The sequence below is a fragment of the Chamaea fasciata genome, unplaced genomic scaffold, assembly GCF_029207755.1.
Source record: "Chamaea fasciata isolate MVZ Bird 193981 ecotype frontalis unplaced genomic scaffold, bChaFas1.0.hap1 SCAF_17, whole genome shotgun sequence".
NCBI classification, from domain to species: Eukaryota; Metazoa; Chordata; class Aves; order Passeriformes; family Sylviidae; genus Chamaea; species Chamaea fasciata.
In genome coordinates, this window is record NW_027094102.1 from 10,584,343 (window position 1) to 10,728,521 (window position 144,179).

The 144,179-nt window shown below is 42.8% G+C and overlaps 1 long non-coding RNA gene across 3 annotated transcripts; it reads right to left on the minus strand.

Moving 5' to 3' along the window:
* Nucleotides 1-47,927: 47,927 nt before the first annotated feature.
* Nucleotides 47,928-96,197, minus strand: LOC136298434 (uncharacterized). 3 transcript variants are annotated; one of them, XR_010723310.1, is made up of 5 exons: nucleotides 96,140-96,197; nucleotides 70,902-70,974; nucleotides 70,226-70,313; nucleotides 51,646-51,819; nucleotides 50,362-51,172 (listed from the first exon to the last, which is right to left on the minus strand). It is a non-coding gene; the product is annotated as an uncharacterized lncRNA (long non-coding RNA). The 3 variants fall into 3 exon arrangements; XR_010723311.1 differs by lacking the exons at nucleotides 50,362-51,172; nucleotides 51,646-51,819 and adding an exon at nucleotides 47,928-48,154; XR_010723309.1 differs by lacking the exons at nucleotides 50,362-51,172; nucleotides 51,646-51,819 and adding an exon at nucleotides 56,719-60,300.
* Nucleotides 96,198-144,179: the final 47,982 nt, after the last annotated feature.

Here is a 144,179-nt window from a genome sequence, read left to right on the forward strand (position 1 = left end):
AGGAGAGTTTATTGTTTTGTGAAGCACTGCCTGGACTCTGAGTTATTTTTTTTTACATCCAAGGCAGCTGGTGGGCTGAGGGTGCAGTTACCCATTCCACACTACACTCCTTGCTCTAGGCTTTTGGGTTAATTTCTCTAATTAGCTTAACCATATCACAACAGAGGCTCACAGCCTCCTCTTTCTCTAACAGCATTGGGTGTGAGCTGCAAATTCTGTTTTTTTCCAGTGATTTTTCCCTTCTCCCAAGTATAACTGTACATGTCCATATCCTCACACACGCGTGCCTCCAGTCACACACACACACACACACGTTTGCCTTTGGAGAATATTTCAAACCTACCCAACCTAAATAAGGAGAACTTTTAAATGTATTTTCTTTTCCCCTTGATGTGGTGAGATTCACAGGCTGTGGAAAAAGAGGCTGGGACAAGACACGGTTGCATCTGGAGCGGGGGAGGCATTCTTTTTTGTGGTCGTCTGATGAATTATCAAAGCCGACTTGTAAGGAGTTTGGGGCCCAGAACTTTAAACAGATAGAGATTTTCCTCTCTCCTTCCCTTTCTGTCTCCAACTGTCCTGGGGATTTGACTGAGTCATGTTACACTCGCTGTGACTTCAGATCAGTCGTATCTGGCTTTAATAATGTCTTTATTTTTATTGCTGTTATTTTTGGCTGCCTGGGCACTCTTCAGAGCCTCGTTGCGCTCACAGCAGAGGCAGCAGCCGGCGCTGGGAACAATGCAAGGACACGAGGGATCCAGGGATGGAGATGTCAGCATGGAACCTCTGGGACTCACCCAGGGCCAGCTCTGAGCTCCCATGGAAGCCCAGTCAGGAATGCCTGGCATTCCCATCCCTTCAAAAGATCACTCAGGGCTCCCCACCTGAAGCATCTCCCCAGTGGGGCTGCATGGGAACTGAACAGACCTCAGGATGCTGGGGAGAGGGAGGGTGGAGGTAAAGAGCTCCTGGGACATGTGAAATGCATGTCCAAATGGAGCAGCTCTGGTTCAGAGCTAAACAAACCCAGCTTAGGTTAACCTCAAAGGCTGCAGCTGATGGGAAATCCCTCTGGGGAGGTCCAGGTGTTGGGCAGAAAAAAAAAAAAAAAAACCACCAAAATTTCCCCCACCCTTCCCTTTTTCCCCCCATTTTGGTAACCATTTTTAGAGTCTGAAGTTACAGGATCATGCCTCAATGGAGACACGGGAAAAGGGAAGGAAGGATTTTCACAGGTCAAGTCTCTTCCATTACATTTTTTATATTTTTTAATTTATTTCCAATAAAAGAGACAGTACATCTCCAACTTTTTATAGGAGTGCAAATATGAAGCCAAAGAGCTTCCTGCCTGAGACAGAGTGGGGGGAGAAAGAAATGGAATGGCTTATTAGTGGCTACATTTCATCTTTCAAAGGAACATCTTGGAGGCCATCCCAGAAGGATCCTGCTGTGTTTCAATAAAGTGACTATGGGGATTGAAAGCCCAGTTGAGGCACCTAAAGAACAGAGCCAAGAAGGCAACCAGGACCATTAGGGGTTTATTTTATTCATGCTCAGAAGATACAGGGGGACTGGGGAAGGCTGCAGAAACACATCTTGAAGGCACAACATGCGGGGATACTATAGAGGGCTTTAGGGACTGAGGATCCTCACCCATTTCATCAGTAGGATACATAAAATATATAAATGAGTTCTAAAGTTCCTTGTTCGAATCAGTTCCACAACTAAAACCTTAGATCTTAGTGCTAGGGATCTCTGAGAACAGGCCTTGGAAGAAACAAAAGCTTTTATCTACAAACATAACTTCATTTCAGTCACTTACCAAAAATATCCCATTAGCATTCACTCTACTTTTTCTTCTTTGTGTCAGCCATGCAAAGCAGAAAGGCTGCAAGTCCTACAGAATATCCCCAGAAGCCAAACTAACACATATTAATAGAAGAGAGAAGAGAAGTTCAAGACAGGAAGGAAAATATAAATTTCAAATATCTTCTTGCAAAGCAGAAACGATAACGGGCAACTCATGCAGCCATTGACTAGATCACATATAATGAAAAGTCATAGAGCAAACAAAGAATCTTCATTAAAATCAGCATAAACATGAAAACTGATGTGAGTAGCAACAGATCAGTCACTAGTAAATAGCTGCTCATTCCAAGTTTGGGTTGGACACAGGCATTATCCAAAGTAGCCTGAAAAGAGCAACATCCTCTCATTCACTCATCCCCCATCAAGCACCTAATGCAGATAATATTGTCCCTCCAGAATTATTATATTAAAAAAAAAAAAAAAAACTTCAAAAATTATAGCTCCCCTTCCTTCTTGGAGTCTCATCTCTGTCCCTCACCTTACTGCCACACCCAGCTCCCTCTGTCAGCTTACCTCACACAGATACTGCACAAAGGCAGGGGATGGGGATTTGGCCTGAATACCCAAACAGGGAGGCAGATAGCAGAGATTTTTCTGTGGCTCACTCCCCAAACCTGTCTGAGAAAGAGAGCTGGGTTATAGAGGGATCATGGATCGAGCTCTTCCACACTCATGTGGCCTGGACAGAACCTGAATGCAGCAGCCCAACCTGGAATGTTTCTCTCCAGATGCTCAAGCCTCTTCCCATTTTCTGTCTCTGTGTTTGTATCAGACTGGAAGCTCTTTACAAAGGCCCATTTCACAAGTTAGAGAAAGCATTTTGCTGTTCTCTTGAGGGCATGCGAGAAGTTTTCCGAGGGAACTCTGAAATCATAAATACAGATTTTCAATCCCACAAGCCTCACTTTTCCTATTTACTTTCATCTTTAAGAACTAGCATTAGTGGGAAGACTATAAAAGCAAAAGGGCAAGACAGCACAAAACAAGCACTATGATGTACGCCTCAAACCCAGTGCAAAGGCTGTACAGGTGTGTGTGCACACAAGGATGGAGAAGTCAAGAAGATAAGGAATTCAAAAGTTCTAGAGCTCCCGATAACTGTCTGGAGGAGCACTGAAGAAATTCCGTGGTTTAAGAGCTTTGTAGATAGTGTTTAATTCAAATGCAGCTATAAGAGGCAATCATCGCTGTAGAGAAAAAGAAGAATCTACTGAAGACCACCTTATACAGCAGAAACTCAGCTGCTCACTCAGCCTACTTGGCAAGAAATACATTTCAGTAAGGAGTAGGTTTCTTTTCTTTATCCTGAATATGAACTTTTGTACCTGCAAAAAGTGTTTTCTTTACATATTTTTATTTCAAAATATAAACAAACAACCTTGGATGCACAGAGTTCAATGATGAAACAGGTGAAGAGTCACAGCCAAAAATACATTTCAGCAAATCCTAATAGTCCATTTCCGATTTGCAAAACTTCCTGAGCATCTTCAATGACCAAAATAAAAAAACCATATCACAACAAGAAAGGTAATTCATAGCTGCTTGATCTCAATAAGTTTTAGAAATACTGCATATTTTTGGAAATCCAGCAGGAAAAACTACATTTTTCTTAACTCCTTCCCCTTCTCCCTATACAGATTTGTGTTTAAGTTAGGACTTAAACTTCAATAATCAATATATTTTGTCAATTCATGATGAGAAAATCTCTGCTGATTTCAGACAGACAGCAGCTGAAAACCTATCAAAGGCTGGTCAGAAGAGGGAGTAACTTTAGCCTATCACTTTGAACCATGGAATGATTTCTGAGCAACAGTAGGCAAAAATTATCTATTAAGATACTCTGTTTTGTTAGCTTGGACTTTGCTTTTTTGGCCAAGCTGCAGTACTAATAGTAGAAGAAATGGTCACAAATGCAAAAGGAATATTTTTCCAATGTGTAAGCTGGCTCAGGGATAAAAACAACCCTCTACCTGAACTTAAAAAAAAAAAAAAAAAAACCAAAAAAAAAAAAAAAACCCTGAATCAGGTTTTATCCTGTGTTAGCCAAAGCAGTGAACATTAATTCTTGGTCTCCTCAGAGTTTTATTCAAGTAAAACCCTCTCCTGTTGAAACCATAGATTTTACATCATAATACACGTGTAAAGCTGGTTATTCCAGAGTTTAAATCATGTTTCAAATCTCTCTTACCAACATCGTCCCCAATGCCGGGCTGTTTGAACAGGTGTGCAGACACATCGATAACAGCTCCCCCCAGGTAAGGAGATAAACAGTTTTTACCACTGCACAGGAAAGTGCTGCTTATGATTTACTATTCACCAGACAGAGCTTTCATTCTCCAGAAGTCTAATCTGCTTCACCAACTCATTCTAGGAGCTGGGAAGGTCTGAGCCAGACAAGCATCAGATGTTTTACAGAGAAACTCTGCACAGTAAAAGGTAGAACAGAAGGTATTACCTTATTAGAAGTTAAGGTTTTGCTTACTGAAAGCCAAGGAGGTCCAAAAATTGAAACCCAGACAAGGTCCCAGACACAAGCCATGTGGGGGTCTGAATTCCAGCCTCATTTTCCCTTCACCAGAAATATGAAGGCTTATGCCCTGCAGCTCCAGCTATAGCTGAAAATGTTAATAAAGCAGTTTTTCCATTCCTATATGCTAATTCTGGTGTTGAGATAATAATCACTGCTCAAAGTAAGAAGCAAAGAGCCCCGTGCCACAGTGGCCTGCACTTTGGCAGACAGAGCATGTGTGTGGAAGAAGGAATAATGCCAGAGGGGCAATTTGAACTTGGATCTCCTGAAAGCAAGGACAGCACCTTAGCCCGTGCAGCCTCAGGTTACAGAGGAATTTGGGAGTGTGGGTGGAAAAGGGTAATAAGTTTTATAAGGTCTTGATGCCATTCTGACACCTAATATATATTTCTTTATAATTCCGAAATGTTTTATGGGATCATAACGTATCCTACCAACCTTTACCTGGTGCTTTTCGCCAGCACCGCTCCAACATCCTCCTAGATCAGACACAGATGCTGCACTGACTTGGAGAAGTCTATTTACTGAATTAGTAATTACCACATCCTACAGCACCTGAGTTTTCCTTGGAGCTCTCCCAGCCATGTCCTGCCCATAGCCTGCATTGCTTAGCTGGTGAAATCTGACAAGTTCTTGGCCAGCAGCACAGCAGCTTTGGCCGCGCATCTAGAAATATTCAACCTGCAGGGAGAGCTGAGCCAGAAAAGATTTCTAAATAATTTGGCAATTTCACTCCGCCTGTTGCTGGTTCCTTCTCGTGTTCTTTTTACTACACCAGACTGGCTGGGGTTATTTTTGTGTGGCAGCTGGGTGGGTAGGGGAGAAAAATCAGCCTGCGGAATACAGAGCACCGCTGAAAATCTGGCTCTTGGTTAACACACACAGAGACTCCCGTATCAGATATCCTACTTCCAAGCTGCTCTCTGTAGAAAACAAGAGTTTCTCCCTGGCAGAAAACAAAAAATATGCAAAAGAAATAAAATGATAATAAACAGAAGAAAGCCCCAGCCCTGAGGAGCAGCTCAGCGCTGAATGAAAGGGAATGCAAGCTGTTTTACATGCTTTTCTTGTCTTCCTTCCCTCTGTTGTCATTGGTTGTTTCCTTGTTTGCAAGAATGGAACAGAGGGGAAAGCTGCATGTCAAGTACTGAAATTTCTCTTTGAAGGTCCCTTTTTCAGATGAAAAAAGGAGCTTCAGACAGAGCTCCCGAACCCCACTTCGACCTTCAAAGTCTGACTAATCCTTTGTCAGAGTGGCATTTGCCACTTAAGGCATAAAGCCCTTTTTAACACTCAGATCAGGAGCCTGTTTTCATACCTCCTCCTAAAAGCATAACCACAGCAGACTTTCATTCATTGTAAAAGTGTGGGAAGGGGTTGTTTTGTTTGTGCTTTTATTTGCCAGCAAGGGGGCCAGGAATTCAGCTCCATGTTCCAGGGAAAAAATACAAAACTTGAAAAGCCTGAGATGATGTGCCTGTGGTTCACTGGGGCTCAGAGGGCATTTGGGGTCAAAGAATACTTGGGCTATGAAGGCAAAAGAGTCTGTTTGCAGTCAATACCCTCTAAAGACCTGTCACTGGGCATCCTGGGTGCTGAAATTGTGGTTGGCACGAGCCAGTCTGGTGCAAAATCTACAACCTTGACAGTTTTGTTATTCCACCAAGTTTTCACAAGAAGGAAGCCACTCATTTACATGCAGTATGATTAAACTGAAAAATTTGTATTGTAAAGGGTGAATTTCATCCAGTGAAATGTGCTGACTGCTGGAGTGAAACAACACAACCCTTTTGGATGGCACAAACATTTAAGAATAGAGGTGTTTTTTGTGCTTCTTGTTTTGCTTTTTGTTGTGGTATTTTTGGTGTTTTGGTGGTTTGCTTGTTTTTGCGTTTTTTGTTTGTTTGTTTTTTAATCTTAGATTTCATTGAGACCTTGAATGGACAGAATGCTTACCCAGTCAGACCTTAAGCAGATCACTGGATTTCATCCCAACATTTTTGCAGAAGCTGCTGCAAGGTCTTTTCTTGCAAGACTGCCAAGAATGGCATATTGGCAAGCAACATCCAGAGCAACATCAGCCTCGTCTGCAACAGCAGCTTCTGCAGCCTTAATAAAGAGCAGTGGGGATGGCAGTTCTAAGCCACCACAGCTGGGACAGCTGGACTCAGCCTTTAACTCAAGTCCAGACTGAGATTTACACTTAAAAATTCGAGATCCATAAACTGATTGTCTTAACCACCTTGCCAAAATATTTTCATCTAGTAAAACATGAGGGTTGTGTCCAAATAGCAGTGTAAGAATGTGATTTTGAGTGCTACCAGAACTCCAGCTCAGTTCAAAAAGTATCCCAGAAATACACCTGGGGACTGACAGAATGCAGAGACAAGGTAAGTTCCGGGGATTGAATTCCCTCCTAGGTATCTATAAAAGCCTTACATAGCTATAAAATAATACTTGTTGCAATACCAAATAAAATATGAATAATTCTTTATCTGACTGAATAGGCCTGTACTGTTATGCCTTTAAAAGGTTATGAAATCCGCATATGCAAACTACAAGAGACATTGAGTGTGGAGGGATTCTGGATCAAAACCAGGAGAAATGTTACAGATAAGTATTCTTCTGCAAGTGAAGAATTCACACACCTTTTTGGCATTCCAAGTGTGTGTTGTTCAGAGAAAGTACAGCCTGTTCTTACCCTACCAAACTGAAATCTATGCAAAAAGTGAGGAAGATTTTTAAAAATTGAGGACAAAAGCAAGGAAGGTGTGGTGGATCTCAAAGGATTTCCTTCAGGTCAGGAGTCACCTTGGAGTTCAGATTTAAGAGGAAGTATTTAATCTGAAATATAGACCATAACATATTTTTGGATAAGAACAACAAACATGAACCTTCACCTACAGCTGAAACCAAATGCAAAATCAACCTTTGGTGCAGTTGAAAGGTAAGGGACTGGATCCATGCACCATGGGATACCTGGAAGGCCACGCTGAGCACCAAGGCAGCTGCAGTCAGAAAGAGCCATTTGTTATTTTCTGTCTGCCCTGTAGCAGCTCTACATTGCACTGAGGCTTTTCTGTGCCTTTAGCTACAACTCCAGTTACAGGGCCAGGGAATCAATTAAGGAACAACAACTCTGCAGTGATATTAACTCCCAAATGCAGGTATTAAAGGTAAGAAAAATCCAAATGTTTTGATAAAGATCCATACGGAAATCAACCTGTACAGTCTTTAAAATGACACTACCACAAGAGCCCTCCCTTCCTAAGCTGCCAGTCTGAAAGCTGCAATCAGGAAACATCTTAGGGAGTAGAAACATCTCTGGGTAGACAAAGCCTCTTTTTCTTGCAATGGTTACAAGTGACACACTTAATGAGGAAAAAAAAAAAACTAAAACAAGGTTTGTTTTTGTGGGGGTTTTTTTGGGTTTTTTTTTGGTGGGGTTTTTTTTGTTTTTGTTTTTTGGGGTTTTTTTGTGTTTAAACTTGTTTCTAAGATGGAACTCCTTTCGACTGAATTAAACTCAAGAAAGTCTACACCACCACGTATTTGCTTTAATATTAATATTTACCATACTAACAGAATTTCCAAAAATCATAATAGTAAAGGCAGGATTCTCCATCCACCCCTTTTTTTTTATCTTTTACAAATTTTCACTCATGAACAAAACAGATTGGCTACTCTTTCACATCTGCTTGGGAATAGAGAGAAGAAAAGGGTTGCAACATCCTATGGCCAAGCATAAGAGAAGCACAGGAGTGATAAGAATATTTGTAAGCCATTAAAAATTCACTGCCACAAAAAACCAACCCCTGATAAACAGGTATTACCAACCCTGATGAACAGGTATTTCAAGTTTCCTGTCTGTCTGCATGGAATATGAGAAACAAAGTGACCAAAGAAAGTCAAGAAGCAGCAACCCGAGGCTGAGTAAAACTATTCCTGACACTGACTGCACTGACTGGCACTGATGGACAGTCTTGAGCAGAGATGCACTTGGACAGTGAGTCTCATCAGGGCACAGTGCAGGGAAGGACCAAAGTGTACATTTTTCAACAAATGAGTGGCAAAATCTTTTGTAATACGTCAGGGAGAGGTAACAAAATATGTACACGTGTAGAAAACTTACTCAGAACTTCACGCAGTAAAAACTGCAAGCACACAAGAAAAAACAACTCAAGGAAGAAATAAGTAAAGAGAAGAAAAGGAAATAGCCAAGTATCTCTCTCACTCTCTCTATCTCAGTCCAAGAAAGCTCTGTCAGCAATTACTGCAAATCCAAATTATTCTTATACAAATATCACTGAAGTATGAAACACAAGATAAATTTAAAAGCAGATTCTCCAAGCCAATCAGACAGTTGGGGAGTTCTCTTGCAATAGGTGGAGTTAATCTAAGACTACATGGTAACTTTGGAAACCTCAGCCAAAAAGATATCACAATTTATTTTACTTTAAGCCATCGTGAATATGCTTAATGAGCAATCAAATCTAACCTTCCAAACTTTAGAAACACAAGTATATTATGAGCACATCCAGGAGAAAGGGAGGCAGAAATTCACAGAACTATAAAATAGAGTAATTCAACCAATCACCACCAGACCAGCAATGTCACTGGTGTGACTGAGCAAAGCCTTCTAAAGCAAGGCTTCCACCAGGACAAACACACGTGGAATCAAATTCCTCAGTACAGCACAGCCTCTCGCTCCCTAGAACAAAACAATTCACAAGGCATCATCTAGTGATACAGACAATCAAGACTAAAAATAATTCTATTTCCTTTCAGGGCGTGAATAAAAATTTTGAAGCAACCCATCAATTCCAAGACAGAAGAAAAACTCTCTTAACTTTGCATTTACAAACTCTGCATGATTTGAAATTGAAGAAATGACCAGGGATTCTTTTGCCTGTAGCACTGTTAATTTCCCCCATACAGGCATAAATGATGCTCATCAATAGAAATGTGATATTTCCGAGTATAAAAAAGCAACATAAACTGCACTTACTAGGTCTCCTCTGGTTCCCATTTAATTTCTTTTGTCTAATGTAAACTCACTGGGCTATGACTAACAGCTAACATATAATTTCTAATTGTATGGCATTATGTTATGTTAGTACAAAAACATTATCAGAGCCAAGAGAGAGACAGAAGCAGATCGTTCAGTCTTACTGGGAGCAGACAGGAATGGAAAAATACCATCAGTATCAACTGCATTTGTCAAGGAAGCAGATTAAAAGCCAGCTTTAATGGGAAAATTTCCTTCCTACATTTTGCTTTCCTTCTTTTTAGATCATAGAACTGTTACATAAACAAACCAAAATATGTTCACCTTTTCAAGGGCTTATGAAAAAGCAATTGGGTGATACATGACATTACTGTTTTATTCTTTGGAAGATGTTCTGTATATTTCTACAGAAATGGCCTGAAGCTTTAGAGAGATATAAAGCCTGAAGCCACATGATTAGCCATAGAACCTATTCTTGTTGCAGAATTATGTTCAGATTTACATTTGAAAGAATTATGAGCCAGAGTCTCTGCAGAAAAATGAAGGGGGGAAAAAAAATCTGATTTACACCCTGTAGAGATTTCCCTCCCTGGGGAATAAACCAAAGGAACATAAATCAAGAGCAAGGCCACTAGAAGTACTCTCCTGAGCCTGCAGATAGTCTGCAACAATAGCTGCAAGAGCTGCCATCAGCCCATATCCTCCCACTGTGCTAATCATGAGTTCAACACAGACAAATTAGACGGCAAATGTGACAGACAGCACTGGCTTTTTTTGTTTAGGGCTGGCTGTGTGTGATGCTGCTCTGAGAAGCTGGGGCTGGGCACCTCATCCCACAAAACCCTGCCTTAGGCCAGGGAAAGCAGCGTGGGAGAGGACCCCAATCCCACCAGACACTGAGTGTGCCCAGTACTGGAGTGCAGAGAGAGACGGATGGAGAGAATGAGACCAAAGACAAGCAGGAGCCTGTGCTGGAGCAAAGACAGGGACAAAGCTGAGAGCAGCAGGGAGGGATCCACAACAGGGTCCTTGGAGGGGGATGGGTGGAATTTGTTGAAACAGGTACTTAAAAAGGACTGCCTTGACCTTGCTGTCACACAGAAAGCAAATGAATTACTGAAATCAGAGCAAATCTGAAGAAGAGCTATCTGCATGAGAGAGCAAAGAGAGGAGGATTTGTTTATATTGTCCTTAATTTAATCTGTCTTAACCCAGATCAAATCTGGATCTTGATCTGAATGTATGCTGTTTTAAAGCATCTATATACTTTTTTAGCTTGTGTTCCAATAAAACACATCTTTTGCAATTTAAAATGTGTTGGGGGTTGAGTTTGTTCCTTCTTTCTCTGAGGAATTTTTTCCCCACGAGTTGCCAAGGGGACCGGGTGTTGGATACTTGAGAGTGCTTGGCTGAAACAAAGAGATAGACAAAAGGTGGAAAGAGAAGATAACGCAAGTAAAAGACACAGCTTGAGGCAGCTGCGTGCTTTTTTGCTTCCGGCGTTCGGGAGACGCGTGTCGGCCGCTCCTCGAGGATCTCAGCCGCCGCAAAGCACGCCAAGCAGAAGCTGGGCCGCTATTCTGCCTCGCCTTCGAGCTTCTTCGGCGCTGCTCCTCTTGCTGCAGCGTGACCCTGCACCCCCTGCGCTGCCGGGACATCCTGCCCCTGCCTGCCGGGACACCCTGCCATCCCAGCTACCAGCCCGGGACTTCTCCACTGTTCCAGCTTGGTGCTCTGAGGATCCTGCAGGGACACCGAAACCAAACTGCCCTGGGTTTTGTGAAACAAAGCCCTCAAGGTTCTTGGTACTGTTGTCGTTTGTCATTAATGCTGTAGTTGTTTGGTGGGGGGGGGAGTTTTTTTTTTTTGTGTTTGTTTGCTTTGTATTACATACTAGTAAAGAACTGCTATTCCTATTTCCCAAATCTTTGCCAAAGAGCCTCTGATTGTAATTTTACCTAGCAGATACCTGTCTTCCTAAACCAAGACAGATTTTGACCCGGCTAGCTCAGTCGGTAGAACATGAAACTCTTAATCCCAGAATCGTAAGTTCGAGCCCCACGTTGGGCGCCAAAATCTGTCTTGGTTTAGGAAGACAGGTATCTGCTAGGTAAAATTACAATCAGAGGCTCTTTGGCAAAGATTTGGGAAATAGGAATAGCAGTTCTTTACTAGTATGTAATACAAAGCAAACAAACACAAAAAAAAAAAACTCCCCCCCCCACCAAACAACTACAGCATTAATGACAAACGACAACAGTACCAAGAACCTTGAGGGCTTTGTTTCACAAAACCCAGGGCAGTTTGGTTTCGGTGTCCCTGCAGGATCCTCAGAGCACCAAGCTGGAACAGTGGAGAAGTCCCGGGCTGGTAGCTGGGATGGCAGGGTGTCCCGGCAGGCAGGGGCAGGATGTCCCGGCAGCGCAGGGGGTGCAGGGTCACGCTGCAGCAAGAGGAGCAGCGCCGAAGAAGCTCGAAGGCGAGGCAGAATAGCGGCCCAGCTTCTGCTTGGCGTGCTTTGCGGCGGCTGAGATCCTCGAGGAGCGGCCGACACGCGTCTCCCGAACGCCGGAAGCAAAAAAGCACGCAGCTGCCTCAAGCTGTGTCTTTTACTTGCGTTATCTTCTCTTTCCACCTTTTGTCTATCTCTTTGTTTCAGCCAAGCACTCTCAAGTATCCAACACCCGGTCCCCTTGGCAACTCGTGGGGAAAAAATTCCTCAGAGAAAGAAGGAACAAACTCAACCCCCAACAAAATGTTTTTCTGAAGAGCTCACTTTAAGGAAGAGGTACAGCCAGGCCCACCTGAGAGCTCTTGCAATCTTGGGGTCCCGTTCAAGTAACACACATTGCCAATGGCCACTGCATCAATGTGGACTTCAGATAAAGTTTCATGAAGATGCTGTTTGATCAAGCAAAAACCCAAACAGCCTTTTCGGTCTGTAACCATTCAAGCATCTGGTTGAATTCCAGGAGCTAGGAAGAAACTGCAAGGAATAGAGACAGAGAGTTGTGGTCCTGTGTTAGGGATTTTGGGTTCACTTCCAGCTCTCCAGAGAACCCACTGCATGGTCACAGCCTGCAACATGACCCCTGGCAGGTCACCCCAGGTTCCTGTGCTTGTGCTTCTCTTCTCACATAGCCTATCAGGCCCATTCCTTACACCTGCAAACTCTGCAGGACAACATTTACATCTTGTTATGTGTTTGTTCAGGGCTTTATATAAGGAAGGTCTCATCTCAGCTGAGGAATCCTCACAACAACAGAGTGAAAACACTGGGTCTGGGCTCTCCCTTGGCACAGGCCAAACACCATCCTCAAACCTGTACAAATCTATGATTCTACTCCATTATTTTTTCATCCAGGAATCCCACATTAACCAAAAAAGAATCCTAAAACTCCATTCACCTGACCTTTAATGTCATTGTCACCCAGCATGCACCTGGCAGCACCCAATCAAAACCTTCCAGGGCACCATAACCTTGATAGTATTGACCAGCATTGCTCTGATTTAAATTTCAAACAGCCTGCAATTTTGATTCTTTTTTCCCCCAGCTCTGAAAGCAAACATTATGGATTTTATAGGGAAGAAGGCCCCGGCCACACACTTGATTCGCACAGACTTCGCATACGTGAAAAGGCAGTCAATACAAACAGAATTCCTTTTAATTAACCTGAATATGCTGATGAAAATGGGGGGGGGGGGGGGGGGGGGGTGTTTCAGGAGCAAATAAGTAGAGCCACATACACAAAAACATCTGCTTTGTTAATGACACGCACACACATCCAATAATACAGTCATGGTTAATTATGGTCCTTGTTTCCAAACTTAAATTGTTACGATCAAGATGAGGAGCTGCTCCAGTCAGTGAGCACGTGGCCTTTTTTTGGGTTAGGTGGAGTAGAACCTGGTGCTGAGATTTTGATCTTGCCGAAGATATTCAATTTTCCATCTAATCATCTAGCCACATGTGCCTGTTTGGGATAGGAAGAAACTTGTTGTACTTCCCCAGCCTGGAAAATCCAGTGGAAAAATTCCCCTGGATAAGAAGGGGGCTCAACTGCAGCATCTCTTTGATAAGTCCAAGGAGTTCATTCCACACAAAATCAGGAGCAACTACTCAAAAAAGTGGTAATGCTGATGAAAAACCAGAGAAAAGAGGCAAGAAACCAGTCTATGAAACTACTATACACAAAGAGAAGGCAAATACCAGCAAGTGAATTAAGATCTCTTTCACTCAATTTAAACCTAAGCAGCCAGATTTAGTTAGGTCTGGGAACAGAATCTCTAAATGGACATGCTCCAAGGGAAGAAGAGTTTACTTCAGAAGAAGGCATAGCACCATGGTGATTTCCCTGTCCATTACTGAAAAATTTCAAGCCAAAGCAGACACCTAAGCACAAACAGATTGAAGGTTCTCCAACCTTTATAAAAAACAAAACCAAATAATTTTAAACATCTTCATTCCAAATGTGTCTTTGCCTCCATGAGGAGCAGCTCTCCCTCTAAGACTTACCTGGGCCCAGCCAAAAGAATTCAAAATGAACCTGGTGTGGAAAGGGTGAAGGAGTCAAGCACTTCAAAGAATGAAACTGTTTTGCAATTGTTTTTGGGAATATGTAGGAACTCATTCTGAAAACTTGCTATGAAATATCTGTGTATCAGCCAAATTTCTGGCTATGGCTGAAACTTTTTAGTTATTTCCCAAAAGCAGAATACAGGAAAGGGGGAAAAAAACAGATCTCTTAGGTTTCCTCAGCACTCTTATCTTATCAGCGCAGTGAGCACGTGCTGCACAAAGAAAGCAGATCCAAGACACAAACCCGGGTATTTAATGTTTGTTCAGTTAGAAGAAAAATATTGCCAAACCAATGGATTCAAGAATAATAGAGTTATGCCCTGAAAATCATAAGATTTGAGACTCACTCTCTTCACTTTCTATTTTTTAATCTTCCAGGGTGCTTTTGAGTTACATATCTATATTTGAGAGCCTGCGGGTTGGAAATTTATTTAAGATGCAGCTAAGAATCTCATTAACAACATGAACCCAAGAATTGAGCTTTGAAGAAAATACACAGGTAATGCAAAATTTAAAGTCATGACAAGTGGCATCAGTGCATACAATATCAATATCTTGCTAATGGACCCGTAATTGGTTAACGAGCTGAAGCCCACAAGAATAATGGACAAAAAGGATCAGAAACGTGACTGCTAAGAATTATACCAAATTATTCAGACACAGGCAGCTCACTTACACAGTGGTGGACTGGCCTAATTCTAATGTCACAAGGAGTACTTTTAAGTAGGTAAATGCTTTATGATATACCTTGATTTGCATCGACATAACCAAGCAAAAGGGAGACTAAACAGACACTTCCATAGTTAAGCCAAATAAGATGTGTTCTTAAGATTGTACACCAAACCACTACTTAATTGCTTAGTAGGATAATTATAAATTATGCTATTGATAGCTATCATTTCATCATGTCCAAAATCTAGGTGGTGTTAGAATTAGGCTGTTAAGATTCTGACAGCTGAGGATAGACAAGCATGTTGTAAAATGCATTTGGCAAGGCTTCAAAACAAACCAGTGCTGAGCAGAAACAGACAAACTCCCTTCTTGCAATATCTACTTCATGTTTGGAACATATCTGACATATTTCAAGTCTATTCTCATTAGATGCATCACCTGACCTGTATAAACACTGCTGCCATCTGCCCTCCTCCCTGAAAATATTGACTAAACTTGGAAAGTGTAGGAAATAGCACTGCCAAAATCCAGTCTTCAGACAAAAAGATGCAAATGATTGTGCCTTCAGTAGTCTGCCTGATGCTGAAAATCACTACTGCAAATAGCCTGACTTTTCTGCAGAAACTTCAATGCAGAAGTTCATGAGCACGAATATGGAAAGTAAATTCCACTCCTTGCAGCAACATTTCCCTCTATTTATACCTTAATAAATGCATTATGGAAATAAACATTTACCTGACACTTGTCCTTAATAGAGGTTCTCTCCTTTTAAATTGATTGAGAGCTTTAGAGTAAGAGAAAAAAGCACAGGGGGATGTAGAGCAGTGGAAGTTTGGAGTTTAATGAACAAAGCCACTTATTCCCTCTCAAAAGCAGAGTGAGGCAGAGAGGGAGATGAAAGCTCTTGTTTCATTTTATGTGCAAAGCAGAACAGACATCTCCCATAGACATGCTAATGAAACATTGATTTGCTGGGGTGATGTCTCTTACCATGGGGCACTCCACCTTGGACTTCCAGGAGAAAGGATTCACAATTAATTAACTCCTTTCACAGATTATCTGGAATCTAACTTGGGCTCAACCCCACTTTGTGATAATGTTGGTTTTGTTAGTAATATGCAGATCAACGAGCATAAATATATATCTAAAGATGCATAGTAAACTTTTATATACATACAAACCTATAATGCATTATATAAAACAAATAAAAATAGATTACAAATAACATATCAAATGTACATGTATTTGCAGCCATATAATTCCCCTCTGTAAACTCACCCACAATTTTCTGCCATTAGCTCAGCAACCCCATGGGAGACTACCACAAACTCCCCACACTTCAGGACAACCCCTGACCAACTCACCCAAACTCCTTCTTCCCACAAATTAATATCAAGCCAATACCCTGGTCCATGTTAACAAACATTTCTCCCCACTTTCCAAACCACCACTTTATTGGCTTTACTTAGGCACAGAAAAGAGACTAGCACTCACCTTTTAATATTAATAACAGCGGCAACAACAACAAAAACCTATTTAAGGGGAGATACGAAATAAATATTTAAATAAAAATACTTGGAAATTTGTTTATTTGCTTTCAGAAAACAGAAAGGGGAAAAGTAATTGCAAAATTCTCTTTCAGTTCAAAACAATTACACACAGCCTACAGGTTGTTTTGCTGTATGTGGACTATATGGCAGAGATGTGAGACACCAGATATCCCATATCAAGCGGTTTAATCTCATTTATCCTGTGCCTAACAGATCCTCAACCCAGAACTGCAGCCTGGTTAAACACTGCATGAAATTCTGCCACAAAGATGGGTTTCCCCACATTTGTGGGAACTCTTCTGTAGAGGGCTCAAAACAGAGCAGCAGAACAGCTTCATAACTGGTTTCCTAGTCAATGTTGAAAGTGGCAAAAACAGTAGCTCAGAAAGGCAGCAAACGTTATATTTTCAATTGGAATTCCAATAAATGCTGGTTAAAGAGCATTTTCCCTTAAAAATTCTAAGGAAATAAGGGAAAGAAATTCTGTGGATATTATCTTCCCAAGCTTTTCTTTTTCTCGTTGAAAAACCATTGATTGGGAAATAAGTAAAATAGATGGATTCCTTATTATAATCCAAGTATTTAATTTTCATCAACAAGAACTCCAAAAAGTTCCAGAAGTAGATATTTCTTTCTTGTTTAAGTAAAAGAAGCCCTTTTCCTTAAAACCAAATTGTTAATACTCTGTGCTTCAAGTCCTGTGATGGGGCCTTAAAAGCTGTGGTAGGTTTAAATTTTTCTTTAAGGGATTTTAACTGGGCTTGGGGTGACTTTATTCTTTTTCTTCTGGGATGCTCAACAGAATTATGAATATGATATAAGAAATAATTCTTTGGGATATTTTGATTCAAATAAAAACTAAAATTGCTTTTGAGTAACATATCTAGAGGATCAAAGGCTTAAGGAGCAGCAACACCATAAATAATGTTCAACCTACTACTCTTTAAAGATTTTAACCGGAGAATTTGAAATAAATCTCTAAATGTACACACACATTCCCTTTCTCCTTCCTCCATGAATACCATTAACGTGAATTTCAAGCAAGGCTCACCTTCACAACGGCTATTATTGACATGGGGTAGATGATCAATACAGAACAGACTTGAAGCTCATTTTCAGAAATTGATAAAAGTTCAAACCCCAGAGGGGTGAGATGATTTACAGCAGAGGTTAAAGCTATGCATTCGACTTTTCTCAAAAGCAAAGGTATTCTGGATGCTTCCAAATATTTATTTTTTCCCTAAATGCCTTTAAGTTCAAATACAAATTTATTTTCCTTCTTGGAATTCACAGTTAGAGTAGGAATTAATTTTGCTGAGGGTATCTATCAAGCAGGTAACAGCACATAAGACAACTTCCTTTGTATAACAGGTGCAAGAATCACGGAGCTGGATCTTACTGGGACCTGCTCAGTTTCTCCCAAACCCATCCTCAGGGCCAGGTTTCCACTCATTCCTGGCTGGGATTTATTCCACATCCTCCTGCACTGGCACCAGTGTCTGTCCTGGCTCATTCCCCACAAGGATACTGGGAAGTGCTGCGATGGGACTGAGGTCCCGCAGCCTTCACATCTTGGGGGGTTCAAGAGCCAATGATGAGACACAAAGATTTGATACATTCATGAAGTACATATTTAAAAAAAAATAGTGGAAAGCGGTAGCCTTCAACTTCCTGTAGAGCTGGGAATATGCAGGACTTGGTCCCACGAAAAAGAGGTGGAAAAGACACCTCCAAGGAAACAGAGCTGAGCAGAGACAGTACCACACCTCCCCATGAGCAACAGGCTTTCCTCCCCAATTCTCTGCAACTTCTTTCCCATCCTCACCTCCTTCCCTCAAGGCAGCAGTCCTTGATCGGGAGGCAGCAGGAGCAGGAGGTTAAACTTGGCTTTTCTCCCCAGGTCATCACTAAAGACTGGCCTCAGTAATGAAGTGCTCTGGCTGAAATAATGAAAGGAAGGCCAGTACAGAACTCCTGTGAGTCCTGGCCCAGTCCAAACCCTGATGTTGATGTTGTTATTCCAGAGAAGCACAGAGTAGGTAGGGCAACCCCACATCCATCAGAGCAGTTAGAAGCCATTTTGTACTGTATGCTTTTAATTATTTCATTGACAACCTTGGACTTGATAACTGTCTGAATTTTCCTGTCAACACTTTAGTCCTTCATTTTCTTCGTTAAATCACAGTTTTGAATTGCGTTTTTTCTCCGCCCACACCCCAACTATTTTTTTGGCTTCTAATTCCCTGAATACCCCGCACTGTTTTAAATTACACGCTCATTTCAGAATACTTGGACTATTTATCTAGGAGGCAAATTTCAGAGTCATCTGAAATTAATTTCCCAACCCCAAGGATGCTGGGTACCAGCTTCCAACTCAGCCATGGAATTTCCTGGTGGTGCTGCGTGGTTTGGGTTTCTCCACACCTCCAGAGAGCCACTCCAGCAGCTGCAGGGCTGCAATGTGCCCTCCCTCCTGCTTCTGTTCCACTCACCTTTCCAGCAGCAGAATAAAATCTACTTTGATTATTTTATAGATGCTAGTATAAGGTAAGCTATATAATTCTTAACGTTGAATCTAATCTTGGGACGTGGAAGTGTTTCAAACAACTGAGGGATACTCAGCATAAAATTCAGCCTGGAAGGTTGTTACTAATTATTTTGCCAAGTTCATTAATGGGAATCGGGTTCCCTGTATGTCCAGCAACACAAGTTTTAGAAGTATCAGTTACTCCAGGTGGTTTCACCTGGACTTTGGGCACCTCCACCATCTCTAATGTTAAGGCTACGGGCAGAAGTACAATCATTTCACACATTCCAAACATAAAATGAAAACCTTCTGCCATGAGAAATCTTGAATTTTATTTTGCATGTCTGTAAGGAGTCCAATCTGATGGCAGAAATTTGAAATTCCCTGCTGTTTTGTTAAGTATATAAAAACAAGTCTCAAGTGTAAGAGAAGTTACGGCTTTTCAATGGTCAAAATATTTTCCGCCAAAATTATTTTTCTTTAAAATTATTTGTTCGTGTTAAACTATCTGTGACATCAAGTTTAACATGCTTTTAATTTGAAGATGGACACTTTTCAAAAAATGCCATAATTCATTTTTTTTGGAAAAAACCTTCAATGACAGTTACTCTCAAAAACTTGTAAGACTTCTGGAAATATTTCCACCTAAAACTTGTTGGAGAACTCAATGTTATTTTGGGAATAAGGATAGGGAATACAATGATTTTGCAATATCAGACCAACACATAAACATTTATTTCTGGGTATTTTGCTGTGACTGAAAGAGTTTTTACTTTTTCAACCAGAAACTGAATTTTTCCAACAACTTCTTAATTATTTCTTTTTCAGTATTTTCTGTGAGAAAATTACTCTAACCTGCTCCTGAAATCACCTCAGTACGAAAAAAAAAATAAATAAATTTAAAAAATGTTATATTATAGCCCTTAAGAAAGCAGCTTTTATACATCTAAGGCTGAAGGTTCTCTTACAGCAAAACTCCCAAGAGTCACCTAATCACAGCTGACAGTTGAAATCAATCATGTCATGCTACAGGATATTTATCAGAAACCTGACATTACACGTTTGATCCACACCTGCCAATGGACAGTGTAATATTGCTATAACCACCCTTAAAGGCAGTCTCTGGAGCCTGCAATCCCCAAATCCCTTTTCAGTGACAGGAATTCAGGGAAATCAGCTAATTTTGGGGATTTTTTCCTCAGCTGACACCTTGCTCTAGGGACTCAGTGTGGGGCAGGTGGAACCAGCTGCGCAGCTCCTGTGGGCAGACGGGGTCCAGCTGCACCCAGACCACACCACAGCCTTCTCCCCCTTCTCCCAGGGAAAGGAGCCTCCCTACAAACAGGTCAATGGATGTGGTCACACTGTGCTGACAGGTACTGATATCTTGACTACAAAAGACACACGAAGTGGAGGTTCATCACCAGACCTCCAATATGGGTCATTCACTTCCCAATACCCTGCCCCATGTTCATTTTGCTGCCCAAAAAAATCACATTGCCATGCTGGATCTTCATCCTAAAGCTGGAAACATTGGTATTCGGAGGTCAAGAGCAGCTAAATGAGCTACCTGGAAATTCCAGTGTCAGACTGCTCTGGGAAATGAGTGGCAGGACAGCCACTATGGATGAGACAGCAAAAGTAGAGGATAACACCAGGTCCAACTACACATTGCAAGAGAGCCAGCTACTCAAAGATGTAACAACAGTATTTCCCCATGGATAAAGTGATCTGAGTTACCCCACCATGAGAGGTTGGTTGGTTTGCTTGTGTGGGGGGTCATGTGCTGTTTACTTGTTTGTTTGAAGGCAGACAACAACGGCATTCAGGCTGTGTTCACTTTGATCTCAGCTCTGAAAAGATTTTTCTCTCTGCAGATTTCCCAGTATAAAAGGTAGAATCTGAACTCAAAGAAGCCAAAATAGAAAAAGCTGCCAAAGGTTCTAGTAAGGACACTGTGAAAATCTTAGAATGAATTTAAAGTGCAGCTACTTGAGCTCAGAATTAGGTCAGTGTTCCATGAACAGTCTTTTACAGGGCAAAAAAGTTCATCTTTTACAGAAACAGAAATATAACATAAAACATATTCTGGGGAGGCCAGTTAAAAACCAAGCACAGAGGGTGAGGGTGGTTGCAAAACCATCTCTCCATAAAGCTGAGCTACTGATGTTCATCATTCCAGAGCTGAGTCCTTAGAACTCAGCTGAACACAGGAGCTTCATGAAACTCATAGCAGCTCTGCTTTGCCACCAGCACATTAATAAAACTATACTGAAAAAAAAAAAAAAAAACCTGGAAGGTGAGGTACATTTCAATCTTCCCTAAATTCTTTCTAATACATTTATTTAAACAAACTGAAATTTCACCCTGCCAGCTGCATATTCAGCTGCTGTGGCAGCCCAGGCATGCACAGCCTGGCTACTTCATGGTGATGTTTTGTGGTCAACTCTGATTTCCAATAAAGGATCCACCATTTCCGCCTGACAAAGGTGGGCTGTGGGATGTACAGATGAAATGGAACCCTCAACAAACTCATGGTGCTTTCATGTAAAAGCTGTAGGCCAGGCAGCCTGGCATCAGCTGACAAAAACAGCAGTAGGCACGTATGGTTGGGTGTCTAAACCCCACCCTAAAATACCCAAGGAAAGAAGAAAGTAAGTTGAAATAAAACAACACTTTGGTAGTCATCATCAAATGCTTTGAACAGCTGGAGCTCCTAAGTACATCCCTGCTCCTTAGAAGGGCTGAAAAGAAAAATATACTGTACCTAATAACTGCACATTAAAGGGTGGAGGAGGGAGAGAATCCATGTCTGCCTTGATGTCCTGGTGAACAAAACCTGATTGAGATCTCCACGTGTTTTCCATCTGCCTGGTCTCAGCTAGGTATTTCTGCATGGTTCGGTTTTCAGGGTTTCTTTGAGGGAGGGAAGAGCTCCTAAAATATTTTTTTAACATTTAATTTCTTCCCATTACCATTTTCATAAACAAAGGTTAGAAGCAGTAAAGGGCAAAGAATCTTCAAATGTTTCTAAAGCCTTTAAATGCTGGCAGTAATCACTGCCACAATTAAGTGAAAAAAAAATAATGCCAACTTTCAGGGGTTTTGGTATCAATGATCACATTTTTCTCTGCCATAAGGCTGATCCTGAAGAGACTGCATTGAATTAAGGTTGTGGCCAATTTAATGAAACATTTAATACCTCCAAGGCCTCAGCTTTTCAAGAAAATTAGGTACATTGCAGCACAGGTACAGTAGGGGCATAACTGTGTTCCCCTTGATCAATCAACTGGACCATATAAAGCTCTACAAAAAGTTATCTTTACATCCAGCTCACTTACATTTATCCTAGCAGGACACATTAGCTCTTACACATCACTGGTTAAACCACCTCCATTGCCCCTGGATCAGAACTGGCTCCCAGCCAGCTGGGGCAAAGCACAGGTTGAGAAGTTCAAACTTATCTCCTTCCCTTCAATTAGCAATACCCTTCAGCAATTATTATCTCCTAAAGAACAAGGCAAATCTTCCCTGCAGCTTTTTCCTCCAACTATTCCTGCTTGAAAAGAGACTCAGCTGAGTGAATGAAAGGAAGCTGAGGGCACTGGTAAAAATCCGTCCTCAAGCAGCCACTCCACGTATAAACACTGCAAAAACCAGCTGGCATTATAACCAACAAGCGACTCACAAAACTCCATGCTTCAAGGCTAGGTTTAAGATTTCGAGAACAATTGGATGTTAAACCCAGATTACTGAAGATGACCGTTCATTTCCCTTCTGCAACAAAATCCCTGTGCAATTAATTAGAAAAACATTTTTCCCAAACTGACACATCCAACACAAAGACTGCAGAGAAGGTGAATTCCTCCCCAGTAACCCAGAAGCAAATGACAGGCTGTAATTGTGGATATTTGAGTCCTTGACTCGAGCCTGCGTGAGAAAAGCTGGTAAATCAGTACATGCTCACCCTGTTGCTAAATCAAAGGCTCACGAGAAGGGCAGGGTTGGAGTTCTGCCACACTCCAACAAGAAAACAACTGCAGCAGCTGCCACAACATCGGTGAGGACAGACACCAGACAACCCTACAACACCACGTGGGACAGAGGGTCAAGGAACTTGCTTTAAAAGTGTGCTTCTGCTCCAGCTCAGAAGAGATGGAGAGTCCTGTATCTCAGCTCTGCGTTCATCTACTTCTTTCTATAAATACTAAAAACAAACACCCACAAAATATTCTGAAAAGACCTCAGTGAATCAAAACATATCCACAAGATACAGATTTTGTTCTTAGGATTATGAAGGAAATTATTAGTTTCAAAACGCCATTATAACAATACACCATCATGAAACTGACACCACTTCACGGGCATTTCAATTGTTAAGGCAAAAAAAAAAAAAAAAATCAGATTGTTCAAAGATTTCTCCAGTCTTAGCTTTGGAAAATCCACACTTTCATTCTTCAACTTGCTCTCCATATGTGGACTTAAGAAAGAAGAGACTTTACACCTCATGTTCTCCTTTCTTTCTCTCTCTCCATTTCTTCCAATCCACCTCCCCCAAAGCGGCACTTACCACAGTGACAAATGAAGCAATAATAAGGTTAGTCATTTAACTCCTTGCATCCTACTTAAAAACCACCCTAATTACTGTGTAATGGGTCCACAGAGGCAGAAGAGTCTGGGTGAAATCTACCCGGAGGGCACCGGTATAGTTCATCTGTCCATTCCCTAATAGCACTCTAAAGTTCACCCTTATAAACGTGTCACCTAGCCTATAATTAAGTGACTGGTCATTAGGTAACATATGTGGTACCTGTGGGTCACATATCAGTCAGCTGGTGATGGATCTTCATCCAGGAGCTCTGCAGGAGCAGCTCCAGAGTTCTCTGTCACCATGGCAGGTCCCCTCATGCACAGCACCCTCAGAGAAGAGTTTGTGTGGGTGGGTTTTTTTAAAGCAATAAGCCCTATGTTTGTGAAGGGTGAGACCCTGAGGGGAGGAGGGAGTGGAAGGACTGTCACAGTTCAGCCTAAGACCTGCAGATTGATGAAAAGCTCTGGTTTTTCTTTATATTCTGCAGGCATACTGGTCCTAAAGCACCCTTCAAACTTTGCTGACAGGTGAATTTCCCATTCACGCTCTGTGTGAGTCAAGGTTGCTAATTAATATATTTTTATAAACTACAAGAGGACATCCACTTCCCTGGTCATATTTTAAAATAAATAAATCAATATCAAGTTATGCTTTTTAACTCCTCCTTCAGCTTTCATGGTCATGCAAGGACAAGGTGGACAGAGAGGAAAAGCATAAGCCAGCTTTATCCTTGATTTTCTCAAGGAAACAGGAAGAGTCTAGAAGCTACAGCTGAACAAACTCCCACATCACTGAAAGAACCACACACCCAGGCTGATCTGGCCATTCATCAGTGTGGCCACAAAAACAGATAAATACCACCAGTTTCACTGAACCCCCTCCTCACCTCACTCTGCGCATCATGAGGGGCTTGATCAAGGGCAATATCAGAACAAGTGCAGGACATTTGAGTCAGGTTTTCCCTCAGTCAGAACAAGAGCACCAGTTTCCAGCAGCTTTTGTTGCCCCCAAGAGACAGAAAAGGACAGATCACATGAAGTCTTGAAGTTCAGACTAGAGTCCTAGTAACCCTGAGGCTCATACCTCTTACAAAATTATTCAGTTGCTTCACAATTTAGAAGTTCTTTGAACTGGCAAGAGAAAGAAAATTAATTTCCTTGAGGAAGGCCCGCAAAGGTGGGCAACCAATTTAATTTGGCTACAAGAAGACTGTACCCCTGCCCCTGTGTTGCATACACTGTTTTCAAGGAATTCATTGTTACCTTCTGCATTCTTGGATTCAATAATGCAATGAAGAGCTGGACCACACAGATTTCCAGATGGTAAATGAGATTTGAGCTAAGCTTTTCTGGATAAGTAAATTATATAGGAAATTGAAAAAAAAAAAAAAAAAGAATCTCATGCCCACAAGATTTAAAGGTTTATAATTGCTGGTTATTATCTGCAAGGAGTGTGCCCAAAGCCATGATCCTATGGCAAATAAAACAAGACAAGACCTTGAAACCAACCCTCTGATCTCAAATGATGAAATGTACCTTAATTCCCACAAATATTAACCTCCCATGATGTCTTTTCTGGCAGCGCACCTTGGTTTGATATTCACAGCAAAACACTTGGGCCCCCCAGAGTTTTGATAGGACAGGAAATAGAAGATTTGGCAGAAGCATTACGTTGGCCAATTAATTCCAAGAACAAAATTCCAAGCCCAAGAAGAGGCATATCTCCATCAGTGACTAATTTAGCCCACTGTATTTAGAGACAGATAATTAGATGTAACTGGACACACAGTTACATGACTGTTTTCATGATTTACAGAATGAAGCAAAACCTGTCATTTTGACTTGAATCACATTGGAAAGATACAGAGATGCACAGATTTCACCCCACAGGGAATTTTATCGCTTTAAATTCTGCAGTCAACAAGGGGATGAAATCTAAAGAAATACATTGTTCTTTTGCATATTTTGTAGAGAAAATACCTGCCCCTCTGGCCAAGATGAGAATTTATATCCCAAGATTTGCACTCTTTACCAGGTTGTCCACCCCTCATGTTCTTACTGCATTTCAGACAAAAGTTCTTCACAACCAGATCCATCAGTTTCTGTTTTCTTCACACTAAGAGAACATCATGCTGCTTTTGTACTCTCATGTTTTGCATATTTCCCCATATTCTCAGGTTCTTTAGTCAAAACCAAGATGAGCCAAGGGGAGTGACATCGAACAATATCTACAAAGACGATTTGCCATTTTAATCTCACACTCATGAAATACACAGCTTAAAGCTGCTGTGTAGTACAGCTCATGCAGGGATCTCTTCTCCCTGGTACACTCTGTCTTATGCCAATAGCATAATTTGAAATGCTGTTTGCGAACAGCAGAGATGACCCTTTCATTGCAAGCTATCCCATATAGAGTTCAAATCTTTTTTACTTGGAGGGTCTTTTACTCTGCCAGGGTCTCATATCAATCACCCAGTGATGGATGGGCATCCCATGCCAGGGTCATGTGTACCTGCAGTGCTTATTGAGCTGCAGCACCTCATCCTCCCCAGATACTGACGGCTGATCTATATGATTCAGCTCCAATCGAAACTGTGATTTTTCACTGTTAAGGACTCTTCCATTTGACGTGTTTGCACTGAGGCTATCAGGGATCAAAATGGTGCACAGAAAAACAGCCCTCAAATAAGGGGATTAGCTGACTAATGTGTGCTTGCACCACATAAAATTATAAAGTGGTCCCCATCTAAAGAAGAAAAAAAATCAGAAAGGGGAAAATCAGCAAAAAAGCCTGTGTGACAGTCAGTGACTTTATTTGAACAGTTATTTGAAACATCATTAGGACAATTCTGCTTCAAGAGTTTGGCAATTAATCGGCACACACAGGAGCACGGCACAAATTAAACTTACCCCTTGTCATGGCCAAATGTAAGTCATGATGTTTAAGGAGGATGTAGAAGTGCAGGACAGGAGAGAGGATGGGTAAAACACAGAGAACCAAAGTGGTTTGACAGAAATTGAATAAATAGCAAATTCATTTACTGTCAGAGTGGAGCCTACATTAGGAAAGATTGCCTACAAATATTAAGTGGGCAGGGATACGAGCCTACATGAGAAAGGAGAGAGAAAATTTGGGAAGGAGTTTCTTTACATTTCTGTTTTTTTCTGTATAACTCAGTAGGTGCATGATACACAACCAAAGATTAAGCTGATCTCAAGAAATCTTACACCTAAACAAAAATGGAGCCAATTCCAAAGAAAAAATTATGCTGGTTTTAGACAATTTGCCTTAGGTTTTATCCCTGATTGGATGCATCTATAATAGTGTCTTTTCTAATTCAATAAAAGAAATCATTACTCAAACTGCAATTCCTCCCTGTGCCAGTAAGGTGGTCTGATTGCACTTTTTTGGCACTCTCTGCTGCAGTCAACACAACATGTGCTCTTCCCATGCAATTGCCACACCCTGAGAAATATCCAAGCTGAATGCGCTAAAATGCCAATCCCAGAGCTCTGTTTAAACCCAAGGTGGATTTCCTTACATACCTAGGAAAGTGATGTGGTCAGATCTGAGATTTCAGCTGACAGTAATAGCTGGCTTTATACTTTCCCTGTGGTTACAGCTGTTCACACTGATCTGCTGCAACATGCAGAAAATGGAGAAACACGAGAGACTGACATAAGGAAAGGCAAATAAAGGAAAACATTGTCCTTTTGGAGTGGACATGACCAGAAGGATGTTGGGAGTTGTCTGGAATGGGACATAGAGGGACCAATTCTTTGCTGGTTGCAAATTACTCCTCTGCAAAGAGGATGTAACTCATTACTCTATTTACGCAAGTATAGGTGACCACAAAGAGACAAGGCAAAATAGTCAGAAAGAAGACTTCTGCAACTCATTCCCCACTTACCAATAGCTCACTGGGTGGTCTTGAACCATAAACCAAAGACATAGTTAAATATTATTTTACACAGCAATTCCAGGGTCCAGCACTCCACAGCAAAATATTTGCACTTTCTTAGCTGCACAATACTTTTAAAGTATATTTGGTCTCATTAATGTATACAGTTATTTTGCCTTTGCTCTGAATAATTTCATGAGAATTTTTTGTCCCTAAATACTTACAAGTACCTGAAAAACTACCACTGTTCTGTGGAACAGGAATATGTCATTGTTCCCACTTTGTAGAACAGGCCCAAAGGGTTGTGAATCTGTCCTTCCATACATATGACATCCTCACAGAACACCTTCTGCAAGTTTGCATCCATGTGAAGAGCTGCCAAATCCTTTCAGAACTAACGGCTGTCCAGTGTTCCTCAAAAAGAACTCAAGTTTCAAAACAGACACCTTGTGTAAATTGACCATACAGACCACATTTCTGCTTTGTGTCTCAAACGTGCACATCTGACAGATTAAAGAGCACTTTGATAGGATTTTTTCCCCCTATTTTGCTGTGGTACCAATCATAGAACCAATCTGAGGGCAGGTGTTTATTTTATTTTTATTATTCTGCTAAGCACAGCATTCTCTACAACCTTCAGGGAAGGGGAATGGGGAAGAACAGCGTCAACTTCCAAGAAAATATCAAAAAGCTAATAACCACTCTTCTGAATTTTAATCCATAGCCAACCCTAAAATAGCTCACTTCATACACACTTTGCACTTTTGATAAGGAGAAAAGGAGGTGCTTCATTCCAGAATCATCTTAAAAAGGGGATCACGTTAATAACAGCAAATTAACACTGATTCTTAAAAATTATACTTTTCTCCTTAAAATAGTAGTCAAAAATTGACATTATGAAGTAATTCAGGTTCAAATAATAGTTCTCACGTGAATGCAGATTTCATAGAAGTTTCCTTTTTAGTTTGCACTGTGGGCTAAATCGTTGGAGAAACAATTTTCTAAAAGAGATTTGTGATAACGTCCTTGATGCCACTGTGGATGGGCCACTGTCTTTGTCGTTTCTGATGTGCGCAGAGCCAAGAAGAGTCAAGAGCATTTGGGCACAGCCATTTGGTGCCTGAAGTCACCACTCCCAGCTGACATCAGGACCTTAATCCACTCCAACACTTCGGCTAAAGTGACCGTGCAACCCTTGCAGCACCACAGCCACTCATGGCAAATGAGTGAGGTTGAAAATACCTTCAGCACCTCCACATTCATCCTGGGGAAAACCTGTTTTCTAATTTGTCTTTTTCAGTCCTTCAGCTGCATGAGTTTTACTGTGGGTGAAAGATGTGAGTATATTTATGCAGCAGAAATTACCAAATAATGAAGAACACTACAACACTTCCAGATTTTATTTGGAAGCCCGTTGGCACAGAATCAAAATGAAACACAGCACAAGAGTAAAAATAGAAATTGCAACCCATAACTACTTAATTTTGACAGGAAAGGCTAACATGTTTCTTAATAATTTTACAGCTTTCAAAAACACCAAAGGATTTGTAGTCTCTACATACCTGAGCTTAGGTAAATTACAGGCAACTACTCCACAGACCTGCTTTCACTTTCAAATTCTTTATATAGGCTTATTACAATATGTTGAAAAATAAATTAGCATTAGACGTTCACTGAGATAAAAGTTTAAGATTCCTTTTACTACTTTACCTTCCAGTCTTAATATTTCATAATCTTTATATTTCTCTCATCTTTCACATGCAGAGATAACAAAAAAACACCTAGAATGTAGATTGCCCCAGGTTACAATCATTATCCAAATGGACTGAAAGCTTTGAGATCATGGCCACATGTAATTACAAAACAATATTTATGTCTTCTGCAAAGAAAATGATGGAACCTCGACCAGGATGGTCCATAGAAAAATTTGTATGGAGAAGAAACAGGGTATTGCTACCCAAATAGTTAAGACTACTGCGCAATAGCATTTTCATATGTACAAATAAATGAGAGAGCACAGCCCCTGACAAAAACAGATTGGGCTCAAAATAGACAAAACACAAGCATAGCTTGGTTATAATTATGCTTAGGCCAGCAAGACCCAGGCACTCTGTGTAAACATCAGGCAGTGGGATTTGTTTATTTTATTCTATAAATGAAAACTAGATAGTCATAGGCAATCTAGGGAGATAAAAATTAAATAAAATCTAAGTTTGAGTTTCGTTCTGAATGGATTTTTATGCTAACTGTACAAGATCTCTAGTGACCCCCAGCAAAGAGAACAGTCTTAGTTTGAGTCTCCTCAAAGAGACAAATTGCATTAGTGCAGCACATAACATTGGCCTGATGAATTAGCTTTTCCTTGACTAAGAGATTCTATGCAAATGTGAATAATCCCCACACAGAAGAGAGAAAAAAGGACAACCCTTCCCACAGCCAAGACACATAATTATACTCACATTAAAAAAGTACAAATAGTTCAATTTCATATATAAAATATGCATAAAGTTAGGCCAGGGAAGTTTAATTATTAGTGGTCTGCTAAGACCTTGAGAATACCCTGAATCCAGCAGAAAGGTGGAACAGGTAGCTGAGAACAAGGCCTGGAGGAGGACCACAGGAATCTCAACCACGGGTAGAGGCGGTCTGCAGTCCCTGTGCCCAAACTAAGCTCCTCCCTCCAAGCCCAGGAGACCCTTATCCCATCGCCAGAAAATCCTTTAAGGAAAACTAAAAATTCCCTATACAAACAATCATCAAAAAATATTGTCAGGGATTGTGGAGAAACATCACCTTTTTTGCTGCTATTAAGAGATGCTCAGAATTTGAGCAATTTGTTAGGGACATTAAGAAACCACAGAACCCATTTTACACAACTTTAACATTTCAGCTGCTGTCACAAACCCAGAGGTACTTCCAGAGAAAGCTGGGAACTCAGGGGATTACAGTCAGCCTAAAAGAAGAACCAGAGTTGCTTCTGTGGAGCAGCAGCAGCATCAGAATGAACATAAGACAGAGCATAGAGCAATAACACTTTAACTCAATTTCTGATTAAGGGATATGAAAGATCCTCTCTGAGGCCTCTCACTAATGTTGCAGTGCAGATACACCACTCCAAAAACCAACCTGCTATCATGGGTAACTGCACACTTCTGATTTGCTCACATTTCACGGTCTACTCAATGGCTATTTATTGTCCAGGTACAATTCTAATGAGCAGGTGAGATCTGGAGCTCTAAACAGTTTAGCGATGTCAGTAAAGACTTTAAGATGACCCTAACACAGTTAAGCTGCAATAATCCCCTGAAGTGTTTAAGTGCCTTAGGTCAGCAATAAGCTGCTCTCAGGAGTTAATCAGGAAGGCTGTGTAATCAGGACAATGAACTCTTCACCAGCACATCCCAATGAAGAAAGCCAATTATACTCTTAAAAGTCACAGACTCCTATAATCCCATGGAAGCCAAACCATGGCATTTGCTAAATAAAGCAGACACACCCCAACCAACCTACACAAGCTTATGTTAAAACTGTTATTTAGTACCACATTTTATGCACCATTACTGATCTTGCATTCTGTGAGTGAATTACATGACTTTATCAGGTTTGTTTTTTTTGCAGAATGCAGCACAGGCTCTACACTACCACAGTGACCAGGAATACCCAGACTGATTGCATCCTTTAATGAGAAATCACCAGCCATAGAGTTTATGAATAATTTATCAAAATTTCAAAACTAGAAAAGAATAGAACAGCTAAAGAAGTTGAGATGTTCTTTTAATAAAGATTCCTTCTTTAAATATCACAAACTACTTTATAAGGCCTAAATTTCAAATTACTTGCTCTTCTGTAACAATGGTCCACCATTGAGTACTTTTTTATACCACAAGAGTACTTTTATCTATGTATTGTTCAACTTCAATTGAAATTTCACTTTCTAATTCAGACTGATGTTCATATTCTTTTGTGTTATTTGTTCAGAGCCAGATAATAAGTAGAATTAAGCCAATAGATCACAATTCAAACACTGGAACAGGCTGCCCACAGCAGAGTGGTTGAGTTACCATCCCTGAAGTTATTGAACAGTGGTGAGCTTGGCAATGCTTCATTAATAGTCGGACTTGATGGACTATCAAATATCTTTTCCAATCTAAACAGTTCTACGATTCTATGAATTGAGCTCCTATTTATTCAAAATCTTACAAAATCAAACCCTGTCTATTATAAGCATTTTATAATAAATTGTTTGAGTAAGAATTCAGGGCTAAACATAGGCTTGTCAAAACCCATGCAATGTCAGAATACTACACAAGCAACTCAACAGGCATCACGTTTAGTTGCATAAAACTATTTTAAACTTATTTCCGAGCTTGCAGGTTGAGTTGCTTTTGTGATTTGGGAATCAGACTGCACATCCAATACAAAAGTCTGGTCCTGCTTTTCTATGACAATTTGCCAGTATACTGAGAGTAGATTCATAACTCATTGGCAGATGATTCATCATGAAAATGTTAGAATAGCTTCAGTGTGCTGAGGAGTATGTTCAGGTTACTGGTGTTCAAAGCACCATTTGGGGGGTGGGAAGTTTAGATACTTCTAAATATCTAAACTTCCCACCACTTCTAAACTTTTAGGCAAACAACCAAATACATGATTCAGGCAGGGTTGGCAGGACTATCTTTGCTGACCCAGAGCATAAGGAATTAATCAGCATCACGAGAAATATGCAAGTACAGATTTAATAGAAGGGAACCAGCCATTTGTTGAGTCTGCTGAGTTTATCACGTGTACAGACTCTGTCAATGGACACACAAGCATTTTCTGGTTTTCTTTTGTTTTTATGGTCTCCTTTCTCCTAATCAGAGAATTAAAATTAACAACCTCAAAACCAGCTTGAGTTGCCAAGAGTCTTTCCTGGCCTTACTGTAAGTCTGGGACAGAAAAGATTTAACGTGAAAAAATTCAGGTTGGGAATGACCTTCTGCACTGATTGACTTTAGTGGAATGTAAATGATGGGCAGTAAATCAGGAGACGTGCACACCGCTCAGTGAATCATACCATTCCCTTCAATCCCATCTAGGGGGAGAGACATAAATCCTCCCAGTTCAAGCTGGGCCATGAGCAGTCCTTTATATTTCCAATTAGAGATGTACTGTCCTTTGCCCAGCACTCAGTTGGGACACTGCACATTAATATGGTAATCAGCAGCCCGGCAGTGGCGCACGGGGACCTCACTGTCTCTGCCATGTCCATCCCCAGGCTTCCTCCCAGCTGGATGGAGCAGGGTTTGGTGTGACAGGCAAATCCCGAGAGGTGAGAGAGGACCCTGCGTTAGAACTGATTTTAATGCCTCTCTGACAGTCGGCAATGCGTTTTGATGATCAGGGCTCTCACACCAACCCTCTGGGGCTGAAGGCTGGGTACAAATGCTTCCCACAAGTGCACAAGAGTCCAAGTACAGCCTCATGGCTTGAACATCCATCAATTACCATCAGGTCACTGCCATATCTGCAGCTGGGAGGTTCTCTCTCATGGGAACAGCTTTGCTCTTCTGTGAAATCATGGGAGGCTACAGCAGAGACAGCAGGCACAGCCCCACGGCTGAGAGCATTGAGAGACATTCAGAGCCACCACCAGCATCTCTCTGAGACCACTGTGATGTTTGGGGTGTCCCAGAAAGGGGCTGCCTCTGCATGAGAGTCTGGCAGCACTGACCATCCCTCCTGCCAGGCCCTGCATGTCCCTTGTTACCCCGCCATGCAATAAAGGAACCCAGGAAAAGAGGGAAGGGGCCAGGCAGGTGTGGGTGGTGGCCACCTTGTGCACCAGTGTTGGAGATGGCCTGTGTGAAGAGGAGTTCCAGCACATGACTGAAAGACAATAAAACTCCTCAGACCCCACAGGCAACTACAGGGAAAGTGACTAATAAGACAGTCAAGTTAACAAACTTTGGGGTTTAGGTGTTGGAAATGAGGTACGGACAGGCATAAAAGGTCCCATCACTTCCTATGGCAGTGAGGACAGGCTGCCCAGAAACAGGAGTTGGGAAAATTATTTTTGTTGTAGTTTTCACTAGTTTGGCATCAAACTGTTACCCACCCAAAAACAGTTGAATTAATTCTTTGCCTTTTCTAAGTCCTCCTCAAATTCCTTCTACAAGAATCATGTTATTTAAACCACCTCATTACCCAATACAACAGCTTTTGCCCAGAGCTTTGGAAAAGAGTGGATGGAAAGAGTGGACATAGACCCTAAAAGTGGGATTTAATAGAGTCAGGAGCTGAGCTTGGACTCTCCAAGCTGCACTGCCTGTAGTTCAGCCACAGTTCCAGAGCTTTAAGACTTGGTGCTCTCAATAGTGGACAAAATGTGGGTATCTGGCAGGTAAATCAGTGCCTCCCTTCATGGCTCAGTTGAGGATTGGTAACTACTGGCTTAAATCATGTGGATAGAGAAAATGGATGCCAGTTACTTCTCTAGGGAGTGGATTAGAGTGCTGCCGGGGGTGAGAGCAGTGGTTATCCTCATTGCAGACCAGCAGATATGGGGTGTTTTTAAAACATGAGATTTTTCCCCCACAGTAAGCAGATAAAACCTGCTTTACCTGCAGAAGGTGGTGCCTTGTAACCAGATTTGTTTGTTTGGGTTTTTTGTTTGGGTTTTTTTTGGGGGGGGATTGGATTTTTTGGTTTCCGGGAGGATTTACCTTCCCTAAAAGATAGAGAGTAAAATCCTGGATCCAAAAGCATCTCCTCCCGCACTGGCCACCTTACCCCACCCTGCTCTCTTCACCACTCCATAGCTATTTTTAACATCTCATTTCCTCACATTATGGCAATTTACATACTTAAACACATCACATTATCGTCCAATATATAAACAAAGTGAGATAATGCACTGTAAAGAGACTATTAAAAAAAACCCTGCAGATACACACACAGGAGCCTTTGGAAATCAGGCAGTTCTTTGAAGCAAAGCAGTTGTCCTGTATCAGTAATGGGAGGATTTCTCAGCAACACTTTACAATAAAGCAGACTTAATGAGAGCCGAGCAGTGGTGTAATTCCTGTGGAATTGCATATTGAAAGCTACATTCATACCCAAGGAGCCCATCAGGACCAGTATTGTTAGCATGAATGCTGAAGGAATTGCAAAATGAATTGCCATTTTGTTATCAAGTGCTTCCGATTGGCTCTATCCTGCCATCTGTGTCATTGGGAGGAGGGGAAGCAGCACAGGTCCGAACTTGGGCATCTGAAAGGTGGGTCAAGGGGAAATTTTATGCTGCAGCATCCTCTGCTTCTTCACCGAAGAAGCTCAGTGCACCTGCCTTCCTGTCACCACTCTGGGAATAAAATCCAAAACAAAGAGCAGATTGCCAGGTCCTGAGTAAGGCAACTACTTGCCCTTAAGTGAAGGGACAACATCATTTCTTGATCAGCCATGCAAAATCTAGTGATAGGTCACAGAAAAACACTGCTTAGAAACAAGAAACTGCAAATTATCTGGCTCTTTTGAGGCTTCCTGCAGCCTTCTCTACTTCTTCATGATACTACAGTAAATGTTGTAAGGTGGAAAAATTCGGAAAGTCCCCCAGAAAAAAAAAAAAAGCAATGTGCAGCTTGTCTCATTTAGCTCTACAGAGAAAGAACAGATATTTAAACTATTGGAGAGATTTAGAAGCCTAAAATACATCCCCAAAACATCCAGATGACATAGAAAATCACTCACCACTGTTCAAAACCCAGACTTAGCTCATCTATGTCCTTAATTATTGTATAGAGATGCATAAACAATTTTTTAAAATTTTCTCTTTTTGTTAACGTCTGTTGGAATAGTTGTTGATAAGAGAAATCTTTAATGAAAATATGTCTTTGTTTCATCACCTTGTTCTCTAACTGAGGAGCTCATGCTCCAGTGAGTTAGATTTGATTTCTCTACGTGAATTCCCACTTCTGCCTTTATTTACAATTCCCTTTCAGCCCTTCAAGATAAAGAACTACTGTACTATTCATCTCCTTATGTTGGAATTGCCACATTGGGATGCTTTCCAAGCAGAAAAGCCTATTCTGCCTCTTGGCATAGCCCTCACACCACAAATAATCTGGAAGCTACAGAGCTCTACACGCCCTTGAAACCCAAGAGACGCCCCAAGACTGACCCGTGTGCACACACAGGAGCAAACAACAGCACCTTTCATCCCCACTTCCTTCCAAGATCTTCCAGCTTGTAGAAGTCAGGGGCTGTGCTCTCTCATTTATTGGTACATATGAAAATGCTATTGCACAGGAGTCTTAACTATTTGGGTAGCAATACCCTGTTTCTTCTCCATAGAATTTTTTCTATGGTCTATCCTGGTCCAGGTTCCATCAGTTTCTTTGCAGAAGACATAAATATTGTTTTGTAATTACATGTGGCCATGATCTCAAAGCTTTTAGTCCATTTGGATAATGACACCTCCTATCCTGTGTGTGTGTGGTTCAGCCAAAAGCCTGGGAGAGGCAGTGCTGCCTCCTTCCAAAGGCGTGACATCCAGCTGTGAGGGACTGGGGGGAGGTCCGGGGGAATTCCAAAGGTTGGTAACGCCCAGGGCACCTCCCGTTAGTGCTCGGGACTCTGAGGGGTTGTGCAAGTTTGCTTTAGGGTGTAACATTTTCCTTCTAACAGTTTCAGAGCTCCATAATGGTGAGGTCAAGGCCATGCCCATTTCATTTGAGAGAAACAGGCTCAGAGACAAAACCCTTTGCTCTAGAAGATATTATGTCCACAACACTTGACAGGATGGAGCCAGACAACACAGACTGTAATGAATTAATGGCAAATGACCTTGTCCTCACAGTCATGCATCCAGGTTTTACTTTGACCATTCCAAAGCCATCACTTGGCTCTGTCCCCCTGCAATTTCTTTGTGGCTTGCTATAAGATCCATGCCAAAGTGATCTCTCTCAGATCATGAACAGGTGCCATGCAAATGTTGCAGTGGGTGCTCATGGGTACAATCCCTGACAGTCAAGTTATATGACAGAGCACAAGGAGCAAGTTTTTAAAAAATTAAATGCTTTAAATTTACAGTGCTATTTTAAAAAATGAATGAGTTTAAATATTTCCAGATCTACCAGAAGAATTATTCTGACTAAGTTTATAGGTCTGACTCTCCCATACATCACTCTAAATCAGAGGGGATTTTGCTAGACCTGAACGTAAATAATTTATGATCTAATGGGAAATACTCTTCACGTACCAAAAGCTTAAGAACAGTTCCCTCTCCAGAAACAAGGCCCCAATTTAGCAAAGCACACACTTAACATCAAAACTGTTCATTGGAAGTATCACGTATTAAAGACAAAAAAATTCAGTCACCTTTAGGAAGGCTTGGTTGTAGTTCCAGCACTGGCAATAAATAAAGCTTCCTGTAGTGCAGGCATTGCTCCCAGCACTGTGCCTACACCCTCCTGCACGTTGCCAGCAGTACACACAAGAGAAGGTGTCCGTCTTCCTTTCAGCTTTGTTACAGCTGAGAACAACTCGATCCTGCAACACCGGCTCACAAGAGCACGTTTACAGGTCTCCAGTGAAATGAGAGAGCAGGGAATGCTTTTAGAATGAAGCTCAGACTTAAAGATATTTGCAGGATAATTTGAGACAGATAACTCTTTCATGTCAGACAGTTTTTCCTTCCTAACAAGGAATTGAGCACCACCTCTAGCTTGTATCCAGAGGGTGGAAGAGACTGACCCCTGTATTTAAAATGTTAATCCTTTTAGCACCATGTATCTACCTGCAAAGTACCTGGACTGCACTTAATGTGGGTCCTACAAAAACAGCAACGATTCAATAAGGGCCAACTGACAAAAAGCCTCAATGCTCCCCCTTGTTCTTTCCTTTGAAATAAGAGAGGGAGGCAGGCATCTTTAAAATTCTGCATTTCAAAGTTATCCTTTTTCCTTTTGTTGGGAGGTGGCAAAATCAGACTATTTAAAGAATTGACTGATGATATTTTAAAAGGCTTTGGTTACACCACCTTGGGGAGCTGAGTAAAACAAAGGTAATTCAAAGATAGTGCACAGGTTTGTGATCTGTCTCAGCTTGGTTGCTCTTGCCCTTAATTGCATGCATCCTTCTTGTAGGGATTTCAAAGGAAAGTTCAGCACCTGAAACAGTGATCCCTGCCTCTGCACTGGGAGCAAGTTCTAAACCACAATTTATGCACTCACAGCCCAACTGAACCACCAGGATCAGCCTCAGGTACACGCCACAAGCCAGATGTGCCTGGGCACTCCTGGAAGGAGCCCTGGTAGCACATCCTGCTGGGTTTCACTCCATATTACTCCTCAAAACCAGCATGCACATAAAATACATTAAAGAAATCAGGAGACACACATACAACCTGGTGTCCAAGTCTTAAAGGTCTCCAGTCTCTTTGCTATGTCCCATCCCCATTTCCCATTGTGATCTTGGTCCAGTTGCTGAGCACAGAATTCATCTCATCTAATTGAAAGAAATAAACTAGGGACACCTACATGAAGGTACATTATCAAGTTCCCTTTCATGATCAGTAGGGAAAAAATGGTGTTTTCAGAGCAGTTACTTTCTTCTAACGAGGACAGAGGACAGTAAAACCCACTCCAGAAGTGCCAGTTTCACTGTGCTTCACACTGGCTGTTCATGGAGGGCAGCACAGAGCTCCAGGGCACAGCCTGTAGTTTAGATCAATCCCCACGCCGTGGACTTGGGATGGGCCCCATGAGAGCAAGTAAAAAATCCCCATTCTTAGTAGGCACCAAAATAGGCATCCACCCTACCTCATAACTTTGGGGGTTGGCATTTTGCTGGTTTGAAGCGTGTGTGTGGTGAAATATTTTTTATTTTTCAACTGATTTTAGCAGTTTAATGATTCCTTCAGCCAGCACTAAAACACCATGGAATCAGCCCGGTTCAGCTCCAGGACTGGGAGCTCTGCACCAGGCTGACTTTTTTTACAGCTCCGTATCCCCTCAATTCTTCTGAAGAACAGACCCTGCTATGTTTTGCTTTCCTGAATTTAGTACTAGTATCAACTCTTACCTCTCCAGATATCAAGACAACTCATTTAAGCACAGGAAATGTTACATATTAGCACTAAGAGAGGACATAAATTTTCCATCCCTGTATCAAGTAACTTGGGGAAATACAACATATTTTCACTTATATAATGCATAGTTTGAATTCAGATAAATGAGGTAGAACGCTATATATGCCTGTTCCACTTGCAAAAAAACCCCTCACTTTTTAGAGCTATAAAAAACTGATGTTGCCAAAACAGCAAAGATAAATCCAGCTTGCAATTCAGCAGTCACATTTCTGCAGCCATTCAGTGCGTGGGCCAGAGCTTTAGACCAGGTCCAGTTGTGAGCCAGTGCCAGGCTCAGTCTCAAATCTGTGCCATGATGAGACACAGCCAGATGTGAGTGGTAACACTGTCCAGGCTCTAAGCTGGCTGGATGTAAACCAGTCCTGCCCTGAGGCTGGAAAAAGGAGGAGTTTTGTTTGAGAACACCCTCATTAAAGTACCTGAAGAGGTTTCAAGAAGATGCTGGATTCTGGCAGCAAAGGCGCACACATTATGAGCAGCACTGTCCTTCTGGGGCAATGGAGCTTGCATCTTCCTGCTATTTATTTTCACTGCCAGAAGTGGAATTTCCCTGTTTATTTAAGTGGAGAGGTCTGCTGCAGATAGTTAGGAACCGATCTGTAATGTACACACACAGTATTTGAGCTTCAACCATTAGCATTGACAAAAAACTTTTGCACTCAAAAAGTCTACCTGCACACAGATGCCAAAACTAAATCCAGCAATTAGCAGTGTAAGCTACTGTCCTAATCACAGTTCAAGGAACCAAATATAACCTATATTATGGCTCAAAAAACACGTTTCTCTCTTGTATTAATCATTCTATTTTTCACTTTTGCTTGACCCTTAGCTTCCCCCGGCCTATATCACTTTGCTGACAAAATTTTTATTATTTAGGGTTTTCCTCTAGACACAGGACTGCATTTGAAATAGAGCCAGAGAACACTCAGCATGGAGACCTTTCAAAAAAGGTGTTTTTTCCAGCTGGAAGGGTGGAGATAGCTACATTTGAGAGTTTTTGTGCTTCCTGAAGTGACTTTTCACCCGCAATGTAAATGAGTGGTGACCTTCTGTTCTGATCCACAGGCCTGAAGCAGAAGGGTCCTGCACATTCTTATAATTTCCTCAGGAACTGGTGTGATGCCAAATTCATTTCAGCTGCTGAAGGAAGCTGCCATACCTCAAGTTCAACAGACTTAATAGCCTTGAGCTCACAACGTAATAGCATTATTCTGTATGTTGGATGGTGCATAGAATGCATTACACCAATATTTAGATTATTGTGGATCTGACCAACCCATCAAGAATTGTGCCAAACAAAAGGAAGCTCAACTTTGAAATGCCCAAACTTGGCTCTTCTCCAGTTAGAGCACAGCTAAAATAAATAAATAAAATTAGTCTAAGTTTTCTGTGTATTTCAAACAAAAATAAACCATAACTGATTGCGATTCCAATGTATTCTACTCTAATACTTAATGAAAAACAGTGAAAGTAAAACCAGAATGTACTTTCAAAAGAAAAATCAAGGATGTTTCACCCAAAAAAATCACAAATTTTTGTGCTTTGCTTTCAAACCAAGATATTGTGAGGACAATGATAATCCAGCACTTTATTCTGATTTGACAGAACTGAATTCAGGTGGAGCTCTACCAAAGTTTGCAACAAGTTTGTATTTTATCTTCATTCAGATTTTCTTTTAAAATACCATTCTTTTACTGAAAAAGTTAGGTCCTACCCCTTCTCATATTAATATTTAATATGTTTACTTGAATACAGATGATAAACTGATCAATTAAAAGTTATCCCAATGATATTGAAATGCTGTTAACAGGCATTCCCTCTTTCAGGACCACTCTGCACTGCAGACAGTATTGCAAAAGAAATTAATTCAAAAGGAAATTTTTTTGGTGTGGTGGATGTGTGGGGGAAAAAAAGAAAAATAGAAAAAGCCTGGATATTAATACCCAGTGATGTTCCCAACCCAAAGTATATTTTCATTCAAACATTGTTCTTCCTACTGCTACAAAATGTACTCAGAAAAAAAAAATAACCATGACAAATGCTGGTAATATTTACAAGATGTCACTGCAGTAAAATATTAATATATTTTTCTCCTTGCAGAACAACAATGCACCCCTATTTCCATAGAAATGTGCAGTGGGTTTATCAGAGCCGCTCGCTGTGTGCCGTACGAGCCTTTCCAGCACACACGCTGCACCCAACACTAACCAGGACTGCTGCCAATACAATTTGTACTACAGTAATCTATTAGATTCAGACAGACTTGCCTGAGCCTGAGGGGCTGAAACAGAGCAGCTACACTGGGAATGTTCTGTACAACCCCGAGCTGAGAGGGAGAGGAGGAGGACAATGCCATCCCAGCACTATGCCAGGCTGTGCTAACACTGAGCTCTTGTCATCCCATGACTGGGGACAGCAGATCACAGCATCTCCCCCTCACTGCCATGCAGAGGCTCCAGCAGAGGCTCCTCACGCTGAATCAGCTCCTTTCAAACTCCAATTCTTCTCTTACTTCACCACAGCTTGAGCAATTTTGCCTCTACTTTCAAATTATCTGAATTTCCAAATATCTGCTGGGTGGAAGCACGATTCACCATTTCATAAGTCCTGCACTTTCAGTGTCTCCTTGCCTAATCCTCTGTCCTTCTGCAGCTCCATAAGTGTGCTGAGAAAGCAGATATTCCAGTTGCAGGTGGCCTCAGGCAAGCCTAGGTTGGTTGAGGTCAGTCAAATCTGGCAGCTGCATTTTGCCAGCCCTGCCCTCCTGCTCGGAGGCAAACAAGCAGCAGCTCACTCCTTTGCTGGCCTCCTCCCAGGCCACACTCCAACTGAGGGAGATGAAGGTCCCCTTTCCATCCCAGCCAGTCCTCGGCTCAGCTGAGGTTTCCTCTTGTAGCTCTTCCCCAAGCCTTGGTGTTGTCTTAGGTGCTGAGGACAGCATTGATGAGTTTTCCAGAAGCTTTTGGTCTCTTTCTGAGTTCACACCAAGGTGTAATTACTGGCTCCATTAGGCAAACTTTCAGTGCCAATTCTCTCAAAACCCTGAGATAAAACAAGTGACACCAATTTCTGGGGATTTGGGATGAAGCCACACAAACTCAGTGTGCTCTCTGCCTAGGACAACAGCAAATGTGCACGCTCTCTGGGTGTCTTAACATCAAAGAACAGAACATAACAACTGGGGCTTCTCCCAGCACTCCCAAATGCTTCATGGGCCAGCAATTGCTTTTATTGTTATTCTTATGCTTCTGAAATAAACAACATGGAAAACCCCAATGCTAATTGACAACAGCTTACACAATGACAGCCAAATTAATGAAGCTTGAGATCAGTCAGAGTGGAAAGGTTTCAATTATCCACATGTCCTAATGTAAGGACAAGGCCAGCAGTAAGAGTACCCTGGGCATGTCTGCTGATCAAAGCTTCTCTCCCAGTATCCCAAAGATGACAACTTAGTTATCATTAGCAATTATTAATATCCTCCCAGCCTTTAGAGTTAACATTTTTAATTCTAAAGTTAACATGAACACTTAAGGTTAGAAACTAAAGAAATTAAGTTAGATTGTCTTATCTGAATGAGTCAACCTTAGTTTTTCAGGTTTGGGCTTTCTAATAGCTGGAGTTTTCATCATTGCTTGACTGATGTTTTCATTAGCTGATACTGTTGAAAGTTAAAATACACTCAAGACTACAACATTCATTTTACAAGTCTTCTTAAGTAAGGTTTGGGTGTGTAACCTGCAATTAGACTAGAAAATGCACTATAAAGTGAGTTTATTAGCATTTGTAAAGGGGAAGTCAGAATGATCTGACAGCTTTTTTCCCTTGTAACTTCAAGAAGTGAGAATTTACTAAAAATAGTGTGAAGTAGGAAAAGAGTTGAAAGGAACATGAAAAGGGGAAGGCAAAGGGAATAATGGGACCACATAAATATTTTAAATACCTATTTGTATAGCATGCACTCCACAGAACTAACACATATTACAAGATTTCCAGCTACAGTGACATCTGACCACGCTTCCCTTTGTCCTGGAGGGAACACACTCAAGCAGCACAGAGTTTATAAAGGCCATGAATGAGCACAAATACAATTCAGTGACCTCCAGTGTCCTTGTCACTGACATGTGATATTTATGCATGTGAGGCTAATCTGAAGCCTCTCTCAAGCTCCCATTCATCATTAGCCCATCAGATGCTGACTAGACCATATATCTCTACCTGGATGCTCGCTAATCTTTGACTATTAAACAGGGATAAACCACAAATTTTATACTGGGGGCCTGTCACTCAACTATTTGGATCTACTTTGTGGCCAGCTCCTTTTGTAAGGGAGCTGAATATAACCCTCACCTAGGGCTTGTCCCGGCCACAAAATGCTTCTGAGCAAGAGCACCCACAAGCCAAACTCCCAGGTTTTATACGCCAGCATGGACCTGCTCAGTCCAATGGACTCGTGCCAAATTACACCACCTAAGGATCTGGCCACACATTTCCAAGGTACTCTATAAATTAATTAAGCTTTATAACAACCCTGCAAGGTTCAGTAGTACAAAGTGGAGTGGGAAAAGTGCAAGAACTCCAAGCCAATGGCAAGGAACTGTTGCTTCCCAAAGGGCACATATCTTTACTGCCTTGCTTTTTAACTGTATATTCCATCCTTCCTAAGTCAAAACCCCTCTCTAAGCTCCACAAAGCCAAAAATAGTTGCAGCACCCAGCTGCTGCATTAAGAATTGAATCTGGGGACTCTGTACCTGTGTCCGTGAGATTGCTGCAGGAACTAAGAGATCAAGTTGGGCAGCTCAAGTGTTGAGTTCACTCATCTGCTAAGCCTGGCCACAGAGAGATGCTGAGTTGCTTTGTATTCATGACAACAGTCAAAGATTGGCTATTACTGAGGATAATAGCTGCAATATTAGAAATTAAACACTTACATTTTGTTAAGACGTTTTTCCTAGCATTTAAAAGAACAGGGCATAGTCAGTAGAAATCCTCTTGCTTCCCATGTACTTGCAGAAGGCAGCTCGACACCCAGAAGTTTTGAAACTCACAGAAACACCTCTCTTCCACACACTGCACTGACTAGTTTTTTATTCAGTAACACTGACAAAAACACTGAGACAAGGAACAAGTGAAAACAATCCTAAGATGGAAGGACTGAAATCTATGAAAATAGCCCTAGAAACAAGTAAGTTCTCTCCCTGCATAAGCAAAGACCATGGAATTTCACCCAATAAATCATGCAATAACCCAGCTCAGCTGTTTCAAACTGTGTTTTATTGCCCCATGTCCACTCAGCCTTAACCCAAACTCATTGCACTGGAGGACAGAGCAGTAACATTAATAACTTCCAGATTTGCTGGACTCGCAAAGGAGCTCTACAGCCTGTGCTGAGAGGGCTTGGGAAGGCTCCTGGCATTGTCTCCTGCCTTTGCACATCTACACCCTCACCCAAATTACCCCAATGTAAGTCCTCCCTTACCCCACATGCATCACTTTATCCTCACTAAAGCGAGGAACACACTCCTCAAAGTGGAGAACGCACTCCTCAAAGTGGAGAACGCACTCCTCAAAGTGGAGAACGCACTCCTCAAAGTGGAGAACGCAGCTTATTCAGAGCATCTCCCTAGGCCACAGATCCTGCCTGGAAAGCTGAGTGAAGAGCAGCTGGAGCAAACCCCACCAGGAAAGCAGCTCCCACACTCCAAGCCCTGCACTCCCACAGCCCAGCCTGCAGAGCAGGAGCAACTTTTCAAAGGCACATCCTGAGCATCAGCTTGACCCTCAGCACCTCGAGCAGCCTCGGGCCTTTATCTGAAGGAGCAAAAACATCCCACCAAATTTCAATCAGAGGCTTTCAAAGGCACGAGTGCTCGCGGTTACAAAACAAACTCCGGTGCGGCTCCAAGCCTCCGCTGTGCCACAGGCAGCGCGGAAGGTTTCCGGCTGTCGGGCCCAGGGTATAATAGGCCTGATTTATAGTTACCAGCATGGGACTTGATTCGAAAGCTCAATCACCGTGACTTCTCACAGTGGGGTTTGCATGCTGCAACGGGCCTCAAAATTGGAGAGGAATTTACCTCCCGCTGCCGAACATTACATAACAATCAACAGAAAACAAGCGGAGAGCAGCAGGAGGTCCCCATCATTAGCCTGCACAGTCATGTTAATGGAGATGTACACACACTCATCTATCTGCACTTATTATGGAGCTTGCCAGACTGTGGGATTACGCTGTGAGAAGGAGTCTAGGGCAGAGAGAGACAAGATACGGGCAAAGAGCTTCCAAAATCCACTCAATCCACAGAGATTTCTACATTAACATGAGAGACTGCGGTCTGTAAGATGCGAATCTCACATGTGGCAAAATGGCTCACAAACGTTTGGAGGTGCCTGTGACCTTGCACTGTGCAAAACGCTGCTTTTCCTCTAACAGAAATAACAGCTCTACCTTCACCTGTCTGTCGCTTTTCAGCCTTGCTGCCAAGGCAACAGCTCCACCTCCACTAAAGGATGCCTACAAAGTTTTCTGAACTTCTGTCATTATGGCCACATCGGTCTGCATCCCAAGGTAATCACAGACTTCAATGCCAATTAGATGGTTCACATTAGACAAACAGTAGTCCCTGTGCGAAATCCTGCTGCCCTGGCACACAGAGAAGGACAAAGGCAAAAGCCTAACATAATTTTAAAAGCCATTCACACCAAAATGACTAATTTTAAATGTAATATTTTGGGTAACTGTAGCTTTGTTTTCATATGATATATTGTCTTCAACATCACAAGAGTACTTCAAAACATTCCTAAATCTCTCAAAATTGAGGGATGAAACTGTTCCACTTGTGAGCTTTTTTAATGAGTAAAGTGCTTGAACACCTGATGTGACTTAGCAAAGGTGAACCAAGTCAGAGCAGAAAACAGCCACATCCCATTTTCTCTCCAGTCGCTACTTTGACTTTCATATATATTCTGGTTTCCCTCCCAATCCAGCAATTTACTGTTCCTCCCTCATGGGGTAAACCCTGCAAATTCATTCTAAAATTCGAGTATACAAGGTTAAGAAAAGGTCAAGACAGTCCAAGTCCCTCTATGCTAATTTAACGTGAGCGAGGCAATTCATTTCCCCTTCCCAAACATGCATTAAATGCAGAGCATCTCTAATGGCCTGAGAGTTTTCTCCTTGATGTTTCAAACATTCTTTCTAAATCACTAATCTATGGATCTAACTTGTGTTATTTCTTTTAACAAAATTAGAAATGACATCTTTAAACTACCCTAATGTTATAATCAAATCAACAGGAATGTCATTAGCTTTCCCGATTGCCATTTTTCTTTTCTGATTAATCCTGTGATTCCTGTAAGAAACAGTCTTTTCTTAACCACTATAAACAACTAGTACATTAACCCCATGCAGATTGACTATTTCTGCCATGTACTATTTCCTAACCAAAGGAGAAGTCCCACCATTTCTCCCCTACCTCCCTCCTCAAAAATGTTGTACCTTTTTCCCTGTCAATAAATTGACCCAGAAATATTTGCAAACAATTGGTCATTTCATATTTTAAAATAAAAAGCCCTCTGCCGAATTCAGCCACAAATTGATCTGTTTGTACAAGGATCTGGAATATATCTGTTGCAAGGACTAGACAGGACAGTACAAAGTGTCAACCACTGAAGAGCCCCTGGCTTGTTTCTGAATATTTTTCTTTTAGATAGCCCAGAACACCAAGCAAGCTGTACTACTGACCCATTTCAGACCCTCTTTAACCTGAATACTTCTATCAACTTTGTATGAGAAAATAAACTGGTAGCACTGAGAGCTAGAGAACCATAAGGGACTAAAACATAACTGAATTAAGAAGTGGTTAAACACTTTTAGACTCTACTTTAGCTATGTTAAAAAGAGCTGCCTGCTTAGTGGATGTTCAATGATCTCTGAAAATCATGTGTTTAGCCATAACATCACTGAATTGTTCTTACTCAGTGTTTCTCCCTCAGTGAATCACCTTCTGGTTCTTATCCTACCTTCAAACCCTTTTTTACTTTTTGTACACATTTCTTGTTTTGTTTCTGAACGAGTCCCATCATGGGAACTGTGACAAGCAATTATTAGCACTACTAAGTACTAGTGAAGAACGAAGACAGAAACATTAATAGCTTTCAAATATTTTTGTCTGTTTGTTCATTTAATCTTAGTGGGAAGAAATGAAGCAGTATAATGCATCTCTGCTGATTGTGCACTGTTTTCATGGACAGAGCCTCTTGGCTACAGTTTAGGTCAGAAGCCCATCTATAGGTTAGTGAGCCTTAACCCAAACTGACCAAGTGGCATTAGCTCAGAAAAGCCAGGGGATCTCCAGTTTCCATTTCAACTGGCTTTCCTCTAGAAGTTCGTCTTTTTTTGATTATGTTTTATGTTGTGTAACTATTTCAAGCACCTATACCTTAAAGAAGCAGGATGAATCCCACCTAGAACTGCTTCTAGATCAGGAATGTGCATGAAAACAACCAACCAGAAACAAGGGGCAGCAAGAGATGTCCCCCTGCAACACAAGCTGCACAGGGGCCAGCTTTAACATTCTGCTTTGTTATCCACAGTCAGACGAGTCAAGGGACAGTGGAGTCCCTTCCTGCAGTGCTTAGGAGTGCCAGTGAATCAAAACGGCATTATGGGAGACACTGCCGTGGTTTAAAAATTAAAGTTAGCAATTTATAGTCTACCAAAATTGCAGCTGGAACTACGCTGTAAATTCTCCCATGCCACCTACTGGTGCCTTCTTTATCTACCAACTGTATTTTATAGAAAGCCACATAAACGTGGTGCATTTATGGATAGTCTTCAAACTCATTTTTTGGTGGACTTGAGTGGAAAGGCACGAGGGTCAGTCCATAACACAGGATCTTCCTGTTTAGGTACCTTAAAAGAGAATTAATTATTACTGCTGACAGCTTCAAGACCCCACAAAGACAGTGAGAAGCAACACGAAGGAATTCAGGACAGAAAATGCAGCTCTGCACAAATGCAAATCGGCCACGAGAAGGGCAGGGAAGCCAAATCACCTCAGACAGACACCCTGAGAAATTATGTGAGAGCAAACCTCTGCTTGCTGCTCTCCAGAACATGGCTCCTCCTGCAATCCCACAGCCAACACAGCTAGGACTGCCCATGATCCTACTGGCATCATGACTATTTGCTTGGCTGGGCATAAAATAGAAGGAGGGAAAAAGTGATCTTGTTTAATCAACTTAAACTACTTTTTTATTATTTAACATTAAAAATTAGAGTCCGTCCTCCTCTATTTAAAAAGAGAGCTGTCAGGTTCTGACCTAAGTCTAACCAAAAGGAGGGATGAGGAGGAGAAGGGGGGAGTTGGGAAAAATCAATGAATCTACACTAATAAAGGTTATAGGAGTAAAATTTACGCTGGATGCAAGTATGATCCTGTAGTCTTTTTATTTTTTTGGCATGCTGCCCCAGCATGATTTACGTCGAGATAACATGATGGAGCCTCCACCATTGAAAGGAATTAAATAAAAATGCAATAAAGGAGTACAAAATCAATCCGCTTACAGTTTTGTTTAATAAAAATTCATGAAGGATGGGCGGGCAGGCCCATAAGAAATACACCAGTTCAATGAGGAGGCTCTATCAAGCCCACAGCCATTAGAGTGTAGCAGCAGGATAGGATTATTGAACATTAGCATGAGTTAGCTGTGTGCCAGTGTGTTGAATATTCCTCGGTTCCCCCATCATTCCAAGCTCTGTCATTGCTGCCAGTCAATAGCGCATCTATCACCTGAAATAACGGCCAAGAAAAGTACAAAAGATGAGGATTTGACCTTGACTGAGAAGCTGATCTGTGGAGGTTTTCCAACAGGGACAGCTGTTTTTTCAGTCGGGATGCTGGGACTAAAACCCCACGATGGACCCAGCCTACCCCTGGGCATTAGCAGGTTACAGGTGCTTTCCCCAGGCTGAGTTTGGATCCCCAGCTGTCACTTTTCACAGCTGAGTGAAACTTCTGTCCTCTGGAGACATTTGCCCTAATGATAAGTTGGCATTTGTTTTCTTAACTACAGGCTGAAGCCTCAATGTACAGACAAACAAACATGCCCTGTGGCACGGTAAAAAAATTAATTGCAAAATCCTTTAGCCACCCTGATTTTGTAAGAGGAGCAGTGAGGCTTAGTCTCACCCTTTCCCTCCACTGGGCATTTAAAAAACTATTGCTTACAGTCATCTTGACAAAAAGAGGATTTTAGTGATCACAGTTTACATAGATAAGCATTTGAGAACAGAACTTGGCCAAATCCATGCAGCATTTCTGTGGTTTTCCACCAATTTGACCAATAGTGGAACAGAACAATTTTAATTTCTACCTGAGCAAATCATCTCATTTTCAGAACATTCATTTGCTCTATGCTAAAATCCACCGCTCTTCAGGTTGGTTTTTTTTTTTTTTTTTTAATTATTATTATCACACGGAGTTCAAGTGAAAACATAGCAGAAAAAATGGGCTTGTGCCTTGCATGAGCAAAAGCGAGCTTGCAAGTCAGGTGTGAGCATTCCCACTGGAAGTGCTCACAAAATACGCTGAGTGTATGATGTCACCTAGTGGTCAGGACACACGGGACTGACAGGCAATTAACATTTTCTGCTAATTCCTCCACTAGCTGCAGGTACCTGCTGAAACATCCCAACGTCCTTATCAAATAAAGAGCACTCCCAGCCAGGATGAGGTAGATTTAGCTTTACACACACCTGTGATGGGGTGTGTGCAGAAACAGTGGGATGTGACTCATTTCCTCCAACACCACCAACTGCTAATTCTGAACTCCTTCTTCCCTGTGCTCAAGTCAAGCCAAAAAAGTTAAGCCAACCTTTTTCAACCACCAGCAGTTCTATCATCATGCTGCAAGTTCTGCAGAGCCAGGAGCAGATAAAAGCACAGAATTCATCAGACTCCTTATATTATCCCCGAGTGTGCTCTCTGCAAAAAATTCCTCCTGGAGCACGGCTGGGAACAACCCCACAGCCTCAGACGCATTCCAGCTTGTGCCAGCCACACTCTGGGTTTGCTGGGCTGGCTGATCTGCCCACACCTTTCCCCCAGCAGAGGGAATTCATGCCTGGGGAAGCATTTCAGCTTAGCTTTTCCTACATCAGTCTAGGGGCAGCTCAGCTGAGTGATTCTGCCCTAAGCACTTATCACAAAGGAACACAGACAAAAAGCAGAATTAGCTATATTAGCCCACTCCTCCCCAAATGAAGCCTCAGGCCAAGCAAAACTGCCCTGCCAGTTCTTCCTGGTAGGCTTTTCTTGGTTGTTCCAGTACGTTGACTTGAAGGACAATAACCTCTAGCTTGTTTAACAACTTGTCCCTGCTGTGTAATTACACTTCTTTTAATTGGCTCGTGGGGTTTAATCATCTCCTGGGACTCAGCTCGCAGCGTTTCTCATTAACCGCCGGCACGCACTCGTGTTCTGAGGACAGGGGGATGTGCTCCAGAAGTGCACACGGGGGAGGCTCTCGGAGGATCCAAAAGGAAAGACTCACAGCAGAGCTCTCAGCCACGTACAGACACACACACACACACTGCTCCGAGCCAGCTACAGCCCATCTGCAGAGCGCACAGCCAGCTCTGCATCCCCGGGGAGAGGCAGCCAGCCCTGCTCACATCCACTGTCAACTTGTTGGAACAACTAGAGGAGGCTGAACACACCAAGGATTGAGAAACCACAGAAAGGACGACTCCTGGCAGAGGCATAGAAGAGTGGATATAGGAGCCATGCTGAGCCCATTACACAAGAGACTTCTCCCTGATACCTCCCTCTGCCTCAACTGTTCCAACATTTCTCTCAAAAGTTTGCGAACTTCAGCTGATGTCAAAATCATGTTTAAAAAGATATCTAAAATACTCCCACAGTAATATTAATATTTTTCATTTTATGCCAAGGCCCTTTGTGCCCTTCTGAAGGGAGCACAGGAGCAAGTCCAGAGGAAACCACAGAGATGATCAGAGAGCTGGAGCACCTCTGCTTTGGAGACAGGCTGAGAGCAACGGGTCACTGGGCTTGGAAAAGACAAGGCTTCAGAGAGATCTTAGAGCCTTTTCAGTGCTCAAAGAGGCCACAAGAGATCTGGAGGGGAAATTTCTACAGAGGCAGACAGCAATAGGAAAAGGGGAGAGTGTTTAAAAGACTACAAGAAGGGAGAAGAAATTTAGATGGGATGTTAGAAATCCTTCCCTGTGAGGGTGTTGAGCCCCTGGCACAGAGTGCCAGAGAAGCTGTGGGTGCCCTATCCCTGTAGGTGTCCAAGGTCAGGTTGGATGGGGCTTGGAGCGGCCTGGGATAGTGGGAGGTGTCCCTGCCCATGGCAGGGGGATGGACTGGATGAGCTTTAAGGTCCCTTCCAACCCAAAGCAGTCTGTGATTCTGTAACTGAGAGGTGGGTTGTACAGAGAAAGTCTCTGCTAAGAGGGGACTGCTGCATCCCGAGCAGTCAGCACCAGAGGCTGCTCACAGGAGGATGAACCAAGGACACGATACACTGCAGAAAATGGAAAAGGATATTTGACATTTGCTGAAGGAACAACACTACGTTAAACTTGTACTGGCAGGGCCTTGAGATCCAAGTAGTTTTCTATTACTTCTCAGCCATGCTCTGCCGGTTTGTTTGATTTTTCCATCAGAATCCTGCAGCTCAGTTCACTTTACCAGAGGGGGAAGTTGCTGGGAAAGGGACTGAGAAACAAGAATCTGTCAGAGAGTTGTTTTATTTCCTACAGCACTGGCTGACTGACTAAAATCCTATAAAAAAAAATAGAAAAGAAAAAAAGTCAAATTCAGGAAAAAAAGCTCTGAACGTGTCAAGGCTTTTGGAACAAATGGCACAATAGGTTTTTCCTGTAGCTATAGGCATGTATTTCTTCTTATTTTTTATTTATTTATTTAAGCCCCTGTAACACACCATTTCCCCCAAAGGGCTGCAAAGGTTCAAAGGCTTTGAGAGCACCAATAAATCATGACCACATAAATGTCCTGTTGTGAAGTTTGATTCTTATTTACCCGGGGTCTTTGGGCCAGTGCTCAGTCTGTGTTGGAGAAGGCAGATTTACTTCTCCTGAGATGCCCTCAATTCACAGAGTACTCATCTTTCAAGCAGCACTGCTCCAGCCGGAGCTGCCAAAACACTTCTAGCTGCAAGTTTCCATCATTTGCTTTATCACACTTCCCTTTCCCCTCCCAGATACTGGTCTAAACTCAGTTATGTTTAGAAATACCTTGTGAGTGGCCAGACTGTGAGTCAATGAATCTCTGTAAATCACTGCCATATGCAGAAGAATTTCAGGCTTTAGTGAGCTTTCTTCTTAGGCCACCTCTAGCCATGATCCCCTCTCTAAAATAATCCTTAGGACTGTGGCATGTGTAGGAAACTCAGCACAGGTATAAGCAGGCTACAAGAGAGTATAAGAAACAGAGCATTAAAAACAGGACAGAAATACTATTTTAGATGAACTGGATGCCCAGCTGCACAGCTAAGGTGCAGTTCTGTCCTGCAGGCAGGAAAGCAGTATGTCAGTCTCCACTCCACAGCAAGGATGATCTGCTCATCCAACTCAGCTAAGAGGAAAACCAGATCAGTAACAGAAATTCCAGCAGTTTGATTAAAGCAAGCACCTAATAGCATAGCTGTTTCTTCATGTTTTTTTTCTGTTATGTGACTTAGTCTAACATTCTTTCTCTAATGTCAATGAATATTTATTCCCAATCCACTTTGAAGTACCCTTTTTAATTATTCACAGTTCGTACAACTGCAGGTATTCACCAGCAATTTGTGAATGGAGTCCATGTTAATTTTCTGGAAGAATTTTTCTGACAGGAAACAGAGCTAACACCCGGAGAAGTAAATTAACTATTCACATGACTCAAAACTAAAAGACTACAGATGCAGATGATTTTTCAGAGGTGTACATGGAAAAATAATAATTAAAGACAACTAATTTTAGCGAGTCATCTTGCTATAGAACCCTAAATTTTTTGAGACAAATAGAAAAAAAGCATTCCAGCACAACAGAAACATCACTGTTCTGTGCATCATCCATTAGAGAAATATAAATTTGCCAGACAACTTAAGCAAAAACCAACTCTTTGATTCACTGGAATGTGACTGGGACATACATAGATTCAGTTGCAGCGGGGACGCACGTAGAGAATCTCATCGTCAGACAACAGCCTTGAACCCTGCAGGAATCTGCACAGCTCTGCTTTTAGGAAAGGCCTTTTGTCATTAATAGCTTAAAAGTGACGAAGGGAAATGTTGGCAAAACCCCAGCAGCAGATTTGAGTTCATTCTGTAACCCGAAAAACAGGTGGGTGAATTAATCTGCAACCGAGACCACTTTGTTCCACCCCATGCAAAAATGCAAAGCCTAAATGGGGATCCAGTGTGCTCTGAATTATATCTATTTGACTTTTATTTAATTTACCTGAGTTTTTCCTACTCTCTTTTCGTCTGGAGAGTGCAGAAGCTCCTGGCCAAAGGACCTGCTCTTCAGCTCATAAATTTAAGGTAATGCAAATTTATAAATTTAAGGGAATGCAAAGGAATTATTTATGCTGTAATTGTTTGGGGGCTATTTTATTAAATAAATAAAGGCAGCTGAACACTTGCTACGTAGCCATATCTTCCAAGGGTCTTGGTCAGGGTGGTGCCCACATTATCCCATCGTGTTTGTGTTGTGTGCTCTGGATGACAAGTTTATTGGAAAATGAACAAGAGCCCCTCTCCCAGCCACTGACAGCAAAAATCCATCTCTAACATAACAGACAGATATAATTGTTGTTCACCCTGTTAGACATGCCAAGTGATTGATACAATGCAAAAAGGAGTGGGGTGAAATTACGATGATCTATAAAGATCTTTCTGGAACAGAGAAAGAGGAAGAGAATCATTTTTAATATGATTAATATTGCAGCAGAGAGGGGGAGAAAGGAAAGAGATGGGATTTGTTCCCTGCTATAACACTCTACTCCCAGGCAATACTGCTTAGCAGGAAAGCCTTCCAGCTGAGGGCTATGAAACAGTTATCACTGGTAGGTGATTAAGTTACTAATTCTTCAGGGAGAAGACATTTAGAGGCCCATATTAAAGGAGAGCGAGGCAAAATTACATTCCGTTTCAATTTAGTTTAGCAATTCTAGTGATTTAGTTAAATGAAAAGCAATTGTTCCAATTAATAGTATTGAATGTTATTCATCAAAAGTGTCAAAACAGCTGTGTTGGTGCATTAGTAACCTATTCTCTTGTCAGAGATATGGATAATTCCCTGGGATTGCACGAGGGGAATGGCAGAGCAGGCAGGAGCCGCACGTCCCGCAGCGTTAATGACTGCGGGGTCATGGAGCTGCTGTCAGGCTCCAGCAGCTCCACACCGGGGTGGGAAGGACAACTGGGGTTCAGCAGGGCAGGGGATGTTCCCAAACACATGAATCTGGCTTTCACTCTCCCCGGTGCCATCCCACAAACGTCCTTGAGGATGGTCTGGCAGGGCAGCACAGCCCCGCACTGCCAGTGAGGGCAGAGCAAAGGCAGCTGCTCCCCTGCTCCCCATCCCGCTCCTTCCTCAGGGGTTTGCGCAGGAAAGGGTGAGACCTCCACCTGGCTTTGCCTAGAGCTGGTGCAAGAACAATTAGGAAGCCAAGCACCATTTTCATCCGTGCCGAGTCCTCGGCAGAGGCAGCGGCCCTGCAGCAGCTTTTCTCATGGAGTTCATCCATCAAAACAGTGATCAAGGAGCGAAGAGGAAAAGTTTGGACATAACCCCTGAATACAATGGGGTAATAAAACACAATGGTGCTGCTGGCCTGGGAATATGACACTCTGGCACAAGACAGAGCCTTCTATTTTGGGATAAACAGACCCCAGTCTGAACATGGCTGAGGGCATCCTGGAGCTCATTAATCTGTATGGGAATGACAGAGACAGGATAACAGGTCTGATAAGGGTTTCCTCCAGCCTTTTCCTCACACCATGCAGGCCCCTGCAGCCACCTCAGCCATCTCCACTCAATAAGGCTTTATACACTTCCTCCCACAACCCATAATTGCCTTCTCAGTGCAGGAGATACTATCGCTTTCCTTTCCTTCCAAATTTCCATAGCCTTTTTATGGGAGATTAGAAAATCCTGTCTTTTTTGGACTCTACTGTTTGTTTTCTCCAGGAGCTAAAGAAAAACAAATGCATGCTGTGTAGCTGAGTTGAAGGACAAGGGCAGAAAGCGTGCGAAGGGCCCAGCAGGAACCTCCTGCTCCTCACCCAGGGCAATGCCTTCACCCTCCTCAGGAGCAAGGCAAACCATGGCCCAGTCCCATCCCACAGGGCACGGGTGGGATCCTCCAGGTCACACCACAAGCCAAGAACTACAACAGTCTCTTGTGTCAAAGGATGTGTCTGTTCTTTTTTAGAAGTAGTTAATAGATAAAATCAACAAAAATGTGGGTACATGCAAGGAGAAATGGAGTTATATACCTCAAGTGAAAGACAATTCTGCTTTTTCTCCCTGTCTCTGGAGGTACCCTTCAGGCCACACCATCCAGCCTTCCTCATGAAGGCGACAAGGCTTTTCTATGGGACTTTTGCTTCCTGTTCCCTACTCCAATGACTGCCAGGGATCACACCCCAGCAGTTACCCTGCTTTAAATCACACTGAAACAGCCAGGTACTCTGAACACTGCTGAACACGAGCTAAACGCAGAGCATCACATCACACCAGCACTGCTGGAATTGCAATGTTACTTAACAGAAAGGAAAATAATCTCTCTTATCTGTGCAAGCCAAACAGTTTGTTATCAGCTGCTCACGCTCAGAGGAGGAGTAAGGCTTGAGAAACTTGTAACTGCAAAAACCTTCCCCAGCTTCACACGTAAAATTGTATAAATCAGGTATCTTCACTAGGTTTGGCCCTTCAGAAAATCCCCTTTAAGCCTTAGCCTGGAACTGTACTTGCATCTGCTTTTATCATAAGAGCTTGAAAGCACATAGGAAACAGCACCTAACTCACAGGCTCTGTGCTTTGTTATGACCTCTGGTGCTTTGTGCCTCAGTAACAAGGCTGCTGAAATACAACTCCAAGCCAGAGCAACGAACTAAATCCCCCCATGCTGGTCCCAGCACATGGGAGTGGACACGCAGGAGGTCCACGCCAAACTTCTGCAGAAGGTTGGAGAACACACATATTAACTTCAGGGCGGTGGCCAGAAGAACATAGAAACACTGTGGGGGCCTCCCCATACTACAAACCAGGTTTTTGGCAGGAAAGAAGCTTCTTTTTGGCAACTCATTTTCCCATTCCTTCTCAGGATGGTCGGATTTTAAATGCCTGCGGGGCATAGAAGGTTACTGATAATAAAAGTGTGCATTTTAATAAACCAGACTAACTACAGATATGCCTACTTTGGTGCACATGGCTCCATCTTAGCTGTATTTCAAATGTGCCACATAACATTTATTATGAAAAAGAATTAAAGAGCCCTTCATTAATTATTTGTATTACCATAGCACCTAAGGGCATTAATCACACATCAAGGCATCGCTCAGCAAACACTGCCGGAACATGGTCTGCCCAAAATCAAAATCCAGGGCAATGAAAAGGAAACAACTGCACAGAAATAAAAGAAGGCACATGGTGTAGGATGCACGGGGTGATGGCTTTAGTCAGCAGGAGAGGCAGCAGAAAAAAACACGTCCTCTGCCATCAAATTATCTGTGCACAGCCCAGGTGAGGAAGGTTTTCAAGAGAGGTTGGGTGAGGATTCGGAGTCAATAATAAGTGATCAGAATATTGGAAGCCAAACCCAAGGAGAAGATGTGGAAAAAAGCAGGCAGCTTGCAGCTGTTGAGGTGCAGAGCCCACAGAGACAACACTGAGCAGCCAGGTACAGTTTGAGTCAAGCTGTGGATCAAGAGGACTCCTAGAAGATCGTTTCCAGCCCAGTGCTTTGACTTTACAACAGTTGAAAATAATTTTGAAACAGGAAAGTTCTAACACCAAATTTGTGAAATAGGCCCAAACTTTAAATGTTTCATTACAAGTTAATACCAAGACTATCACCTCTCTCTGAGAAGCCAGGGCACAAACCTGTTGGGAACTTCACCCATGACAGACCCCCAGGCAACAAATCAAAGCTTCAGCATTCCTCAAGATCATTATCTCCTGCCAAATTTAAACAGCAGTAATAAACAAATACCAGCTTCTGATCATAAAATGGAGCTGAAGCCAAAAATAAAAGCTCAGAGCCTGCTGAAATGATGATTAGTATATAATACACCAGGTAAGCTCTTCCCACATCTCCAGTTTCCACAGCAGCCCCAGAGCTCAGTTCTAGCACGTGCCCAGCACAGGCTGGGAGCAGCCAGCCATTCCTAACCATCATTTTGACTCTTCCTACCCCATCTCCCAGAAAATGGGATGTGTTCTCATGTAAAAGGTGGTGATTAGAGAAAAGAGATGTATGTTGTGAAGTGATCTGAGCAGAAAATAAAGCTGATCCCTCCTACCCACACAAGGTTTTGAGATTTTGGTGCATTAAATAAAAACAAATTTATGTCTGAAAAACCACTGCTGTATTTCACACGCCCCATTTTCCTCCCAAGGGGAGGGTCTTGCATTGAACTGTCGGGTAGAACAGAACAACTGCTGCACACAGAGGTGATAGCAGAAAGATTAAATTATTGCAATATAGTACATTGTCTTATATAAAATAAACTACAGCATTTCCCAGCTGTAGCTTTCTTTAATTCTTATTTTACTTTGTCACTGTTGTTTGGTTTCTTTCAAAATAAAAACAGGCTTATACACAGCTGAATAATTAACAGTGTCTTCATTAAAGGAAAAAAAAAAAAGGAAAAAAGAAACCATGAAACCCTCCCATTTCCCTGGGGGAAAAAAAAAAATCAAATATTAAACCAGACCAACTTCCCATTCAAAACCTAAAAGAACTCTTCTCCGAAACCTGACTGTACAGGAATGTGGCTAATAGAGACAGGAATTTTTTTTTTAATTATTTAGGTGCATTCTCAGAAGTTAATCAACTAATCTCCTTCTTGATTTCCTAAACCAAGAAAGGGCCAGATGTAGTAATCCATTACAGACACGATATAATTGTACTGTAATCATAACAGAACAATATCTGCACATATGCTTTTGTTAAGCACAGGGCACAGCCTGACACTACTCATTAAGAAACAAATGGAACATTCAACCACGGCTTTCATTTGATCTTACAAAGATAACACTCAGTATTGTTATTCCGGATTTTGAGTGTGTGTGCAGGACACAAAAGCATTCTCTCTCACAATTAAAAAAAGAAAATAAACCCAAAGCCAGCCGGTCTACATGGGACAATTGACCAGTGGAACAGTATATTCTGCTATTATCACTCTGAAATAATTTAAAAGTCACTCCAAGCTCAGAATTAACACCAAAAAGCAAGCCTAAAACAGTTATCTCACCCTACTAGAGGCTCGCTGGCCATTTTTCTTACTCACAACATTTTTCACTATCACATCAATGCTATTTTACACAACGTTGTACTCATTGGTATTGTAACTTAAACCTTGTCTATGCCCTGTGTATGAAAACATCTCAGCATAACTAGTAGCAATACCAGAAAGGGAAATATCAAACAAGCAGCTGGCGTTGCTTTAGAACTTTCTGAAGGGTGTGCCTGGCAGGAAAGCAGTTAAAAAAACAGCAACGTGAAATTGCATATGATACAGCACAGTGATGCTACTGCATTATAAATAATGCTGAGGGATGCATTATTTATATGGCTAATATTGGGCTTGCTTATGAAGAAAGCTTCTTTCTCCAGTTTGTCTCCAATAGTAATGGGCAGACAGGATCACACAGCAGAGATCGGAAGGAGACATGGCAGTTCAGGGAAATTTGGGAGGCAAAACACAGAAAAACATTGAGTGGAGCACTCTACTGCATTTCCTAGGTTTAATAAGTTGGAAACCTCAGAAGGTTAGGAGCTCACCTTTCATTCATTTAAACATTCAATAGGAAAAAAAAAAAATTGGATGTTTATTTGAGCCTTATCCCAAGTCTGTGTCCTTTAACAGCTGAAGGGTTGGCACGGAAATGCTCTGAGATTTCTGGCACCTCCACGTCTGGTCACTGTTTTAAACCAAAACTGGAGAAAGGCTCTGCCCCATAAAAGTGTTTAAATTGGCTCTTGCAAGAGGGTGGAGCCTCCAGCCCCACAGTGAGCTCGATCTTGTAGCACACTCATTTTCTGTTCCTGTGTTGAATACAGCACTCTGCACACATCCAGTAGGAATGCTGCTGCTATGAGCACCTCTTTCCTCTCTGCACTGGAAACTCCACCAGCAATTTGTAAACAAGTGTAACAATGAGGATGGAAGCACAAATAAACCTGATAGGTAGCCCAGGTCAGAGCACCAATGGGGCCAAATCCAATTTTTGGTACCACCAACACTTTTCCCTTCAGCCAAAAGTTACCAGCTGTAGATAAATGCCTGTAACAGGCTTTTATCTGCCCCTTATCCCACTGGGTTTCACATCATGGTGTTAGATGCCCACCAGAGCCACCTTTCATGACCATCAACACACAAAGCTGAGGCATGGAGAGAGATCCCAGCCACCCATGGGCACCACAGCGCAGTAGATTTCTCTGGAGTTTGGGTGGACAACCAAATGGGTCTGCAAAAAATAAATCAGTTCCAGCAGGTCAGAAACTGCTCTCAACAATGAGCACAGAGCTGTTGTGGAAGTTAATGAGTCCCACCACTTCTAATCCAGCCCAGGCAGGGCCTTGGGGGAAATTAAAGCTCTCTGGTGCTTTGCTGCTGTTGTTGCTTCAGTCCAGCTTTACCTCATAAAAGCAAACTAGGCCTGTGCTTCGGACCATGGTGCTGACAGTCACATGAGCTCATCCTTACAGCTTTCTTTTGTTCTTGGAGTTAGAGAAGAAAAAAAAGTCTTGAAGACCCGAATGGGACAATGATCCCAAAAGATAGCTGGTGGGTGCTTTTTTTGAAGTACATTTCGTGAAACCATTCACTCCAAACCCACTGTTTTGGAAACTTGCTTTCACAATCCTACACTCCAAGGTCCCAGAGTGTCCAAATTCCACATACTATTGCTGAAAATGTTGTATAGTTCCATGTCTAACTGAACCAGCCTCCAAAAACCACCCTATTAGAACCCAGTAAAACAGTTCAAAAATAAAGGTGACCAGTGGGAAGGAACTGAAGTTCTTCTTCAAGATTGAAGGTTTTCTTCCAAGTCCAAATATTTCTTATGCATCTTTTCAAAGCAGTGTTTAACCACATCTAGTTACATTTTGCTTCTCCCCTACAGGTGTTTTGCTGCCTCTATCTTTGTTAACAAAACATTTAAGGGCAGGAGGTTCTCAGCTCAGGGGCCACAGTGAAGATCTCAGAGCCTCTCCTTCCCACCTGATTCCTCACAGTAGCATAGGTAGAGAAAGTACATCCTGCAGCCTCCAAACTGAAAGCAAATGAGGGATGCTCAGATTGCATTGCACAAATCAGAGTCACGAGACTCGCTTTGCATTTCCACACAACTGACTCCTTTAGCTTGGCATAGACAAACTGTCTTTTTCTGTCACAGGGCTTGTAAGGGGGATGCAGAGCTGACACCAACTTACCCTACATGTGAAGCTTGCCAGGAGTTCAGTTTTAGCACACAGATGCAAATTTTTTTCATGCCCCTCCACTCGTGACCATCCTTGAGATGAGGAATCCCCCAGTGCAGAAAGCCCAAAGTCAGATTACATACTGGAGCTTGGTTTATGCTAAGCAGAATTTCCAGATAAACTTTTGCAGTCAGATCTACCCAGCACTGCTGATCCCGGTTCTCCACTTTGCTCTCCAATTTCAGACACAGCTTAAAGGGGAGAAGCCAAAAGAATCCAAAAATTAAAAACCACTTTCCCCATATTGCACTCAGCAGCTGTCATAGAGGAAATGCAAGTGAAGTGATTAATTCTTCCACTTATTCTGATGCAAGAGCATCAGCCTCTCAGATTTGGGCTTTATTACCATGCTCTGCCTCCCCAGGCCAATCGTAAGAGTCAAATTTTGACAAATTTCATACTGTGAGGCTTTTAAACAGTCAAATATTGCTTTATTATTTAGAACATCATTTTTCGGTTTTGTTTCCAGCTGTATGTAACACTGAAGTTTGCATTAATGCCCTGCATTATATCATCCTTATCAGACAAGTTTCTGAGGTACAGCTGATTCTCCTTTTTGATTTTCTACAAGGGCTATTAAAAACGCTGACCAAAGAATATAGATTTTCATTAATATTTCCTCTTCTTTTGATCTGTTCCTTTGATTTACCTGACTCTACAATCCAAATAATCAGAGGAGTTCCTGTCTTTCATGCAACAAATGTAATGCCAAAATTTAATCAAGCCAAGGTTTTTAAGATGGGGGGTGGAAAGGGGCAGTACATTTAAAGAGCTTTTCCTCACCCTATCTCTCCAGATGGTTTTGAGAAAAACAGACCCCAAGAAGATGCACCATTAAAGTATCCAAGAGCATTTAGTGATTTCAGAGGACACTTTCTGCTTTGTAGGCATGAAAAACATTTCTGCAAACAGCGAGGCTGCTGAGGATGAGAATTTAGATTGAGATGAAGACAACCTTTTTCTTTTGGCAGGGGGAAACAAGGTGTTGCTCTAGTGTTTTCTCCATGCTTCAGTTCAGTTTTCTCTGCTAGCTTAAGCAGTTGATATGTTCTCAGGACATCCAGTTGACTGTATACTTGTTTTTATACCCTGTTTTGGCATAAGGTTGCTGTCCTTATTCCTTTTGGTATTGTTACTGCACAGGAAGGCAGGAAAATACATTTCCAGGCTCCTAGTATATGTTTGTTTTCCCTTACTGTTGTTCATTCTGTTTACACAGTGGCCGCTTTCCTTCATCTCTGATGATGAAATTTAAACTCTCTCCTAAGAGGAGAAAGATTTCAGGGAGTGGAAAATACAAAGACAGGGGAATGGAGCAAACAGAGACTTTGTTTTCAGCACTCTTGAGGAGTCAACCTTGACCCCAAGATGCCCAAACAAGTTGCAAGTGTAACATGTGCACTTTTGGATTAAGGCCAAATGCGCTTGTTTTATACTATTTTTACATTAGTGAACGAGGGAACAGATGTGGTTCAGAGAAGTCAGTGCACCCCAGAACACTGTGCTGCAATCACTCCAGTGCCATTAAATCACCATCAGAACAGCTTTGCTCAGGAGTCCTTCAGCTGTTCCATGTGATTGCTGTTCCATGTGATTGCTGTTTCAGCCCAGCTCCAACATGTACCTCAACTATACGGATAACTCGGAAAAAATCAGAGAATTCGTAATTCACCACCCTCTGTCTCAGAGTCAAAATCACTTGTGGGGTCTGACATTAAAAACCCCTACTACCTGCAGCGTGATGAAAGCAGCCATTGTCTGTGTGTGACAATAGCTGCGTGTAGATGCATTTGTAGATCTGTAGTTACTCAGCTTTTTTCCACATTTCCAGTATTAACTTGGTGATGCAATAATTTGTATAAGCAAATGATGGGGATATTTACACAAGCGAAGTTCTAACCAGTCCAAGGAGAGGGGTATGCCAACTAACACAGAACTTTAGGGGATGTATGCAATCAAATGAAGGAAATCTGCAGCTTCTCATAAGAGGGTCAAAATGGCTTCCAACCAGCTAAACAACAAATTAATCAGCTTTTCTGATAACCTGGAAGAAGACTTTTCCTTCTTTCTGTTGAAATCAAATGTGGAAGTTAATAGGTACACAAAAATGGGAATAAAGTAAATAGATCTGAAGGCTCTTAATCCTCACAAATTCTTGCCACATCACCCCTTTCAGCGAAAGCCTTGAAGCCTCATCCTTCAAGCAAACACTATTGTCTTTCTTTTACACAAAAGGAGTGTCAAAGAAACTTCCCTGTCTGGCCATCCAGAAGCAATTCCCAGCCACACTTGGTCCATCTGCACTGGGACTGAGAGCCCTGCACACCTACACAGCCCAACACCCACAGTCAACAACCAGCCTGACCACAGCTTTCCCAGAGCAGACTCTCAGATGTCTCGATCCTTAGAATAATTTAATCATGCTGCAATAGCAAAACAACAGCTTGAGATGCCTTTGAGCAGGCACCCCAAACAAAGGAGACTGTAGGCTTTTATACTCTCGCAGTCCAAGGGTACCGAATTCTGGAGTCCTCAGCTCCTGCCCTGTCTCACCTCTGGCAGTACCACAGGTCAGTGTCCCTCAGTGTCCCTCTGCCGGCAGTGCCACAGGTCAGTGTCCCTGAGTGTCCCTCCCCTGGCAGTGCCACGGGTCCCTGTGCCCTTTGTTGTGCAAAGTTCAGCAGTTCTGTCTCTTGCCTGGGGCTCCCACCCAGAGCCCAACCTGCAGCTGCATCCTGAGCTCCCTGCACTGGATGGATCCCCCCAAGAGGGACACTAGGTCCAGTTGTCCCCTCAAGGAAAGAGCTGGCAAGAGCCATCATCTCCCCTCCCACAGAGCTGCCAGCTGTCCCAGTTGCACCAGTGCAGCAACTGGGATTCACACCCCAACAGCCACCATTTCACTCAGCATCACCCATGTCCTTTGTTCTCACAGGGGATGACCTCATCTCTGACCAATTCCAACTGTTTTCCACAGTGATATAATTTCCATACCTAATTCCATATGGTCAGAGCAAGGTTTGAGCATGAGTAACCTGGAGCCTAAAACCACAGAAGGGGACCCGCTTCCCTGGATGACTTCATAGGTGACCTCTATTGGTCAGGGGCCTTCCCCCCATCCCACAGCTTTATGCCTGCAAGCAGAAACAGCTTTTAATCTCCTATTAAAATTATGCAAGAATGAGCCCACAGGTTATTTTGGAGACATCCAGAAAGATCCCTGAACCATCAGTAAAATTCTAGGAATCAACAGCCGGCTCAGGAAGGCAAAGGAGGAAACATAAAAGAAAAATACTCCTCTGAGCATACCATTATTGTTAAATATCACCATTCCAAACGTAAGAGATAAATTTTCAAGTGTTACAGCAGGTCTCAGAACCCTATTAATAGAAATTAGAGGGAAGTCTAATAGAAAAAGACAGAGAGGAAGACATTCTCTCCACTGCTCCCTGGGGAAGGTGAGAAAAGACTGAAAGATGACACTTTATCTCTTCTAGTTCTCGTGGGACCCATAATCACAGCATTCATTCAGCAAATAATAATAATAAATATGGTCTGAAGCGACTCCAGCTATTTCAGCTTTAATAAATGGGTTGAAATAGAGGCAAATTCAGATACAGAGAGCATCTTTTCAATAAAATCTGATAGGGTTATTAATAACATTAATGGAGTACCATGCTGTCTCCATTTTGTTAATAGTTGCCTTGTTCTCCCCCAGTCCATTCCCCACTCCCATGCACAGACACAGACAAACACACACACTTTTCCCTCCACTGATGACAAATTCAGACTGTCAGCTTTCTGCTGGCAATGCATCCCCAGAATTAGTCAAATTTGACATGATTTTATTGTTTTATGGGAACTGCCAACAGGGATTTTTCTGCCTGAAGTACATTTATATCCTAGTTCAAATCAGATCCTGGCTTAGTTCATGGCCACAAAGAGGATAAGCCAGGAAACCTGCAGCTCCTCAAGGACAAAAAAAGTTATGGCTATGATGGGATGCTTAGAGCCTTCCTCCAGGTAACTCTGCCTTTGTTTTAGCTTGTCCCTTACTCTCAGGAGAACTTTTCCTTTCAGCTTTCTGATCCCCTATCAGGGAATCATCCCCAGTGCATGGCCACGGTATTTGGCCTGCTGGTCCAAACCCAGACTTTTAAACTCTGAAAATCCTTGCACACGGTTTTAGAAGAGCTAAAAGACCGTCAGCAGAAGAACGAGTGCAAGCAGGTGGATTTGCCTCAACAATCCAGTTTTATTCTAAATGGAGAGTTTAAAAAGGTTATCCTTTTATTTTGTTCTCCTTCTTCCCCCTTTTTATGAAACAAAATCTGACCTCTCTCCCACCATACCCCATGAAAAAGCAACTATAGACTCCAGTTGCACAGGACTGAGGGCTCCTGCTAATTTAAAATTCACCCTTATTTATCCCATTTCACATCATCCCTTAGCAGTATTTTCCAAATGTCAGGTTTTTACAGACTTAATGAGATTTTAAAAAAAAAAAAATGTTCCTTTTCCCTTTGCATTTTATGCTTTCCGCTGTGACTTCCATAAAATCATTTTGGTTAACAAACAAGATGGCTATATGATTAAAGAAAAAAATGCATCTCATTTTCCTCATCCCCATCTATAGATGGAGGAAGGAGCAGCCAGAGCCAAAGTGTTTTATATCACAGCACTTCCCTTGCAAGGAGACAAAAAAAAAGAAAAGAAAATTATAGAGTTGCAGAGAATTGAAATGTTTGAACAGAAAATAATTTCCCTAACTTGTGGCCTGGAGGCATAACCTGTCATAGCTCTGCATGAATTGAACAGTCAGGGAGTTCAAGTTTTTTGCAGCTTACGATAAACTAATATGCTCTGTCATATCATCCTCAGAAGACAGGGATTTGAAGGAGCCACTGTATTTAGAACAGCAAAAGTGATTCTAGGGCTTAATAGAATTAGAGGGAACCATCAGAAGCCAAACACAGATGGAGACTAGATGGAAGGTGACAAAAAATTCCCAAACCACACGCCACACTAAAGACAGAGAGCTAAGTGGTAATTCTATTTTAAGCTCTTCTAGAGACCATGAACTAATCAGCTCATATCCTACAAGAATTCCACCCTGTTTTACATACCAATACCCAGAATAGCTGACGGATTTCCACATGAAACAGAGAGCATCACACCGGGAGTCTCTCGGTGTGGTGGGTCAGCCTCAGAGGCTGCTGCAGGAGAGGAGAGCCCCACAGCATGCACTGCCTTCTGAAAGGGGGAGTAGCAGAGCTAAGAAGAAAAAGGAAAACTCACGAGGAAGAAATGTACTACTTTAAAATCTGCATTGAACAGATCAGGCAAGATTCTCTTCTTACATTGCAGTCTTCTTCCTTGATCTTTACAGGCTTATGCTGGTCTGAAATCAATGCAGAAAGCACAGTGAGGTGCAAGTCCTGGAGGCTACTCCACAAACAAGACACAGCTGAACAAAATAAGTATTTCTCCTAAGATATTCTGTGTCCTCCTGTATGTCAGGACCATACAAACACTGTGGAGTTGCTACTGTCCCAAATGCTGCTCTCTGAACTGCTCGTGGGTCAGAACCAAAGCACAAGCTCTGCCAGGGACACAGGCTGGATTATGAATTGACAAGTCCTGCCTGGAAAAGTGCAGAGTAACAGAAACACTGAAGAACCCCCAGCTAGCAAGAGGAGGTTTGTTACTCATTCTCAGGCCAAAAATACTTCTCTATTTTTTCACTATATTACACTATGAAAATTCCCCCTATTAAGAAATCAGGTCTGTGCTGGGAAACCCCTAGAAGAAAGTCGGAGCTGACCTGGTGCCACACTTTCTCTCTGCCTTTATTGGCTCAGTTTGCTCTTCCATACTTATGTGGGACAAATTCCCCTTTTCCAGGATTTGCTCTAAACTATCACAGTTCAGGTCTCAAATTGCTACAGGTATTCCAGATCCTTCAGTGATCCAAATTGCCTGTCTTGGAAAAACAAATCTCTGCCATCCCTACCCCGAAGTGTGACACACCTTCCTCAGAGAGAAATAAAGTATTTTCCCATGCAAGATCCCACTCTGACAGTAATTCCCTTTTTACCGAAAGCCCACACTGGTACCATCCTGACCCAAACCCATAGGTTTCCAGCCCTAGACTCTACATGAGAGAAAGTCTGCAATAAAAGCCATGCCTCTGGCACACCTGAATGACCCTTATTTGCACCAGGAAATGGGTGCCCAGCTCTGGGTTACCTAGAACACATAGGTGCTTTCCTTTCTCATCTCCACTGGGGGATGGAGTTAACTTCATTGCTTTTAGCTGAGGAAATGTTCAAGTTAGCAGCTGGGACAGTTTGTTGAAGGTCAGAGGGAAGATTTACGTAGATCTGCAAACTGCACCCATCCCTTCCAGTGCTCCTCTAGCATCCTACCACTAGATCTTATTTTTTCTCTGAGAAGAGCTCTTCCTCAAGAGGGAAATAGCAAGAAATCAGCATTCAGAGGCAACACTGGAAAAAAGCCACTCACACAGAGCTGCTACACCAACAACTGCCCCCACAGCTGCTCTGCTGGCTTTGCCCATTTCCCCCTGTGAACAAAGGGACGACACCCACGGCGTGACCTGCTGGGAGCAGGGGCTTCTCCAAAGCACTCCGTCTGACCTCGGGGTAATGAACAGAATTAATATGGCAAAGCCTCTAACACAGCACCACTTCCCAGCAGCACAGCCACAGCCTCTAATTGATTAGTCCATAAAAATCTGTGCACTAAATTGAAAGGAGCTGCACTAATTCTCTTTTATGTTAAATTTCTGTCTTTCTCCTTTATCGAATCCTTCGTCGAATGTCCCTTTTGCTGCCTATTGTGGGCTTGCTCTGGGCCTGTTTTCCTCTTGCCCAGATTAAGTACCTAATCAAAATCTTGTCTCCCTTAATGGCATAAAATTGAAAGATAGATATTGCACTTTACACAGCTGATTAAACACTAGAATGTGGCTAAATGCTTTACAGGGCTTGTTACATTAACTAACTCTGTCATCTGCCAGCTATCTTATAATTGCATATGCTCATGTTGCCACTGGTGAAGCCAAGGTAAGATTTCTTTTCCCTCCATTACCTCTTTCCAGTCTCCCTCCCTCCACATTGCCACCCACCAGCAGCATGTCAGAGAGGAGCTTAGAACTCCCCTGCAACAACCACCTGAAGAAAAACTGGTACTAGTTGAGTCTAATTTCCTGTATGTTCAACTTTCAGTCACTGGTTTGTGGCCATCCAAAGTGACTAATGTGATGGGAAGTGACAGTAAATATGCATTTTATTTCTGAAGGAAGCAAGCCTGCCCACACTTCTTGTCTTGTCAGCTTTAGTGCTGGGCACCTTGTTCCATAAGTCTGGAGAAAGCAAGGATAGAAAAAAAAAAAAAAAACACAAAAGTGTTTACAGTACTTTGTTTAAGAGGACATTTTAAAAAGCCTGTACTTCCCACTGGCTCATCAAATCAGGATCTCATGTAGGTATCCAGTGTTGCACATCCTGGCTTTTTCCTTACACTGTAATAATGATGCAGATGGACTTTTTGGAAGACTTACAAGTCCATCCCAGCTGATTTGCCTTTCAGACAAGAGTTTCACCTTCTGCAAGGCATTCACACAGAATGATCCCTAAATACAATCTTCAACTAGATAGCTTTGAGAAAGAAAAGAGCAAACCAACCCAGAAAAGCTATTTCAGAAATCTTTCTGGAAGAAAGAAAAGCAAGATTTTGTTAACTGCTTTTAGGAATTGTTAACAATTGAAACATTAATCAGGGCTTGTGTTTTGTTTAAGGATACAAAACCATGTTGCCAAATACTCTGCAGGTAAGATATGTTGTCTTTGTCATCCACAGACCCAGCAATTTTAGAAACAGATCTTTGCACAAATATTTGTATGTAGATTCCTTTAAAGTAATTGCCAAAACACTCCTCCCTTTTAATACAAAAAATAGACTGCACATTGCACCCAGCCTGTAAAATGTGGAAAGCTGGTTCAGTTCAATGTGCATTTCCTCCTGACCCCAATCTTTTGCAAAAAACCTATTTGTTAAGCAATAAAATAACGTGTCATCCATTTCTGGTCCATATATTACCCTAAAACTCTTTCTTTCTTGTTTCCAAATTCCACTGCAGAAGGTGCTAAAAGTCTCTTTTTGCCACCTTCTTTCTAACTCTGCACCTCTTTATACAAAAGCAGGACTCCTGGCAGGCGAGGAGGCTCTGTGTGGGAGTCAGTCCCTCTCTGAGGGACTGCATTCACAGCCAACTAATAAAGCTGTCACTGAGCTTTGCCCTAAAAACACCCAAAGGCCCAATTTACTTCCCATGGGCTCAGCAATGGGTGGGCTCTCCCTCCCCAGTTTACATGGGTGCTAAATCAAGTTGAGCTGAAGCAGATGTTACAAATCTGCCAGCAATTAATAATCAATTCATTGTTTTCTTATCCCACCAGGATGCTGCACCTTCCCATCTTCCATTCGTCAGTTCCCTCCTGAAACCACACAAATTAGTTCATGGTACCATTGTTAATGGTTCATAAAAGCTTACTAGAGGCTATTATGAAATCTTTACTAAGTGCTTGTTTTTAAATATTCATGAAGGCACAATATATACTTTAATAAGACATGTAGCAAGTTACAAAACCGAACCTTGCACTAAACATTAAGGTCCCAGGAAAGATTCATTTGAAAGGAAGATATCCAAAGAAAAAAAAGGTACCCACAGCTGTCTCCTTACTTTTTCTTGATCTACAAGGTAATCTTGCCAAATCCTTTTGCCTGCAGTTTCACACTTATTAAAATTCTTTGGTTTAAGCTAACATACTGATTCTAAATTTCCTCCTAGAGGAGGAGAATATTCCCCTTTATATGAGAATCAATATGCAACAGCAGATAGCAAAACTGATTTGGCAGGTTTCAAGAAAAAGCTGTAAGTTAGTTCAAGATTGATCTGCAGGTATCAAAAGTAGGTGGAAATTTACTCAGGAACCAGCCAAAACCCACCTCAAACTGGTCATTCAATAGAGGCAATTCTTCAGCAGTAAGCATTTTCTAAACAGAAAAATGAATGGCTCCGTGACCCTCAGAGCTGGACCCACAATTTAGAGTAGTTCATAAAAGCAAGACCAAGTTTGACAATTTTGTCCTAGTGCTTAGTGGACATCTGGCCAAAGCCACAATCCCTTGGCAGTCCTGCAATTCAGCACAACTGTCAAAGCCCTTCTAGCAGAGGCACAGCAATCCAGCAGGATATTAAATCTACTTACACAAGGACAGGATGAGGAACAAAGTTCTACCAGTTCTAACCAATGCCATCAATCCCTCACTTCCAGGATCAGATTAGCAAAAAAAAAAATCCCTTTTTGAATCCTTTTTTATGCATAAATCCCAGTGCTCTGATCCCTGCCAAGCATCTGTTTATCCACTGGGGCAGCTTTGGGAGGCATGGATTTCCCATAATGTGCTCTCCAGCAGAGAGCACCGCTGGTACCAGTGTGCAGCCAGAAATATTCCATTGCCAAGGCTGACCTGCTGAGGTGAGCAGAAGGGATGGGGTGAGTTACCAATGCCACAGCAGCCCCATGGCTCCCAAGGACCCCCCTGCTGCCAGCCAGCCCGAGCAGAGCCCTTGTGCCCTGCTCCATGAGGGCCTGGCTGCTCCAACCAGCCCCAATCCTGTTCCTCTTCCCAGAGCCGTTTTATCTGCTTAGCTCTACCACCCTTCTGCAATGGAAGAAGGATGTGCTGACACTTGCTGAACTTCACACACACTTTTCAGCATAGTTTCTTCTCTCCTTTCCCCAACAAGAGTCAGGGCAGCTTGGAGGGGGGGGGGTATGAAAGAGTTTGAGGAGGACAGCACTGGGCTAAATTATCCCTGACAGAGGGGGAGAGAGACTGAGAAAACTTCTTTTCAGAGTTCTCCACATTTTGGTCTTTTTTGCAAATGGTTTTCCAGTACAGGAATATTTGGAGATACTGTGCTCCTCCTAGGATCCCAAAAGAACCAAAGCAGCATCACTCAGTAGTGTTGGACATCTGCACTATGCAGAAAGCTGGTCCTAACCGAAACAAGACAGCAGTTACCTGGATGTATCCGTCGGTTTGTATCCTGGGCTCTGTCTTGTTCCAAAGACTCCCCAGGCAGTGGAGCAGGAATTGGACACAAACATCCCTGTGAGGAGTCAGAGTGAAAAGCCACAGAAGAGAAGTCCAAGCAGGAAATCAGGGACTACAACTCTTTTGAATAGAATGCTCACCGTGAGGTATCAGTGATGCTTGGAAATGCCTCACCAGGCTCTGATCTACCCTGAGATGCTTTCTGGGTTTATTAATAAGAAAACTCAAGTATGAGAAAGACATTACCAGAAAGAACAAGATAATTCCTTCACTTCAAACCCCTGCATCTTCTTTGCTGAGCCTCACTTCTCAGTTCCCATTCTATATCTCCCCAGGGACTGTTTGATTAAATATATGTGAATAAAAAGCATCCATTCCCTTTTGAACTGGGTTAAATTAACAGTGACCTGAATCAGACCCCACAGTCCTGACAGCAATTACTTATCAATGAATCATTATCCATCTCTAAATACAATTCCTTGCTGTTTCCAAATTTCTTTGACTTTAAGTGTATGAAAAAAAAAAAAAAAAAGAACGTTTGCAGAAATAACTTGACAAAGTCAGGATTTTGGCAGGGGTGTGGGATGGACACTAGACAAAGAACAGACATTAGGGAAACAGAAAACTGTTACCATTTTCTCACCTCCTTTTACGATTTTCTTCACATTTCCAAAAGACAATCAGAAACAGAAAGTGAACTCGGATCCAAACACAAACTGAAAACAGAAAATGCCGACTATTTTACTGTGGCCACCGTTGCTATTCTAACACTTTTCTTCTTTCCTGGTCATAGCATGCAGTGACAAAGTGAGCTCAAGCATGAAATGTAACTTTGAGATTCCTAATTCTAATTCAGAAAAGTGTTTTGCTGAGATTTTCTAAGATTCCTTTTTATTTGTGGACCACGTTGAACAACAAGATCTCTTGTACTTATTCCAGAATTTAAAAAAGAGTTTTTCAAGCCAGTGCCTATAACACAGATGAGAAAATGTTATTATTATACCTCTCATAGAAGGAGACTTTAGATCTCAGGGCAGCCCAGTAGCAAGGCAGAAACATCTTTAGAGCCAGTGATTCCTCTCGGCTGGTGTCAGAGATTTGCTCAAGTGGAAATTAAAGGTCTTACTGCAGGATTTTAGAGCTGTTGTGCTGAATGCTCCTGCTTTACACACTGAAACAAGATCTATTTTTCAAGCCCTGAATGAACTTGACAGCTGAAGACATTTGTCCCACTTGCCTACAGTAAAGGAACTGTAAATAACTGCTTGTCTTTAAAGAATTCATGCAATCACATTTAAAACATAAAGGGATTACACTACCCCAAACTCTGACATTTACCTTAAGCTTACGGAGAGATCTCCAGATAAGCAAGGCAGCTTGGCCAGGCTAGAACACTCCTGGTGATGAATCCCAGCTCACCAAATCTGCTTATTTTACAAGGAGTTTCCACTGTTGGGCAGTTCAAAGTGAACTGTTTTCATGGTCCACACAATAGCAGCAGTTGAATGGCAAAGAGCAGTGGCATTATTTAAAAAGCCACAATGAAGTGATAGTTTTAAAATACCGACAAGTTGGAAAAAAAAAAAATCCAGATAGAAGATCAGCACTGACATCCTTCCATTTCAGGTAGGACAGCCCCCAGAAATGGACCTCTTTTCCTGGTCCAAAAGTAAAAATCCTTTGTGGTGTACTGAATGATGAAAGGGAGAACAAACTCTCTTCCCACATTACTTAATCCCACTGACCTCAAAAAATTGTTCCTCATCTCTGTCTTTCATCCTGGACAGGATCTCAAAAGTAGACTGGGTATAGCTGAGTTTCATGATACACTCAATATATAAAAATGAAGATTAGCAAAGCTATAGAAAACTGAAGGTTTGCAAATTGTCATCATTTGGGCTTCTATCTAGATTTCAAGTTCATTAAATTTAGAATGGCTTCTACATAAGATTCTCTGTGTTTCGTCCGTCTTTAAATGCCAGACAACCATCACCCAAAAAAGAAAGTGAGTAAATAAATAAATAATTCATATAACCAGAATTTAGCCATAATGAATTCAATCTCTTTTTACTGTAAAGGGAAAGTTATGCTTGCAGGCATAGTTTGGGCCTTGTTTTTAAATGCAGAGAATAGTAAAATAGATGCAATGTTTATGAATTATTAAAACCTGCACAAGGATTTCTTTTCCTCTTCCACAGCTTCTTGTTTAATCCTTGTTCATTGTTGGGGGCTCTGGGGATGACTGACATTTAACACATCTCTGCTGTGCTTCCTTACCCACTGACACGGGGGGAGAGGGAACCACACAAACACACAAGCGTTTGTAGATTACAAATGTTCCAAACTTTCATTCCTCCTCACTCCCCACATCCCCTGAACCAAGCCTCCTGCAAAGAGAAGACAGAAACATTCTCATCTGGAAGTGTCCCCCAATGGCATCATTTCACCTGGTACACAGATAAAGACTTTTCTCACCTTGCAAATAACAGATATTAAGGATTAACAAACTTGTGGTTTGGTGCTTTGTTTTTTGTTTTTTTTTTTAAATAAAGCAGCAGTGTTATTTTGTAGAGGATCTGGTGGTCAGGGGACATGTTTTGATGTAATGACACTATTTTTTTTTTTTAAGAAAAAAAGATAGTTTAGGGGGTATTTTTAGGAATAGGGATTTAGAGATTTGCAACCTGAAAATATCTGAGCATCCCATCATATACCAGTCCTCAGCACACAAATAGATCCCCACAGAGTCCTGGCAGCATTAGCCACTCCATTATTCCCTGGACATTTACAGCATCAGCTGCTATATAAAACCTATTTCCTATTTTCACAGGGAACAAAAAGAACAAAAGTCCAGGCACAAATTAATCATGCTGTCTCATATGGAGAATTTTGAAACAATGGTTAATTCACTAGGAGCAGCCTTATTACAGCAATGATGGTCTGGGTATAAATCCCAGACAAGATTCCAGGTGGAACAACTGACCTAAGCAAAGAGAAAACAGTCCAAAAGTGTCTGGTTATTTCCAGCCCCCTCTATATCAAACACCAGCCAGAAGGTATCACCTTCCCTGGTAAAGTCTGCCTTGTTCTAAACACAACAAAACAGAGAAGGACAAGGAATCCACAATAGCAGCACTTCCAGGAACAACATAATTTTCCACAAAGGGATTTAACAGATTTGGGAGTTTGAGACTAATTCAGAATATTTGAGGCATTGAGAAGTTAAGAGTAACAAAAGAATAATTTGCAGAAAGTAGGGCCACAGTAGACTACCCATGTCCATTAGTACATCCCTAATTAACATGTCAGTGATGCAGAGCATTTTTGAAAACTTAATGTCATCCCTTTGCCTGTACTCCCAGTGTGCACAGTCTACCTACCTCAGTCCTAGTGCACAAATTGTGTCCCAGAGACTGATAAAGCCCGTGGTGAACCACAAATTAATGTAGGCATGCTTTTAATCAGACTGTAAAAAGAGACTTGAAAGTTTGCATTGAGAAACAAATGTAAGAATCAGAATTAAAAACAAAGATGACACGACAGGAAATGCTTGTGAGCTGCTGCAGCTTTTGTGCTCCAACCAAACCTGGTTTTCACCAGTGGCAGAGGGGGGCTGCACCTTATGTATAAAAAACAAACAAAGCATGAAAGAACAAAATACCAAATGGGACAAGAGGGAACCACAACTTTGGACAACGAAGATAAACTGGATTTGTCATTAAATTAAGACAGGAACCAAAAAGTTCCTTGGATGAGTTGTAGCTGTAGCTCAGGGTTACAGTTCTGACACTGATGCAGCACCTGCACTAAGTGAGGGCCCTGAGATTGTTTGGCTTTCCGCTGGCTGGACTGAGTTCCATGCTTGCTGCTTACAGCAGAACACAAATATAGGAGGGTGATGCAAGAGCTGCAGCTCAAACCCTCCTGCATGGTGTCACAGCCTCTATTGATATACCAAATCAAGAATAATTTTGTATCAAGTTACAGAATATTATGCTAAGCTGAAATATTTTAGGAGACATAAATCTTACTTTACAGCTATTTTCAGGAGTACTCAAAACTATTAGTTCAATAAAAGAATAATACTCTCAAATATAATTTTTGCCCTGAACAACTCAAAGCTTACTGCAGCTCCATGCCTGCATAATCAAGAATTTTTGTTGCATTTCTACATAATTTCTACAGTTTTCCTTGTCCCTATTTTATTTCTCCTTCCCAATCAGCAACAAATCCATCTCTGTACATAAACACACTTTATCACCGTATTATCCACGGCAAATGGCACTAAAATAAAACACATCCGCCTTGCAAATGAGAAATGGAAAAAAGCTTGCCATGGGTTTAATGAAATAGTGTATGTGTGACGTTTTCATTGTATAAAACCAACTATTTAACTGCTCACTAGAGGGGTTTAACAAACAACACGTCAGTACTAAAATCTTTGAGATTGCTGGGTATTCCTATGGAAACTTCTTTCCAGTCTCCCCAAAAGATATTATGCTTAAGTGCTCTTTTAATTTTGTTCATTTTTACCCCTGTTAAGAGCATGGTTTAAAAAAAAAAAATCCACCACGGTTCTTCTGCACGTTTAAATTGCTGCCAGAAAGCTTTTGTTTCCCTGTGTTTATTAATAAGCTATCTCTTTAAATCTGCTCTGCTGTGCTCTACAAATTGTAAAGAGCATACAAATGAGACACAAAGCAGCTGCCAAGTGCGTAAGTAAAGCTTGGCCTGGCCTGTAATAAGCAAAAAAATATTTAATCTTCCTTAAGACTTTGCAATCTATGCAAAAAGTATTTCTAGGAGCAACAGCAAACCCAAAAAATTATCAGATCAAGTTTTGACAGTTAAAGAAGAGAGATGCAGAAGAGATCAATATTTTCCTTAGTTAATCATCTATTTATGAGTTGCTAGGGAATGCTGCTCAAGAGTTTTCAATCAAAATTTGTCCATCACAACACAAACTTGTGGGTGAACCAACTGTATTTACAACGATAGTTTTTAGAGTAACAACTTTATTACAACTGAATGCAAACACCCCCTAAAGGATCTTCCCAGAATTCCCACTTGAAAAAGAACAGAAAAAAGCTGGGAAAAGCCCCACCACCACAACAAACCACTGTATTATGGTTTAAGGAGGATGATGCTCTACAAAAGCAATGGTTTAAACTCTGAAATGAGTGAAAAAATGTTGCATCTTCCAAGTTTACCAACACAAAATAACCTGATTGCTTTACTGAAATTCTACTATCAAAACAGAAAATAAAACGTCATTTCCAATCTGACGCTTCCCTTCAATGCAGAAAGGGAAAGAAAACTTTAAGTATTCTAAATTTTCATTGTAAAGAAATGGCTGCTTGCCTCACGTTATATAGCTTGGAAAGCAAGGGGGAGTTGTGAGTAAATCGAGTCAGTAACTGCAAAATTATCTGAAGTTTAAGGAGGGAGCATTGGGTCACATTCTGGCTTTCTGCAATGCAATAAACCTCCCAAAGAGTAAGCTGGCACATCACAAACTTATGCACTTCACACATTTAACAAAAATAAACAAACATTCTGCTGTAACCCTTACTCAATTTGGTGTCTAAAAAATTAGTTTCCTGTGTGACAGTGCCCTGGCCATCATGTTGGGCAAACTGAGCGCAAAGCAGTGTGGTAACAGGTTCAGTCCTCAGCCCAGCTGAAGTGTCAGCTCATTTACTGCTTTCTTTTCCTGGTGAGGAAGACTCATATAGGAAATTGCACAATCTACTTTTTTGCCTTACAATAAAAACCAAACAAACCCATACCTTACTTTTCTGAAAGGAAAACTAGCACCAATGCACCTGTAAAGGCACAATCGCAGTCACACGTGCCACACAGTACTTGGAAAAGGATTCACCACCAAAGGAGTGGGGTCTGCTGCCTGTCTCTCCTCCAGGCATCTTACAGCACCTCTCATAAGCTCTAGACAGCTCAGAAACCTACACTGCTTCACCAGACTGAGCGTGTCATTTCCCCAGCCAGCTCCAAGTACAGCATTTGAGTTACAAACCCATTTCTTACCACAGTTTCTCTTCTAAAACAGAGCAAAAGCTTCCCAGGGCTATTCCTTTCAATTGGGAAGGCAAAAAAATGAGCAGCCCTGAAACAGAATACACCAAGGGTTCATTCACAGTGGCACAATAGCAAAATAAAGGAAACAAAACCCCACAACACGGCAGCACTTCTGTAGCCTCCACAGAACTCCCCTTTATTTGCCTGAAACCATCTGTATGAGATGTTCTGCATTACTGTGCACTTACACACCTCCTAAGCCCAGGTTTATTTTGGCTGGGTTTTGCAGTGTCCTATTAAATATCACTGGTTTGAATTCTGCAGCAAGTCCAGCTTTGTCAGAAAACATGCGTTTCACATAATTTCTATGAAAGGAAGAATTTGTTGCCACCTAAGGAGCAGCTTGAATGACTGGGAGGGGAACAATCCAAATGTGTCCCTTCCTACTATTGACAAGTAGTGACCTGTGGACATCTCCCCTGTTCCTTGGCTCTTATTTTACAGTTCTCAGGTGATTTGGAGCAATCTCCTGCAGCTCACTGCATGCTGAGGAGCAGTTATCTGCTCCTAGGGTTCCATGTGACACACACAGCTTCAATCTTCCTTTGTTCAGTGGGAACCTGGTCAGCAAAACTCCAGCTAGTATGTGGCGAGCAGAAAATATTTGTGTTTGTCTCGGAATTGCCGTTGCTGATATGCAAAAACACATCTTTGTACATACAAGAGCCTCCAAAAAACCTACAACAACAAAATTATCTTCTAATCTCTTCAGGAAGAGAAAAGATTAGAAGATAATTGGCATTCAATTTAGCAGTTTGGGATGCTTCTCTTCCTGGTGGGTGTGTCCCCCCAACCTGAGGTTTCCTCGTGGTTGTTGGACATCACCATGCACCAGCCGTCCATCAAAAACCCCACCCTACCTCATCCTCAAAACACGGGAAATTAGATGTTAAAACTCATTTGTCGACTGACTATTTGGTGTTTGTGGTTGGATTTGTCTTCACACAATAATTTTCATCCTAATTAAGACTTCTGGATGAATCCCCAATACAAATAAAATTAATTTGGGAAGAGTAAATATGAAGGAACAAATCACAATCCAAGTGCACAGTCTCTTGGAGCCTGTGAAACTACAGAATCTTGCTTGCAGATCGTCTCAGCCAGCTCTAATCATTTATTTAAAAAGAGACTAACAGAATAGTCTGTCCTGGAGGATGAAAGCATATGTTAGTCTCAGCGTGGATTCCTTTAGGAGGGCAGCATAATTATCACATTCAGCACCACCGTAACTCAAACCTACTCTTCCATTTTCTCTCTTTAAACACCAAGTGAAGTGCATATAAATAATTTGACTGCACAAAACGCAGCTTTCCCCACTGAACTGTCACCAAGGCAAGTCAAAGTCAGCTGGACAAAGGATGGCCCCAGCACATCTGGTTACAGCTGCCCTTCCCATCTCCATGCTAACAAGACCTCTGACTTTTGGGTTTCCTTGGGGACTTTTGGGGTATAGTTTGGTTTGATGCTTTGTTGAGGATTTTCTGATTTTTTGGTTATTTTGAGGGGGGGGTTTTTTGTTGTTTTTAAACCAAAGAGCCTTCATCACAGCACAAAATAGGTGAGAACCTACTTGGGAACCTGTGTAGCCTGTCCAGATGCTTTTGGTTTCTCCTACAGAGTCCAAGGTGGTGGTAGGCGAGTCAAGACAGCATAAACTTTTCATGTGGACATGAAGTGGCTTCCTTAGCTCATGGGAAGCAAGAGCCTGACACAATCCTAACACAACCCAGAAGCTAAAACTCTAAAATGAAAAAGAAAGCAATGCCATCCTTCCAATCTAACAAGAGGGCCTCTACCCTGCAAATAAATTGCTTGGAAACAGATTTACTGAACAAGCAACTCAACGTAAGCTCCCAGCACAATGTTGTGACAGAAGTGGCTAATGTTGGTTTTAGAGGTATAAACAAGAGGAGCAGTAAGCGGGATTGATGAAGTGATTATACTTTTATTTATGACATTGGTGAGACCAGTAAATGGCACACAAAGCTCAGTCGCAGTGTTGCAACTTTCTAAGGAGTGTTGAGAAAAAACAAAGATGTGAACAACTGGGTGGGGGGAGAATAACTGAGACCTCAATGAGAGCTGAAAGAGCTCAATCTATTTAGCCTATCAACGAAGATTGAGAGGTAACTTGATTAGTGTATAAGTACCTTCATGGGGAGAAAACAAAGGGTATTAAATGGCTCATTAATCTATCAGAGAGAGGCATAACAAAAACTAATGGCTGGAAACTGAAGCCAGACTGATTTAAATTTAAAACTAGGCACAATGTTTTGGGGTTTTTTTTGTTTTCTTTTTAAACACTGTGAGGTATTCTCCAGCTTTTAATACATTGAAATCAAGAAAAGGATGCTGTCTGGAATACCTGCTTTAGGCAGACACAAGTTACACTGTAGTTCATACAAAAGCTAATGGAATCAATACTGTGGTAAGCAGGAGAAATGCAATGCCCTACGATACACAGTGAGAGGGACAATCCAGGGGTCCCTCTTGGCCTCAAATCCCATGGATCTACGAACTATGAAAAAGGTATTTTTCTGCCCTCCTAATGAATGCAATCATTCTGATTTTCCACCTTCAGTCACTGCCAAAACTCCTGTAAGTTCCTGTTGTAGAGATGAGAGTAAAATCTGAAGCCAAGTTGAACAATGTGCTGAGGCATAACCCAAGAGTTAATTATTTTGCTTGCTTTTTAAAAATGGGGTTTGCATTCATGAAGGGCATTAGATTGATGACACTGATAAACTGAAAAGGGGAACAGGGGTAGGAGTGGAGAAAATAGGAATTTAAAATGATTCAAGCACAAAAATACCTCATACAGCACGATGCCTGCAGGACTATTCTGTCAATTAAAATGTATTCATCACTCACATTTTTTCTGCCCCAGACTTACAACACATATCAAGGAAAAGGGCTGTTGGTAAGCAATTATGTATTTACCAAATCAGTGTCATAGAACTTAAATGTAAGTCAGTCAAACATTTTCATAAATATGATCAATATATTTAGAGGGGAAAAATAAAAAGGCGGTGGCAGGCTACAACTTTTAAGACCTTCTATATAGGTAAAACAACAACAGTAAGCAATTTACTTGCACTAAACTGATATTTACAAAGTTAAAACTGCATAAAACATCTCCTTTGGCTGAGCATTTGAAACAATGCAATAACCTCTATCAGCACAAAACCCATTTTTCTTTGCAATCTTAAAATTTGGCCACCACGCTGAAAACTCCCTGCCACCTCTGCATGGCACTGGGATTGTCTGTGACATGGGAGTCTCCTGCTCAGAATGGGACCAGAACAGCACAGACTCTCTGCACAGCCCATCAGATAAGTCTCCTTGTGATCAGGGATTCCCAGCAGAGCTGATGATGAGACCTCTCAGCTTTCTCCCAAGCCCCAGTCCTGCCAGGCACCATCAGGACAGGAACACTGGCCTATTAGCACCTAAACAGAGCCAAGAGGTGTTTCCTGTCCCTATCTCTCCTTGCTGCTTCCTCCCGGAATCAGGAATCCTTTTCTTTCAAAGAGGGCTCAGTTCACCCACACTATCAACAGAGATTTCGGGTCTCCCTCCCCGCACGCCCTGGTGAATGGAAATCAGCATGAATGAAGCCAGCTTTGTCCACACTTGTGCTGTAGATAGGCACCAACTCCAGGAAGCCCGGACTTAATTTGATCTGAAAACCCCCACAGCCAATGCATTTTAAAGACAGAACCACAAAGCCAATCAATAGGGACCATTCAGATACTTGCTGTCAGCGGCTAAAAGAAAATGGATACCGAGAAAGCCATAACTATGATAAATTTAGGTGCTGCTTCTCTCTGACTAATGTAGGCACTAAAACACTCCATGAATATCCTGCTTTGAAACGTGTCATATTTCTGAGAGGCCAATCAATCTCAGGTTCTCAGTGGACCACATTAAAATACATTTGTCACTGTAAGTTTATGAAATATTGATGGTGTTTTTTAGGGGGGTGTTAGGACGTGGAGAGGTGGATCAAAAAAAGGGGAGGGAGAGCTACTTTAATGAATTATCTTTAGGCTAGAAGGAAAAGAAGAAACAAATGTAGGTGCTTATTGTGGATGAGGGTAAAAAACAGGAAACAGAATTGCTTACTGAAGAAGGACTTTTGTTGGATTAATAGGAAAGATCGCATGGGTGAATACAGAGGCACTTCAGTATTTCAAGATTAATTTGAATTAGATTTATTATTTTATTAAACTTTTAACTTTTTAAATTTGGTATCTAGCACAGAAAATAAAACCAGAGCTCCCTTAATGACAGTCACAGAGGGGAAATTAAAAGTGTATCCGTGTTCCAGAGGGGAGCAAGGTTTCAGTGCACCAGGCACTGCATCATATTTATGCCTGAAAGAGGGAACGGGCCCATATGTGCTAGCAAACCTCACCAAGTGGGCACACACACTCTCCATGGAAAAGAAATGGAATAAAACACAGAGCGAAACCACCTTTCCTACAGATGCATCTACACACGCTCAATACCTGACGTTCCTCAGTGGTTTTCACCAAGAAATTTTCCATCTTAAGGAACTTATGATCAGAGTAAGTTAAAGACCAGAAGTGAGCAAGAAAGAACTGGGGACCAAGGTGGAAATGGGAATCATGTCACACAGAGTAGTTAATTTCAGATCATAAAGGAAGCCTGTTGCACATCCAAGCTGGGAGCCCAGGGCTTTCCAGACAAGGCCACTCCACCTTTCTGCAACTCAGCCTGCTGAGCACCTAATGACATCCTCAGATTTCCACACAAGTAGCTCCACTGAAGTCAATAAAAGCTATTCGCAAATGTAAAGTTAAGCCTGAGCTTAAAAACTGTGGTCCTGTGATCTATGTTTGTAAATCAAGTGTGGAACTAAAGCTAGTTTGGGTAAATAACTGGAAATTGGGTCATTTTTCACCATTTCTGTCAATGCAAAAAGCAGTTTTGTTAGATAAGAACAGCAGCAGCATTCACTGAGGGAACAAAAAGTAAATCCTCATATGCATTTTTAACTCACAGACGCTAAACTTTTTGGTAAAGTTATTATGCCATGTCTGTAGGAAAAACACTCTTAGGCAATAAATAGTACATTTTGCATTAGTGATGAATTGCAACAAAAATAAATTGAAGCAGAAGCATAAAATTTTTCATTTTTCACAAATCTGGAAAAATATGAACTTTCTTAGTTTTGGCCAGTAGCCCAAACATCTTCCCTTCAACATTTAGGAAGAATTTCACTCTTCTTACTGAGATTATCCAAACAGATACACACAGGTCTTTCCTCTATTTCCTTTGCCATAGTTTAGGTATTTTGGCTATAACGATTTGGCTGCTTAAAAAACCAGCAGTTTTTCTACCTTCACTCCAGCAATTTCAGCCAAATTGAAGACTTCCACATGCACAGAGAGCAGACAGAAGGAAGCATTTTTCTTCCCCATCAGTTAGAAGCAAGTTTAAGCATTTCAGCATGTTCTAGGGGAAGCAGAGTGATTTGCTAAAGAGTTTAATATTGAATTACACCTCCTGCTCTGCTACAGCACCTCCCAAGAACAGTATCTCAGGTGCCCAAATCCCTGATTTCCCCCCACAAAAGCTGCAGTCTTTGATTAAAGTACCTTCCTCACTCTGAACTGCCGTTTCCAGTATGAACAAGACATTTAGCATAACTGAAATGATTTTCTTTTCCCCATCCTGAATCTAATCTCAGAGGTTTTCAAGGTATTATTTCCTCCACACACCAGTAGCACACACAGACCTTACTCTTGGGCTGTGGCTGTTTTAGGTCAGGTGTTGAGCAAAAAAATAAAAAAGGGAATGTTTTGAGGCAAATCTTTTGACATCTGCTTGAAATGAAGTTTGGGATACTGCTTTGGATGCTTTTATATGGTCCCACTTAGACAGAAATCAGACAATACAGTCTAATGACTCCTCTGAGCCTTATAGTCACTGATGCCTTTGGGTATGTTTCTAAATAAAATGCAGGACCTGTGAAAAAGCCCCATTTTGTGATCTACAAACCCTCACGCCTACTTGGCTGCACCACTCCAGATCTGCCACAATAGCTTGAGGCAACATTTGGAGTTTCTTCCCACTTATCAGAGAATTACACTTATGTCAAAATAAATGTTAAAAAAAAAAAGTTGCAAAGCTGGTTACTAGATTCATTAAACACCAGGATTCATGTCATCTTTGATAATATTTTACTTAGTGTTGTCATATGGCCTCTACTTACAGATCTAAGCATTCTATAAATACCTGCTGTGAGCACTCCAAGGGCTGCCAGGGCAGTTTTCTCCCACAGCTCTCTTGACCCTGTGGAAGCTATTCTTCCCAAAGGACAACCTGGGCAATGCACAACACATTTTTATATGATGTGGCATCGGTTCATGTTGGTTCTGGCTTTTACTTCACCTTATTTTGTATTTCAGCTTGCAATTCTGGCAGGAATTTTTGCATGCTGCTCAATAAATGTTACAAAAGTGTCTGCCCACACTGCCTTTCGTCAGGGAAAAGCCCTGTTGAAGTTGTGCCTACCCAAAAACAGCTGAACTGGGCTTCTGGAAAGATGCTTACCTTAGGCCTTGAAAGGATTGTCAAATGGTGGTCAGAAATACTCAACTAAAGCCAGTGATTGCTTAAAAATATTTCAATGAAAGTGTAAAATCAGGGAACATTTCATCAGTAGGATGCTACGGTCATGAGATATCCAATTCCTACAATTCCAGTCTTAGAAAGGAAGTTCCCTTTCAGTATGGCCAGTTAGAAGCAAAGAAGGGAAAGGTAATTAGTGGGGAAGTGTTTTCCCCAAAAATTTCACTTTTTGAAGTGCTGCTGTATAGATGGGCTACCTCACACAGTGACCAATGACACAAAACTCTGACTTAAGAGTACCTGTAGGCAAAGCAGCAAAAAGGTGATTGCCTTTAAGAAGGAAAAAAAAATCATCAAATATAAAGCAGTTTTTAAAGGCAAAAGGAGTAATATGAGGCATTTTCACAACCATTAATCAAGTGACACCCTAAAAATTCAAATCATTATAGTTACTGAGGTCTTAAGTGTTGGGAATTGATCTTTGATGAAGAAAGGAGATCAAAGTGTATGGAAAACACGAAATTCCCATTCAGATGTTCTAGACCTTCCACAAACATATGGGATTTAAAATAGTCTAAGCTAATAAGATACAATCTCACAATTTGTTAGAAATTAATTTACCATGTTTCTAATGACTGCTTTTATTATATATGTTGAAATTATACATTGTTCTCCCACTTACTCAAAATTTCTAGATCCTTTGCCAGTCACCAGATTCTGAAGACAGTGGCTGTATTTCAGAAGTTGCAGCAGAGATTTCAGAATCCTGGATGTTTCAGCTTCTCAAACTTTTCTGTTCCTCATGAGACTGAGAATCTGCTATAAAACACCCTAAGAAATTTCCTGCACAGGAACACGTCTCAGTCATGGCTTAATATTAACAGCTACAAAAAAAATAAATCCCACCCTACCTACCACCATAGCAGACCCTGTGCCTATAGTGTAGACATCTTAAAAAAGCATTAAAAGTTCTATAGATGTTGGTATAAAATTCAGTTTTCCAAATAAGTAATTTGCCCAGCAAGCCTAAAGGAAACAAAACACATCCTGAAAGTCATTTAGTATTTCTGCCTATTTATTTGGAATTTTTAGTCCTTCTGGCCGAGATATTCATACGGACCACATTAGATGCGAGATAAGCCATACAATTAGCCTAGCAAGGAAAAAAGAAAATGGAAGAAAACTAGGAAAATCTCAACAAATTAGTAACTATTTAAATATTGAATATTCTTCCTTTGTTCAGGAAACGTCTATCCAACGGAAACTCTCCTGTTCAGAGTTGGTGTCATCTTGAACGCCAAAAAGGGAAGAAAAAGTCATTTATAAAACAATTAGAAATAAGGTTTCAGCCTTGGGGGTCTTCCTCAGGGCATGGTGAAACTGGGACACAGCAAAACTAAACAACATCCTGTTCTTCTTTAGCCTAAGGAAGGCCCCATGGCCAAAATGCCTCCTCCAATCTAATTCTGTACTTCTGACAAACAGGTTGACCCTTCCCCTGCTAATTACTGCTCTGCAACTTCCCACTCTGCACCAAGTTTGTCCCTTCATTTTTAGAGGTCACACACAACATAAAGCATTTATCCAAGCCATCTTCAAATCCCACACCTTCATTTATGTCTGAAATGATCAGCTTTGAAATGTTCACTTTGGGAGAAGAGGGAAGCAATATAACTAATTCTCCACTGCCTTTCAGTGCTGCCACATCAACTCTCCTGGGCAGGAGGATGAAATGCTACTGGTAGGAGTTTGCATAACTGGATATGACCAGCTAAGGTGCAGAGCAATGGAGAATGGGACCCAGCAATTTGGGCATGTCATCTGTAAAAAGGAAGAATGGTTTCTGTCACACAAGTTTATTGCAGCCCAGAAATGTCTACGGTAACTGTGGGCATATAATGTGATGTGCAAGGCTTTTATGAATGAGACCCTTGTGGCTTCTTGTCAGAACTGAATCTGAAGTGATGACAGGACATTTGTAAGTCTTTCCTGGGATGCTGAAGGACTTCCATAAGGGAACATCTTGGAGATGGGGCTCTCGAGGCTTTCCTTCAAGAGGAGTCCTTCCAAAAGTTGTTGAAGGTTTTTGGTAAGGAGCAACAGAGAGAGAGAGACTGAGGGACCTGAAGTGCAGGTTTGAACTCTGCATCCATCACAGGAATGAGGCGTGCAGGGCAGGTGACAGGACACTCCGCAGGCCGAGGCTGAGGAAGGACAAGCAAACTCACACCTTCCTACTGCTGCTACTGACAATATCACTGTCAGAAACATGGTCGTCATTTGTCTGCTGCTTAATTAGTTTGACTCCCCATGTACAAGAAGAGTTGGTGCAATTTCTCTCCACTTGCAAGTTTTTAAAAGATTGAAAGAAATCGAGGAGGCTGCAGAGGGCCCCTTCTCCCAGGCATTGCTGAGCATGGGTGTGCAAGGTGAGCTTTACATCTGCTCAGCTCCAGTTCACACAGACAGACAGACTTCAATGTAACAAACTCCTGCAAGACCTCAGCTGTGGTTGCACCACCACCTTCTCCAAGTCCCTACACCCAGCCTTGGGAAGCAGCTCCTGTAGCTTGAGAGGCCCCAGCACTGCAGGCCTGGTGCTCACACACAGCCTAGGGAGCAGCTGATGAGTAAATTCCTAATGCCTAGCTTAGACAAAGGTCTAAGCATGCACACTTTGTATTCTGGAGTTTCTAAACAATGATTAAGAAGGCAATCCATTATAAGTTCCAGGATTGCAAAGCTTGATGGTGCATCCCGCCTCAGTCTGGTAAGCATCTGTACCCTGTCTATAGAAGAATTCTGCTACCAACTTAGGTCACAAAAAGAGCCTGTATTCCAATTTACCAGAAATGTGATCATAGGTAGAAACGTTGCCAAACCAAAAATCATAGAGGCATGAAAAAGTATTGAAAGCATTCTCTTAGCCCTTAGTCTGAGTGTTGGAGCCGAGCACCTTCTCCAGACAGGGAATTTATTTATCCTGCAGAGACTTCAGCATGAGCTACTTCAACTCAGATGAGCCAGCTCCAGCATACCTGCTCCCAGGAGTTGTTACTCATCTCTCCCTGGTATCTTCAAAATACACTTCAGACTTTTTTTGTCTGCCTCTCTGCACCCTTGTGCTACTCTTTGGCTCCTCACCATTTGACATCAAGCTCACTGTCAACTTGACAGCATCCCTGTTTCCAAGTATATCTGTCTCTGAACTTGCTAGAAGCTGTACAGCTTCCCATTTTCCTGAAAGTGGATTCACAAAAAAAAAAAAAAAAAAAAAAAAGGTCTGTGTGAAAGGCTGTTATACAAAACAGCACAGCACAAATGAAAGTTTTCATCCCTGGTTCCACAGATTAAATCAGTGCGAGACTGCTCAGGTATATTCCCTGTCTGTAAAACGAATGTAACATTTGCCAGTATCACAGGGAGGCTGATGAGAGGCTCATTAATGCTCCTGAAGCAATTAGAGTTTGGGTGAGAGACCAGGATGGGAAAACAAAGACACCTCTCACATTTCTGCTGTGCCTCAGTTGGAGCAGAGCAACACTCATGAGGGAGACAGACTTGAGCAGTGGGAGGGAAAAGGGAATGTGGTTTCAAAACAAACAAACCAAACACAAACAAAAAACCGGCACCAAACAAAACAGAAAGCAAGTTAGCTCTCTTGCTGTTAAAATGAACAAAAATCCCTTCATTTTAAAATTATATGTGCCTCAAATATCAGCCTTGGGATTATCACTTTGGGGGTGTCATTGTCTTCTTTTCCAAAATGTTCACAGAATTAACACAGTCTTTCACACTCAGTATGAGAGAAACACTGGGTTTTGAGGCAGAAGCATTTTGTCCAAGGCACTGCCAGGCAGGTGTCGGTCAGTTCGGTTCGAATCCACCCTTTGGTGGAATTTGGCACAGTCAGCCCCAGGTGTTGGAACCCCAGAAGCTGAGAATTTTAGGCTTTCTGTCCTAACAGGCACTGACCCTCAGAAAAACACTACATTTGACTTGAGGCCGTAGAACAAGCTTCCAAAATTGAGTGATTGCACTGGGATTATGGGGGTGTGGTTTGAATAGACATGTGTGATCTCACAGGGTGGAAAACTTAGGATTTAAGGTTTTAGTATATAGTAAGATGGAGGCTTTAGGGTGTTGGCTGAGTTGTTCTTCTTCATGGGTTTGGGTGGTGTATTGTAACTGGGTGAAAAGGTCTGCAATGCAGACCATGGGTGGTTGGTTATTGGGTTGAAAGTGAAAATAATATAGGTGTCATCTCGTAACTGGACAACTAGTGCTTAAAAGACCTTGGAAAGAGTTTGAGACAGAGCCATTTTCTACCTTGTTAGCTAGAACTCACAATTTATGGGACTGTGATATAGATAAGAATTAATAAACAACTGAGTCCAAACACAAAACTGCGTCTCCTGAGCATTTAATTCAGCCCCAACAGAGCAGAAGAAAAGAAGATAAAACCTCACACCCAGGATCCATCCCCACATGCCAGTGGCCCTTCCCCACCGGCCTCAGCAGACCCTGCTTGTACCACGGCAGATCCACTGCCACCTGCCTGGTTTGATCTCAAATACAGGGTGCACGCCTCTAATTGAAACTTTGTGCATGGAAAGTTTATTAAGTCAGACAGCGAGAGCAGGGAGCGGAGCAGCGGTGCAGGAATTGCCCTCGGGCTGATCCTGCCCAGCCCGACATTAGGTGCTGTTACACTTAATTGCTCCTGAAGACAACTCAGTGCTTGATCACACATTAAACCTTCCCTTTGACACAGGTCCTTTGTTGGAGGCAGATACTTCAAATAAACTTGCAGTAGCATCTTAAAACCAGGAGCTTTACCAGCAGAGGAAATTACCAATGCAACTCATAGGACTGAAAGATTAAAGCCAGGAGAATTCAAGCAGTCATTCATGCAACAACTATATTTTGTAATTTTTTCACCAAAGACTCAGACTTACAACTGACCAGGAGCATAAAGCTCAATAATGAAAATATCATCAAAACCTGAAAATTTTTCAGGGACTTTTAGTGGGTGTTCAAAGAGCTGTAATTACACAAACAGTAATTTAAAAGAATGATATGCTGGCCAAAAGAAAAATTCGTGTTTAAAAGATGAAAAAATATTAGAAAAAAATCCTGTTTAAAAGATGAAAAAAAAAATAGTCAAGTTTTAAAAACTGAGAACGGGGACTAATGGAATAAACAGAATACCAACAGACAATAAATAAGCAACCTATTATAAAGAAACAGCATCAAACCCCCTACAGGTAAGCATTCTTTCCCAGCCAAATACAAACAACAAAACTACTACTCTCTCTTTCAGTGGAGACACTGAAAAAGCAGGAGTGTTTCACAGATACTTGTTGAAACAAAAAACACTGATGTGTGTAAACATCCCCTCAATGCCACAGCTAGATCAAAGAGTTTAACAAAGCCTTGTGGCTCCTTGGTTTGATCAGATGACTTCTCATCAAGCAACTAAGTCATCTGCATTATCTTCGGCTGTCTGCCAAAGGTTAAAAAAATAATAAAAATAAAATTAAATCAACAGGTCAAGATAACAGAGACCAAAGAGTTTTAAAGGCATCAGTGCACTGGTAACTTTTTAATACATCATGGCAAACAACCTCATAAATGCCAAAAGTTGCAGGATTGCCAACATAATTTCCATTTGCGAAGAGTTAAGGATGACTCCAGAGCAACGTGGACCAGGCTAGTCTAGCCTTAATAACTGACAAAATAATAAAAGATTTATTCATGGGCTATCAATAAAGAATTGCAGACTGGAACTACAATTGTGATGTTTCATGGAAAATTGGTTTAAACAAACCACTCTTTTCTTTTTTTGGCCAGATTACAAGACTGATTGATAGAAGCAGCTGTGATAATAAAGTGGACTTGGACTTCTCCAAGACTTCTGACTCAGCTGTACCTAAATTCTTCTTTAAAGCCCCATATTCTACTCACCAAAGGAATTAAATAAATGGTTTAGAGACTGACCTCAAACTGTAGCTGTTAAAGGAGAGTTACCAGGGAGTACAGCAAGGAGCAGTCTCAATCCAACCCTGTTCAGAATCCTAAAAAAGTTCAAGCTAGTAATGAAACTCATGGTCAACAAAGTTACCAGATGACAAAGACTGGAGCAGGGGAAAATTGTGCCTTTTGTAGGCTGATATCAATAGTTACCAGCCAGTTATTAAAACGAAGTATGAGTTATTGAGTGCAAAACACTTCTAAAGAATATTATTCCTCATACAGCCACACCTCCCACATGGCTGTTCAGCCTGCACCCAGATCTTCCTGCAATTAAACCTTCTGTCTCTCATGTTTGGGCCATGAGGCTCCAGCCAGGCCAGGACTGTTGGCACTTTCCAGCAACACTCCCAGTAAACAAGGGCAAAATGAGTTCACACCTGACAGAAGAATCCCAGCAGACCTCCTTAAGGGATGAAGAATCCTGATTAATGCATTCACTGCTTGCCTATTGAATGTGCTCTCATACAATCCTGTGTCCCCTCCCACAGTCTATGAACAGTATTGTTAATTAGCAAGATGGAAGTAATGCCAAATAAGATCTACTGACAGTCCCTGAAATGTTAATATTTCGTTCAAACCTACATCTCAAGCTGAATGAACTGTCAGCAAGGTTGAAAGCAGCACATTCAGTAATAGATGTAAAGCTGGATGTAAACAAGTGACTTATGACTGAAACATGGGTAATTAGATTCTGCTTCAAGTTCTCATTTTAGCTTTTTGCACAACACTTTTCCTGTGCAACCAAAGCAGGCCAAATGTCCCAAGTCTCCACAGGAGGCAGGTTCCAGTCTGGTTTTATGTCCTGCCAGGCCCTTCATTTAAACATTCTCTGATCCAATGCAGACAGGAATTAAATACAGCTGCTCTTCTGGTGAGTCTTGGACTCATAAATGAATGTTTAAGTGGAGGACCATATTTAAGACATACCAGGTTAGGTGTCCCCATGGCTTTGTGCAGCAGCACACAGACACCAGCCCCTGGCAACAAGACAACCAGCTCAGACAGGAGTGTGCTGACTCTGCTTTTAGACTGCTCCTCCTCCTCCTCAAAAAGGGTCTGACATACTATAGTAAACCGTAACCTAGATGCAAAAGACCAACTTTTTATTCCAATGCACGGAGCACAAGACCAGCAATCTACTTTCCTTGGCCTATTAAAGAACACAGCTTAGACATTGTGCCGCTGGAGATTTTTGTGATCATTTCAGAATATAACCTAGTATTTCCAAACTTCTCACTTCAATGTTTCCCTCTAGAAAGTAAGAGTAATTGCTTTCTTTTTACACCAATCTCATTGCTACTGTTGCTACAACACTTGAAGGACATAAAATCGCCCAGCGACACTGCTGTTCTAGACACAAGTGACTAAACTTCCCTGGATTTTATTGTAAGTCAGAAGCACTACTGCTCTGCCAACTTCCCCGGCTATATTCAGTCACACCTCTTCCCATCATCACTGTAAACAGGGTTTGGGCTCACATTCCTGCAGGAGAACAAATCAATGGTGTGAAAATGGCGGGGACTGCAGGACTCACACTAGGAGCTGACCCTATCCCAGTAAAAACAAGGGGATTCTCTCTCCTTGCCTGACTGGTGCCAAAGGCCTTCGACCAGCCACCCAGACAGCTTCCTCCTCCTCAAAGTCAAGTCCTTTCCGGCATCAGCCTCACCTTCAGAGGCTGTCACAACTGGAAGTGGCTTTGAGGGCACTGAAAGGAAACCATGGGGTGGTGCAGAGCTGGGACCAGCTGACGTGCTGGGCTTGAGATTCACATCGGGGTGGGAATGCTCTGCTTTGGGAAGAGCTTCCAGGGTCCAGCTGAGCTCCTGCCAGAGGCTGAGAGGAGTTGTCAACAGAAGTGCCTTGCAGATACAGGTCTAAAGGTGATATCCATCCAAAAGAGCTCGTTTTAACACTTCAGACCTGCATGGGCTGATGTACTTTGGATGAGTGCTGATGAATAAGAAGCAGGTAAGTTCATCTGTTTGCTGCACATGGAATGCATTTCTACTTTGTATTGAGTGATTATTAGAAATAGATAAAATCTGCTGAGGAGGGCCCTCTCTGACAGCATCCTGCCTTTCCTCCTAACACCTGTGTGCTGACAGCTTTTATAGCTGATCCTGAACTCAACACCTGATAAGGTAACACCTGCTGGAACACACTGCCCCATCCTTTTTGAGCAACCCATTTAATGCACTAACACACTGCAACAAGTTCCACCAGCAATTTTACTAAAGTTTCCTGGGTTATGGGAAAGGTTATTTGGTTGGGTTTTGTGGGGTCTTTTTTTTGTACTATTGCAAAGGCAAAACTGCAAAAGTCAGTGTGCTGTTCCACAGCTCCTCTAGCAAAGCTTTATATCGAACCACCTAAGTCAAACATAGCCCACCTTCCAAAACATGCTCACCTTTGACTGATGCAGCTTGGGGTTTCCTTGTGCCTACACTGCTCTGAAGGAGAGGGCAGGTAGGTCAGAGGACTTCAAGGAGAAGGAAGTGCTGAAACCGTCACTAAGGTCCCCATAAATATTCCCCACGGACCTCATTACACATTTGAGCAAACATTACCTTCACTCACACAGCTAAATTTCCTGTTTGCTTGGCTGATCAATTCCTCATCAAATTTTAATGTGGGGTTCAGGCCGTCTGTGGCGTTTTAATTAGCCCTAAGATTGCACAGCGTTGGAGGCAAAGCTGAGAACCATGGAAGTCGCCTCTGCCTAGACAGAAAGGTGGAAGGGGGTTGGGGAAGAGCTGCAAATGAAGAGGCCGAGAACTAATTAGCTCTTGTTACTAGGTTAAGCCTGCTCTCTAGTGGTCACATCACACAGCAGTACAGCATGGGAAAAGCCTCTGGAAAACAGAATCTTAAACCGTGGCTAGATCCCTCTCCATTAAATATGAGGAGGGGGAAATGCACTGTATATCCTGCTTACCCCTGTATCTGCAACTTCCAGCATTCCTTTCCCTGTAACCAGCCCTGGTTTTTTCCCCTCACTCCAGAAATGTGAATTTTTTATTGGTGGTCTGTTTTGTCAGGAGAAAAGAGAGCAATGAACTGCAGCTATTTAGCCAAACACACTGTGCTCCAATCCCACAAACAGCTTTGAATGATGAAGAACACACAATCTATACACCCCTGTCCACAACCAGCAATCAGAAATGGACACCAACGGTTCATGGCATTGGCCAGGAGTATTTTGACCTGCAGTTGGCTGCTGCAAGCCTGAAGTTCTCTGCATTTTGCTGTCATTGTATGCAAAACATCTCATTTAGCTGAGTTTAACCTGCATCCTTTGGCAGTGAGGGCAGTCCCATCACTTTGACATGCAATACAAGCGGGATAAAGAAACCAGCTATCCAGCATAATTCCTCCCGCCCTTAATGTAAACAAGATAAATCAAATCAACACTGAAATGTAAGTCTTAGGTCACTGGTCTTTCCATCAGGCAGCACTGCTGTGTTCCACAACCTCCTGAGAAGAGCTTGTACCTTTTTCCCAAAAAGTACCAGCACATTGCACCTGGGATAGGCAAGGGCAGAGCAGTTTTCCTCAGACAACAATCACTATTCTATCAGCAGATGCTGCTGCATGGCAGTACCCTGCTTCATTCCAAACCCAGGCACAGCCAGTCTCAGGTTAGTGGAGCTTGATGTGAACTGAATTACACAGTCAAACTTCTCCAAAATCCCTCCGATTTTCATCCAGGCTGGAAAAGTGTAACTTATGTAAGAATCTGTATAGACTTTTTGAAAACGAAAAAACCAAAATAAATGGCAAGAAAAAAATCGCTGAAAAAGAACTGAAAATGAAACCAATTTCTTATTTCCTTGCAGCTTGGGAACAGTTATTTTAAGTATTAGTCTGCACACTGCAACAGCAACGGATGTATTGAAAACAGCTGCTCATTTCAGACAAACAGTAAACTAAATCCAGTTCTGATTTGCTTGAAATGATAAGTTCTTTGAGACCCTATGAATAATATCAGCATCTGCAAATGCACCTATTTACCACAGAGACACTGTAGCACATAAAGCTACTGGTGCTGCAAGGAAAAAACAGTCCCTATCATTTACAGAACAGATACCAGACTAACCCAGCAAGTGCACATTTTCAGGCTCAAAGTATGGATTTTAGTTGCATATATCCATTAATAAATGGCAAGATGTTCAGCTTCAGTCTGACAGGGAGAAGATTTGCACTATTACAAGGAAAAGAGCAGAATAAATACTTAACCTGAGTCTAACCTCCCTGCTTGAAACCTAGATGCACTTAATTTAGCAAGTACAAATTAATTAGTATTATTAAAATAGCACTTAGCACCAGGAACAGGCAGACTGCTAGTATTTAAAAAACACATTAGCTGGTCACTGTAATCTCTGTGTCTAACAAGGCCTGGACCAGGTAACGTTCTTTTTGCCTACACCAGGAGCTACATGCTAAAAATTTACAAGTAAAACACCTCTTTTTCCATGTAGTACTGGGCTCTAAGCACCAGAAGATCTTGATCCCATACTTTAGTATAAAACCTCCTCAGTTCGGAAAAAAAAATAAAAATAAGTACAGGGCAAATGAGAAAGGACAAATATCACTTTATGTATAGTTAGAAAAAGATTGAGGAAGAAACATTCCTAGCCAGAATTTATATACAAGACAAATAAGGGGGGTTTTATGAGCAAATGCAGCAGGGAAAGGTTTTCTGATCCATTTCTAAGTCTTTGTAAAATTTCCAAAACCTTTATTGCTACAGATTATGTCAAGCAGCGGCACTTTTGCTTTGCTTCTCTCTTCCAGATTTCACAGATAATTTTCATCTGTATTTGTTTGGATTTTCCTTGAAAATAAAGAGCAACTATCCCCAGGCTTTAGTCATCTTCTTTATAAATAAAAGAACCCACATGTAAGTCAATACAACTGTGTTAGCTCCCACAGTAAGGTGAATTCCAGCAAGTCCAAAAACTTTTATTCTCATGTCAACGAGTCTCTCATCTCAAAGCATTCTACAAGCCAGCCCTTATCTCAGAAAATTTCCAAACCTGCATGTTGCAGGCAAAGGCATTTCTCCCCCACAGCCCTCAGAGAGCAGGATCTGGCCTTCTATTTGCTGCTTTGTTCCCACCCCAAATGCCACCACAGCTGCTGTACATCAGCACTCATTTAAGACAATAATGTTCAAATACAGACTCCCACCAGCACCAGAGAGGCAGGTTTGGAGGGTTTTAGTGGGCGGATAAGGAAAACCACCCTGTTTCTTTCAAATAATCCCATGGGCTGCTGATGGCTTCAGTCCTGTGCTGTTTGCCAGCTATGGGATCAGAAGTGATGAGCCACAGTTGTCAGAATTTCCAATAGTGATAAATGCACTACAACCAGCTTTAGCTCTAGCTGCCACCCTGCTCTGTGCAAACACTTATCACTGAGCCATAGCCCCTTCCTCCAGCCCAGAGCTCGGGTGCTGACAGAAAACCAAGGTTTCTCTAGCCCCACAAACCCAGAGCCACCATCAGGCTAAAGGAGGTGTCATTTACTGCAGGCAGCTTTCATTTCCAAAGGGTTTCCACTGTCAAGAGTTCTCCCCAAATCAATGTTATCAATCCCACTCGTAATTTTACAAACTTCAAAGGGTTAAGACAGCAAGCACATTTATTGACTGGTGCTTCTTGGTAGGTTCAGTAAAGCATGACTGATTAGAGCCCCCAGTTCTAAAGAGCCCAGCTTTGTGAGGCCGGAATAAATGGGAGTCTGTCAATAACTCAGATCCAGGCATATTGACATAGTTTACAGCCTCAATAGGCAATTAACACTTTACAGTGGATATTACCCAGTGGCCTCCCCATGTTTTACTGCACATTTTCTGCCGTCAGCTGCAATATTGAAGGTTTGGAATAAAAATGATATTGGACAGGCAGCACCTTTGTTCAGCTGCGCAAAAAAAAAAAATTAACATCTGGGAGAGATCACAGTTTCATTCCTCTTTATTCATTCTCTCACACCCCTTGTTTCACTTTCTCTGTCATTTACAGTTCCTAGCCTACACTGGTGAACTTAAGGAACTCTCTTAACTAAGTAATTAAATCTGTTACATGACAAAACTCTCTAGGGAAACCCCAAAAGAGCAACAACCCCAGCCTTTTCTCCTACCATGGGAGATGCTGAGCAAGTTCATGAACAAACACCTCTTTGGCAGACAAATTACACTGACAAACAAGTGAAATAATCCAGGAGCATTTAAAGCAGAAACAGCTAAAAAAAGATTTCAGAGTCATCTCTTGTAGCCAGGTCCAAGACTATATCCCACTGTGTGACCAAGACAGAACTGCAATACAGCTCCTGCACGTGCACAGGGAAAAAAGAGGAAACACATCCACAGCAACGTGTATTCTTGCTTGGATTCCACTCTGTTTAGCCCTGGTGAAGCACACTGGCTTAGCACTTTGACACCACTGCCACAGCCCTTTAGCTCCATTCTCCTGCACCAGCAGCACCACAGCGCTGTTCAGGCTGGCAGAGAGCTCCAAGGGCACCAAGTCACCTGCTGACCCAGCACTGCCAAGGCCACTGCTAACCCTAAGCACCACATCCATTTTTAAATCCCTTCAGAGAGGGTGACTCCACCATGGCCCTGAGCAGCCTGTGCCAAAACCTGACCACCCTTTTAACGAAGGAATTTTTCCTAATATCCACTCTAAACCAGCCCTGGTGCAACTCGAGGCTGTTCCCTGGGATAAGAGCCTGACCTTTAGCAGCTGCACCCTCCTGCCAGGGAGCTACAGAGAGCAAGAGAGTCCTCTCAGCTCTCCTCTCCTCCAGGCTGAGCCCCCACCAGACTTGTGCTCCAGACCTCCCCCAGCTCCACTGTCCATCTCTGGACATGCTCCAGTAGCTCAATATTTTCCTTGTCAATCCAAAATCAAACCCAGCACTTGAGGCATGGCCTCACCAGTGCCCAGCACAGGGGGACAGTCACTGCCCTGCCACACTATTGCTGATATAAAGACCTGAAACACCAGCAGAAATCCCAGCCCAAGGTGGCACCAAGACTCACCCCTGGGCTGGGCAGAGCAGCACAACCCAAACAGTTCCAGTACCTCTGTACTGATAACCAACCCTAAAGAACAGTTTATGAGGTATAAACCTGTTACTTACCCCAGAACAAAACATTTTAAGAAGAAACCCCAACAGTCCAGGACAACCTCCACACAACCAGAAGAGGGGCTGGGGAAGGAAATAGGGACTTCACAAATTGGATTCAGCTGCTGCTCATTCTCTCATTCTACAGGGCAAGGGCAGAGCAGCCCCTCAGGAGCAGGATCCACACCTGACCCGAACGAGGTGATTAGCAGAAGGGACAAGAACAGCGTGGCTCTGAGGGGTTTGGAACAGCAACACCTGCCGCTGGTTTTGCTGCTCGGCCACAGCATCAAGATGAGGGTGTGATGCTGCCCAACCCGAACTCTTTAAGCATGAACCCAGCCCTGCTGTCTCCTATCCCGGCTGGCCTGGGCAGCCAAAGCATGATGTGCCTCCATCCAGGAGCACAACTCCACAGTGGAGTGGCAGAATTCTGCAGGGCTCACCCCTGGGGTGAGGATGGGCGAGTTTGTTCTTCAAGGCTACACAAAGTTACAAGCTCTGAATGACAGAGAAAATGCCTCGTCCTTGATTTGTACAAAGGCTCAAGTGAAATTACACAAAGATGTAACACCAGCCACAGAATTCCCACAGGAACCATTTCCAGCAGGAAAAGGAAATCATTTTCTCTATCTATGTCTTGCAGAGGATTCTCTCTCTTGCCTTTTTCTTTTAAGGGAGGAAAACTGTAGATCACAGATTACATGGCTGTGAGGGGTGATAGGGAATTGATCTTCATTTATCCCATGTCCAGTAGCAAAAGACACCAGTGGAATTTTCCAAGAACAAGCAAGAAACAAGCTTAATCCCCAATGGCAAAATTTTCATTTTTCTGAAAATTATGGAAGATTTATAAACTATTTTATAAGTCATGTATTTTGATCCTCACTTTTCTGAGTAGTGAAATGCTACCTCAGTTATAACCTGTTTCAGATGGGAAGAATTTATCAAATAATTGAAATTGATATAGTGTATTTACATGAATCAGATAGATTGGCAGATGGATTTGCCATCAACAGCTTATTTTGCCTTCAGCAATTACTTTTAGAGTGGATAATTTAGAATTATAACCTGTTTAATGGAAACCTCAGACAAGGATAATTAAAGACTTAAGTGGCCAGGTTTGAGAGAAGGAGCAATACAATTTTTCAAGGATCTCTGGAGTACCATGGAGCCCTTAGCTCCTTATCAAAGGTTTTCCTACATGCTCAGCATCCATCAGTGACACTGAAACAGCTTTGCCCAGCTAAGCTGGATGAGCTGGGTCCTGAGCCGGAGCCAAGGCCAGCACTAAGCTGCAGCCAGGCTGCACCAGTGTCATGTGTGTCCCAGCCACAAAGCCCAGCTCCATGCAAGAAAGTAGATAAAAGAATTAGGAACAAGATTCAGAGATGACAACTGGATGTCTGTAATTGCTGGATGTCCCCTTTGAATTTCTCTTGAGGGGCTGAAAAAGAAATACTGTAGTAGCTTTCTTCCCTCCCCCTGTCCCTCCATGTGTATGGATTGGAGTTGTTTAGAGAGACAGTCTAAGAAATACATATTAACATGGGATCCTCCATGCTGAGAGAAGTCAGTGGGAGCTGTTTCCTCCAGAAAAAAAAATTAAATTTTAAGTCACCTTCCCAAAGGAGGAAAAGATAAATAAGATAAAAAGATAAAGAGATAAGCAAACATTCAAGTCCCAAAGATGAAACCAGCCATTTCTCTCAGTCATTTCTACAATACAACAGAAAAAGCACCCTTGGCAGACTGTTGGGAGAGATCTAGCTTCAGCTTGCTACAGGAAACAAAGTACAACCTATTCCAGAGCTGCTACTTGAAGAAAACCACCACTTCAAACCCTTTGTCTTTAATGGCTTTCAAAAATGAAATACATACACAGGAACAATGCGAGCCATATGCAAATCACATTCTTTCTCCCAAACAGGCACAATCCTGGAAGTCTCCTGGACTTGAAAGAGGCAAAGGGTTTGTCAGGGTTTGTCAAGAAAACACTGTCCAGCCTAAGTATGGGCAGGCAGTTCTGGCCTGAAAGAATCATGGTAGTTATTACATCTACCAAAAGGAAAAAGAAAAAAAAAAAAATCCAAACACTAACAAAACGAATCCCCCAAAGCTGCTGTGAGTTTGCACTGATGTTATTTCTTCTGTGGCCTGTGTTAGTGGAAGCAGGTGATGTCCCCACCCTGCTTGGCACCCTGTCCCCAGCCCAGTCTGGCAGCCTGAGCGTGACCCTTGTGTGGTGCTCTGCCAGGCAAGGACATCTGGCTGCTCCTCTGATCTGAAGTCCTGTGGTTTCCTTTGTGATGTGGCAAAGCACATGGCCCCCAGTACATCTGTATAATTAATGTGAGGGGAAAATATGAGCAACAACAGAAAAAGAAAACATAAAAAAAGAGCCCTCAAAGAACAGAAGCTGTTCAGGGTCAGCAGAAGGTCTGATAAAATAAAGATGTAGTACAGAGTCACAGGATGGGTTTGCCTCCATGCATTGGGGTATTTAGGGGATGAGGAGAGCTCTAATATCACCCTGTGCCACTGAACAAGTTCTCCATTTCTTGAAACATCTGTTTCACCAGTTTCTCATATTCTGCAAGCCCTGCAGGACAGGGACCCTCCTTGTATTTACAGGTAAAGTCAACTGGACCCAATAGCAATATAGAAACAAGAATAAAAAAGTCATCAAGTCATCTGCCTATTGCAGCCAGCAGGAGTTAGCACACTACAAAGTTTTTTTAGCACTGTTTATTGTGTTTTGCCATACTGGGTTTTTTTGGGGACATTTTACTGAGGTAAGTGGCAGAGTGAGCTTATGGGGACAAGTGTCCTGTAAAGGACACCAAAAGGTTCAGCAGCAGCAAGGGCTGTGGCTCTTGAAGAGCAGAGCTGGCAAGCTGAGCCCCTTGTCCTGTGAACCACAAAAAGCCAGCCTGCGGTGATAGTGAGCAAAGAGCAGCCACGCTGGGTGAGGACCAGAGGCAGTGGTGACATCAGGGGACAGGGACCCCAAAGCCAGCAGGTCACTTCAGAGCCAAGTTCCTCTCAGATCTTGGTTCTTTGCAATTGTGCTGTTGGAAAACGAAATTAAAAAATAAAAAGGAAAAATGAAAATAAGCTTTCTTCTCTTAAAGGAGAAAGGGAAATCCTGAAATTCAAAGGAAACTCCTCATGTGATTTATAATATTTATAAAAGCCTGTTATCAGGGAAGTGTTATATTAATTTCTTCCCTCTATACACACCGAAGGTCATAAGTAGGGGATGAATTTCCACATTTTATACTATAAACACTGTACTGTTCAAACCTCTCTTATGACACCTTCCCTTGTGGGGATTTCATTTGTATCTGTTAAACTCTGAGTGTCATTCAGTTGCATTAATGGATACTTAACGTGGTACCAAGTATTTTTTGGTAAGCCTTTACTTCAGAGTTCCCATTATGATGAATTCATTTTCCTCTGAAAGCAATAGCCCCACTTGTAATGTATTTTTCTGGTATTAACATGCCTCTGCAAGCATGTCCATAGGTGCTCAAGTGCAATTTATCATTAATTAAATGAGAGTTAATGGACACTAAAAGTGCCACTTATTTTCTGAGTGATCCATTAACACACACAGAACAAGAAGACAAAAGCTGGCCAGCAGACTCCTTTGGTAGGATAACTGAGAGGTCTGCTCTGCACATGTCAGATTTGTTTTGATACCAGAGGTGGCCTTTAGAGCACTGAGTGGGTGCACATCTCAGGTGTCTGAGTGCAAGCAGCTGATGTGAAAAAGGGGAGGAGAGACTGAAAGTTTGTACTGAACACACAGGAGAAAGGAGGCAAGAGCAGGAAATGATCGCCTGAATCCAGACAGACAGAGACGGTGTGGCCACTGTTAAGTGAGCAGTTCTGAGTGCTGGGTAACTTCTGGCAAACACCAGAATTTATTGGTGACTGCTTACAAAAAGATCTTAGATCAGTTAAACCGGTTTTTACTGCAAGTCCTACTATCACTGCTCAGATACAGTAATAATCACACTAGGCCTATGTTTTACTGTCATCTTTCATAAATTATAAATATCTCAGTATTAAATCAAGATACTTCTAAAATGGTCAATAAAAACAGTAATTTCAGTTAGCTGAGGAGGAAGAAAGGATTTTTTTTTCCTAGTGTTCAAACTGACCTGAAAGCAAAGAATGCTAAGCCTTGTGAATCATTTTATCAAGAAATAAATCACTGAAGCAAACTTGATCATGGGGCACAAGCTTCCTCACTTTATATCCCATATTTCTTCAGAAGGTGAAACACAAGAAACCCAAACACCTGAGTTCTGCAGCAGGCAGCTCCAGGTGCTGCAGCACTCCTGCAGTGACAGTTCAAACTGAGGATTGTCCCAGCAAGGACCAGATGCCAAAAATTCATGGAAAACACTGCCAAGCCTCTTATCAAAATCACTGCAATTTTTTTTTCCCCCTTAAATTAGATCCCACCATTTCCCACCTCCAACCCCCCAAACTGCAGTTCATCTTGTTGAATATTCTAAAATTCAAGTTAGCAATGCATCCTCCAAGTTCTCAGTCCTGCATCAGCTTACAATCGTCAACACTCAGCAGAGTCACAGAAATGCAGCACTAGGACAGGTTAAAGTAACACCAGAGCCTATTTTATCAAATTTTCCTTGAGAGCAGAGATGCTTTGACTTTATTATTTGACAGTATTATTCCATTTGGATGTGAAGGACAAGCAGACTAACGTCATTTCCAAGAAGGGGGTAAGGCCCCGTAACTTACCTAGAAATATATAACATATAACATATAATAAATATATAATATATAAATATTCTTTGTGCATATATTTTAGATTGATTGATTTTAATCTAGCATTTATATATATTTTTTATATACAAGGGCAAGAGGATCACCAAGGAGTACCACATCCAGCCAGGAGGAGCAGAGAGAAGAGGGGATGTGGGTTGCATCAGGTCACAGGGAGCAGATGGAAGGGAGATGCAGAGACAGCAGAGATCTCTGTGTAACAGAGCAAGGCAGTGCTACGTGGGCCACACATTTTGCTGCCTGTTTAATCCTTCCCACAGTTGTGGCCAGGCTCCTAAATTCCTTACTCCAGCTCTGTTCCTCTCTTGGATGAAGGTAAATGTACAGCTCAACAGAGCATGCTAAAACAACTTCATAAACAACCTGAAAAGCAAATAACTGAAAGCATTTTACTTTTAAAAATCTACTTTCATCAGTTTAAAGCAATTAGTTCAGGGAGATGATGATAAAGCAGTGGAGGTTGCTCCAAGTGACAGCAACAAAACTCCTGACACAGATATGGTACAGATTGCAGGAATAAACACTTCCCATGTTCAGAAATCACATTGTCATCGATGTTTGCAGGCCCTGAAATTAGCTGAAGTAATCAGGAGCTGTTGGCAGCAGGCAGTTTCTTGGATTGCTTTTGTTTTTCACTGCAAGACTCTCCTTTTGTAGCTTAAACCCCTTCACACCTGTAACAGCTTTCAGCTGAGTTTCCCTCTGTTGTGGCCAAGGAACAGCCTCCCAAAACTGATATAAAAACCCAGGTCCCTGGGTCTTCTGCAGCCTTCCCAGCCTCAGAAACACAGCCCAGGGGCCATGAGCTCTGCCCAGGTTGGCTTTGTCCAAGGCAGAACAGGTCTTCCCTTTTTATATTACTGTCAGAAATATGCAGTTTTTAAAACAATAATTAAACACTTAAATTGTCAGGGATTTCCTCCAAAACGTGTCTTGCTGTCTTCCATTTTCTCAGCTGTTGTTGTGGCATGGGTAGATCAGAAATTATGCATGTCACCTGTACCTGCAGAGGGCTCAGTGACAGCTCTGAAAACTCCTAATTGGTTGTGTAATGCCAGAACAAGCAAACACTTCTGCAAAGGTCCCAGAGATATTCACTCTTTGGGGTCACCTCATCTATTCCCGACAGCCGTGGTATCGGGCACCAAACTCCCCGTTATCCCTTTATCTCAAAAAGTAGCATTTGGAGGAATTTTCCCTGCACTGCTCAGTCCTGTGTGATTTGTCAAAAGGAAGAGAGCTGTTTCCAGCAGTTTGTTCCCATGCAGACACAGCAGAGGACCCATACTCCAGGAGAGCCTCTCCATGCAGGACAGGAGGATGGGACAGGGACCCTGCTGGGGGCAGGCTGCCTCTCCATGTGTGTCCACAGCCCCTGGAGAGCCCCTCAAAGCCAGCACATGACTTCTGCAGAAGGCAGCACAGGATGAGGCTCCTCTGCGTCGTTGTGAAGGTCAGGGGTGTCCTGATGGACAGGAATTTTCCTCCCTCCCTGGCCACGCACCTGGTTGTCTCCATTTGCCAATTATCAAATGAAGCAAAGCAATAAATCATCACCTCAGAGGCAAGTGCCCTGCAACCACAGCATCCCAATTCCATGGCACATTCCACAGTGAAATCACTGCCTGCTCACACAAGGGCACATTTTGTTCCCTTTCCTTCTATTTCCCACCACTTTTAATGGGTCCCCTTTTCTCCAGTACCCACAGATGACATCTTTGAGGCAGTTATTAGGTTGGTTTACCTTTTTTTGTTTGTTTGGCCTTTTTTTTTTTTTCCTTTGCACTCCTAAAAACCTTTGAGGAAGTAGAGGAAGTACCTAACCAGGATTTTTATATTAACTCCCACATGCCAATCCCAAATCTCTCTTCTTCCTGCACAGAAGTGAACAATAGAAAAGAGTTCAGCAAGGCAGACAAGTTAGTGGATAAAACCCTCAGAGAGATGGAGCCCCAGCACCAGGGCTGTTAAGTTGCGTGACAAAAGTATTGAAACTGGTTTAATCTGCAAGATCTTCACCTTCTGCCCAGAGATCACACCTCAGTTCACTGGCCCTGGCTGTAGTCAGTGATGTCAGATACAGGGAGTAAGCTCTTCAGCCGGGAAAAACAGCCAGAATCACCTCAAACAGGGTTTAGAGGTTTCAGTCCTAGGTTTTCCTACTATGTTTGTAGAGAGAAAACCCGCGGAGTAAAACTTCTAAACCCTGACACTTATCTGAGCTCAAATTCTGAATAGCCAGGATAAAGTTGTTTTTTATTATATTTTTGCATTTCAGAAGAGAGAATAAAAAAGGCATTTTTGGCTAGTCAATAGAAGAGGTGGAGAAAGTCAGTATGAATATGCAAATATGCACAGATCATGGCAGACAAAGTCTACAAATGAAAGATCAAACTCATGTTTCTCAGCTTGAATTTGCCTTTGCATATTGACCTTATTGAGGTACAGTGAATTGCTTTCAACCTTGCCTTAGCAGCTTAGAAAGGTGAATGAGCTTACTTTTCCTGCGGAAATGAACAGAGAAAAAAAGTTCAACAAACACCAAGATTCGCTTTGTCTTAATGTTACTGCAAGGCAAAAGAGAAAAACACAGGTTGTGGATATTGGGATCAGAGCCACTGAGTGAACTTGCAGCTGCAAATATGAAAGAAAATTGGAACATGCAAGAGAACTGAGTTCATCAAGTCATTTCTAACAGCACAGGCAGAGCAAGGGAGAGTCCTTACAAAGAGAGGGTAATACAACAGAAATCTTATTGCCAAGGGCCATAATTACATCCAAGCAGTTTAATCGTGCACCAAGCCTTAATTCAGCCTCCAGGTTTGGTCTTTTGTCTCTGCCCACAGACTTTGTGTGCACTGTTGGCACATGTGGAGATGCCTCATGTCCTTCTTTTAAAGGTAACAGAAAATATAGTGGAGCCTCCTGTTCTATATCTTTCTCTCTTTTTGATGCAGAAGGAAGACCTGACTTTAAATTTGTCCCTTTTTTCTTCCTTTCCATAATGTTTGTTTGTGGTTCAGTTATTGTGATATTCTCCCTATGGATAGTGATGCTTGGGGAATCTGGTAATACTTAACAAAAATAAAAAAATAAAAGGATCCTGTCTGCCAAGCAGAAAGTAATTAAGGGACCTGGAACACAGAGGGCAATAAAGTTATTGAAAGAACAGTATTCATTAAGCAAGATAAAGCACAGCAGGGCATGCAGAGCTGGCCCCGTCCCTGTGCCCTACACAACACCAGGTATCCAAGGGCTGAGCTGCACTTTGGAGACTGTGAGGCAGCAAGCCAGGAGCCAGAGGAACAAAGCACTAATGAGAGGAAAGCCCAAACTACAACCTCTCACTTCTCTTCTAAGTCAGCCCTTGTTTAAATTAAAGTCCAGCAGCTGGCTGAACAAATAATTCCCAACACCGTTTTTAGCCTAAACTTGCTCCTTAATGTTATTCTAGCCCCGTGTTCTGCTGTATGAATTCTAGATTGGCTGAAGAATGCCCTCAGTAGAATTTATTGCTCTGGGTTAGGGATCTGTTAACTCTGCCTGACTGAAACAGCATTGCCTCTGCTTCTGAACAGGTACCTGTACAAAACTGGGCAACAAAACAGAAATAAACCCAACTCCAACCTCTCTGTTTACAAGTTCAGTTTCTTCAAGCATGCACAAGGAAATCCTTTTGTCTTCAGGCAAGTTGCAGTAACACAAACTCCCCAGCAACTCCAGGAAACTTTCACCCTGTAACGTGACAGCTCTAATTCTGGGGAATGCCAGATGCCACCCCAGGGGCTGCCGCATTTCACTGCTAATTGAAAAGATCCCAGGTCCATGGTAGAGACCTTCAGAGTCATCTGATTGTATCCAAAACTTTCTCTTAAGTGACAATAGTTGTCACTGCAGTTTAGTTTTCCTGTGTTGCCACAGCACAGGAAGTTGTTATTATTCCCACTTCCCAGAGACAGAGAAAATTATCCCATTCAAAGTCACACAGAAAGCATGTGGCAGGAATGGGAGGTGGAGCCAAATCTCCCAGCCCTTGTCATACCCTAATTCCTGAACTCCTTCATCATGACCTAAGAAATTTGGGGATTTTTTTTTCCTTTGTTTCTTTTTCTTCCTGTCCTCAGAATGTATTTACGTTTTATTTTAAACCTTTTCCGTTCAGCCCTTAAGGCTAGAAACATGATTTGAACCACAAACACACGACTCCAGGAGTTACCACTCTCAGAGTATTTCTCTTAATTCTTGCCAAGTGGTTGCAATGCCACATTTGTATTCCATAGTCTAAAATGCTTACAAAACAGGTAATATGCACATAACCAAAACCCTAGATGAAATTAAAAGTATTTACACATTTGAGAAGTCCCACCAGTGCCAGTTCAAAATTGCATGTGCAAAGGACATGTGATAATGTCAGTGTTTAATTATAGCCCACAATAACCTCCTCTAGTTTGCTGGTTTCAAATGCTTTCCCAGGAGCTGCTGGGAACATGTGAACAGATGATGATGATTTTGCTGACAATTAACTACACATTATCAAGGTTTCTTTTAGCTAAGCCCAAAAAGTGTAGCTGGACACTGATCCTGATGCCTTGGGAAGGCTGACTGGAAACAGAGACTGGACAGAGCTGGAGAATAAAGCAGAAATTTATTGAAAGGTCTCCAGGGTACACCTTGGGCAGGACAAGAGCCTGGCCAGGGCTATACCCAAGGTGGACCCAAAACGGTCACAAAATAGACAAATGGTCACGAGGTCTCACACTTTTATAAGTTTTGGTCTATTTGCATATTGGGGTTTAATTGTCCAATTACAGCTTCAGGTTGTGAGGTCCCATCCTGCTTGTTTCTCTCTTCAGCCACCCTTGTTTGTGCTGTTGGGCCTGAAAGCTGTCCTTGGTCTTCAGCAGGAAAAGGATTTGTTTTGTCTCCCTGCTCTGTGCAGAGCTGAGTGACACAGAATGTGAGGCTCAGAACTGAATTCCTGGCCATGCTGCCTTGGATCAGGCCTCAGAGTGTCTCACCTGAGTCAGAAAACATCCTTTTTCCACACGAAAATCAAGCATTTCCCATTTAAATGACCACTGCCACAACTTCTGTATCTTACTAAATGGATGGAAGATGGAAATTTTAGGAGAGTGTCTGAGTATATAAATAAAGCAGGAGTTTATCATAATTTATTTATAAAAACTATTTCTAATCTAATTCTTTGGATATTATCGAGGGGCAAGAGAGACGAGACAAAAAAAATGGTTGTTAATCAGGAATTGCCACATGGAGTGGTTTTGATTAATATGCAAAACATAGATTATAAATAGATTTATAAATAAATTATCAACTACGGCTGCTGCTTTATTTATCTATGGACTTGCAGAAAATTTGAAGGCTGAATTCTGATTAAATGAGAATCACCACTAATGGTGGACCGGCTGGCTCAAAGGGACTGGTAAAGGAAAGTGAGAATATATTTGCATAGCACCTTTGGTTCAGAAGAACTCCCAAGTGCTTTGCAGAATTAATAATATATTTTAGGGGTCACTTCATCCATTACTGAAATGCAGCCTCTGAGGAGGAGGGAAGATAACTTTTTGCATCTATTTCACCTTTCCTTGAAGATTTATAAGCACTTTGCACACTAATTAAGCTTCCTATTGTATTTATGCAATCCACTCCTCCTGCCAGTTACTAAACCAGTAAAACCTAAAGTACCAGGAATAAAACCAAGAAAAATTCATCAACCTGATATAACTTCATTTCACTTCCTGATCATCAGGCTGAGGTCAGCTCCTACCTCAAAAAGATGAACTCAGCAGAACGGCAGTGCAGATCTCAAATCACAGTGTAAAAAAACTTAGGAGTTAGACCCATTGTGTCCAGTATCACAACACACACTTCTCCTCTAAGAGCACCATAGCATCCCATCATATGGAAAACCTCAGCCCTGAGGTTTGCAGCTCTGCCTGAGAGCCTGCACTTCTTTTCACTGCTCTGAACTGCTGTGGAGTCACACACATCTCTTAGAGACTGAACTTCAACACGACACTTTAGGCAAAACCTAAAGACCTGAGAGTTTGCAGATGCAACACTCAGCCCATTCCCATCTGTACCAAACCATTCACCTGGGTCTGACTCCCCCAAATCCATCCAACAGCAGGGCCCAGGGGAGAAATTCACCCCCTGAAAGTGCCGGTGAGAGCATTCAGCCTCTTCCATTTACCTTGCCTTTTAAAAATAACAAAGGCAAAGCATTTCTTTTCATATGGCACTGCTGTCCTGCCAAGACAGTTTTCACAGCTGAACACTTCCCAAGGTGCCAGTTCTGCAATTCAGGGCCTGGATGTGATCCCCTGAGCATGATGGATGGCTTTAAAATAAAGGCACGGCGAGAAGTACCAGCTGTCCAGGTGCACATTGGATCAGCTTGGCTGAACCACCCCTCCTCCTCCTCCTCCTTCTTTGCCTCCCTCTGAGGAAGGAGTAGGAGCTCATCCTGTACAGGAGGAAGGCTCTGATGTCAGGAGAGACACAAGAGCCCAGCAGATAGGAGCAGAGACATGGCCAAACCAAAGTCACATCTCATCCAAATGTGAGTCTGCTTTTACTATGTCCGAAGTAACCTGCTGTTATATGTTATAAAGTTTGTGTGACTCCTTTTAACTTCCCCTTATCGGGCCACCTCATTTCTGATTTCTTCACCCCAATACCCACTAGCTAAGAGGCAAAAAAGGGCAAAATTAACTTTTTTTTCTTCAAATAAACCAAGTTCAGGCTCCAATGACACCCCACTCTCTACACACACTTCTTCCCTGTGTTCACTCCAGGTTTCCAGATAACCCCGAAAAGGGATTTCTAAACCTCTCTGTTAATTAACAGTTTCTTTTTGGAGCTCAGACTATGAAAATCATCTTTAAACACCCTTTGCAACCAGCAGGACCATCTTGAACAATGGGCATCTGTGTGGCACTTGCTATTTGAGGACACCTGGGGTGAAATTCAGCCACACCACAAAGAAGGGCACCAATGTGGCTCCTTGTTCAGCGTGCAGATGCAGCCTTACCATCCCTGAAAGGAGAAGATTAGTTTCTCCAAAGGTTTTCTTCCCTTTGGGCTTTAGGAGACAGCACAGACCATGTCCCAGGCATTCTGGGGCAGCTGATTCTCTCAGTGACAGAACAAACTCCATTTAGTAGAAACCATACACCGGTACAGCCCTATTTCCTCTCTCCACCCAGCAGATTAGCAGTGTGGACAGTCTATTGACTAAACAGGGCAGATTTTACCACAGCAGTAATAGTCTGTCCAGAGAGAACATTACCCCTCACTGCCCAATCAGAAAAACGTTGAATGCACGGAAATGCCTTTTGAATAAACACTTGATAACCTTCAATAAAACTGTAAGAGTTACTGCAGATTTACTACCCAGGAAAGGAAAGCTCTTCAAGGCACAGCCAAGAGCTTATTGCTCCTTATTTAATGCTGATAAATGCAAGAGCTCCACAATCCCCCAGCAACCTGGGTTAAAGCAGCTTAGAAGGAAAATAAAATAGGTGCCCACAGAGGGATGGGGGGAACCACAAGTTGGCCACAGTGGCTCTGAATTGCTGTGCTTGCTCCGGGTTCTCTGGGGTTTGCTGAGGGCTGTGTCACCCTTTGGTGAGGGAGCAGCAGCACAAAGGTCCCTGCTCTGCTGTGGGGACAGGAATTGCCCAGACCCTGCAGCTGCAGGGGTGACCTGGGCTGGGATTGCTGCCCTTTGGCTTCGGAACCTCGCCTGTTCTTCCACAGGGAGCACAGCTGTGAGGCACATCTGCATGGTGAGAACACCTCTCGTCCTGCTGCCTCTTGGAGGAAAGGAGCACCCTAAAGTGCACCGGGTGTCAACCTGGCCACCTCTGCTGTGAGGATGCTTAAATTGCATTCGGGTTTTCTGACAACCTGTGATTGGCAAGGAGGAAGGAACGGGTTGGCTCTATTTACACTAATCCAGGTTTCCCAGCCCAGCTGCCCAGCCACCTCGGGCAGCAGCCCTTCCTGCAGGAGCACAATGGGGATGTTCACAGCCCCAGGGAGGATTCCACAATTGAACATTGACATAAAGGTCCTGCCCTCGCTGATGAGCATTGATGTGTTGTTTTCTGTGTTCACAGTTCTTGGTGATGGGGAAGCATTTACAGGGTAAATTTGTTTTCCTCCTTAAGAAGTCTAGCGGGGAACAGCCCGGTGCTTAAAAAATAAACACCCAACAAAAATCCTCACTAATTCCCTTATCATCTGTATTCACTTGAACAGGTTTCCTTCCCAGTAGCCCTGTAGCCAGTGCCTTACATCCTGGGGAACAGCCAGGGTGCTGGAGATCACAAACCCTGCGAGCAGAGCAGCCCTGCCACCATCCATGGCAGAAAACCAATTCTGCTGCTTCCACTTCTCTTCCCAGAAAAGATGAGGGAACAGCCCCAGCAAGGGCAGTCTCAAAGGCCCAGACCCTTGTGGATCCCTGTTTCACCACCCTCTCCAGCCGAGGCAGCTCTTCCCCTGGCACAGCCAGCACTGGCTGATGTTTGTTCTGTTTTAGCAGCTGCTGCTGTATTCGGGGAGCTGCAAACTGTACTTTGGAGACCTTTCCTGCACTCACTGTTCACGTACAGCCAGCATTCTTCGGGGTAATGGAGGAGGGCAATCAAAGGAAATTTCACTCCAGGCTCCCACTATTATTTCCTATCCAAAAAATAGTATTAAATGTGATCTGCCATTGTAGTAATTAAAGAGATAATGTGCTTTTTTACGTATTACTGAATCCCTCACACAAGTAAGTGGAGGTACTTTCCTGCTGCTGTTCCAAGGGTTTTCTGGATGCAGAAACGTGAAAGTATCTCTGAAAGACAAAGAGGTTAAGCCATTTAAAATATCACTACACTGTTCCCCTAGCACTAAAGGTGCATTATCACTCAAATGAGGGTGAACAACACCTTCAAATCTTTTGTAATTTATGTCTTAATCCCTGTGCGTGGCAGAGATGGAGCCCTGAGGGTTTTCCAAGTGGGTAAACTGAGGAAATCTGAGGGAAAGAAAAGGGGTTTTGTCGGGATACTACAGCGGGTTGGTGACATCTGGCACAGAGCATCTTCCCTGAAGGTGGATTCAGATTCAGAAGCTCATGCCCAGGAAGTTGCCAAATGTTGGTCTGTAAAGAAGAGAACAGAATCATTTAAGGAATGAAAAGTAACATCCACTTGGTAGTGAGGATGCTGATGCTGGATTGTCCGACTTCCCTGGTGATTTTTCTCTCCTCCTAAAACAATGAAATAAGCCTTGCTTATCTCTTACATAAACATTAGATGTTTGCTGGTCAGCATTGGAGTTAATAAATCTCCACCCCTTTTGCAATGCACATTTTGGAAAACATTCCCAAGACACAGGTCCAAGTTTGTGTAAAACTGAGAATACACCCGTGGAGCCACTGGCACATTCCAAGCAGGCTGCTGCAGTTGTTCACACTAATTCAGGAAGAACGGAGGATATAAATTAGGTACCGAGCTGGCGTGGAATCAGTCTGTGCATGTTATTACAACAACAGGAACATCCTTGCACTCCATCTCCTGAATCAGTAAATAAAACCCACTCGCCCTCTGATATCAGATATGTTGTCTTGGATTGCAAAAAGTTACTATGGAGACATAAAACTGAAAGAAAAGCAAAGGTTTTCATTCATAAAAACCCTTCTGATTCTGACATTTAAACTGGAATTTGTTAATAAGGAAGAATAAAAGCTCTGAAAGACACAACTCCCCTATTTTCATAAGCAAAAAATCCAAACTTAAAATTCTCCCTGTGCAATGCCTTCAATTAATAATGTAAAGTATCTGCCACCAATTATAAATCCTTTTTATGAATGCTGAAAGTGGTTTCTCTCATTTCATCAGATGCCATGAATTGAAGGCTGTAACTGCATCCTGCCTATTGCTTCCCCCCCCCCAGAATCATATTCAAATCTTTCAATGTTTCTTTAATGAACCATTTCTCTTAATGGCAAATGAGGTTTCAAAATGTAGAGGAAATTTTGAAAAGATATTGGTGAAACAACAAATTGGAAAATAAAGGGAGGGAGAAAATTGAAGTACTATCTGCACCATACTATATAAATAGTAGGGGAAAATATTGGGCACATGAAGAGACAAAGTTTTAAGTAAATGCTTACAGTAGAGAATTCTGCTCTTTTACAGAATTCTCCCTAGAAAAGCAGGAGGAAAATTATTAATGGATGTCCAGCACAATCTGACTTATAAAAACACAAACATTTTTTATTGCATACTAAAAAGAATTCTAATTTGCAATGTTGTAAATCCAAAATTTGTCAGGATCTGCCTTTTTCAATTATTTCTGCAGCAAAGTTTGTTTCAATTTGACTGAAGCAGCAAAAGTTGCAGCAGGCACTGCAACACTCAGTCATTTTGTCATTTCTTTAGTGACCTTTCTTGCTTTCTTGCCTATCAGACTTTCACAAATGATGCCAGATCCCCACCACGCCCAATCATTTCTTTATCTGTGCAACAAATGTTGCAATTTACATTCTGAAATTTTTATTTCTCATGACTTACATCTTTAGTGATAAAGGTTTTTCTTTTAAAATTTAGCCAAAAGCAAGCAAACAAGTGCAAACCCTACACTCAAGGCAATATCGTTGTCTACAAGGAAACAGCAAACCCTGGTGTGAATTTTTTCCTTTTCCTCCTGTAAAGTTGCATTAGATTTGCTGATGTGTGGTGGCCTCAGTTGTGCATCCTGCAAACCTTCTCTGAGGAGCCGTTCACACACGGGCCATCACCTCACAGGGAACAAAAGGCACAACAAAAATCTTCTTACCAGCAGGATCATCCTGTGAATTTTGGCTTTGGTTGGTTTAACATCCAAATTCGTTGTCCTACGTGTGGATTTGTACAGAATTTCTGATGTGTCTGGGAAGACCAAACCAAGCTCTGGATTTTATAATGCAAATATTTCTTTCTTTGATATTTCTTTATTGCTTTTTTGTTACCATGATCACAATAGTAAGGCAGCTTATTCACCTTTTATACCAAGCAAATATAAGCACACTCCAAAGCATACCAAGGGAAAGCTAAGTTTGGGTAATGCAGCCTCCAGATCTCTGGATGAAGTTACCAGAGTGGAGAACAGCCCCAGAAAGTGCCATAATGCTTCTGAGAAAGCAGATTAATATGCAACATCCATTTTATGAGTGTATCTCTTGTCCTGTGCTTACTGAGCTCAGATGTTTATCCAATGTCTTGGACAATGGTAAGAAAGTCCTCTCACTGCAGGGTGGACAATTCTAACCTCTCAGAGAGACAGAACAAAGGAAAAAACCCAATAATCACTCCCTGTTCAGTGAGGAAGAGCTCCAGCCTCATGTGCAATGTCATTCAGGAAGCCTGGAGCAAAACTGGGAGTGGGCTTTAAATTTTACATTTACAGTGCAAGTGCTAATTGCAGGCTCTATTTTAGGGTCATGCACAGATTGAATTTGATGAGCCAGATTCTGACAGTTTGTTCTGTGTGACTTTCTGCTCCGAATTACTGGGTGCCGTGACACTCAAGGTAAAACAGTACAGTGTAGTAAAGTCCCACTCACAAAAAGAAAATTTAACCCCCTTCCTCTAAGACTAGGGGGGAAAATTGCATCTTTAGGGCTCGTTTTGAGCTGACACACTGCACTGAGGTGGCTTTTTCCTTCTGCAGCTTGTGTGCAGCAGTTCAGCTCTCACTATTTTCCCTACCAGCTGCTCTATACGCACCACCCCTGTCAGCAGGAAGGTGCAGAGGAATGAATGAAGACTGATGATTAACGAAGAAAGAGGGTGAATATTAATCATGGAGTCAACATTTGATGGGAACACTGATGGAACTGTGGTCCCACTGGAAGTTGTTAGGAGTTGATTTTTATGCCCCAGGGCGGTAGTTTTAAACCAGGACTCATGATGGAAGAGAGGTGGCTTGTAATGTATTAAACAGGCCCTTGTGGAAAACATGCCTTCAGCCTCCCCCTGCCCTGACCCCTGCTTTGTTGAGATCTGCTGTGCCCCTACATTCCCCCAAACACCCCAAACTGTAAAGATCCAACCTTTGAACAGCAGCAAAACAGAAACAAGACATCTCCCTTTTCCCTTGCTGAGCTGCAGGAGAGCCCTCACCACCTCATGTTAAACCAAGAAATGCTGATGTTGCTGGTTCTGAGCAACTTTTCTGTTGTTCAGCACCCTTGTACAAGACCAGGAGAAAGAGGAGAGTCTGGGACAACCTCCCTGGCTGGGTAATTCAGGTTTGAACTGTGGCTATTTGCAACCTGCTCCAAACCTCTTGGAAGGCAGAAGGAGTCCAAAAGGAGTCACAGCTACATCATGAAGTGGTGTAGTCAAGCCCTCCTTACCTAGGCTGGAATTTCCTGTATCTCAAATTAACAACTGCACTTCCAACGAATGCCACAAAATGGACTTCTGCATAGATCCAAAAAGTTCTGTTGGTGTGGTTCCAAAGGGGTTTTATTTTGGGGCGGAGGGGATGTGAAAAAGAAAGGAGGGCTGTACTCAGAGCTGGTAATCAATTGCTGTTAGTTCTGTTGAGGTCAACAGAATTACCAAGATTCTCAGGGACAGCTCTTTGGGTTTCCTGTGGTGCTCCCTCCTCTAAGCTCTACCAGTACTCCAAAGGATGTAGAATCACAGCACACGACGCCTTTCCTGAACTTTGCTCCACAAATTAATCCATGCCATAGCTCCTGTCAAGAAAATGTCACATGGTCAGCAGCTTTGTGTATAGACAAGGTTATTTTTTCTAAATAAAAGTCTAATTTTAAAAGTACAGACAACTTTCATACTTGCAGCAAAAGGTTAGGCAGAGAATGGGTTGGTTGTGCATGTTATACATGCATTTTTCTATAGATTTAGGCCGAGGTCTTTCCCCTCTCAGCAACAATTGCTTTCCCCAAAAGGAAATGTGTTTGCTCATTGGGATGCAGCTCAGCTATCTCTCCACCCATGTGTCCCACAATATGAAGGAATAAAGCCAAGCTATTCCTTGGTTTCAGCTATAGGAGGGAGTGCAGCTGGCCACAGTGCAACAAGTCACGAAGAATCCTGAAGGCACAAAGCAGAAATTCTCCCAAGTGCACTGAGGCCAGAAGCAGCTGAACAGCAGAAGTTGTTTAATCCTCAGTGCTGCATTTTATCCACAACATTGGGCCTTCAACAACCCAGAAACCTTCAGGTGCATTTTCATAGTTAGTTCATGATGTTCCAGAGAACTTGCAGATGTGCTGATTATTTGCCTGGGAACAAACACACAGCCCCTGCTCCTGTTTTTGCCTTGCAGTTCACAGGGTATCCCTGACAGACACCCAGGATTTCTGCTTTCCTGCACAGCAGCTGCCTGGAGCAGCAGCCACAGAGGACTCAGGCAGTTCTATCGTGACATCCTTAGAAAATTAGGTGCTGCCTTGCAAAGGGTGAGATGCTCTGCAGCTCCCCTGCATAAATAACTCCTTAATGCATCTGTCATTTCAGGTGTCAGAGGAGAGACAAGGTCAAGCTTGGAGAGAAATCAGCCTGCTCCATCCTTGACCTATCATTCATCATTGCATTTGTCCACAGCCAAACAGCCCAGCTGCTTAACAGGGAAAATACCTTAGCTGTGCTCTAAAAGGGTCCTGTTTCTGCTGTGCAGGAGTTTATTAATAATATTCTCCAGAAAGCAGCAGGAGTTTTGATGGACAGCATTGCAGGTACATTTTCCAGTAGAGAAGTTAAAATCCTACACTGTGCACCCAATCCCCAGGGTGAGGGAGACAATAGGTTAATTTTGCAGGCAGCAAACAATGACTGTACGTTATTAGAGATTCACAGTGGTGGGAAAGCTCATATGAGCCTTGCCTTCACCTTTCCCCATGGATAAAGCACAAGCCATCCGGGCTGTGTTAACACTGCCATGCCAGGCAGGTGCCCCCTCATACCAGCAGGCAGTAATAGCACGGATTTCACAGGATTAGGCATGGTTGTTAAAATACACACCTGAATTCATGCCCATTCATATAAATTTCAGCTAGCTTTACAGGAAAGATTCCTAGTTCCTTGGGAGAAAGAAAACTTTAGAAGGTGAAGCTTTGTCCATAAGGCAAAAAAACATGTGTTTTAATCACTCTTATGAATTGCTGGCATTTGTGAGGGTTTGGAATTTTGGAAGGTTGAGAGGGGAAGAAGGAGTATAGGATTTCTCCTCTAAATGCAGGATAGACAGGAAAAGTTAGGAAGAGTTGAGCTTCATTGGTGAGGTGGTTGCAGCTACTTTGTGATGGTTTCAGTGTGCTCACAGCCTTAATAAACCTTGTCACAGTAGGAAATGCAGGACCTGGGTCACACACAGGTTTGGTACAGACCCAGGCTGACCTCCAAGCTTGACTCCTTTCTGCTGAGACACCTACACCTGCAACATTTTTTAAAAATTCAAATTTTTATGCACACAGACTTCAGTTAGCAGTTTATGGGCTCAGACACACAGACAAGTTCCCACAGTCTAAAAAATTTCCATCTCCCACCTAAGCCGTGGTAAATGCCCATGAAGGATTAGCATGACAGTGCAAGGATTTTCCACTCGGTGCAGCTTTCCATCACTGCAAGCTGGATGAAGCTGTGGGGTAGCAGATGCAGCCCTGAGGTTCTGCAGACACGACCCATGAAATACCAACTCAGCAGAGACTGTGACAGTGCCCTGTGTCAGGAGCAGGCTAAAGTGCGACGGGCCAAGCAGGGGAAGGACAAACACTGGGATTACACACAGAGTGTTCTCTCTGACCCCGTTCCTGGGCACGGCAAGGACCTGACAAGATTGAAATGAGTTTTTTGGTCCTTCTGCAACTGGGGATCAGCTGGCACCTTTCAGGGGCACTGCACTCTGCTGGGCACCAGTGGTGAAAGCTGGCTGCAAAGTTAGTCCCTTATCTCACCATGCTCTTATCTCAAAGATTTTACCTTCATTTACGTGCATCAGTTGTATCATGCCAGTGTTCCAAGAGCCACAGCATTCTGAGAGGCAAAGTGACCACATCATGTAACTCCTTAAATACTCACAGGTACAAGCAGCTTACCCAAATTATCAGTAACTGCTCTGCCTACTTAAGGGGAAAAAGGAAAAAAACGAAAAACAAAAAACAAAACCAGCCTTAGGATTGCCAGTGTGATGTAGTTAAGTGGGAGGATTTTCAATGAAATAGATTAGACCCAAAAGTCCCGTGGGCAGTGTTGGCTGAGGCGTGTGCCCCTTTGAGATCCAAGGTTGCACAAAAAGCACGGCCTCTGTTTAGGGAACGAGTCTCTCTTGCCCTCCAGCACTTGTTACCCCAAATCTTACCCCATTCCTCAGCTAAGCTCCCACCATGCCGACTCAGCGGCTCCATTAGCCCCTCGTTTGTTTGCTGGGAAATGTGTTCCTCTGCTTTGTTTCTTCGGACTAACTTTTTTTTTTTCCCTTTTTTTTTCCTTTTGCCTCTTTCCTCCCTCCACAGGGTGACAGCTATTTTATCACCTCCAACAAGAAATGCTGAGCCTGTTGTGCAGGCAAAACATTTGCAAAGGGGCAGGGGGTACACAGAAAGCAGTAGGAAATTGATAAGGGCTGTAAAGTAGCTTTATAAAAATGCCGACAAGCCTGTTCAGGGCACAGAGCACCTGCACCTCTGCCCCCGGCAGCGCTTCCTTCAGATGCTCCTATTGTTTTCATTACTATTTGTGACTCGATCATTAATAAATTACTTTTTTTTTTTTCCTGTTGGCTCCAGCCACCAAGGGAGCCAGCAGGTGCACCACTTTTACAATTAGCCCTTCGTAATGCATGGTTGGCAAGAAAAGTTGTCCACAAGCTGCAGAGTTTACCGACTGGATTTCTGCTTGATGGCCACAGCCCTTGGAGCAATTAGAGAAGAATGTGCAGGAAGGCACCTTAATGCATCTGCTCATCTGGCCAAAAACCTTCCGCAGAGGGGCTAAACCCCAAACTTTGTGTCCTGCTCATGAAGCTGGGGCAGAGGGAGAATGCAGGACAATGAGAGCGAGTAATGGCTTTTTTAAAGCATCATTTCTACCACATATTACATTTTCCTGCTTTGATTCCCCTGTACTACGCGGTTCAGATCAAATAGAAGAGAGCTGGGACTGAAAGGTTGATGAAACTGGGCTGAGAAGGGGCACTGGAGCAGCAAACTCAAAAAGTTGTTTATTTCCATCTCTCAGTAATTCAGGCCTGTTCACACCAGGGCTCCGCTCTGCCACAGCAGAACTGTCCTCTTCATTCATGCTGGGAAAAATGATGGATACACTGAATTCCCTTTCTCATCTGATATGACTTTCTAAATACCATCACATCTGCATTTTCCTCAAGGGTGATGGATGCAGTGTTTAAACAGCAGCTAAGGGGAACAGGATGTGGTTGTCTTTGAGTGGGTTAGGTCAGGGACTGTCAGCTTCTGGAGCACAGGTTATTCCATTTCCACTGAGCACTTTTCCCCCATTAAAAACAAAACAAAGCAAGCAAACAAACAAACAAAAAGAAAACCAAACCAAAAAAAAAATAAACAAACAACAAAGGCAGGAAAATAAAATGCTGAGGAAAGAACATAAATGATTTGGTAAACAAAATTCACAGAAAGTGAGACCTCTAAGGAAGAGTAATTTACCACAGATTTCAAAGCCAGCAAAGACAGAGAAGTTGTGTGCCTGCTTGTGACTGTTTTCCTTCAGTCCTTGTGAAGATGGGTGTTTCACACAGTTCTGAGGACAAAGCATGTTGGCATCTCTGGTAGAGACAACAGCTGAAACACATGGATTCTAGGGGCAGAGGAAAACAGGAAAAAACCTTAAAGATGACATATGTGGAAAACCTCCCAAATCAGAGCTTGCACAGAGCTGGCCCTATTAACTCTGCTGTGCTGCCTTTGAGATTCACTTCTCCAGGATGTTCCAGAGGAGGAGGAACAAGGCCTGCAGCAGGCACAAGTGGTGTAATCTGCTACAGAACAGTCTAGAGACTGAAACAAGCTTTAATTCACAAACTCCCTTCAAAATCCCTTTCCATGAAAGGTAAAACTTGATATTATATTAATCACTTCCAAAGAATCATTCAAGCTCCTTCTTGTGTGTTGTTAATTTGAACCAGACAAAATTTTTAAAAACACAACTTTTTTCCCCCTAATTTTACACGATGGCAAAACCAGAAACTTTTCAGCAGACTGTCTTGAGAGATCTCTCAAATTTAATGGATGGAGACAGCACGGGGGCACTTTGGGAGAGGAGTCCCACCTGTGCCCCATCACCAAACCCACATCACTCAGTTCACGTTCGGTGGTGGTTTTGCACCTTCCTGAGAAAAAAGTTCATTGTGGTGAAAAAAGGCAAAACTTCTCATGACCCAGGAGCCTCTCAAGAAGGAGAATTTAAGACAGGATCAGTTAAAAAGGTGTTTTAACAGGAAATCAAATGAACACTTGACTCAGAACCACAGAATGAGGACTTTCTAAGGTGGGGCCAAACTGATGCTTTCTGCAGAGCTGAAGTGTATCCTCACTGCAGCACAGCTGTCATGATCATGGCCTGGAAGTGATACCATCACGATTTTCCTGCTCTCTGCAACTCCAGGGCAAATTACTAATGAAAGACAAATTTCAACTACAGATTTTGGTCTGAGCTCCACAGCACCAAGGTGGCAGCCCCCACCTGCATAAAGTCCATTCTGCTCGCTGCCTCCCCCAAATTGACAATGACCTGAAATTGCTTACAGTGTTCTCTGCCTTGACATGTGATTTATAACAACATGCAGCCACATTCAAGTGCTCAAAGCAGATTCTCCTGGCCAACGTTTTCTAATTCATGCCCTTAAAAAAAACCAAAAACTAAAGATTAATAATCCAAGAGGGAGAGGAAAATCACAGTGTAGTAAGATACAATAGGGTACACAACAACAGCAACAACAACAAAAGAAGCCAAACTAAAAACAACAAACACAAAACTGCAAAATTAGAAAATGAAGTGCAATGGAATAAAAACATGACAGAGTCAGAGGAGTGGAAGTCAGAGTATAGTTTAATTTCAGCTTCAAAATCAGTTCTTGATATAGACAAAATGAGTCCCCTAGCTCTGATCCTGGGCAATTTGATATCTACAAAACTTTGTTGATGTTTTCAATTCAAAAACTAAATAATTGCACCACAAAAGCTCTGTTTTCCCTATTCAGAGAACACGGGAATGTTCTCCCTTTTTTTTTCTGTCCAGAATTAACAAGGCTTCCTTTGTGTGTTTGCTTTGCCTGGCTGTGAGCAGGAGCCCTGCCCAGCCCCAGGGCTGTGTTAGAGGTGATGTTCCAGGGGTGCAGCCCCTCTCCCTCCCCGGCTCAGTCCTGGCACTCAATGCCATACGTCTTGCTGAGGCCACATATTGTTAAGCCATTAGACTTTCTCCTGCAACCAAAACACAGAGCCCCTGAGCTCCTTCCTTTTATTTGACCTGAACTATAGGTTCTGCTCGCAGTAAACTCAATCACTGTCCTTTCACAGGCTGCTATTAAACCTTGGCTCTAAGCAGCCAAGAAATTAATCTCTGGTGCCCGACCTCTCTGAGCCCCAGCGAGCTCTACAGCAGCTCTGCACAACCTTTGATCCCCATCTGCATGGCTTCATCCATAAACAAAAGTACCTTGTGGAGTCCAGTGAACACGGCTGGTCCCCCACTATCATCTGAAAAAGAAAAAAGAAGAGAAAGAGAAAGAGAAAGAGAAAGAGAAAGAGAAAGAGAAAGAGAAAGAGAAAGAGAAAGAGAAAGAGAAAGAGAAAGAGAAAGAGAAAGAGAGAAAGAGAAAGAGAAAGAGAAAGAGAAAGAGAAAGAGAAAGAGAAAGAGAAAGAGAAAGAGAAAGAGAAAGAGAAAGAGAGAAAGAACACCAAACAAACAAACAAAAAAAACAGACCCAAAGAAACCCCAAAACCAAAAACAAACAGAGCATGAAGCCTTTCAGCCTGGAAGTTTTATGTTCTGCTGTCAAATCCTACCCTTAGATTAAAAAAAAAAAAAAAAAAAAAAAAAAAAAAAAAGCCAAAACCAACAACAACAACAAGAAATTAAATCAGGACCTGCTGTCTCTGATCTGCATTTTCTGGGATTCACAAATATATTCACACAGTAATGGGTGAAAAACATTGCTTTCTCCACTTGCCAGCTCCTGTGTTATTGAGTGGGGCAATGGCACACATCCCTCTCCTCTGCATATCTGCGATGCATGTCACTCTGGCAGTATTGCTTGTTCCTGGAGAGGGACTAAATCATTACACGTTTGTTAATCCATCATTCATCCTGACAGCCAGTGGTACTTGCTGACAGCTCCGGGCAGAGGACAGCCACCAAACCCTGGTGAGCTTCACATTCAAATTCTAGCTAAAGCATCAGCATTACAGGCAGGTTAGCTCTGCCTCTGGTAGTTTTATTTTAATGATAGTTAGCAAGATTGCTGCAGCATAAACTGCTCTCTAGACTGCCGAGGACCAAACAGATGGGATTCATCCAGTGTGAAAGAGATACCCATAAAAATAAGTTGGGCACAAAGGAAGTATTCTTATTAATTTGAAGGTGAGGGATCAAGGCTGAAAGCAATAAATCCATTTTCTTGAGGGAATGCAGAATATTTAGAGGAAAGTAAGAACTGAGCCTCAAATCTTAATCTACTGCCCAATCCCTTTTCTGCTAAAACTTGAAAAAGTCTGAGAGAAATCAACCCCTCACGCTCTGCCACATGGGAGAGAGAAAAACTGGCCACATCCCTCTGAAGAGCCCCACCCTGAGGTGGGCAGAAATTCATCTCTGATGAGCTCTGAACTCACACAGCAGTGCAGGCTGGCTTAGCAGAGCTGATGAGGCACTTTGGGACTCAAGCTGATCTTTTTTCTAAATGCAAACAATAGACAATCTCCTTCTGTTTTATAACACTCTCTTCTTCTCCATATAAGCTGTTCAGCAGTCAGCAATTGACTGTTTTTCAATTTTAGTAATAATCAGTTTGTCTTTTATAATTTTCAGAAGTTCTCAAGAGACTTCCCCCCTCTCACTGGGCACGAACACACAAACACCAGACTTGGCATTTGCCACACGTAAGGAGACAAAAGCCCACTCTGTGGCGGGGGAAAGCATTGGAAACCCTGTAAAATATAACTCCTTGGAGAGTCTCACTCCCTTCTGCTTCTCTCCTCCTCCAATTTGCTTCCTCCTCTGTTGTGCTGGAGCCTGAGTCAATGGCATACATGGTTGTGCCCTGACCCGGGGGGTGCAGGGGTTTAGCAGCAGAAACAATAACTAAGTTATACCAAATTTTCCAAGTTCAGTATCAGTTGTGCATACAAGGCAAAGTTAAAATTCCTCCTCCTGCTGCTCTATCTGTTCTGGAAGACCCCAGACAGGGAGCTCCCTGCCTTCCCTGGCTGCCCCATCCCTGCACAGCAGCAGGGCTCCAGCAAAACCTCAACTGCAGAAAGGAGTTCTCAACCTCAAGGACAGCTGGCAAGCCCAGAAGGGAAAACACATATGAGATCACCAGCAAAACTATCTGGGCAGTGCTGCTATCAAGCCTCTTAAAGAGCAGCCCTCAGTTAATTCCTTTTAGAGGTCTTTGTTCCAGCGTCTCCCAGCCAGGAGCATGAGGAGACATGATCCTTCCCATCGAAGAATTGCTGTCCACAGCTATTCCTGCCCAATAAGTTTTGTCACAGACTTGAGACTATTTTTGGAAGCTTTAAAAATATCTAAGGGGCACCTTTCATTTTTAGTCAGACACAGCATCTTTTTATGTTTAATAGAGAGATTTAAAAAAAAATATTTCTGCTTAGCATCAACATGCTTTTCTGTTAAAAATAAAACAGCTGAGCTAGCGAGAAGATTTGGGCAGGAAGAAATTCTATTTATAGAAACTTTTACAACAGTTATCACATGCTGATAAGGATCGTTGTGAAGCACAGGCTCCGCGGAGGGGTGGCGTGGGGGTGAACCCGACACGGGAGGAGCCAAGGCAGCGGCACAGAGGAGACAAACGGCCCTGGGGTCACTGATGGGGACAGCAGCGTCCTCTGGAACGTGGGACAGGAGCAGCCCTGAAGGAGGACGCTCACTGCAAGTCCTTCTCCAAAGACAGCAAGCCCAGGAGCTGCAGAGGACAGTGCAAATTCCTGCTTCTTGGAAAAGATGAAAGTTTACAGGAAAGTTTTACAGATATGAATGTTTAGCGGAAGGCTCTCTGAATGTGGAAGCTGTAAGTTAAATAGAAATGAAAGCAAGTTTTTGTATAGAAGAATAAAGGATGTCTAAAGCTAGAATTGCTTAGCCACTTGTTAATGGACAACTAAGTAGGCAAAGGTTATGTCGAGTCGGAAAGAGGTTTTATGGCTAGAGCAAAGGATATGTTGACCACAAATAAAGATGTTTTTAGCAAGCAGAAAGAGGTCTCAAGAAAAGCAAAAGATACTATAGGCAAACAAAAAACATTTTTTTACCAAATAGAAAAAAGGTCTAAGAATTTTCCACCGCAAGAAAACTGAAAAACTTTAAGCTTCAACAGTAACATAATATGGTAATGATAGTAGTTATGATAGGCTGTAGGTAAATGTAAAGGTATTGTGTATGATGCTGATTGGGTTTTATGTATTAAGATGCTCTGTAAAGAGAACGAAATAATGCACTGTAACCAGAGATGAAGGGGCTTCAGGTTTGGCCTATAAGTGATGCTGACAGCTTTAGGCTTGGCTCTGTTACCCACGAATGCTGTGACTTCAGTCTGTGGAATAAACAGCACCTTTAAAGAGCCTCCTGGAGTCCCCTATGTCTCATTCAGGCTCTCACACCTGCTCTCCCAAGCCACACAGCCTGTTCTTGCATTTTACACAACTCATTGCAAAAGTATCTGCATGGTGGTGTGGCAGGACAGTCATGGAAGAGGAGAGGGATCTCAGAAGTGCTGTGCAAAGAGATTTCCTCTGGTGCATCCACTGTTCCTGTCAGACTGAGCCTTCCTCAATCTGCACCCAGAAATAAAGAACCAGCATGGCTGAGTTACCAAGATGAGGGGGAAAAGAGGGGGAGAAAATGGTCAGATTTTCCTCTCCCTTATAGGGCCATCAAAAATTACAGCCTTCAAACCACGAGCAATACGAAGGTGGGAGCAGATCTGATTTGAAACTATGGAACAGAAACATCAAGATAACAACAGAAGTGAAATAATGGCAGGGGTGTCAGAGGAGGAGTGAGTCAGACCAACAGGATTCTTTTCCAAGCCCTGCCACCCTGACCTTGAACAAGTTCCTTTCTCTGTGCTGCGAATGTCTCATCTGTAAACCTGTATCTTCCTAGCTTGGAAAATGCCTGTTTATAGGTATAACACATGTGAACCAGGTATTGCTGCCACCTTGCTACATCTGGTTTAACATTTCTCTAAAAGAATAATCAAATATCTCTGGTAAATAATGATCAGAAACTTCTGGAAAAGACTGAGTCAAGCCCTGGTTCCTTAAAAACCCTCTTGAAGCAGGGGAAGCAGGATTTTATCTTTCATATCCAAAAAATAAGACATTTCCATGTCCTTCTGTAGTTAAAATAACCTAGTTGGTGCCTTCTGATGAACATAGTAGATGTGATATCCTAAACAGATAACTTCTGAAATTTCACCTTAACTCCCAAGCATCTGTGTGCTCCCAGAGGAGCTCCCATTGCAAACAGGGATGTTAAAAAGCAGAGTTTAAGGCATGCCATCCTTTGGCAATCAGATAATGTACATGGAACTCTTTTCTCTTGTAAAAAAATAAATCCCTGCTTGTGAGACAACCTTACAGGGCCTTATTTGGAAGTAAAGCTGATTTTAGAGTAAAGCTGAGCTACATTTTTGCTTCAATACCAAGCAGCAGAAAGACAAGTGAAAAAGAGAAGCAAAGGGGAAGAGACAAGCACCCAAAGAAGATTTTCACAGGAATTACTTTCTCATTTCTGGATTCTTTACAAAGCTTCTCTTTGGGCTCTATCAATTGGAATTTCCCCACAGATGATGGTCAAGGATGTCTTCTAATGATCTAAGGGTTCTCTCCTCAGGTATTTGATGCACCTGTGTAAGAAAGCACAAGGGAATAAGAGAAAAATCCCTTCAAATTTCCTCCAATTCTGGTCAATTTGGTCAAACTAAAACACCCTACCAATAAAAACAGACAACACTTGCAGGAAATGTTGGACTCTTCTTGGTGGGGAAGACAGTATTTTTGCAGTGAGTACTTCTGTACTCAGAGGGGTCCAGCAATTGTCAGTGACCAAAAGAAAATCACCTTCCCTCACATTTTCCAGAATGCTGAGCCACCCTAACAGCTCCCAGCTTCCAGGCAGGAGCAGTGCCACCACTGCCCACTCAGGAGCTTCCTGCAAGCCGCACAACATGTTCTGCAGGGTTCTCAAAATAGTCCTTCAATATTTTTCTGGAAAATGACCATTCCTTTAAACTATGGCCCCTCTTCTCCTGGTACTCTGCAATGGGACCTGTTTTTCCACAGGCAGAACCTCGGCACCAAAGTGCTCCTGGCACCGGGCTACCATTTGTGCTGTAATTAAATTGAATCCACTCCTTGGCTTGGCTTTATCCCCGAACAATACCAGCCTCTGAGTAATCCATTCTCAGGGCACTCATACATCACGGGGGTGAGCTCTGGCCGTGATGTATGGGCGCAATACATCAGAGTGCACTCCTGCTGTAAGGATCTATGGGCACCATACATCATCAGGGTGAGCCCGAGTGCTGATGGATGGCTCCAAAGATGGTACTGTGCAGCACTGGGCCAGGCCAGGACCGGGAGGATAAAGGTTGGCATCACTGTTACCCCATTTCCCAGTGTGATAATGCTGGCACTGACCCAGCCTTCCTGAGCCAGAGTCTAACTTTAGATCCTTATTTATTTATCCCGAGGTGTTGCGTGGCTAGAAGTGCCTCTCCTGGGATGTATCACCCTCCCAGGGGTGGCTGGTGCACAATTAGCAGGAGGATATTCTCAGCTGGATCCTCACTGAGGGGTTTAGCCCACTAATGGCAGCTGCAGTGCTGACACTGTGTATCACCAGAGACAGGCACCAGCTCAGCCTCACACCCACCCCAGAGCACCTGCAGATTATTGGGAATAAAACAGTCACAAGGCTCAGAAAACCCTCTGAAACATATAGCAACTTCACTGTTTTCAAACACTCACCCTCTGGAGAAAACTCGCCCAAATTTGAAACACAAACCTGTCCAGCCTGTGGAGGCCAAGCATCCCATGTTCATCCTAGACTGAGGAAAGCAGCAGTCTAGAAGTGACCCCACTGTGACCAAAACCCACCATTCCCTTGACCAACCCACAAAAGCTCTGTAGAGAGCATTGCTGCAAAGTAATTCTGCTGTAGGGTTGGGGGATGATCAGGGCAGAGAAATTGGTGACTACAGAGGCAGAAAGGAGGAAAAGAGAAACATTTGCTGCCCAAGAGTCCTTCACACCTCCCTTCTGCACACAGAAAAGTTAAAGTATAGAGCAATATGAGGCTCAGCAGCGTTTCAGGGATATTTGCTCAGGAGGAAAGTGGCCAAGGAGATCCCTACAAGAGCACAATCGTGCATCATCTGAGCCTGTGCCTGGGCACTCTGAGCCAGTGCTGGGGACAGCAATGTCCTGGGGAGCAAAGGTGCTAAAACCAATCTCTGTGCTCCTTATGGAGTCACTCGAGGTCTCCCATAAAGCAGACTTACTACTCTTGTGAAAGAAGTAACAGGTATAATAAAATACAGATATCCCAGCTAACACGTCTGCCCAGCCCCGAGGAGCAGTGAGAGGACTCTGGGCCAAGTCACAGCAGCTCCTTCTACCCCTTCAGCTCCTCAGGGCAGCATCTGACCCTCAGCACAAGCAGCCACACCTCCTGAGACCACCACAAGCACACAATTTTCCTTACACCACGCAGGGAAGTCCTGCCACAGTGTGAGGGAGTGTTGCCCTGATCTTTTTCAGCCTTTTGATGTTTGCATTTTTGTAGTGGAGTTTTCTCACGGATTTTCATGTAAACAAAGTGATGTTATGGCAACTGTCCTTTTTGTTTATCATTCTTCTCTTGAGGAGGAACAATTGATGCACTTCTAGTTTGACCAGTGTGGTTGGAGAGGTGGCAACCTCATTGCCCAATTCCTGGTCATTGTCCAAAATCTATATAAGCCGAATTAGAAAATAAACTTCCCTCTTTTTGTCCTGATGACCTGACTGCATGGGTGTCACTCATTTCGTGTCCTATAGAAACAGGGGAGAGCCAGCCAGCCCTGCCTGGTGCACCCAGCTGCCCTGGTGGGTGGCAAGTTCAGCATCTTTACTGAGAGGTCAAGTCTTGCTGTCCTTAAAAAGATGAGCGCAGTGATTTCCCTCCAGATGTATCCCCAAAGTTTTCTTAAGCTAATAATAAAAGAAAAAAAAGTTCAAAAAAATCCTAAGGCATTGACTGAAATAATTTCTCAGACTCTCAATCTAGTCTTTGAAAACAAGTTGGAAATTACATTCTCATTAATTACACCCCATGTACCTGGAAAATGACAACATTGCCAAGCTGAGTGCAACGAGAAAACAGAAAACAGCTTGGGCAGGTGGATACCAGGCACACTGTCATGAAAAAACCCTTGTCTTCACACAGGGGAGGGTGGGCAGAGCCCAGTGAGGAGCAGCAGCAACACTGATGGTGACAGACCATTTCTGCCCTGGAGCCGCAGCGAGCAGTGGTAGCAGCACCTTCCAGTCACACCCAGCCACCACACAGAGGGAATTTCTGACAATAGCTTCCCTTGTGAAGGCAAGACAAGCTCAGCCCAGTCTTTTGTCTTTGCTTGCTGTTTCAGTTGCTGTCAGAGCAGTGGGATTGGGTACTGGAGCTGCGGGGGTTCCCACCACAGCACTGGGCAAAGTCACGGGTCTGCCCATTGCTGACTCCAGTGCAAGTCAGTAGGAAGTAGATATAAACTACAAACACCAAAAAGTGGGAAAAAATACTTGTTGTCTGCTTCTGCTTTGATAGATGACTCTGAAAATTCATATATGAAGAACGTGAAGAGAATTAAGTTCTCTCTAAACTAGGAAAAAACTGGCTAGTGTGGGTGGTGAGGGGGTAAAACAGTCTAGTGAGGGACTGTAACATGCTAAAGAAGGACTGGGAAAACCTGAGTTTACTGGTCTGCAATGGACCCATAAACTCCGACAGACCCCCGGTGAAACTCACCCAAAACTCAGGGGCACTCACACGAATTCGAGCAGTTGAGTTAAATCTCATTGAAGCTGGAAAAGTTCTCCCTTCCCTGGAGCTGTCACCTGAAACAACAGCGTTTGTGCCCCGGCTGGAACCTGAGATCCCCGGCGGGTGGGGCAGCATCCCAGGAGGGACGGGAGCTCCGGGGAGCACAGCCAGGGATGGGTAACACGGCCCGGCCCAAGCCAGAGCTGTGCACGCCGCTGCTGCTGCTGGGAGAGGCCACAAAAACCAGCCACGACTCTGCTCCTGGCTGTCCAGTTCTCCTGCCTACAAACAAACAAGACCCTCGTGCGTCCTTTGGTAACAGCAATAAAAGCCGCAGTAAGAGAAAAAAGCTACTTGAGAACAGTTTCTCCTGTCCCTGGAACAATTTATAAGCTATTCCTCTTTTTCCTTCTCTTAGGTTGTTTTGTTTTGGGTATTTGTTGGTTTTTTGTTGGTGGATTTGGTTTTTTGTTTGGTTGGTTGGTTTTTGTTTGTTTGTTTTCTTTTCTTGTTTCTTTTAGAATGACTCAGAGCAAAACCTTATTTCCACGAGACCCATATTTACCTGAAAGCACAACCCACCTTTGCTTGCTGAGCCCTGAAAGCATCACCTTGGCATGGAGGGAAGAGGCAGATTCCTGCTGCCAGAGCCACTGCTGGGATTCAGGGAGGTCACAAGCAGGAGCAGCAGTGCTGGCAGAGCTGGGCACCCAAACCCAAACGCAGCACCCACAGCAGCTGGGACACCCCATGGAGGCTGTTGTAGGAGCTGACACAAGCAACCAGCAGCACTGGCGGCTCCACTGGTTTTTCTTGGCATGGTTCTGTTGCCTCCTGCCCTGCAGAGGGAATAACCTGGTTTCATTCAGGAGCTGTTTGATTTAAGAACGTGCACCTCTGCAGGTTGGAGCTGTGCAGACAGGCTGTTTTCGTGAGAGAGGGAGTGAAAACAGAGCAAAGTTTCAGAAAGAAAGTTAATTTTGAAGCGTTTCCTACCATCTGGTCAGCCTATACTATTAAAAGTTCAATTATCTTCTGAGATAAACTTACTAGCCAAATTAGGAAACTAAATACATTTATTAAAGCATAAGAGAACAATTTCAGATTTGCTTTGAGTGCCAATCCAAATTTAACAAGCCCACAGATCCTCATGGATAATTCTAGAAAGATCCTTCAGCTTCATTTCAAACTAGAAGAACAGATGAATGCCTGGGATATGATTTACATTTATTCTCATGTTTTTAATCAAAACTTATACAGTTGTTTTAGCTGGCCAAAACCAGAACCAGGATTTTATAAAAATGTATTCAATTTCTCCGTGGAATCGAGGGATTTGAGCAGCTCTGCTATTGAAGTGCTGCACAGTGTGCAACCCAAAGTCTGCAAACCTGGGAAAAAATTCCATGTACCCCAGCATTTTGCAGAGTGATCTTTTATCCAGATGCTCTCCCAACAGTTAAATTAATCTTCTCAAGAAATTCTTTATGGAAAAAAAAAAAAACCACAAACTTAAAAGTTCCTCTAAACTCTTGCCAAGGGTTTGGTGTCCTCTGATTTTACACAACAACCTGCAGCATTAACACTTCCCCTGTGGTTCCTCACCCTGACACACCTCGACATGGATCACGTAGTGATGCCCCTAAATGATCACTTACCCATCTGATTTCCAACAGGAGCACCGTATTCATCAGAAGAGACTCAAAGCTGAAATTATTAAGAGTGAAAACACCAGGATGCCACAACGCCACTGGTGAAACTCGATGTCAGAAATGTTTCACCTGTAGACAAAACACATTTTACCTTCTCCTCTGCACAACGAGGGTTCAGCACAGGTCAGTGGTGTTAATCAGGAGCAGAGCAGTTGCTGACCACCAGGCAAGAGACACTGATACCTTGGGCAGGGAGGTGGCTCCCAAGCTTAGTTTATGGATTATTGATGCTGTCATGTTCAAAGGGCAAAGCCCAGGTGTGAGAGTAGTGCTGCTGGCTCTGATACTGGGACAGACCCACAACACAGAGCAGCACCTACAGCTCCGAGCTGCCTGTACTTGGAAATTCTCAAGCCCCATATTCCAAGGAAGATCTCCAAAAGCTTTGAAAAACCTTGAACCTGGCAACTTTTCCCCAGCAGAGTTGTTACAGGAACAAAAAGACAGCATTTAGAGGAGACTGCATGTTCGAATCCCTGATGGAAAAACCCGCTCCTCTTGCAGCAGTTTTTTGTGGCTGTATTTTTGTCCCGGGGTTCAGAAAGGTTTGATTTTGCAGTTTAGCACGTTGAGGCCTCTCAGTGCTCGCTGTCGGAGGGTGCCGATTACCCAGCTCCATTCATCAAAATGTCACTTTTCTGACAGCCATTAATAAATATACTGCCAGAGCCCCTCACACCTGGCAGCCATGGCACACTGCAACACGCCGCTAACCTAATTTGCTAATTGCTGCTTTCCCCATTAATTTTAGTCTGTCTTGTTTGGTGTTGACACGGAGGGAAAAAGAAATAAGTGTGGGAGAAAAGCAGGCAAGGAAGAAAGCGTTTGGTGATTTCTGTATATTTGCTCATTTTTTCCTCACCCTTTTACTCTGGAACAGCATCTTCTGTGAGTCTCATCTTGCATTTGCCCTTTCTGCCGGAGGGCTGTGGACAATCCTAGTTTTGGTGCTGCCGCGTGAAGTGTTAACAATCCTTTTTTAAATCCAAACTTAATCCCCCTTTTCTTAATACAAACCCAAGCCCAGACTTGAGTGCCCCCAGTTCTGCCTGACCCCCAAAGCTGTCCACACCCAGCTAGTGCCAGCACCCCACCGAGCCCACGGGTGCTGGCTCTGCCAGCCCTTCACAGCTGCCAAAATCCCTGCTCTGTTAATTCAATTCCTGGCCACTCTCGAGCAGAGACCACTCAGTTCCATTAATCATGTGATTCTCTGATAAATCTCCTCTTTAAGGCTGGAGCACAGACCCAGCCCTCTGTGGCTGAGCTGGACTCAAACGCAGGTCTCCAGCCGAGGTCAATTAAGACGAGGAGTACCAGACCCATCAAGCCTTCAGGCAATGATGAATTGTTGTTGCAGTGCTGGTAAAAGTCTCCCTGCAGGACACTCACCAAGCTGTTGTGCTTGGACCACACATCGGGGTCCATATGCTCCAAAGCTTTCCTTCGCCTGATTGGATCCAACAGCGACGTTCCTCACCCACCTCTCCAGCTGAGGTGCCTCTGCCTCTGCTGCCCAGGAGTGGGACACACAGGAGATCAGAGGCTCCTCAGCCTCCAGGCACATGCTTGCCCACAAATGCCTGTCCAAGGAAGCATAAAGGTTTCTGCAAAGGTTTCCAGATCAATCATGCTTTTCTCTAATCAGTGTAAGAAAGGGGCACATCTGTCACAAAAATAAGAGCTGTGTGCATTCTCTGGTCCCCTCAGCCTGCCAGCCTGGCCTCCTCTTTCAAAGGCTTTTTTTAAATATCAGCTGAAAGCGTAAGATTCCTGACCCCTCTGGGTAACCAGAGCCTCCCTCTGCCAAGGCACTCAGACCCCAACCGCACAACACTTGCAGTGAGACCAACGATCCTCTCTCAGCCCAAGGGCCCTGTCTGGGAGCAGCCAGCCAGGGCAGCTTCCACTGTCAGCCTGTGCCGGATCCAAACATTTCTGATGTTTTATACAGACCTGGGAGAGAAGAGCATGGATGCCAAATGCAGGCAGATTCCACCTCTAGCAGGGACTTGCAGCCTGTCTTCCAAGCACTGAATATCCCACTCTCGGGGATAATTCAAACACTGGGGACACAAACCAGGAGCAGTTGCAGCAGCAAGTTTCAGCAAGATGTTAGCAAGAAAAGTTTTGCTGCTTTCAAGAAGAGTTTAGTGTAAACCCAATGTTTTTCCTTTAAAGCAGCAGAGGGTATAAATAGACTAAAATGGGATTGTGTCATCAAAAGGGTCAAAACTGGGAATAGTTTGTGTTGTTTCAAAGTGTTGGGTGTGTAGGAAAACTACTGCTTTGAATCAGCATTTGTGTGACTGCTGCTTGGGGAGCAGCTCAGGTCTGGAAGCAAGAGTCAGCCTAATATGCTAATTCAGGACACTGGACAATGTTTTTTCTACCCCTGAAACACCTGTGTGTGTCCTTTTAGCTCTTCTGGCACTTAAACCTGTACTGATATTTAATTTCACAGTGGCACAGCACTCCTCACAGCTGGCAGAAGTGTAACCCACAGCTTTCCTTAACCCACTGGTGGGATCTTCCTGTATTTCACCTTTACCCAGAACACCTGGGCTGGTTCAGATTCACCTTGAAAGGTCCACCACAGTGTTGGACTGCTGCTCCACAAGGTCCCAGCTCCCAAGGAGCTGAAGGAGACCTGCCACAGGCAGGGCCTTCAACTTCCAAGGGCCTTAGAAGTAAAATATACTATCCTGTTCCAAGTGAAGTTAAAAGGGCCCAGTAAAGAGTAACAGCATTTCAGCTTTTAGCCAAAAGCTTCAATTCATGGTCCTTTAAAGTTAAATTTATTGCCTCCATTTAGCAATGTCCCTGTAAAAATCCCGTCTGGCACAGAAAAACCCGCGTGCAGCTCAGCAGTGCTGTGGCAAACAAAATATTTCATCCCAGAGATCTAGCTCTGCATCCATCTGCCTTTATTTAGGTCCTTGCGTCTGTTTATTCCCTGCAGTGCTCAACGGCTCCCAGCAAGAAGGCAGCACAGGTTATCACACTCCTCCAGCCCAGCACCTCCTGCTGCCTGCTGAAGGGCTGACCACACCAGGAGGAAAACCAGCAGCACATCATTTCCCCCTGTGCCTGTGACCCCAGGGAAGTACACAGCCCTGTCCAACTCCTCTGCTCTTTCTCCCAGTGCAGACAGAACTAGAAAAACCAGGCGGGGCAGAGCACAAGCAAAATGATCGGTGTTCTACCCACCAGGTGAGAACTCCTGTTTTCCACAAGTCAGGGTTACCTCAGGGCTTTGACTGCTCTGCAGTATCACCCCTGGCCTTTAAAGATCCAAGTCATGCTCTTGCTCAAGTCTCAACCTGCCCTGACTGTGTTTGCCATAAGTGTTGTCCTGGACACTGGAACCAAAAGGAGCCTTTCCCAGGGAGAGTTTTGTCAGAGCGGCTGGATTTGGTGTAAAAAATTTTGTTCGAGAGCACTTTCTGACAAAAGAGAACATAAAGGAAAACATTTTGTTGAGAAATACCAGGTCTGTTGGGGAGGAAGTTCTTTCATCTTTCATCCTCTGGGTTGGTTTTATTACTGTGAGAAGCCATTTTACTGAATTAGTATCGTAATCATGGCAGTGTAATGGGGGAATTGAACACTGCAGCAGGAGCCAGATCCCTCAGCTGGTACCCACCAGCATGGCTCCATTAACTTCACTGGAGCCAATTTATATCAGCTGAGGATCTGCCCTTTAGTTTTTACTACGGGAAAGCCAGACTACAAATGGGAGAAACCTATATTAAAAACAAATATCTTCAATCACAGCAGCAGGAATGCAGAAAAATATTGGCTGAGTCAACTTTTATAGCAATGTTTTCTTTCTCTCCTGAGTGCTCAGTTTTGAACACTCCCCTATAAAATTTTCCAAGCCTGGAGCAACTTTCTTCCTTCCTTTCTTCCTTCCTCTGGATAAAACCCACCTCACCTGATGGAGGCAAGGGGGCTCTGGAGATTCTCTGTTTCTTTGCCCACCTCCCCACGCTGAGGCAGCTCAGCCTGCAGCCATGCAGGGGGACAATTGTGCAAATGGAGATGAGGCCACAAACATCTGCTGCTCCCAGGCTGCCTGACCCTTCCCACGAGGAGGAGGTTGCTCCAGCAGCCTCCTTTGGAAGGCCACCAGGTCCCCCAAATGAAAACACACTGAAGAGTTCAGGGCCCCTCAGCAGCCTTGCAGTAAGTGCCTTTTGTTCAAAGCCCAGAGCTGTTAATTAAAGACTGGTGATTAATGATTAAACTCCACGTGGTTCCCATCTCAGGCTTAAAAAGTCCTGGGGATGCTGACTTTGCTGAAGGCTCCGGTGTGAGGTTCTGGGACATGAGGAGCTATTTATAGAGAAGTCCATCAGAGCTCTGAAAGGAAGTGCTCCTTCCATGTAATTAAGAGGAAAAAAAAAATCCAAAAAGTAGAAAGGTCAGATATTCAGAATAGGTAAACAAGCTCTCTGCCTGAGTAAACCACGGCCAGAAATGAGAGAATCTTTCTGCGTGCACTTTCCCCACACGGCTGTTTTCAGCTCCTGGACTCCGGTTTCTACGGCAAATATTCCCTCTTTGGGAGTTCAGAATTCATTGTCTGTAAAGCTCCTGGATCCTCACCTGGATAGTGAGCACAAAGGGCTTCCACAGGCAGGATCTGACACGCTGTTCAGGGCACTGTGTGCTCAGTGGCTCTTAAAGCGCTTTCCTGTTGCATTTGCTGTGCAGAGCACACTTAGGTAAGCACCTTGCAGGTCAGAAAAGCTGTCCCACCTGGAGAAGCTTTTAAAGAATGACACAGAAGGGCCCTCTGCAGTCCAGCTCCTCAGCTCCTGAAGCTGGTGCAAGGTGCTTGGCTTTCCTGAATGCTGTTAAATTCACACTAGTCAACAACTTTCTTAAATACCCTGAAAAAGTTTAAAACAAGGCAAGGGCTGTTCAGGACTATTACCAAATTGGTCTGCTCTGTGGCCAGCTGGATGCATCAGCCCTACCCTGAATTACAACCTGAACACCTCAGGGTAAGATCTGGACCTCCCAGCTTCAAACTCACACATCAGACAATGCCAAAAAAGTAACATTTGGCTTCTGCTGCCCTCCACTGTGAGAGAGGAGTGACAGGGCAGCACAGAGCCACGCTCAGACCTGGCCCAGGCACCCAGCAGGAGGGAAGGAGGCTCCAAGCACAGCCTGCCTTAGCTCAGGGTAGGAAAATTCAAATCAGGGGGATCTTTTTTTTGACATCTGTACTACCATGGCTGAATTCTGTTTGAAGTTTTAAAAACTGTTTGAAGTTTTGTTGTTATAAGACATTGGAAATTTAAATACTTTGCTCAGGTCCCTGGACTGGGGCATTGCTGACCAGTTAGAGACCAGGTGCCTTTTTTGATTATGAACTCTCTCTCTGACCACATTCAATTAGAGAAGGCTTGATTTATGCTCTCTGTGTTAGGGAGCAGCCTCTCTCCTTACAAAAAGGTATATAAACATGTTTTGACAGCTCCTCATTCACTTCAGTCCAGCATCTGATTTACTGCAGTCCACAAATCACAGGAACAAAGAGCCCCTGGGAGCCCTCCGATCCCACCTCCTGCTCAGGGGGGGCCTCTTGGTGGTGCTGCCCCAGCCCAGCTGTGGCTGTGGTCCCCCAAAGCCCCTCTCCTGTGCTGTACCCACACAAGCAGTCATTTCTCAGTCCAAGGCAGTTGTGTTGCTCAAACGTGATTTGCCCTGCACAAACCCAAGCTGATTTTTCTGACCCTCATCTCGTCTATTTGAGCCGCTGTCTGAAGATGGACTGCAAGAAGAGGAGCTCCATGAGCTGGAGGTGCACAGCTGGTCCTGCTCTTTGCCTTTCCAGCAGCCTGGAGCAACATCAGCCTTTTCAGAGGCAGCAGGGTCCTCCCCCAGCTCACCATGATGGCTCATACACACCAAACGTCCCCACAATCTCATTTGCTGACAATTTCCTCGCCTTCAAGTGAGTTCAATCTGACCCCATAAACGCAAACACACCCAGCTTCTCTCAGAAGTCCCTAAATTGTTGGTTTTCCACCACTGTCTGCCCCTTTCCATGCCCAGGTTACCAGAACAACATGTACCTTTTCTTTGGTTTCACACCATTGCTGTAATCCATCCTTCTGCTGAAACTCTGCATTTTCAAAACCTGAGTTAAAACAAATGAACATCCCCTTAGATAAACATTGCCAAGTCTGAGTCCCATTGCCACTGTTTTACATTTTCAGGTCTCCCTGAGGAATGAAAAGTTTAAATTGTGGTTTAGGGGGGGGTCCCTCTCCCTGTCCTTCAATCATACTTGTGGGTAGCAAGTTAGACATGTTTATGTTGAAAATCTTGGTAGGAGTTCTCAGAGCCTAATTATTCCCTATCAAAGTATAATAAATCCAGTACAGCTTGCACAGGCTTCAGGAGACTGTAGATTATCCATTTTTGACCTCCACAGCCAAAAAATTAAGATACATGTAGGGTTTTTTTTTTTTAAATGTAAATGGAAAATAATTGAAGGTAGAGTCAATGAGCAGATCCTGTTTACAAAGGCCATAAAACATCCCATTTTTCCTCCGTGGCATAAACTGTGAGAAAGGATTGTTCTCCAGAATTGCTCACACCACTGCCTTTCTGACAAGCACTCAGCCCAAACATCCCACTCTAGGTTTCCCTGAAATTCTTTTCACAGCATGCTTTGTGCTGCTGTCTCTCAGGTTTCATGGCCTTTCCATGAACATGTCCTACAAGACACTCCAAAGCTTCAGCACAAATTCCACATGTGCCTGCTCCACCAGCAGACACGTTTGGCTTTTGGCTGGTGGCTGCTATCACTTAGGCTGTGTGGTTTCAGAAATGTCTTCTTAAAACCTCCTAGTAAAGGAGTGGCACTTCTCCTTCCCCTGTGCTCTAGCGGGGCTGGAATTCATTAGATGGTTTTCTCTGCTTTGTTTTAGCCTGTGCAAGAATCTGTTTGCTGCACAGTGCCCCAGGCAGCTCAGCAGCAGCAGGGCTGGAGCCCAGCGCGACAGACATTACAGACCCATGGAGTACCCAGAGATTGTATTAAAGTCGCAAACACTCTCTGCACATCCTCATCCATCCATAGTGATAGTTCTCCTGGCTCCAGGAGTAAAATATAAAGTGCTTCCTGCAAAGAAATGGAGCCATTAGTGGGTAATTAATGCAAGCCTGGAATGCTAAAGCAGTATGAGTAATAGATCTTTTGAAGTTTGGCCACAAGAGGAGGGGGGGAGAATCTCACACATCAATTTGACCTGGCCCAAAGCTTTTTTAACCAGCAAAAGGTTCAAAATGACATAAAATAAAGGTTCCAGCCTGGAGGATATGGCCATTTGTGTTTAAGACCTCATACCCACGAAACCAGGCAGAAGAGCATTCCCCCTCCCATTCCCAGGCAATCAGGGCTTAGGAAGACCCCAAGGTCCTCACTGCATTGTGTAAAACAGTCAAATGAAAATACAAATTATCTGCTTGTTTTCAAAGACAGTTTTCTTAGAAGAACTTTTTTTTTCCCAACAAATAGCTCTCTTCTACCTGGTAATGGGGTGATCCATCTCTCTCCACTCTGTGGACCCTGGGAGAACAGGACATCAGCCTTTGGGCAGTAAATTTCAGGCGTTTGTGGAAAAGAAGCCCTGGTTGGAATCTAAGGTTCTACCTAAATAATATGTCTTTTAGTGAGATCAGAAAGTGTCGAAAGAAAGGTGTGATCACATCCTGAAGAGCAAGCTGATAATTATTAGAGCTAGAAAACTCTCTGCCTTGAGTGATGAGAAGAGCCAGAGCTCTCCATAGCCCACAGAGCCAGGGAAAGCAACCTTGGGTTACACCACAGCTTTCAAACTGATGGTAAAAAAGGATAAAACTTCAAAAGACACAATCCCACGGTCTGTTATTCTGAAGTAAATCCAGCAAGTTTGTGGAAATCAGGAGTGGGTTACTCTGGGTTTAACTGAAAGGAGTTTTGCCTGATGCTTTTAATAGTTGCAACAGAACACAAACATCTGGGTCCAATTCCCCTCTGATCCCAGCCCTTAGTTACCACAACTGTAAAATACCTTTTTCACTGGAGAGAAAAGCAGCATGAAGTGTCTTTTTGTGCTGACAAACATTACAATGAAGCATCACCAAACCCAAGCCCAGCCAATTCCCTTTGTTCCCAATTTTCCCAGGCACCAAAGCCTTGTCCTCACTTAGGCAAAGCAAGTCAGTAACGTGACAATGGAAGATAAATGTCTAATACAAGAACACCAGAGGAAAGACTTAGAGTGTGATTGTAACCACGAGGATAGGTCCTTCCAGAGTGGGAATAATTAGCCCTTTAATTAAACTTATCTTGCTGCTAGACAAGAGCAATGCTCAGCAACACCTGGCCTGGAACATTCCTGTCTCTGCAGGCAGCAGATGGAGTGCACAGACACCATCCACCTCCCTCCTACCAGGTCCACGGTTGCCTGTGCCAGTAATTAAGGTCTGGGACAATGTCTGAATTATTGTGAACATCGCCAGACATTTCCTTGTCTGATTTGCCCTCATTAGGTAAAGCTGCACTTTTCTTTTTTGCTGATTTTCCTCTCATCCTTTCCCTCCTTTCCTGCCCTCCTGCTGTTTCATTCCTCCATTCCTGCCCAGGGCAACAAAGAAATAAACTCAGATTTTGCAGCAACTTGCAGGCAAGTATTTCCTGGGGACTTCAGCAGGGCTTTGCTGAGACAAATTCATCCAGGTGACAGCCAGTACAGGCCTGAAAGTGTTAGCCTCTGAGTTAACTGCTTCTTTGACCCCTTCTTGGTACCCTGAAGGGGAATTAATGGAGATGTCAGGCCTTTGGGATCCTTTTCACATCCCTCCTGAAATCATTACAACATAATGACAGAACAGGAGCAGGTGAAAAGTTTAGCTGCTCCCATAACCCTCCTGCAAGAGCAGCCTGCTCGGGAAAAACAGAATGCAGGAACGAATCAAGTGTATTTAGCAATGCAAAACATGTAAAAGCGTATTCAGGGTCCAGTGATTATAATTTTTCCATGGATTTGGCTATTTGAACCCAGATAAACTTCACACATCCCGTTATCCCACAGCAAGTGGCTTCATATTATAGCTATATATAATTTGAAAATGTAAATCAGTTTGCTTATATTAATTCTATGACCTGATGAATTGTTTTGACAGTTCTTACTTTATCTTGTGAGAAACAGTGATGAGCTGTTCCCTATTTAGTTTCTCCTGGCAGCTCAGGCTTTTGTGCACCTCTGTAACAGGCAGGTTTCCTTTTCCCAGCAGAAAGAGCCAAAGCTAATGTCTCTATAAAGAGTTACTGATTATATCATACATTTGATCACCTCCACTGCAGCTTTTCTGTTCTAACCAGCACTTGAGATGAGGACAAAACCCTCACAGACAACTCAGGACTGGGGCACATCAATGACATCCACAGTGAGTGGACAGCAGAGACATTTCTATGGAAATAACTCCCAGATCTCTTTCCCTGAGCATGAATGTCTTGCTTAAAGACCATTACTGAAAATCAAAAAAGAAATAAAAATGTTTGGAGTGATTTTCTCCACTTCCTTTGCTTTGCATTTAACAGCATGCAATTTTATCCAGCTCTTCATCACCCACTCAACATCAAGAGATTTCCTAATTCTTTGTCCAGTGTAATGCAACAGTTAATCTCAGTATTTCCTTCTTAACCCTCTCACTGGGACACGGCAGGACTAACCCCTGACAAAACAGCTTTCACAGAACCAAACTCTGCTGCTCTGAAACAGAAGGTCACATTTTAACTTAAAACCCTCCTTAAAACAGTCATAAATTCAGAGGTGTTGGCCTTGTGCTTGTTGTGGGTGAAACTCAGCAAGCTGTAGAGCATGTGGGAACACACGAATTTTAACCTTAAATCACTTGAATTCTAGGCCATGGCTTACCTTGAACTAGATAAAATCAATCCACTTTTCTCAGCAGCTTGGAAAGGCTTCCTAGTTTGCTTGCAGTGAAAAATTTCCATGAATTACCCATCCAATGGTTCCAGCTTTGTGTAGGTATATTCTTTATATCTGAACCAGTTAGTCAAGAACACAATCAGGAGCCAAATTAAAAAAGATCCTTGCAATTCTCCAGGTGTAACAGTTTTGCACATCCCACGTGCTCACAGCAGGGCTCAGTGAGGAGCAGACAAGTTTGAATGGCACGAGGAAAGCTGCATCTGGGATTTCTGTAATGGCATCAGCTCACAGGGGACTCTCAAAACCTTGGAAAGGCAGCGTTTAGTGGCCTTCAAATTTAGATTGTAAAGGCAACGAAAAAACGCCGCAAATATTACAAAAGAGAAAGATAAGGCTTACATTAAGGTATTAGAATTGGTTGAATAACAATAAAACTGGACTCATTAGTGTGTTCTAAAAGAAGCATGCCAGCTTTCTGGGGTGACATTAATCATGGCTTGCAATTATTCCCTTGAATAGTCAGCATGAGAAAATAAAGCTCGATGTTTCACCCATTTTAGTACACATTCTTTCTGTAAAAAGTCATCCCAGAATTAGTCATTATTATTCTCTTTTTGAGAAAGGTTCTCTCATCCCATGGAGCAACAGGGGTTTGGAGTGTGTTGACATTAACCAAAAGAGGGAGATAATTTTCTAAGGTGAGCTGGTCCAATTCCTAAAAAAACAACACACATAAATCATTTTCCAAAAAGCAAGTGTTTTTTAATAAATTAGAATAATTTTTTACTAAAAAAAATGAAAAAAAAAAAAAAAGAGGACGAGTTTGTAACTGGTCCTTTTATAAGGATTATTTGACTTGGACTAATTTCGATTTTTCAGCTGTGAGGGTATCACTGTACATAAGCCAGAGCATAATGGCCAAAGAAGTGACCTGTAAGTTTGTTTTGTCTCTCCATTTGTTATAATATCCTGCTGAGTTACATCCATAATTTAGAAGAAGTAAATCCACTAAGGTAAAAGTAGAGAAGGAATCTGTCATCACATTTATTTTTTGGCAAGAGGTGGACAGGAATCCCAGGTATAAAGAAGTGGAGGGAGCAAATGAAGCAAGAAGTTAAGGTGAGTTACCCAGCACTAAACTAGACCACAGATTGACACAGGAGGAAACTACAACAGCCCTGTCAGGAGTCACATCTACATCTCAATGGATCTGTTAGCATGAGCACAAGAGAAATACAGCTTGTGCCTCTGCGTAGAAATGGTAAAATATTTGGATTTTTTTTGTTTGTTTGGAATAAAGGGTGGAGGTGGCACAGATTTCCCAGTGGATTTAGGTGCTGTTCCTCTTTCCCTTGCAGCCCATCTCCTTCCCAGCTTGCACAGAGCAAGCAGATCTGCAGGCAGCCCTGAAGACAGCTGACACACACAACTGGAGGCCTGTTAGTTAGCTGGCCTCGTTTGCATATGCAAAGTGGAATCAGAGTTTATTATTACTAAAATATGACTTGAGATGTTTGTTAAATTCAGCTGTAATTTTAGGCAGTGCCTTAACAAAATCCTTTCAAAGAACAGAAGTAAATTGATTCAAATCCTGTGCATCCCACAGCAGTGTGGAAATGCCAGGGGAGAATTCCTCACTCTCTTACAGGAGGCTGGAACCATTTGTATCATCCCCTCTCCTTATCTGCTCCTGGGACAGAGACAGGCACAGTTCAGATAACGTGCACCAGCAGCTGGGAATATTTGCACCCCAAAGCCCGTGAACCCCAGCATTTTCACTTCTCCAACAACTTTGGCTTGTGCAATGGCAGTGCAGGTGGGTCAGCAGTTATTTTCTTGAAGGAAATGTTTGTTACAGGGTTATCCAAGAGCAACTTTATTCAGAAACGGGGGGAAGTTTCAAAATCTAAATCTTTCTTCCAAATTTTTTTCAGTTTCATTGAACCTGGCAGTAGTGCAGAACATTCCTGCTGTCCTTAAGACACAAATGAAGATATGGATCTGTTCTCCACAGGTTTTATGTCCAAATACAGTTGTGGTTCTGAAAAGTCGCGAGGAATAAGCTGAGGCTGATCCCTCAGAGATAAGGAGACTGCTGGGTACAGGGGAGAAGATGGCTCTGCCTGACAGTGGAACACAGCTCCCACGAAAGGCTTTGCCAGAACGCCATCGTTACTGGCAGAAGACAGGACCCCAGGAGATGATGTAGGAAAATAAAGGAAATATCTCAATGCCTGAGCACAGCCCCAAAAGCAGCAGAGGCCCACCAGCAGGACAAAGATGCTCCTGGTTGTAGAGAATTGCAACAGATTCATTCTCAGTTCAGAGGAGGCTCCTCTCCCCATCCCCTGGCAGGGAGGTACAAGAGCAGCCATGCAAAAAAAAACGACAGAAAAGGAGAAAAACCCGTGGGACTAAACACAGCACTGGTGTGAATGTGAGCACGAGGGCTTTGGTTTGGCAAAAGGTCATTTGCTGATTCCCACAATGGGTTAGCCCCTCTCCTGGAAGGTGAAATGGGGGATTGCTCCCTGATTGTTGAGCCGTATTTGCTCCCTGGGCTTCAGCTGCGAGGGCTCTTGGCCTCCTGCAGCCCAAGGAGACCCTCTGCCCATGTATTCACAATCTGGGCACAATTAGGAGCACAAATTGACCATCAGATCCATTATTAATCTACTCCAATTTCTATGTGAAACACCTCATTCCGCTGCTTTGGCTACTGGCCCCTAACATAACAAGTTACATGGGACTTGTCTCATCAAAATATCATCATGTCTAAATAGAGGATCTGTCTGAACCACAGTGAAAATGAGTAATGATCACAATTATGGGCTGTATAACAGTCCAATAAAATCTAATTAAAATGATCCACATCCCATCTGCCAACAGCACATAAGCAACACCACTCATGGGGGGGTGGGCAGGGGAAGAGAGTAAATAACACTCTCTTAATTTTTAAAATATGAAATATTTCATGGTGAAAAAGCTGTTTACATTTCATAACTTGCTCCAAACTGTGCTGCCAGTGAACTCCTGTGATGGTTGGAGATTCATCACCCTTAACTTAGGAGAAGTTTAGGGGGCTGCTCCCTGGGGAAAAAAAGGTCATATAGTGGAATCACAGAATAGCTTGGATCAGAAAAACCTTAAAGATCATCTGGTTCTAATGCCCCTGGCAGGGACAGGGACACTCTCCACTAGACCAGGGCATTCAAAGCCCTGTCCAACCTGGCCTTGGGCATTTCCAGGGATGGGGCATCCCAAGACATTCCCTCCAAGTCAGTTTTTTCAGAAGAGCCTGAGCACTTTGTCTTTAACAAAGGTATTAACCAGCAGCCTCTTTTAACACCTGGTCAAATTGCCTTTGTGTTCTGTTCTGACAGATGGATGAAAGGAGGAAAACTCCATCCTTTCTCCATAACATGGCTGGGCTTTCTGCCTGGCTCTCAGCGCTTTGGCCTGACACAAGAGGTGGTTCCTGAGGGTTTGAACCAGTCCCTTGCCCTGCAGCTGCTCCAGCTTTCACCCAAGCATTGCTCAACTGAAATGAATCCAGGCTGAGCAGGCCATTCTGCACATCTTTTTACAAAAAAAGGTGCAAAGGAGCAGATGTGATCTTCCCTCCCAGGCTGGAAGCTATGGGATCATTTCTCATACTTTAATGTGGACTAAGCCTTCACTGTGGTGTTTTCAATCATAAGTGCTCCTGATTACTCATAAAATCCTCCTGAACATATCTTGCTGCTTAGTTAGCGCCTACTTCTTGAACTGCATCCTTGAACCCATCCCTGACTCTGTTCCTCCCAGGCTCCACCTCTCTCGAGGGGCACAGCTGCCTTCCCCATCCTCTGTTCTTCCTCCACATCCACAAAGAGTGTGCTCTGGCTGCCAAGCCCAAAATAGTGACTTTTAATCAAGGTTAAGAATGTTCCTTCTTGAAATTTTATCTAGTGATCAATTGTTATGTACAAATTTGTGAACATTTCTATGCCAAGGTACCAAAGACGTCCAAAATTTTAAGATTCCGGAACAGGAAGGGACTCACAATGAAATTTATTCTCTCCTAGCAGAATCCACCTGGGATGGAGTCCATATTTTGCATTTTGTGTGATTAGTCTCCATCCATCTGCAAAATGGTTGTCACAGCTTCAGTCCCAGCTGCCCCAGAGCTGCAGAGGTTTCATCCCTCACTGGTTTTGTATGGTCGGGGTCCATTTTCACACTGTTGCACCAACACAAAGCAACTTCAGCTTGGTGAAATTTTTTAGAGGAAGCAGAAGGGGTCACAACTTTGCTTTGCCTGTGGTTGCCCAATTTATCTAACCTTTGACTGGGGAAGAAGTTCAGGAATGCAAAGCCAGAGCAGTCTCCAGCAGAAGTGTTGGGATAAAATGAAAGAGGGAAAATACATATTACACACATCACCTCTGGGAAACAGTAATCACAAGTTATTAAACATTCTGTCAAAGGCTCTGCAGAGTCCTTTTCTTTCCTGCCCAGTTTTGTTAGCAATAAAGGCAGCTTGCTAATATTTGTCACTTTCAAATTCCTAGTTTACTACTCAAAAGGCAGCAAAGGGACATTATATTTTCATAAAAGACTATGAAGTTGTCCAAATTTCAGAGCTGCAGGAGAACTAAAACCCTGTACTGTGACACAGGCCCTTTCATGCACTATGGATACAGAGATCTTCACAATTCAAAGGAACAGTTCTCACCTTTCCCATTGCCTGGAATCTTGGATGATTCTTTAGGAGATGCAGCAGCTTCTGAGACTGACAAACACACGTTTATGAAGGCAAGAGGGTTGATGGACGAGGCATCCCAAATGCCATCACGGTATTTAGGGCAGGGATTTGGCTCTCTTCTCCAAGAGTCACTCCAAGTATTTCAGTGGTCAAAAAACCCATCTCCTGTATTGGCAATCACTGGGATTTTCATTTCTAGTTCTGAGTTAGTAACCTACAAGAAAAAGAGGTAAATTTTAGGAATGGACTTGGTATAAATATTCAGTGAGGATGGACAGGACTTGGACTTCCAACTCCATTATGGCTTCAAAGCAAATTATTTCAGCCAGTTCTCATACCCTGCAGATTCACATCAAACCTTTGGATCCTCCCCATTACAACAGGTTCTAATTAGGTGTTGTGAGTATTTTCCTATTGTGGATTCTTGGGACTCTAATAAAGCACTGTACTCTTCAATTCAGGGTTTTATCCTGCAGCTACAACCC